Source organism: Vigna umbellata, chromosome 10 (assembly GCF_029865625.1).
Source record: "Vigna umbellata cultivar VRB3 chromosome 10, Vumbellata_1.0, whole genome shotgun sequence".
Classification (NCBI taxonomy): Eukaryota; Viridiplantae; Streptophyta; class Magnoliopsida; order Fabales; family Fabaceae; genus Vigna; species Vigna umbellata.
The window spans coordinates 20,070,150-20,214,328 of NC_142174.1; the positions used below are offsets into that span (position 1 = coordinate 20,070,150).

Consider the following 144,179-nt stretch of genomic DNA (forward strand, 5'->3'; position numbering starts at 1 on the left):
AATAACATAAGCCCCGGTCGGTTGCCCACCGTCGGTAGTAACACAAGCCCCCCAAGCCCTAGCAAAAGCACTTTGCGTAGGGTTTTGAAGTGACCTCCGCTCGGCCTTCTTTTCTGCTTAACTAACTTTTTGACCATGTGTTCTGGTGGGAACTGGAAAGTCTCGACCATAGCATTTAGGCAGGAAATGTAAAAAACGAAACGTCTTTCCCCCTGAACCGTCAGATCTTCCCGTCATCAAAGCGTCATACCCCTCGAACCGTCAGATCTCTCGACTTTTGACGCTTCAGATTTATCCGTTGAGTCGTTTTTAACCTAAGTATAAATATCCCTACTTTCACTCTAATTTTTTACTCTGACTTTAATCTCCTCGCCGTCGCCAGCCTCTTCTCTTCCTCAGAATTTCTTTGCTCCTTCTGTTTTCCTTCTCAGGTAATCATGTCGTCTGACTTCTCCGGCAACGAGGGTAAGGGGTATGCTGATGATGACAATGCCAGTCCGTCGACCTCCTTGGCCGCCGTTACCGGCCCTGGTGCTAGGGCCTCGCCCTCGGGGAATTCCTCTGATCTTCTGGTGGATAGCGATGCCCCTGACGAGGTCGCCATCCACGTGGATTCCACCGGCGCTTGGGATGGGAAACCCCGAGCTTGGCCACCGGTACCTGGTTATGACTGGGTGCCTAATGAAGTTAGGCAAATTCCATCCTCCTTTTATAATCGCGAAGCTTTCCAGGCTCTAATCACCCGTATCTGCCTAGTCAAGAACGCTGCCGACGCCAAGCAGTTCAAGCTTGCTATCTGTCAGAGGACTGAGCGCGTTTACCATGGTCGGGGTGATTATCCCTATGACTTCTTCTATGTTTACGCCACCATGTTTAAAGACTTGAAGGTTCTCCTGCTCTTCACGGACTTCCAGATGGGTGTGTTGAAAACCCTCAACTCGGCCCCCACGCAGCTGCATCCGAACGGGTGGGCCTTTATGCAAGCCTTTTCTGCCATCTGCTCTGGCTTAGCACTTAAGCCGACTCCAGCGGCTTTTCTCTATTTCTTTCACGTGCAACCACACCCGACCAAACCGTGGGGACAGTCGGGAATAAGCACCTGCTGACTCTCTACAACAACTCCTATAAAGACTTTAAGAATCACTTTTTTAAATTCGTGCCGACGGAGTCTGGGTACCAGAGTTTCTGTCACCCTGGCCCCGCCCGGGAGGCCAAGTTTCCTCTTTACTAGACGCAAGATCCCCGAAAGGTCCTCTCATGGCCAAAACCACAAATGAGCACCGAGGACCTGGACTTAATCAATCAGCTTTGTCAGCTACCCCCTAAGTCCTCGTGCCGTGTTCTGATCAATTTTCTTGGCAACAAGAACCTTCCGTCCAATGTGTTCGGTAAGCTATTTTTGATCACCTTTTGTTGAGCAGCCTGTTGGGACTTAACTGAATTTCTTGCCGTTTTACAGATTACCTAACGAAGATGAACCCTTCGAGGAACAGCACCTTCGCCCGCCTGTTTGCCCAAAGAGGGGGTGAGTTCAGGAAACCGAGCGGGGGCGCCTCCCCCGCCCTGTCGGCTATTGTTGAGGCAGCCACATCCCACAAAGTCCAAAAGGCCTCGATCCCTCCTCTCGTGGTCGAGGTCCTTTCTCAACAAACATCGTCAGCCCCTCCACCCGAAGTCGAGCGCAAGAAGAAAGGAAAGCGCAAGGCCGACAAGGAGACCTCTGTTGAATCAAAGAGGTCAAAGAGGCACCTTCCCGACGGGCCTCCCTTAACCGGGCTACTGAGCCCTAATGCATGGGTGGCTAAACGCCTCAAATTTGACCTTTTCGCTGAGGAGAAGGCCCTGGTCAGTGGGATGACCGAGGAGGAAGCTTCCAACATGGCCCTGGAATTAGCTGCCCGGTCGGCCATGTGCTTATCTTATGCTGCCGAGAAGAGGGCATCTGCTTCTGCTGAACTTCAAGCTCTCTAGGAGAAGTTTGAAGCCACCTTCAAGGCCAACCAGGACTTGACCTTGCGCTTGGCCGAGACCGAGCAGATGGCAGAGGAAGATAAGAAGAAGGCCAGCACACTGTTGGCTGAAGCCCGAGCTGCCCAGCGGCGCATGCAACGGTCACTGGACGATATCCAGCTTGACCTTCAGAAGGTCACTGCCTCCAACTCCACTTTGACCGCCGAGCGGGATTCTCTCCGCGCTCGGGTAACCGAGTTGGACACTCGGGTAACAGAGGTGGAGGCAGGAAACAAGTTGTTGGGCGACGAAGTGGTGAACGAGCATCTACTCGGTTTTGACAAAGCTCTTGTCCAGTGCCGTCTTCTCTTCCAAGTGCCTACCGACGATCCTCGCCTGGACGTGAGCATGATGGTGGTGGATAACCAACTGGTGCCCATCAATGATCCCCCACCGTCTACCCCGGCCGTTCAAAATGCTAACGCTGATGCTAAAGCAATCGGGGAGACGGGTGAAGCGCCAGGGCCGTCCTGAACTTAAACTTAGGATTTTACTGCTTTCACTCTTCAGTTGTACTTTTTTCCATTATGAATAAAATTCCAAGTTATTTTTCACATCTTTACTTTGCCTTTGCTCTGCTTGTCTTCTCGCATCTTTACTTTATCTTGTAAGAGTTCCGCTCGGTTTAGGTCTTAGGAGCTCTCTAGAAGCGTGCCCTAAGACTAAGGTGAGAGCTCACGAAGAGACTGCCCCACCCGCTCGGTTTAGGTCTTAGGAGCTTTGTAGAAGCGTGCCCTAAGACCAAGGTGAGAGCTCACGAAGAGACTGCCTCACCCGCTCGGTTTAGGTCTTAGGAGCTCTCTAGAAGCGTGCCCTAAGACCAAGGTGAGAGCTCACGAAGAGACTGCCTCACCCGCTCGGTTTAGGTCTTAGGAGCTCTCTAGAAGCGTGCCCTAAGACCAAGGTGAGAGCTCACGAAGAGACTGCCTCACCCGCTCGGTTTAGGTCTTAGGAGCTCTCTACAAGCGTGCCCTAAGACCAAGGTGAGAGCTCACGAAAAGACTGCCTTACCCGCTCGGTTTAGGTCTTAGGAGCTCTCTAGAAGCGTGCTCTAAGACCAAGGTGAGAGTTCACGAAAGAAGTCTGCCTCACCCGCTCGGCTGTCAACACAACGAAAATTATGTGTACAACACAACAAAATTCTGTGTAATAAGCAATGTATTATTGATAATGAATGGTATATACAAAGCTCTTAGCTGAAATAAAATTTTAAATGAGATGCGTTCCATGTATTGGGTATAGCCTTTCCCGTCGGGTGCTCCAAGCGGTATATGCCCCATTTTGCAAATTTTGAACCACCTTAAAGGGGCCTTCCCAATTAGCAGCTAGCTTTCCTGCCGATCGGTTCCGTCGGGCTTCTGCTGTTTTTCGCCACACAAGGTCTCCTTCCACAAATTGTCGTGGCTTTACCTTGATGTTGTATCGTCTTGCCAACAGTCTCTTAGTAGCCTCCGCTCGGATCATAGCCACTTCTCTCCGTTCCTCTAGAGTATCTAACTCTACTCGCATCTCCTCATTGTTATCCTGCAAGCTTATCCTCCTTCGTAGGGAAGGTTCCCCTACTTCGACCGGCAGCATCGCATCCACTCCATATGTTAGGCTGAAGGAGGTTTCACCAGTTGTGTCGTGCGGCGTGCGACGGTATCCCCATAGGACCTCCTGTAACTCATCTACCCAGAGGCCTTTGGCTTCTCCAAGTCTTTTCTTCAGCTCGCCCACGATGACCTTGTTGGCCGCTTCCACTTGGCCATTTGTTTGAGGGTGTTCTACCGAGCTCGTCACATGTTTAATTCCCAACCGTTTGTAGAACTCTCCCAAACAATTGTCAATGAATTGCCGCCCGTTGTCTGTAACTACCACTTTAGGAATCCCATATCTGCATACGAGCGTCCATACAAACTTTTGTACCCGAGCGGCTTTAATCGTTGCAAGCGTCTCCGCTTCCACCCACTTGGTGAAATAATCAATGGCCACCAACAGGAACTTCTTTTGCGCTCGTCCTACTGGAAAGAGTCCGACAATGTCCATTCCCCACTGCGCGAACGGCCAAGGCGACATCAGGCTGTGCAGCTCTTCGGGTGGCCGATTGAAATTTCGGCCATGTTCTTGACACTTCAAACACTTCTGCACAAACTCTTTGCAATCCTTTTCCACCGTCGGCCAGAAATATCCCGCTCGTATCAACCTGGCACGCAACGCTCGCTGTCCTGTATGCATGTCGCACGCCCCCTCATGCAGCTCCCTCAAAATATATTCGGCTTCCTCCGGAGATAGGCACTTCAACAAGGGGCAAGAGAATCCCCTTTTATAAAGGTCTTCTTCTATCAACATATACCGAGCGACCTTCTTTGCCTCCGGTGTTCGGACATGTAGTCCACTCTCCTGCCTCTGAATAATCTCCCTTATGTCTTTCCTCCAGTCAGGCTGAGCAGATATCTCATGAACGGCCAAGCACTCCACCGATGGGTTCATCATAACTTGCCTTATGACCGAAGACAAGTGATCTTTCCCTTTGCTATTGGCGAGCTTGGACAAGATGTCCGCCCTCGCATTTTGCTCCCTTGGCACATGTTTGAACTCAACTGTTCGGAACTGCTTCACCAACTCCTTTACCTTGTGGAAATAACGAAGCAGTTGATCGTCCTTGGTCTGGAAATTCTCAGTCAACTGTCCTACCACCAATTGGTAATCCGTTCGACATTTGACCGAGGTTGCTCCCAAGTCTTTAGCCAACTCGAGCTCGGCCAGTACTGCTTCGTATTCAGCTTGATTATTGCTTATTTTGAACCGGAAGACGATTGCATGTTCGACAACAAAGCCGTCCGGTCCCTCCAATACAATTCTTGCTCCTCCACCAGATTTTTCCGAAGAGCCGTCCACATACAGGATCCATTCATGGTGTCCTTCCTCCTCTTGTAACTCTACTGCAAAATCAGCTAGATGTTGCCCTCGGATTGACCCCCTCGGCTCAAATTGGAGTCCAAACTCTGACAACTCCACAGACCATCCCACTATTCTACCCGCCAGATCGGGCTTGCGTAAGAGTTTTGCGATCGGGTGGTCCGTTCGCACTATTACTTGATGGCTTTGGAAGTACGGCCTTAAGCGCCTTGCCTCTACCACTAAGGCCAAAGAAATCTTCTCCACTCTTTTGTACCTAGTCTCCGCCGGCTGCAATGTGCAGCTGACAAAGTACACAAGTTTGAATTCAGGTTGCTCTTGCACCAATGCCGAGCTGACCGTGTCCTCCGAAACCGCTAAGAATAGTTGTAAAGGATGTCCTTCATCGGGTCGCCCCATTACCGGTGGGCTGAACAATATGCGTTTCACCTCGTTAAAGGCTTGCTCACACTGGTCGTCCCAATCAGTGCCCGAGCTCTTCTTCATGATTCTTACGATCGGTTTTATCCGCTCGGCTAACTTGGGGATAAATCGGGATAATGAGGTGAGCCTCCCCACCAACCTCTGGACCTCCTTCAACTTGCGTGGACTCCTCATTTCCAATATCGTTCGGCATTTATCGGGGTTCGCCTCAATGCCTCTAGTTGTTAGCAGGAATCCCAAAAATTTTCCCGCCGGTACCCCGAACGTACACTTAGCTGGATTGAGGCGCATGTCGTACTTGCGAACTTGCTGGAAAACTTCTACTAGATCTCTCACATGATCTTCTGCCGAACGACTTCTCACCACCATGTCGTCCACATATACCTCCATGCACCTACCAATCTGGTCAGCAAATACCCTATCCATTAGCCGTTGGTAGGTGGCTCTTGCATTCTTCAACCCGAACGGCATAACATCATAGCAATAGTTTGCCCGCTCGGTGATGAACGCCGTTTTATCGCTGTCCGGTGGGAACATGGGGATCTGATTGTAGCCTGAATAGGCATCCAGGAAACTTAACACCTGAAACCCTGAAGCCCCATCCACTAACGCATCAATACTTGGTAGTGGATACGAATCTTTGGGACAAGCCTTGTTCAGATCGGTGAAGTCGGTACACATTTTCCATTTTCCATTCATCTTCTTCACCATCACAACGTTTGCCAGCCACGTTGTGTATTTGATCTCACGGATGAAATCAGCCTCTAACAGCTTCTTCACCTCAACTGCTACTGCCGACCGCTTCTCTTCCCCCATTCTTCTCTTCTTCTGTGCTACCGGTCGGGCTTCATTGAACAATGCCAACTTGTGTGACATTACCCTTGGATGGATTCCTGGCATATCAGTTGCAGTCTAGGCGAACAAGTCCTGATTGTCTTTCAACAAAGTGCCAATTGAATTGGCTTGGTCCTCCTCCAACTCACTCCCGATGGTTGTAATTTGTTCTTCCTTCGGCCCCAGGCGGAAGGGCTTTGTCTCCCCCATCGGTTCCATACGATCGTCAGTATTCGTCCTTGGATCTAAATCTGCCATAGCTACCTCTGATCGTCTCCTCCTACACCGACTGCGCGAACCCGACGATGATGGTTGAACCTTCTCGCGCAATCCTTTGATCTGACCGAACAGTGGAAACTTCATTGTGAGGTGAGGCGTGGAGACAATCGCCCCAAATGCGTTGAGACATGGTCGTCCCAATAACACATTATAGGAAGTGTTAGCATCCACCAGCAAGAACCTGGTTTTCACTTCCTTACTCCGTTCGGTCCCCAGGCATGTTCTAAGATCCACATATCCCCTGGAGTCTACTCCCTCCCCCGAAAATCCCACTATCTGCTCGTTGTATGGGGCGATCAGGTCCTCGGATATGTCCATTTGCTGGAATGTTTTCCAGTACAAGATGTTGACAGAACTGCCTTGATCCACCAACATCTTTCCCACGTTATACCTGGTATCACCATCGGATCATCTTCATCCGGATCGGGAGCATGGAAATCTTCATTTGTAAACGTGATTGGCGGCATGTGTCGCTTCCTCACATCTACCCTATGGACCCTCTTCAGCTCCCTCAGGTTTCTCTTTCTCGCGGACGCCGACGACCCTCCCGCAAATCCACCCGAAATGGTGTTTATTGTCCCTCCTAGCGATCGGTCATGGTTGCGGCTCCTACTCCTCCTACGGTCGGGACGCCGGTCCTCTCTTCTATCACTTCTTTCCACCCTAGTCCTCCTGGGTGGGCTTCTTGTCTGTCTCTCCTCCTTCACAAACCTCCGTAAATGACCCGCTCAGATCAATTCCTCCACCTTATCCTTCAACACCGTGCAGTCCTCGGTGTTATGCCCTATGTTCAAGTGATAAGTGCAATGTTTAGTTCCATCTGCCTTCGGTGACGACCGGGCAGGTCTCACCTTCAATAGATCCACACTTAGTGCCTCTTCAAGCACCCTCGCTCTTGGTGCATTCAGCGGGGTGTATCGCTCATATCTACCCCCTTCGAGCCATCTCTAAATTTTTGACCTTTTGGCCGTTCGCCTAGGACGAACGATTTCTTGCCTTCTTTCTTCTCCTGCCCCGCGCTCGTTCCTTGCTCTTGTTGCCTTCTCTGGACCGCCCTCATCTCTTCAATTCTAATGAAACGAGCGGCCCTCTCTTGTAACTCATCTAGAGTTAATGGAGGCTCTGCGAACAGGTTGTCAGCAAACGGGGAAGGCCTCAGCGCGGTTGCCAGAGTGCTAATGGTAAACTTCTTGCCTACCCCCCTTACTTGCCGAGCGGTTCTGTTGAACCTGTCCATGAAAGCCCTAAGACTTTCTCCTTTCTCCTGCTTTATATTAGTTAGTTCTAGAAACGTCAGATTTCGCGCTCGTCCCGCCGAAAACTGTCGTTCAAACATGTCCCTCAGAGTGGCAAAACTATTGATGCTTCGAGGTCTCAATGAGTGGAACCAAGCTAAGGCTTCTCCTTTTATTGACAAAGAAAAAACCCTACACCACACATTCTCCCTGGGTGAGTAAATGGTCATCGCGTCTGTAAGACCCAAAAATAAATTAATATTATAAGATAATTTATTTTGCAACTAATATTTAGTTAGTAAGAATTTCTTATTTTGTGATGGTATTTGTGTATTTAAGTGTTTAAGATGTAATTCTATTATATTACTTACCTTGTTAAATTACCATGGTTATTGAATTAAATGGTTTTAAGACTCTGTAAAACTTGATCTTTAGTTATGAATAAATTGTTTATGTGCTTTCTTGAACAAGTGACTTTCAATCACTTTGAATTTTTATCACTTGATATGTGTCACCAAAATGGTATGATAATTTCTTTGTGTATTATTATTTGAGTATTTTTACTTAGGACTCTTACAATTCCATCTTGACTTCTCTGCAAAACCGTTAACATATTTTTTCTTTCCAAAGTTTCATAATTTTCTTTATTTTGTTTATTTGTCTTTTATCATTATAATTAATTCTTCATATATTTTTTAGTTCTAAAAGCTGGAACTATGATGTATATACATTGGCCACATGAAGAATTTATTTTCGTGCATACTAAGGGCCATATTGAGTAGCATGAATCTTTTCTCCTTCAACCATGACCAGTCTTTTCCCCCACTTAATCTGATAATAATTTTGATTTTTGTTGCTTTCTCCACTCTTCACGGTTCTGGTCCATTTTCCTTACCATGGGGTCACTTTTTGTGTAAACAAAACACAATATCTTCTTAAGTGCACACAATAAGACAAACTTTCATCATGAAATGACTCTGTGGGAAACATTGAACGAAATTTTGACATTAAGAACCAATATTATCCTTTTCTAGTGACCAACTTGATTCCTAATCTGGAAATGGAGGGACCGTCTGTTTGCTAATAAATTGTAGGACTTCATTAGGAAAAGGAAAAGAAAATAAAAATAGCAAGAACTGAAAGAGTGAACGAGAGATATCTAAAATTGGAGTGTTGCCGGAGAAGTTGAGAAACTAAGGAAGAAGGAGACTTAGATCAACAAAGTAAGGACTGAAAATCTTAAGAAACCAACCAACCTTTGCTGGAGAAAGAGGTAGGGGAGCTAATTCATTTCTTTACTTATGTTGAAAAGTAGAAGAGTTAATCTTGATATATATATCGTATGATACCTTGCAATATTTAAACTGAAAGATGAGCTATGGTTTCTCTGTTCTGGATCCTTGTAGCTGTATAACCATATAATCCGCAAACTTTATGTCTCTGCACGAAATTTTGTTGAAGTGAAGAAAAAGAAAATTTGGAGCTAGACTGGCTGAATATATATATATATATATATATATATATATATATATATATATATATATATATATATATATATATATATATGTGCGTGCCTTGTATATTTGGTTCAGATTAGATGGTGAACTTGCCAATCTTTCTTTAGGGTAGTAATACGCGTGAGAGTTGAACCTCACTTATCTAGGATATTGGAGTATAGAAAAAAAAAGAAATTTTTTCGTTGTATTGCCCCATAGTTGTACCTATTCTGTCAGATAGACCATACCTCATGCATGGGTCTCATTTATTAAATAAAACTTCTCTCACAAACCATACCTTCTAGTGAATCTTTGTTACTGCCATAAAATAATTTAACCGTGGCATGTTGTCTAAATAAGAAAAGTTGTAGCATGTCATTTCTTTTGCTCTGTCCTAAATCAGAGAGTATGGCTATGATGAAGACACCCGTGGAGTAGATAAACATACTAAGAATCATTGAAAGTCTAAACCAACATGTCAGATTTTATAAATCCTGCTGCTGGATTTTTTTTATTTAAAGTAGATCTTTGCATGAGACCATACCTCATGGTTCTTCTTACTTGAAAGAAAACGTTGTGGCCATTAAAGGTACTAGATTCTGGCCATTTTAGATTAAATATGAATTCTTTAATAAGAACGATGCCATGCCTTATTACTTAAATGCCAAACTGTTATCTATGTGAAAAGGGCCAATCCTACGTATAAGCACCATAGAACAAAGGATTTAAGCCTTATAGAAAACTTGTTTAATAATGTGTTTTAGAATTATATTTAATCACTTCTCTAATTTGGCCTTGGAAATCAGATTTGAAACCATGGCAACTCTCTCATTTGTATTGTCTTAATTGAAGCAAATGTTCAATTTTTTTTTGTCTGTTATAATTAATCTACCGTGAGTCATGTACACCTGTCCAGGAAGCTCAGAAAATGCTGATTTTCATAATTTCACTGCAGTTAGTACAGTGGTCCAAAAATTTTAATTCCAGTGTCTAAAGAAAGCTTATTAAGTCTATTTTTCAACGCAAAAAGAACCATATTATTTGGAATTATGTGGAGAGAGTAATAAACAAAACAATCAAGAAAGGTCATAGCTGAAAATACAGAAAACGAGACAAAAATGTTTACTTTAAACATTTTACTGCAGCTGATCCTTTAATCCAAAAATTACGAGTTAGCATTCATATAAAAGGTTTTTAAGTCTAGAATCCAACAAAATAAAAATCAACTCATTCAGAGTTCTATAGAGAGAGTTACGGGTGAAACATTAAACGAATGCCGGAATTGACAGCAATTTGTCTTGAATGTGATTTCTGTATTTAATGCAAGTTGACATGTACTTTATTTCGTGGGATTTAATTAGATAGCCTTTAAGAATTTTATAGTCTTATCGTGTATAATCAAAAATATTTTTTTATGCTTTATCTCGGTAGTTAAAAGGATAATTTCCTTTTGCCTATATAAGGCGATAGGTGGATACGAGTTCTGTCATTTTACCCTTTTGAGGGAAATACAGATATCTAGCCCGTAAAATTCTAACTCGTGCTGAGTATTGTGCTTGGTGAATGGATGTTACTCACCAATGTTTTTACTCGTAAGTCCTTGAAGAACCGGGAAGATATGTCTAAAGCGGTGTGTGGAGGACGACTCTTATCCGCGGTCCAATAGCTGCATGTGAAGGACCAGTGTCCAATAGCTGCGTGTGAAGGACAAGAACCGAGATAGGTCCAATAGCTGCGTGTGAAGGACCATCGTCCAATAGCTGCGTGTGAAGGACAAGAACCGAGTTAGGTCCAATAGCTGCGTGTGAAGGACAAAATCAATAGGTCTAATAACTTCGGGTCGTGTCCGAAGAAATTTCCTTGTTCTGGTTACCTAGCTTTACATGATATAGTACAAGAGGATAAACAAACTTGAATTCACTTATGAATTAATTTCCTAGTCAATTACAATTATGGTATTAAGTTCTTTCGGTAGAGGTGTTACGATCTTATTAATACGCGATTAATATTATTAGATGTTTATAGTGCGTACGCTTATCTGTAAATTATTATTTTATGGTTATGGTTAGCTCACCCTATTTATGTGACTACGATGATCGTATAACGAGTATCGTTATACGGGAGTAGATGATGTTCCAGGTGAAGCTGAAGAAGTTTAGAACGAGGAGCGTGTTGGGAAATTTACATGGAAATTTTAAAGTGCGAAAATAAATTGTTGTGAAGTATTGTACTTTAAGCAGACTTTTAATTTGTTATGGTTTGTAATTTTAAAACAACTTTTAATATTCGGTTTGTAATCCAATAAATTACTCGCTAATACTTTGATGTATTTTTCAGTAATAATATTAAATGTTGTGCCTTTAAAAGTAAACAATTATTTTGAAAAATTTTCTGTGACATTCCAAGAAGGGGTGTTATAGCGTCCACAAAGGATCTCAAATGCTCCTCCGGATCACCCGAGCCATCATATTTTTCCAAGGCAGGAAACGCTCGGTCGGGAATTTGCTCCTCCATGATTGTATCCGTGAACGGATGCAATGCTTTAACCCGACCAGCTGGAGCCGAACGGTTAGCAGCCCGATGCGAACCGGCCTCACTCTGCTCGTCCCCCTGATCATAACTCTCAGGCATTGGGTCCGTATCATCCTCTGAATCCGGATCCATTTCCGGCATCTCCATTACTGGTGACTGGGCGCGCGTAGAAGATGGACGATTAGCTTGCGCCCCTCCGACCGCGTCACGCTCAGCCCTCAGGGTTTCTATCTCTGCCTGCATGGCCTCCATTCTCCTCCTCATCTCCTTATAAATGCTGATGGGTCTTGATCCATCCTTATGGTCGTAAAGGTTGTCTTCTACTTCCCTCGGCCCCACGGTGGGAGCCAAAATGTTTCTGCTGAATGAGACCGGGGAAACTCCTGCAACGTCCGTCCAGAAACACTCACTCTACTCCTCCGATCGGTCATTCCTCTCTTCACTCCTTACGCTCGGGTTTGATCACAGTGTGTTGACCTGCAGCAAACACTCCGACGCTCAAGTCAGAATGGGCTATCGCAAGTCTATAATTATAAAATTGAACAGAGAGTTTACCTTCCCTTTTGACTTCTATTTATACGATTACAGGGAATATTATTCATTAATTTACCTCTTAATGGCTTTCAATGCTCTCTTTAAATACTCGACAACGACCGTTCCTTTATTAGTTGTATCTTCATGAGCATTCAAGGACTGTCTCCATTCTACTATCTTACGCACTTGCCCGGTCGGCCCTGTTGTGAGTCACCGATCATACCTCCCGATCAGTTACCTACCCTCGATAATAACATAAGCTTCGGTAGGTTGTCCACCGTCGGTAGTAACAGGAGCTATTGATCACAAGCTAGAATAGTCATCACCTGCCATATATCTTTTCTTAACTATTATAATAATAAAAAGGCTTAATTACCTACTTAGTCCCCATGTTAGGAGGTAATTTGCTGTTTAGTACCCGGTTTTAAAAATGTAGGCATTTGGTACCTATGTTTTGAAATTTGTATCAATTCAATCCTATCCAGTTAACGGCGTTATAATTTATGCGAGAAATTAAGGACGTTAATGATAGCCTGGGTGGAATAGCTATCAAATGTTTGAATGCATCTTCATTAACGTCCTTAATTTCTCGCATCAATTATAACGCCGTTAACGGGATAAGATTGAATTGATACAAATTTCAAAACATAGGTATCAAATGCCTACATTTTTAAAACCGGGTACTAAACAGCAAATTACCTCCTAATATGGGGACTAAGTAGGTAATTAAGCCTAATAAAAATTATCTAAAAAAATAAACATTACCTACAATCAAATTGTAAAATTTTTTAGTATTATACCATATATATCTTTGTAATATATTAGAAACAAAGATATAAAATGTTGACATGAAGTTATTTTTTCTCTAAAAATTTCAGAAAAAGTTTTCGTAAGAAATACTTTTAATATTTGCCACATTTTGCGCTTTGTCAGATTTGAAGGACAGAAATAGTTGGAATGTTTTCGTAATATAATACAATTGAATAATAATGTTAAAAAACGAATACGATTTATATTATTTTTAATTTATTTTTTACAGCTGTCAAACAAACAAGTGCCATTTTATTTATTTATTTACTTTTGTTTCGGCACACACCCTCTCTTCTTCTCAATTATTTTGCGTAACACCAGCAGCAGTTAATTAAAGAAAATTAAATCAGTTTCAAATGACTGCAACAAATATTTCTAAACAATTCATTTTGTAATTTTCAGTTTTAACCTTTTACTCATCCATGTTTTCTTAGATTTTAATCTTGATCAAATATAAAATACTTAGAAAAAAATAAAAATATTTTAAATACTTAATAAAAATTTTTTTAATTAAAACTTAATTAAAAACACCTTACAATTTAAGTAATTTAAAATTAAACCATATTATTATTTTATTAACTTAATTTTTCTAATACTTCAATATATTCATAAAATTTGAAATTAATCATTATTCTTTGGCCCTTCAGCCATCTCAATCATTCGTTTAAATCTGTCACCACCTTTCCTCTCTGTTCTCAATTAATTTGCACAAAAGCATCGCTAAATATTGCAAAGAACTTCTTCATCACTCTTATCTACCTCTCTTCTCCAACATTTCCTTCATTCTGGCTATTGATTTTTCCTATGGCCGAGGCTTTAGTGGAAAGCGTAATTAAAAATTTGGGATCTTTAGTTCGAGACCAACTGGCAATCCATGCTGTCCTCAGAGACGCTGAAAGAAAGCAAATTACAAACTATGCAGTGAAGGATTGGCTGCAAAAACTCACAGATGCAGCATATGTGCTTGATGATATCTTGGATGAATGTTCAATTCACTCCACAAAGATGCACTTTGTTGATGGTCATACTTCATGCCTATCCCGTCTCCATCCTAAGGACATTCTCTTTCGCTTTCATATTGGAAAGAGATGAAAGACATCACCCAAAGATTTCACAACATTCATGAAGAAAGGCTCAGATTTGAATTGCGTGTGGGTGTCACGGAGAAGCAAGCAGTGAATGATGAATGGAAATAGTGGATGATGGATGGAATAGTAGGGTAATTAGTTGGGAGAGTGAATTGAGATGATTGAGAAATTGTAGGATCAATGGGAATAGATGATACACGAATATCAGGAGATTTAGGGGTAGCATGCCAAATAGAACAGTGGGCACTAATAGTAGGAAGAAATCCAAGAGGAATGGAGCGAGAATGAGATACCAAAGGTGTGGAGGAAACAGTGTGGGAAAGAAAACGAAAGGTATTTTCATCAAAGAAAACATCTTTTGAGATAAAAAGTTTACCATCGAAATCAAGACATTTTATATCCTTTGTGACGATGAATAGCCTATAAAGGTATGTCGATAACAAACACAACCAAATGTTTTGACAAAAGAGTAATAAAGGGTCTTTATGAAAAAGTTTGTAATAAGGAACCATATATGGGAAGGCCAAAAAAGGAAGTCTATTAATGAGATAAACAATAGTATGAAAGGCATGATCACATAATTCCAGTGGGAGGGAAGCTTGGGAGAGAAGGAAACATAATAATTATAGCCCAAGGAGGTGGAAACGTGAGATGGCACCAAAGATCACAAAATATGAGTTGAAAGAGATGAGTATAAAGAGTAGAAGAATGAGATGATGAGGAAAATTGATGAGACTTTCCCACAGAAAATGCTACACAAAAATCAATTGATGATTTATTTATGGAAGACTATTATATATTTGTTTTTGAACTCCACGTGACCTCTTTATTTAGTTTATCTTTATTGTTTTTGTTGATTGAATAAATTTTTTTGTTCCTAAACTTTAGGAGAAAGCATTTCTATTTTATCTTAATCAGTTTTCTGTCACTGCAAGTATTATAAATGTAGTGCAATTGACAGTTGAATAAATGAATTACCACCCATCTTTCATTCCAATTTATATACTCTTCCTCTTTCAGTATTTTATTCTCTCTATTTTTCCTGTTGCTCTCATTTTTAAACCAAAATTTGGTATTAGAGCTCTTTTCTTCTAGACCTATGAAATGGATGCCGAATCAAATTTCTCACAAGTTGCACCTCCAGTCTTTGATGGAGAAAAACTATGATCTCTGGACTATCAAAATGGAGGCTTACCTAGAGGCTCTAGATCTTTGAAAAGTTGTAGAAGTAGATTATGAAGTTCTTCCGCTGCCGAATAATCCTACCATGGCCCAGATCAAAATTCACAAGGAGAGAAAAACTAGAAAAGCAAAGGCAAAAACATGTCTATTTGCTGGTGTTTCTCAAACCATCTTCACAAGAACTATGACTCTTAAATCGGCTAAAGAAATTTGAGATTATCTAAAGGAGGAATATGTTGGAGATGAAAGAATAAAAAGCATGCATGTGCTTAATTTAATGAGGGAATTTGAGTTGCAAAGGATGAAAGAGTCTGAAAAAAAATCAAAGAATATTCAAACAAATTATTGGATATTGCCAACAAGATAAGGTTGTTGCCAACACTTACCGATAATTCTTCGGTATGATCCAGACAAAACTAAGTCATAATGGTGATCATATCTTAATCAAAGGAAAGGGGGCAATTGCAATCAGAAGGTATACCGGCACAAAGTTCATTCATGATATTTTTTTTATTCATGATCGTTATCTGTTTTTCAATACAGATAATGATACAGTTCTCACCAGTTATCTGTATTGAAAATATAATAGGTTTAGTTTTTTTAAACTTAACTTAAAGGTAAAATAATTAGCTTTTAATAAAAATAGATTATTTTTTTAAGTATGATAAAATTCAGTTAACTATAATTTACTATAGTTAAGTTATTTTTGACAAACCTTACTTAAGAGATTTTAGGTAATCCTGATGATTGTAAAATATTAAATATATCTTCTAACACATTTCTATTTCTTTAGAAAATTTCTTTAAATCTTTTTTATATAATGAAAATCACACATAATAAATCTTACATATTTTTCATTATTTTTTCAAGAAATAACCATCATATATAATTTGTTTATATTTTAATAACTATTTTATATATCATTTAGATAAAATAAATCTCTTAAATAATTAATAAATCTTAAATACCTTTTAAATAAAAGAAATCTCTTAAATAATTAATAAATCTTAAATACCTTGAATATATATTTCTTAATTATTGTAATTTTCTAATATCTTATATAAGTTGTAAGTAGTGTATATATTTTTTAATGAAATATATTTTATATAATTATTTTAAATAATATTTTATAATTGAATTACCTATATAAAGAATCAAAATTTAGATTTAAGTGAAATAATGTTTATCAATTTGACATGTTTTAAGAATAATTAATTAATATTTTATCTGAATGCATAAAAACAAATAAGTTTCATACACTTAAATAAATTTAACAACTTTTATATATGTGTGTGTCTTTGATATATAATTTAGAATCATCTCACTTAAGGATGATTTTAATTTTACTACATCAATTAGAACTCCAATTAAAATAATTTCAAATGGATCAAAAACTTTAAAAGAACAACAAAATGATTTGGATTGCAACCACATAAGAAAAATTATATGTAAAACAAAGTGTGTTCTTTTTTATTTTCAATTTAGAAATAATAAGAACCCATTTGTGTATATTAGATTGGAAGAGAAAGTCCAACTTAAGAAAGTTAAGAAATTTCATCATATGTAAACATATAATTACATAATTAAATTTAAATTTGAAGAATTATAAAATGTAATACTGGTCATATTTAAGTTTTTTAATGGTCCTTATATTTGTATTTGTACGAGAATCTTAGTTAAGTTGTCGTATTTGTAACTATCTTAATTGGATCATAATATTTGTAAAATTTAACCAATTTTACTCTATTTGTTAAGTTGTCTCATACGACGTTAAAATTTATTGACGTGAAATTTTTTTTGTGAACAATTTATGACATGTCACAAAATTTAATTGGAAATAGGATTAAGAGTCTTCGTCATCCTCCAACACATGGTCGAAGTCGGCTTCGGATTCTGCAAGCACCACTAAAATTGTCGGCTTCGGATTTTGCAAGCACCACTGAAATTGCCGGCGAGAGGGAATTTAAATTATCAGGAACTTAAATTTAATCAAACCTATTAAAATTCATAGATTAGGGATTTCTAATTATTTCTCTTCCAAATGCTTATTCTCTCTTCCAAAGGCTGATTCACTCTCAATTAGCCTTCATCAGAAACGTTTCCCCCCTCAGTCTTCTGTTTTGGGTCAGTATAGGATTCTCGTGAGGGTTTCCTTCCTCCTCCTCTTCCTGGTTCGAGCTCGCCACACCTGGACTCATGAAGGGGATGACGGCGTTGCGTTGGGTGTTCGGATGGGCTCTTCGACGCTCAAGGAGATATTCTTCTTCCCCCTCTTCTCTGTTTCTGATTCGACAATGCAAGGAACTCTCCTTCTCTCAGTTCTAGTTCGCGGTGCAAGGAGGGAGGCTCCTTTCTCTTCCTGTTCTCGGTTTTGGTTCGGTTCACGCAGGGAGGGGAGGCATTTTCGGCCCAGGCGTGATTCTATCTCCGTGACGTTAGGGATCTATCCTGTCGGAACAATCGGTACCGTTATAGAGTCGCGCAGCGGAATAAAATATTTGAAAAGCGTGTTACGATCACAAATCAAGTTTTGATGGTCCGTTTTAGAAAAACAATTTTCTTAGAGAAAATTTATCAAACAGTTAATGTGCATAAAACAATAAAGAGAGTAAGAAGTAGAAAAATTGATACACTGGATTTTTATCCTGGTTCGATTCAAAAGAATCTACGTCCAGTTGTTAATCACTATAAAGAGTGATTAACGTTTTCACTAAAATCAGTTTCACAAATTACAATAAGAGTGAACAAAAAAAATCAGAGAGATAAAACCTTCCTTCGACGAACGAACCGGAAGATGACCACCTTGCCAACTTGAAGAGAACCGCTCCGACTATCGACACACGAAACGCGAGCTTCTCCTATTCACGAGACCAGGCAAAGCACTTGAACTAGCTTTTTAGAACTTCCTCAAACACACTGTACTCTCAAAAAGCTCTTAGTTATCTTCTTAGAGTTTTGGAAGAACCTTATATAGCCTACTGGTCTAAGTTCGCAGAGATGAATTATAACTGCCACAGATAATCGATTATTCCAGAGACTTTGGCAGTTCTCATCAGAACTAGTGATAATCAATTATTTGGAGTAATAATCGATTATTCCAGAGCAACGAGGTTTTTCAGAAGGGCTCAGGATAATCGATTGTAGCTTCTAATAATCGATTAAATGCGTAGCAGTTCTAGAAATACGAATTTTTCTAAGTATTACATGTTTAAGGCTTTTCCTAATACATTTATAATCTACAAAGAACCAGATTCTGGGTTCGGGAGTCGGTTGCGTGTAGGGAAGGTATTGGCACCCTACAACGCCTGCCCTAAGGTAGTACCTTTAACTAAATACGCGAATATGATGTGGTTTCCAAAATGTTTAACTATCCCCTAAAATAAAACTCTAAAGAGACAAAATATATTTTTTAGTGTTTTGGGCCCGACAATGATTGACCTTGCTCCTACGTATTCTTATTCAGAATGAGAAATCAGGGTTACGTAGTTCTTTTGAAACTGTTTGAAAAGTTTGTTTGGAAATTGTTTGAAAATTTGTTTTGAAATGATTTTGGATTTTTGGGAAGTGAACCTGACAAGGACTAGCCTTGCTCCTACGTATCTCCACTTTTGATGGAGAATCAAGGATAACGTAGTTCTGGCTAGAAATATTGTTTGTTTGCTTGAAAGTGTTGTTTTTAGTTTTTGAAGATTATATATATATATATATATATTTATATTTTTATGAAAGACAGAGAGAGGTTTTTAGCACAAGGACGATGCGTGCGATCACACATGTGCCTAAACCTTTAAAACATTTTTATTATTTTTTTAGAAGAGAAGGAGAAAAGGTTCTAACACAAGGACGATGCGCACGATCACACATGTGCCTAAACCTTTAAAAACATTTATTATTAAATTTTTTGGAAGAGAAGAAAAAAAAGGTTCTAACACAAGGACGATGCGTACGATCACACATGTGCCTAACCTTTAAAATATTTTTTAGTTTTTATATTTATGTATTTAAAAAGAACATAGATATTTAAAACATAAAAAGAAAAAAAGAAAAAAAGAAATAATAAATAAATAAAATAACAAGATGAATAAATAAGAATAAACATAAAACTAAGATAAAAAGGAAAATAAAAAAAACAAATAAAAAGGTGTAGAGGTGCTTACTAACAAAAGGAGGTGAGACTTAACAGAGATAAGGGTGCCAAGAAAGAAAAAGCTTTTTGGGCAGAATGGGCTTAAGCCCAACGAGAATGGGGTGCGAAACATGAAACCAGGGGTGCAAACAAAAAGTTCTTTTTATCTTATTTTACTTTATTTTTTTATTTATTTATTTTTTTTTAAAAAAAGGAAACGGACCCACTTGGCCAACGTCTCTTCAGCACATTAGGGGTTCTGCTTCCACAACTTCATTTGCTCTTACCCAAAACGGAGAGACACTTCCCCAAAGCATGAAAGAATGACGTCCGTCGCACACCCATGCCACAGCCTTTGCCGAATCAACCACGCCGATCACCGCAAACCGAGAATCAGGGTGACGCCGATCGCCGTCAAGGTCGTCGCCGACGACTGCTCCTATCTCTCTCTTGTTTCCCTTCGAAAACGATAACCCAAGGAGGGGTTCGCCTCCGCCAGCTTACGCACACGGGCCGCCGCCTCCATCAAAACCGCCCACTGCAAGTCGCGGCTGAAACGTCGCAAGCACCCCTGCTCACCATCATTCATCATCGAAGCCACCATCAGCCACGACGCTGGGTTCCCCTTTTCCTCTTCTCCTCGCGCGGGTACAGCTGCTTCCGCCAAACCGGCTACCGCGAAGAGGCCCTCCGCCTGGTCCTCGCTGCCACGACGACCTTCTTGCTCTACCTGCGATGCTGCCGGCGATGCGGGTCGCCACCGCGGTCTTAGCCAGCCGCCGTATGCCATGGTCCAAGGCGTCGCGAGTACACTACTCTCCGCCGAGATCTTCACCGGCCACTTCTGTTAGCAAAAATCAACTATGAAGTTTTGATGATGAACAGAGTTGCACCAGTCAAGACAAATTGAAGATCTATGTATTTTTATAAAGCTTTTATAATAATCAAAGCTGGTGTAACAGTGCTCACAAATGTATTAGGACTGATTCTTGTAATTTATATTTATATGCTGTTGAGAATCGTCCACAATCTGTTTTAATCGATTAAACCCAGTTTTAATCGATTAAAACCGAGGCTGGCTCTGAAAACCCAAGTGCCCCTGTAATAATCGATTAAAGCTGATAATAATCGATTAGTTAATCGATTAGTCCTGAGAATAATCGATTAACACTAGCCGTTGGGGATTTCAGATTTGAAAAACTAGCCGTTGTACTCATTTTAATCGATTAATACTTGTGTTAATCGATTAACTGCGTTAGATGGCCCGTTTTCGAAGAATGGAAGAGTATTTGGCTGAGCCTATAAGATGGCTCTCTCTTGATCTCAAACCACACTCTTCCCTTGTGCTAAAGAACTCTGAACTCTTTGAGAACTCTGTGAGATTGTTGAAGCTAAGGAAACTCTTGTCTGCAAAGTCCTGAAGTGCTACTGCGGTGACAGAGGAATAGCTTGTTCATCCTTGGTGTATCTGAGGAAGTGTCTGGAAGAGAATCATCCTTCGTGAAGCATTCGAAGGAGGTGGTCATCCTTTGTGAAGATTCAAAGGAGGTGTAAGTTCGTCTCTTGTGGTTTCAAGAGAGGTGGTATTTCTAAACTGTTACAAATTGTTTTTCTGTGTGACTAATATTTGTAACTGTTTTGTGTTAGTGAAAAAGGTTTATCTTGTTTGAGATAAGCGACTGGACGTAGGATCCTAGTGATCTGAACCAGGATAAAATCACCTGTGCAATTTTTCTCCTTCCCTTACTCTGTTATTGATATTTAACTATTTGCCTAGTAAGAAAAATTAAGAGAAAAATATCAAAAGGAAAAATAAAAAGTGTTTCAGTAGGGATGTAGGGACCAAGATACGAACCTAACAACCTTACTTCCTTCCTTCTCTGTGTTGCTTTCACTATGTCGTCTTTCTCTCTTCTTCAAAGCTCTGAGTACGGTGGGCTGGGTACCTGCAAAGGCACTCCGACGCTCAAGTCAATAATGGTCTTAGTTAGAGCAACTGAATCTTTCTTAATTTTCTCTTAGGGGAAAAACGTACCTTTTTTCTGGTATGCTGTGTGTATTTAAAGGAGTAAAATAAACCGTTTACCTGAAATCTCGGGTGGTTACTGGAGTTGGCTATCTATAAGTTATAACTGCTAGATATTGAGTCAAGTACTTCCATGATTCACGGCGCTTGTTAGCCAATATGCGTAACTGTTTATTTGTAACCGCTAGATCACGATGCCGCATATTGTATGTCGATCATCATGCGTGTCGATCTGGGCGGACGACGTGTCGATTGTCGAGCCTCAACTGGACGACAACGCCACATGGTCGTATGTTATTATAGTCGGTTGTCTAGTGGTCGACCACACTAAGTGGTCGGATGTCATTACGGGCACGAGAATGTCCTGCATTGGTTTAATTGTCGTCGGGTTATTGGTCGACAGTTGGAGGATTAGGTATCCTATAGTACAAGCCCCCCAAGTCCGAGTAAATGGGTGATGACAGAGTTATGAAGGACTTTTAAGTAATGTGTGAAGTGTATGACAGCTGTACGGGGCGTTACGAATTTTGGGTTTTCCCGCTCCTGTAGGGAAGTGAGGGGACGCGTCGTAATAGCCGTTAGATTAGAAAGGATCGGACGGCGCCTGGCGATTAAACGGTTTGGCTTCTTCAGCACGATTCAGAAGGAGGTTATTCACTTTTGCGGAGGAACAGAGTTTGACAGTGTGCATCCTGAGCGAGATTGTTTCTCTTCTATCCTCACTGCTTACCCTGTTACGAGACGTTACCAGGTAACCCTAAAATCTCCTTCATCTTAGTTTGTTTAGTGTTGACTATGGAAGGAAAGGGGCAGAACATTGGGGGCGAGACGCCGGGGCCGTCATCTACGGCGGAATGTCGTGAAATTACCACATTGCCTTTTGGGGAGGAGGCTTTTACATATGGAAATGTGTGCGGTGAAGGACCGGGGGGGCGTATAATATCTCCGATTAGTGGAGATGAGTACGCCTGGGCGGCGCGTGAGGTGAAAGAACTTAGAAGCCAATTTAGGAGTAGGGTTGTGTTAGCAGACTGGATTGAAAATAGCTGCGTGTTGCGAACCCTAGGGTATCAAACTTGTATAAAATTGATAGCTTGCCGGGATGATGAGAGAGTGTGCCATGGGAGGGAGAATGCTTCTGAGGAATTCTTTTATTTTTATTCTGTGTTATTCTACGATTTGTATGTGAGGCTGCCTTTTACCAGCTTCCAAATGGATGTTCTGCGTACCCTAAACGTTGCACCGAGTCAGTTGCACCCCAATAGTTGGGCGTATGTGCAGGCTTTCGCCATAGTGTGTCGGGCACTAGCTATTAGGCCCACTGTAGGTTTGTTTCTGCATTTCTTTAGATGTCGACCAGTAGCCACAAAGGGATGGGTGTCATTGATTTCGGAGCCGGGTAACGCGCTGTTAGAGCTATATTTGCAATCATATAGGAATTTCAAAGAAAAATTTTTTAAGGTGTCGATTACCGCTGTCGGTCGACAGTATTTTTTCGATGATGAGGGGAACCCTAGATTTCCCCTGTACTGGACGCAGGACCCGCTGAGGTTCACCTCTTGGTCGGAGGATAAGATGACGGTTGAAGAATTAGAGGCGTTGAGTGTGTTGACTGCGTTGCCACGCCCCCTTTCTTCTCGTCAGCTTATTAATTGCCTCGAGTTCGACGACGCAGGGGCGAGGGTGTTTGGTATGTGTCCTTGCTTATCATTTTTGTAACTTGTTATGTTGTTGCTGACCATGCTGGATGGGTTTTGGTGTTTTGCAGAGATAATGGGGAGGAAAGGAAGTGGTCGCAGTTGGTTTCAGACCATCGACGATGAGAGGGATGAAGGTAATCGTCCAGGGTCATCCGCTGGGCAACAATGCCCTCCGGTGCCACCATCTGGTCCACCTCCCGTCGTGGTGGCAGCGGCTGCGGAGACGACATTAGCTGACGTGCCTCTCGTGCGCAAAAGGAAATCCAAGACAGGCGACATCAACCGCGAGGCAGCAAAGAAAAGTAAGGAGGTGGTTGAAGAAAATGAACGCCCCCTGCCGCAGGGTATATGGGATCGTGCCTTCATGCCTGGTCATAGGGTAGACCTCAACTTGGATGTTTCAGAGAAGAAGGTGATCGAAAACATGAGCGAGCAACAGATTGCTGAAGGCTTACTAGAGATGAACACACGAGCACAAGCGTTGGCTTGGCATCTAGCGTATGCCTCGGATAGGGGTCAGATGCGGTCCGAGTTAGAGAAGGTGCGCGCCCAGCTGAAAGAGCTCGCCGAGATCCATGCAGGCTGTGAGGCCAAGCAGAAGCATACTGAACAACTGCTGAAGGAGGGCGAGATATTGTTGAATAAGGCTCGAGAAGCTGGTGTGGCCCTTCAACAAGAACGTGATCAGATGGGCAGGGATTTGGATCAAGCAAAGAACTCAATGTTGTTAGTGGCCCGAGAGAGAAACGCACTAAAGGTAGAGATCTTTGACAAAAATGAGTTGATCGAGGAGTTGAAGGATGCAATCATGGACGAACATAAGAGGTTTCAGGAAGGCCTTGAGGCAAGTCGAGCACTTGCTTCAGGTATCAACCAAAGGAGCTGAATTTGACGTCCGGAAGGATGTGCATGAAGGTCATCTGAAGCCCTTGAAGGAAATTCCGGATGACGCTGTCCTGGAGGGGGAAGAGAATGAAGAGGAGGTCGCCGACAATGAGCCTGAGGGAGCAAGGGAAGCTGACGAGCCTGCCAAAGAGACTGCTGAAGCTGTTGAAGGCGACGCACCCCCAATTGTAATAGAGTAGGAAGTAGCAATGATCTGCGTATACATACTTGAGTATTTGATTTGACGACTATGAATGTTTAAACTTGGATTATTCACGAATGCTTAATCATTGAAATAAAGTGCGCTGTTCGTTTAACTTAGCTGTTTTGGCGATTGATTTGCTGTAGTGATCGCTAAGTGTGAATGTCGAGTGTATTGATAGCGCCTTGTGTGACAGTGGAGAACGATAGTCGAGTGAGGAAAATATTGGGTGTTCAAGGGTGAACATCGGCCAATGGGAGTGTATCCCGAATAGACTGGGTGTTCAAGGGTGAACATCGGCCAGTGAGTGGGAGTGTATCCCGAATAGACTGGGTGTTCAAGGGTGAACATCGGCCAGTGGGAGCGTGTCCCGAACAGACTGGGTGTTCAAGAGTGAACATCGGCCAGTGAGATTGCTTGCATCCCCTTTGTGTATGGAAGTGTCTGGTACGACAACCCTGGGACTCGACACTAGAGTAGTGATAAATGAATCTAAGCAATAATCATGATGAAATATAACCTTTATTTGATAATTGAAGTTGATAGTGTTGTAATAAGCATAAACAAGAAATGGATGTTAACTAAAGTAATATTTAAGGTGAGTGGCGTTCCAAGTGTTGGGAACTGGGTGGCCATCTAGAAGTTGGAGACGATATGCGCCGTTCGACATGTCCTCCACAACCCGAAAGGGCCCCTCCCAGTTAGCTGCGAGTTTGCCATGGGCTCGATTCTTCCGAGCTTCTCCCCGCTTCCGCCACACCAAATCGCCGCTTTTGAAGGTTCTGGGTTTGACCTTGGTATTGTATCGTCGAGATAGCATGCGCTTTTGGGCCTCTGCGTGAATGGTGGCAACCTCACGTCGTTCAGGAAGGACGTCGAGATTTGTCCGTAATTGCTCTTCATTAAGGGACATATCAGTGATTTGGCGCCTCAATGAAGGCTCGCCCACCTCGACTGGAAGCATGGCGTCAGTGCCATAGGTTAAGTTGAATGGCGTGTCCCCCGTAGATCCATGGGGAGTACATCTGTATGCCCACAGGACCTCGGGTAGCTCCTCCACCCATAAACTCTTGGCTTCACCGAGTCGCTTTTTTAACTCTGTCAAAATGGCTTTATTTGCGGCCTCGGCTTGGCCGTTGGTTTGAGGGTGCTCGACAGATGACGTGACATGCTTAATGCCCAAACTGGTGAGGTAATCCTCTAATTTGCGTTCGATGAATTGGCGACCGTTGTCGGTGATGATCTTCTGAGGGAGACCGAACCGACAGATGAGACGCCAAATGAACTTCTGCACTCGCTGGGCGCTGATGACGGACAGTGGCTCCGCTTCTATCCATTTTGTGAAGTAGTCAACTGCCACGAGGAGGAACTTGTTTTGCGCTTTGGCGATCGGCAGTGGTCCAAGTATGTCGAGACCCCACTGGGCGAACGGCCAGGGAGAGACAATATTGTGTAAGTCTTCAGGAGGTGCCCGGAGGTCGTGACCATGTGCTTGGCAGGAAAGGCATTTCTTGACGAATGTCTCGCAGTCGCGGTCGAGAGTAGGCCAGTAATATCCGGCGCGAAGAACACGTCCTCTTAATGTCCGTTTACCAGAGTGAAATCCACACATCCCTGTGTGCAGTTCGCGCAACACATAGTCGGCCTCTTCTTCCGAGAGGCATTTCAGCAGAGGAGTGCTATGGCCGCGACGATATAGGTCGTCGCCTATACACACAAAGCGCGCAATGTGTTTGGAATCAGCCGCGGTAATGCTAACGCCTTTGTCCTGTCGCTCCATGAGGTCTTTCACTTTCTGCCGCCAGTCTGTTATAGGTGTCGACACATTAGTGACAAAAGCTTCCACCACAGGGCGGTCGAGTGTCATTCTAATGATTGAGGATAACTGCGCTCGCTCCTTAGAATGAGTTAATTTGGACAAAAGGTCCGCTCTTACGTTTTGCTCCCTGGGTACATGGATGACATTAACTTCGACAAAATTGCGGAGTAAAGTCTGAACCTTGTGGTAGTAACGCAATAGCTGATTGTCCTTGACTTGATAGATTCCATTGACATGGTTGACGACCAATTTCGAGTCCATCCGACACTCTAAACGCTCGACCGACAACTCTCTAGCCAGGGATAGGCCGGCGATTAAGGCTTCGTACTCGGCTTGGTTGTTGCTAGTTGGAAACTGGAATATGATGGCTTGCTCTAGGACCACATCATCTGGCCCCTCTAAGACGACACCGGCTCCTCCCCCCTTTTTGTCAGAGGAACCATCCACGCTGAGGAGCCATTTTGTCGTGCAGTTCTCTGGTGCAGGTGTTAATTCGGCTGCGAAATCTGCCAAATGTTGACCCTTGACAGATCCGCGGGGCTCGTAGCGAAGGCCGAATTCTGACAGTTCCACTGACCAAGCAACCATGCGTCCTGCTAAGTCTGGCTTGCGGAGGATCTTGGCGATGGGCTGATCTGTGCGGACTATCACTTGATGGCTCTGGAAATATGGTCGAAGCCGGCGGGAAGCTGTGAGCAACGCCAAGGCAAACTTCTCAATGCGGGAATAGCGTTCCTCGGCCCCTTGTAAAGAACGACTGATGAAGTAGATCAATCTAAGGGAGGGTGTCTCTTGTATCAAGGCGGCGCTAACCGCATACGGGGAGGCTGCAAGATACAGCTGTAAGTCGGATCCCTCGTCCGGTCGGGCCATAATTGGAGGACTGGTCAAGATGTGCTTGACAGTGCTGAATGCAGCCTCGCAATCATTGTCCCAGTGTTGGGTGGAGCCCTTTTTCAAATTCTTCAGGATGGGTTTAATGTATTCAGCCAGCCTTGGAATAAATCTGGACAGGGCGGTAAGGCGACCTACAAGACGTTGTACTTCTCGTAGGGTCGTTGGAGCTGGCATGTCGAGCACGGCTTTGCACTTGTCGGGGTTGGCTTCAATACCTCGACGTGTGAGCATGAAACCTAAGAATTTTCCCGCGGGGACGCCGAAGGTACACTTGGTAGGATTGAGGCGCATGCTGTACCGTCGGAGCTGGGCAAAAACCTCCTTCAAATCTTGCAGGTGCTGTTCGACAGAATTGCTGCGGATAACCATGTCATCGACATATACATCCATGCATCGCCCAATCTGGTGATGGAAAACCTTATCCATAAGGCGTTGATAAGTAGCTCCGGCGTTCTTCAACCCGAATGGCATTACTTCATAACAGTAATTAGCGCGTTCGGTAATAAAGGCTGTCTTGCTTTGATCGGGCTCGTACATCGGGATCTGGTTATAGCCTGAGTAAGCGTCGAGGAAGCTTAGTATTACATGACCTGAAGCTCCATCTACCAGACGATCGATGCTGGGTAAGGGGTACGAGTCTTTAGGACATGCCTTGTTAAGATCAGTGAAATCGACACACATTCTCCATTGGCCGTTGGACTTTTTGACCATAACTACGTTTGACAGCCACGTAGTGTACGTCAATTCTCTGATGAATTGGGCATTCAGCAGTTTCCCAACCTCAGCTTGGATGGCCTGGCGTTTCTCTTCCCCGACTCGTCGCTTCTTCTGGGCGACAGGTCGTGCCTCCCGGAAGATGGATAACTTGTGGGCCATGACCCCGGGATGGATGCCTGGCATATCAGCAGCTGTCCATGCGAACAAGTCTGCGTTGTTCCGTAGAATGCGTCCCAAATCGTGCTCTTCGCTGGAGGTGAGGTCTCCGCCAATGCTAGTGGTTTTGGATGTGTCTGTCGTTAAGGACAGGAGTTTGACTTCGCCTTGCGGATGTAGACGCTCGTCTACGTTGGTGCGGGGGTCTAAATCGGCTGCCGCTGCCTCGGGTCCTTTTGTCCTTCTGGTTGGGACGAAGGGAGTGATTTTTAACCCGGCGACGTAGCACTGTCGAGCTGTGCGCTGATCGGCCCTCACAGTACAAATGCCACCATGGTCTGTTGGGAACTTCATGGCGAGGTGAGGAGTAGATACGATTGCCCCAAACGCGTTCAGACAAGGTCGTCCTAGCAGGGCGTTGTACGATGCATTTGCCTCGACCAGCAGGAATCGAACTCGAAGTTCTGGTGCCTCTCGACTCGTTCCGAGCCGAGTCCGCAGGTCAAGGTATCCCCTGGTATCGACCCGTTCTCCTGAGAATCCGACAATCTGCTCATTAAACGGGGCGATGAGGTCCTCAGATAGGTCCATTTTCTGAAAAGTGGACCAATATAAAATGTTGACCGAGCTTCCTTGGTCGACGAGGACCTTGCTGACATCATACCGAGCTATATTAGCTGTGATGACCATAGGATCATCATGATCAGGATCGGGGGCATGGAAGTCAGCGTTAGTGAACGTGATGTCAGGGATCGACCGAGCCTGTCGCTCGACCATATGGACCGACTTCAACTGTCTCAAATGTCGCTTCCTCACCGAAGCCGACACGCCTCCCCCCGCAAAACCACCAGATATGGTGTCGATGCGGCCTCGGACTGAGCGCTCTCTCTCTGTGCGTCGAGGTGGACTGCGCGATCGCCTACGGTGTCGATCATCTTTAGGGGGAGATCGCTGGGGACTGCGCCTAGGAGGATCTCTTCGGCGAGGAGTTGTTGCTCTAGCGGAAACTCTCTCCTTGACGTAAGTCTGGAGATAACCTGCACGAATGAGTCGTTCTAACTCGTCTCTTACTGCGTTACATTCGTCCGTGTCGTGCCCACGGTTCATGTGGAACCGGCAAGTTTTGCTGTTATCCGCGTTCTTTGGGGTGGCACTCCGCCGCACGGTGAGAAGTTCGGCGTGTAAGGCCTCTTCTAGCACTCTCGCCCTTGGTGCGTTGAGAGTCGTGTAGCGATCGTATTTAGACGTCCACCCCGACTCCTTCCTAGGTGGTCGATCTGGTCTGTAGTCATTGGGGGGTCGTTTCGTTGGTTTTCCTGTTTCACGGTTAGGGGCATCTTGCTGGTGTTTCCTCCTGGAGTTACGGTGATCTTCGATGCGGATGAATTTCGCCATCGTGGATTGGAGTTCCTCCATGGATGCTGGAGGGTCAGCATATAATTGTTCTGAGACTTGTCCTGGCCTTAGGCAGGACGACAGGTTGCTGATGATAAAGGTGGGAGTAATATCTGGCACGCGCCGGGCCGTCTCGATGTACCGCTGCATGAAAGCTTTCAGGGTCTCATCTTTCTCTTGCCTGGTATGGACAAGCTCAGTAGCAGTCATCGCTGGTTTTTTATTGGCTGCGTACTGTTTTCGGAATAAAGATTCGACGGTTGCAAAGCAATCTATGGAATTACGGGGGAGTTTATGGAACCATTCTAGAGCTTCCCCTTTAAGGGATAAGGAGAAAGCTCTACATATCACCGGATCGCTGTCAGTATAGAATGCCATGGCATCTATGAAATTACGTAAATGGTCATCTGGATCTTCAGAGCCATTGTAGCGTTCCAGAGTTGGAGGGGGCTTGTCCGGCATGGTTGCTTGCATGATGGCCTCTGTGAATGGAAGCAGGTTAGTGAGGCGCATAGGAGTAGGCCCCCTCCTTCCTCCACCGGCTCGTTCAGAGGCTCTCCCATGATGACTGGCTTCGTTATCCTCCTGTCTGTTGGAGGCAGATAACTCTGTTGCGGGGATCTGTGCTCGCAGCGCGGCTATCTCCTCTGCGTGTTTACGTTGAGTCTCCTGCATGGTTTGTGCTTGTGCCTCAATTTGCGCCTGCAATTGCCTGATCAAATCGTGCGTATTTGAATTTTCCATTGCTCCGGTGGTCGTTGTTGGGATAGTAATCTCGGGCCCCACGGTGGGCGCCAAAATGTTTCAGTAGGGATGTAGGGACCAAGATACGAACCTAACAACCTTACTTCCTTCCTTCTCTGTGTTGCTTTCACTATGTCGTCTTTCTCTCTTCTTCAAAGCTCTGAGTACGGTGGGCTGGGTACCTGCAAAGGCACTCCGACGCTCAAGTCAATAATGGTCTTAGTTAGAGCAACTGAATCTTTCTTAATTTTCTCTTAGGGGAAAAACGTACCTTTTTTCTGGTATGCTGTGTGTATTTAAAGGAGTAAAATAAACCGTTTACCTGAAATCTCGGGTGGTTACTGGAGTTGGCTATCTATAAGTTATAACTGCTAGATATTGAGTCAAGTACTTCCATGATTCACGGCGCTTGTTAGCCAATATGCGTAACTGTTTATTTGTAACCGCTAGATCACGATGCCGCATATTGTATGTCGATCATCATGCGTGTCGATCTGGGCGGACGACGTGTCGATTGTCGAGCCTCAACTGGACGACAACGCCACATGGTCGTATGTTATTATAGTCGGTTGTCTAGTGGTCGACCACACTAAGTGGTCGGATGTCATTACGGGCACGAGAATGTCCTGCATTGGTTTAATTGTCGTCGGGTTATTGGTCGACAGTTGGAGGATTAGGTATCCTATTGATATTTAACTATTTGCCTAGTAAGAAAAATTAAGAGAAAAATATCAAAAGGAAAAATAAAAAGTATACAACCAATTCACCCCCCCTCTTGGTTTGTTCCACGCTAATAATTCCGTTGCAGCGATTCTAACAATTGGTATCAGAGCTTGCTTTGATAGTCATTCAAGTGGCAGGATCACATCAAACCTTTGCAGAGGGTGCATCAATCAATAGACCCCACTATTCACAGGTGAGAACTATGCATTCTGGAAGGTAAGAATGCAAATATTTATTGAATCTATTGATTGTGAAATTTGGGATGTTATTGTATCTGGTTCTTCTGTTCCTACTAACAATATACAGGAACCAAAGCCCCGTGGTCAATGGACCATTGAAGAAAAGAAAAGATTTCAGAATGACGTAAAAGCCCGGAATATAATTGCATCAGCATTAATTGTTGATGAGTTCTACAAAGTTTCTGTCTGTAAAACTGCTCAAGAAATGTGGGACGTACTCAGAGTGACGCATGAAGGAACAGATGATGTAAAGAGGGCAAGGAAGAACTCCCTAATCCAAGAGTATGAAATGTTCCGGATGAAGCAAGGAGAAACAATTTCAGACGTTCAAAAACGCTTCACCAACATTGTCAATTATCTCATTGGACTGGGTAAGTCATTTGATACCGATGAACTTAACATTAAAATCTTGAAGTCTTTAGATAGGTCGTGGCAACCAAAGGTGACTTCAATCTCGGAGTCACAAAACCTCAACACCATGACGATGGCGGCACTCTTTGGAAAGTTGAGGGAACATGAACTAAATCTTGGAAGACTTGATGAAGAAGAAGCAAAAGCCAAAAACAACAAGAAGAGTTTGGCATTAAAGTCAGAGGTTGAAAGAAGTAAAGGTAAAGGAAGATTTAGATACGAAAAGAAAGATAATCAAGCATCTTCCTCAAATTACCGATGCTACGGCTGTGGAGAAAAGGGGCATCTAAAAGTAGACTGCCCAAATCAAAAGAAAGGTGAAGACAAAAAGGAGAAAAGATTCTTCAAGAAAAAGAAGGCATACATTGCATGGGAAGACGACAATGAGTCCATTTCAGATTCAAGCGATTCAGATGAAGAAACAAACATCTGTTTGATGGCAGATGATGATAATGTCAGCCAAGTAAGTAGTTCACATTATTCTGATAATGATAGTCACGTTGATGAAGATGAATTGCATGAAACATATGCTGCATTGTTAATTGAATCTGAAAAATTAAATATTTCTCATAAAAAGATGAAAAAGGATTTTAAAAATTTAAAATCTGAATTTGACAACCTTCTTGAAGAAAATAAAAATTTGAAGTTTACTTCTGAAAATATCACTAAAATAAATGATGCTTTGAAAACTAAATTTACAAATTCATCTGAAGAAAACAGAAGTTTGAAAAATAAATTTTTATATCAAGCAGAAGAAATCAGGAATTTGAAAAGTAAAGTTTTATATTATGAAAAAGAAAAATATATTGCTAATAATGAATGTGAATCTTGCATACAATTCAAATATTGTTCTGAAAATACAACTATTGGAGAATGTAGTAAAATCTCTGAAAATAAAGCTGCTGAGAAATTCGTTCCTAAAAATAAATATAGAATCCGCAAAGCATGGGTAGAAAAAGGAACGATTAACAGAAACACAAATGTTGTATCCTGCTTTTACTGCATGAGAAAAGGCCATACCTCAAACAAATGCAGAATTAAACGCTTTGGTGTTTCTAGTGGAAGATATGTTTAGGTTGTTAAATAATTTGAATCTAACCCAAAAGGACCCATACAAAGAAGTTGGGTACCTAAAATAGCTTGTTTGTTCCTTTCTTTTGCAGGTATTACAGAAATCAAGAAAAGTCATGTGGTGTCTCGATAGCGGTTGCTCAAAACACATGACAGGAGACATGACGAAGTTCACAAACTTTAAAGAAAAGGAACAAGGCTTTGTTACCTATGGTGACAACAACAAAGGAAGAATTCTTGGAAAAGGGGATATAGGAAGCAAAGACACCTTGATGATCAAAGACGTGCTATATGTAGAAGGACTGAGGCATAACTTAATTAACATAAGTCAACTGTGCGACAAAGGATTCAAGGTAACCTTTGAGAAGAATTCTTGCACTATTTTTAAGAATGATTCCTCTGAAATTGCATTAAAAGGAGTTAGACATAATAATATTTATTTAATTGATTTAGAAAATGTATTAAATAAAAATATTTCATGTTTAGTTGTTAAAGAGGAAAACCCATGGTTATGGCACAGGCGTGCTGCTCATATACATATGCAACAACTTAACAAACTTGTATCTAGAGATCTAGTAATTGGTTTACCAAAATTAAAATTTGTAAAAGATAAATTGTGTGATGCATGTCAAAAGGGTAAACAAGTTAAAAATTCCTTTCATTCAAAAAATATTGTTTCTACTTTAAAACCTTTGGAACTTTTACATATGGATTTATTTGGTCCTTCAAGGATAAAAAGTTTTGGTGGAAACTATTATGCGTTAGTTATTGTTGATGATTTTTCAAGATATACTTGGACCCTGTTTCTCACTCTTAAAAGTGAAGCTTTTAAAGAATTTAAAAAGTTTGCTGTTTTAATTCAAAATGAAAAGGATCTAAGAATAAAAGCTATTAGAAGTGACCATGGTGGTGAATTTCAAAATGAATTATTTGAAAATTTTTGTGAAGAACATGGTATTTCTCATAACTTTTCTTCACCTAGAATTCCCCAACAGAATGGAGTCGTAGAAAGAAAGAATAGATCCTTAGAGGAACTTGCTCGTACTATGTTAAATGAAAATAATGTTCCTAAACAATTTTGGGCTGATGCTGTGAGTACTGCTTGCTATGTTTTAAATAGAATGATAATTCGACCTATTTTAAAACGTACTCCTTACGAACTTTTCAAAAATAGAAAACCAAATGTTTCCCATTTAAAAATCTTTGGATGCAAATGCTATGTTTTAAACAATGGAAAACAGAATTTGGGAAAATTTGATTCAAAAGCTGATGAAGGAATTTTTCTTGGATATTCTTTAACAAGCAAAGCATATAGAATTTTTAATAGAAAAATGTTCACAATAGAGGAATCCATACATGTTACTTTTGATGAAATTGTGGACCTTGAGGCAAAACCTCTTGAGTCAGAAGAATCTGATGCAGGAACAAGTGAAGATTCATCAAAGGAGACAAATGAAGAGAAGAATTATGACAATTCTCATGATGAAGATTTAAATAAAATATGGCAACAACCTAGAGGATTATCTTTGGACAACATAATTGGCGATATCACACAAGGGGTAAACACAAGAAGTAATACTGCAAATTATTGTATGAATGTTGCTTTTGTGTCACAGATTGAACCAAAGAATATTAAAGAAGCCCTTCAAGATGAAAAATGGTGTATCGCAATGCAAGAAGAACTCAACCAGTTTGAAAGAAATCAAGTGTGGGAATTAATTCCCAGAAAAGACACTCATCAAGTAATTGGAACTAAGTGGGTGTTCAGAAACAAACTGGATGAAGAAGGAAACATCACCAAGAATAAAGCTAGGCTTGTTGCAAAAGGATATAGTCAAGAAGAAGGTATAGATTATGATGAGACATACGCTCCAGTTGCCAGGTTAGAGGCAATATGCCTACTTCTTGCTTATGCATCTATAATGAAATTTAAATTATTTCAAATGGATGTTAAAAGTGCTTTTCTAAACGGTTATATCAAAGAAGATGTATTTGTTGTACAACCACCTGGTTCTGAAGATTTTAAAAACCCAAATCACATCTACAAATTAAAGAAAGCACTATATGGTTTAAAACAGGCACCTAGATCTTGGTATGAACGTCTGAGCAATTTTCTTGTAGAAAATGATTTCAACAGAGGAAAAATTGCTTCAACATTATTCATTAAAAAGAATGGAAAACATTTTATACTTGTTCAAGTATACGTAGATGATATTATTTTTGGTTCATCTAACGCAACTCTTTGCGAGAATTTTGCTAAGTCCATGCAGGGAGAATTTGAGATGTCAATGATGGGAGAACTTACTTTCTTCCTCAGACTTCAAATCAAACAAATGGAGGAAGGAACCTTTATATCTCAAACCAAGTATTGCAGGGAAATCCTTAAAAAGTTTGAGATGGACAATGCTAAAGAAGCATCAACTCCCATGGGGACATCCTGCTACTTAGACAAAGATGAGACAGGTAAAGAGGTAATCCAGACCAAATACAGAGGTATGATTGGCTCTTTATTATATCTCATTGCTAGTAGACCTGACATCATGCAAAGTGTATGTGTGTGTGCTAGGTTTCAGTCAAGCCCTAGAGAGTCTCATCTCACTACAGTTAAGCGCATTTTTAAATACCTTAAGGGGACAACATCCTTTGGTTTATGGTATCCTTCAGGCGCTGAGCCTAGTCTTGTAGGATTTTCTGATGCTGATTATGGAGGCTGTAAAATAGATAGGAAAAGCACCAGTGGAACCTGTCACCTTTTAGGTAGTTCCTGTCTCTTGGCACTCTAAGAAACAAGCCTGTGTAGCCTTATCAACCACTGAAGCTGAATACATTGCTGCGGGTAGTTGTTGTGCACAGATCTTATGGATGAAACAACAATTAGAAGACTATGATATTCATTTAGATCATATTCCGCTTAAGTGTGATAACACTAGTGCTATAAAACTCACCAAAAATCCTATCATGCATTTTAGAACCAAGCATATAGAAATTAGGAATCACTTTATTAGAGGCCATGTCCAAAAAGGCGACTGTGAAATGGAGTTCATAGATTCTAAGCATCAATTAGCGGACATTTTCACCAAAGCATTGCCCAAGGATAGATTTTTTGAGCTTAGAAGAGATCTTGGAATATTAGAAATAGTAAAATAGGCATTCTTGGAATTAATCTTGCATTTTTCGTTGCTTAACGTATTTAATCTGCTTGTAAATCGATTAAAAGCGCTACCTACACATTTACGACTGGATTAATCGATTAATCCAAGTATTAATCAATTACATAATCGATTAAAACTTCCTTTAATCAATTAAATGCGCTCCAGACAGTTTTTTAAAATGGTTTTCAAATCTAGCCGTTGCCAACGGCTATTAACGGGCAAAATCTCCAAATCTAACCGTTGGGATGCATTTTTAAGCCTATTTATACCCCACTTGGTCCCCATTTTCATTACTTGAACCAATCTTAAGCATATCTCTCTTACTTTCTCCCTTCTTTCACCCAAATCTTTGTCTTTCACTCATCTCAATGGCTGAACCTTCAAGAAGAAGGAGAAGAAGAACAAGTGGTGTTTCGGAAAATACTGTTCAAAGAAGAGATGCTACCATAGAAGGGTGGCTCTCCGATGAAGAAGATCAACAATCTTTCTCACGATTTTGGAAGGAAAGGAAGCTCATCAAACAAAAATTCATTGATCTCTCTTGGTATACATCCTACAACCTCTCCTTTCCCAATCTCATCATTGAACAAGGAGTTCAACACCTAATGGAACTCCGTGGAAGGTATTATCCGGATCTTGTTCGCACTTTCTATTTTAATTTAAAGATCCAGGAGGGGGTTTTTCAAACAAGAGTAAAAGGTGTGGACATTGTCTTGGACAATGACATTTGGACAAATGTAGCAAAAGTCCCTGTCTTAGAACATTCTCAAACTATTCCAGATGACTTTGCTCAATTCAATAAGATAGCGGTGTACCAGTCCTTTCTCCGCAATCCTCGACAGCACAATGCTCGTCTCTTCCTTGCTGGTGGACTCAAGATGGAAGAACGCCTCTTGCACTACCTTATTGTATGGATTTTGTGCCCTAGAGGATCAAATCATGCCCAATGCTCTGAGACTGATCTCATCATTATGTACGGTATACTTCAGAGCATTCCACTGAATTGGCCTCACCTGATTAAGACAATAATGTTCAAGGCCAAAAGGTTAGATGTTGCACCTCTTCCATATCCTCTTCTCGTTTCCCAAATTTGTGTGTTCAAAGGAGTAGATATCACAAATGAACACCATGAGACTGTCCTTCCGGGACATAAGGTTGGAGATAATTCCCTGAGGCAAATGGGTTTTATCAAACAAGGACTCTCCTACATCCACCCTGAGGATGCCATTGATGGCAATGAAGATGAAGTTGCGGATATCCCCATGCCTGATGCCACACATATTGTTGGCCCATCTCAAGTACATGAGGAATACAGTCTAGAAAGTTTCTCAAGACAAATGACTGAGATGACTCGCCTTCAAAATGAGATGATGAACATTCAAAACATCCGCCACGAAAAAATTTGTACTCATCTCAGGAATCTAGACACTAGGGTTTCAGGATTAGAGCAGCACTTTCTTAGTGATGAAAGTGATGAATTCTAGATCCTCCTTGTTTGTTTTGTTTTTATGCTTGTGTGCATCCTTAATAAAAAGTTGTTGTTTATTTCCTTTTTCTCTATGCCTTATCTCTTTTTATTTAGGGGGAGCACGTGTTTTGTTTTTTTTTTCTTCTGATCAAAAAGGGGGAGAAGATAGTTTAAAATCCTTATTTCTTATTAATCTCTCCTTTCATGAGTTGTGATTGTTTCAGATTATTAAAAAGCTTTAAACTCAGGAGAATTTTTGATCATCATCAAAAAGGGGGAGAATGTTAGCAAAAATCAACTATGAAGTTTTGATGATGAACAGAGTTGCACCAGTCAAGACAAATTGAAGATCTATGTATTTTTATAAAGCTTTTATAATAATCAAAGTTGGTGTAACAGTTCTCACAAATGTATTAGGACTGATTCTTGTAATTTATATTTATATGCTGTTGAGAATCGTCCACAATCTCTTTTAATCGATTAAACCCAGTTTTAATCGATTAAAACCAAGGCTGGCTCTGAAAACCCAAGTGCCCCTGTAATAATCGATTAAAGCTGATAATAATCGATTAGTTAATCGATTAGTCCTGAGAATAATCGATTAACACTAGCCGTTGGGGATTTCAAATTTGAAAAACTAGTCGTTGTACTCATTTTAATCGATTAATACTTGTGTTAATCGATTAAATGCGTTAGATGGCCCGTTTTCGAAGAATGGAAGAGTATTTGGCTGAGCCTATAAGATGGCTCTCTCTTGATCTCAAACCACACTCTTCCCTTGTGCTAAAGAACTCTGAACTCTTTGAGAACTCTGTGAGATTGTTAAAGCTAAGGCAACTCTTGTCTGCAAAGTCCTGAATTGCTATTGCGGTGACAGAGGAATAGCTTGTTCATCCTTGGTGTATCTGAGGAAGTGTCTGGAAGAGAATCATCCTTCGTGAAGCATTCGAAGGAGGTGGTCATCCTTTGTGAAGATTCAAAGGAGGTGTAAGTTCGTCTCTTGTGGTTTCAAGATAGGTGGTATTTCTAAACTGTTACAAATTGTTTTTCTGTGTGACTAATATTTGTAACTGTTTTGTGTTAGTGAAAAAGGTTTATCTTGTTTGAGATAAGCGACTGAACGTAGGATCCCAGTGATCTGAACTAGGATAAAATCACCTGTGCAATTTTTCTCCTTCCCTTACTCTGTTATTGATATTTAACTATCTGCTTAGTAAGAAAAATTAAGAGAAAAATATCAAAAGGAAAAATAAAAAGTATACAACCAATTCACCCCCCCCCCTCTTGGTTTGTTCCACGCTAATAATTTCGTTGCAGCGATTCTAACAACTTCTTCTCTTCCTTTCTCTTACCGCGTTAGAGGGAAACCCTCTAGCTCCTCCATTGCAAGTTTTTCCTTGGCATGGAGTTTGATGAGGAGCAGACCCACTCCGATCAACAGTGGCAGCAAACACTACCAGCTGTGATTTGGGCAATAAGATGATACAGGTACGAAGCAGAAAAGCCAAGATACCAAGTCCACTCAGGATCAGAGGAAAGAAGAAACGAAATCTCGAGTGCTCTTGGGAGAGTACTTGGTGTTGAAGTCATGGATCCTGAGAATGTTGAGCTAATGCTAAGGTCCGAAATGGCTAATCTGGCGCCCTTGTTTGAATGCAATGGATATGACAACTTCTCTTTTCCGTTTTCTTATGAGAGCTGATACGAAAACCCCTCTGTTGTTTCCGTTTGCTTCTTATTACATTATTTCTAGGTGCTAAAGGGTATTGAAGCTTTGATGTTGGGGAGTATATGGTTATTTTCTATTGTTAACAAAATAGATGAAGTTTGCAGGCACTGAAACTACATTTTGGGTGCAGTTTGGACTAACAGGGGAAGGTAAACAAACGCAAAACATCGATCATTCGTCTCTCAGCATGCATAGGGAAAGCATATCTACGAGGAGCATGACCAAAGAGTTTAGGTATATGAAGACTTACCTTCCCAGCTTCAAGGTGCCTTTCTTCTTGGGTTCTAATTCCCTTTGCTCTCCTTGACGCCGGAAAGTAAAGTTGACTGGGCAGCTAGGTTCACACAACAGTCGGTTCTCCTCTTTTCTCTCTGGTCTCAGGTCTCGTGCTCTCTTGTGGTGATGGTGGTGTTTTTCTCTAATGTGATTATCCCTTTTTCAAAACCCAAGCCCCCTCCTTTCTGTTGTACACTCGAGGATCTCCTCTGGCGCGAGATTTCCTTTGTCTCTTTTCTTTTTTCTCCTTTCCATGTTTTCATTTTTGCAGTTGGTCGATATCCTTCAAAACTCTTTCCTCTTCCATGTGTGTTTACTGCTGCCGCTTAAGAATTTTTAGCAAGAAAAACAAGTAACTTTTTCATGCTGCACCCTATAAACACATTCTAAGCATTCACTGCAACTAATGGCTTCAGGACGAGGGAACAGAGTTGACCTTGAGATTTTACTTTTCCTTTTCTTTCACTTCCCCTTTTTTTTATATAAAAAAGGTAATCTTTTCTTGAAAATAAAAATAAAACAAATAAAAGGAAGAACGACAAAACGAAAAAAAATAAAAGTAACTTAAAAAGAAAAATAAAATGAAATAAAGCAAAATGGAATAAAATAAAATAAAGGTAAATCAAAGAAATAAGATAAAAATAAACAAAATAAAAATAAAACCAAATAAAATGAAATAAAAAAAATATAAATAGGAGAGGAAATAAATAAAAACGAAACAAAGTAAAAACAAAGGATAAAAATAATAGAAAAAAAAAGAAAATGAAACAAAACCACCATTCTTTTTAGATTTCGTATCAAATTTATCTTTGCCCGTTTATTTTATTGTATTACCTCTTCTTAACTCTAGATATTTTTTTAACTACCCGGACAAAATTGGGTATTAACACAAACTGACAGACAACAATAAGAGTTAGTAGTAACTGCACATATTTCTCCCCCTTTTTTGTCATAACCAAAAAGAGTTATAATGCTCCCCCTTAATATGAGCTCCCCCTCAATTGAACAGTGTATGTACTAAAACAATAGATCATTTTATTCATGAAAACATGAAAGATTACAAGGGCACATAAAGCAAGACATGAACATGATAAAACATCCTAGGAATTCAAAACAAAAATTTCTCCCCCTAAATGTGATATTTCCCTTAAACTTAAAAAAGATTCTGAAAAATATTTTAAGATCTATTCAGTCCAATGCAATGCAGAAATACTTACAAGCTAGTTGAGATTAGTATTTGCAATTCCAAACTAGGTTCAATAATTCTTAATAGATCAAATTCAACTTTTATCAGACTTAATTAATTCATTGAAATTAACAATCAGTTTTCAAACGAATTAGAAATTAATGATTCTACAAACAATTTATAAGCTAGAATGAATGCAATAGTAGCTTAAATGAATGTGATCACAGCTACTCCAAGTTTAACAAGAAAGCATTTCAGCTAGCACAATCAGTTCAAAAACTAATTTTGACAGCACAAATTTCAACTTCCCAAACACCAACTATGATTCATGCACTCTCATATCCCAATTTGTTCAACTTCATAAATTCAGCTATGCATATCAAAACAACATATACAAAAGTTCAACCACAAGAGCTGATTCAGGTTTTATCTTTCAACAGTTTTAAACAAAATAATTTACATCAAAATTATGCAAATTTAATTAGTTCATTTTCTGCATCCAGGCTCTCAATGTATATTATCATAGCTCATTCGTTATGCATTTTAACTTAAAAACAAATCTCCACAGAACCAACTTTGAAATAGAAAGGACAATTTAATTTTCACATGTCTTAATCATCAAAAATTGCTAATGAAAATCTGTGAGCCAACTCATTTAAATGACTTTTTCATAGTTTTTTTATGCTTGACAAAGGTTACACCAAAGGTAACTTCAAAGTATTCATGAAATTGAATACTAAGCCAGTTAAACACAAATTCAATTGATAATTATCAACAAAGCATTGAATTAATAATGCACATGGCTTTACATGAAAACAGTGAAATTCAGCACATGAATGTCTTAAATAGATGAATTTCACTTGATCAAAATGTGTAAACAGACAAGAACACACCATAGGATGAATGAAACAATGATGAACATATCATTTGCCCAACCAGAAATGAATATAACAGTAACTAAATAATGGAAAATCAAGTAAAAACAAGATGCAACATCACAGTTTAAACAACACTTAGCTCAATTACTTGGTTCTAGAACGAAGGCTTTGGGTACCACTTGATGGAGTTACTTCCTAGCTTGGAGCATCAATTCCAAAAGCAGAATATCATAGAGTTCTCTTCTCCTTTTGAAAACTTAACTTACAAAGTAAAACAATATAGTTTTGGTACCCATAATCTCATTTGGGTCCTTTGAGGTTAGAGACATATTACTTTATAACAGGAATCCAAGCATATTTCCCATTTGGAACATCAAAATGTTTAATTCTACATTTGTTTGAAGTTTGTCCCTTTTCATGCAATAAAAACAACAAACATCATGCACCTTATTTTTCACAAAAGTCCCTTTCTCAACCCAAACTCTACGAGTTCTCTTAACTTTAGACTTTTTATGATGATGCATGTTTATATTTCTAACATTGCTCTTTCTAAAAACATTTGAACATGTGAGATAGGCTTGATTCCTTTAGAAAGTAAATTTTCCAGTATGTCAATGTCAAACATGTGACTTTTCCTTGGCCTAAGGTGAATGATAACGGACTAACCTTGTGTGGTAGCTTGGGGTGGGCCAGTTGTTTCATCACAACAAGTGCACGAACTGACATAGCTACATATTCATATTAATTCGGATGGTCAAGTCAAGAGCTGGTTAAATGTAAAGTTAGTTGGGTTTGATATGTTTTTGTTAACTTACTTGAAAGTCTAATTGTATGCATATATCTGTTAGAATCGCTGCAGCGGAATTGTTAGCGTGGAATAACAAACCAAGAGGGTTTTTAATACGAACGTGTTCCTTTTAATTTCTACTCAATTAAACTTACCAAGCAAATAATAAAGACAAATAAAGAGAGTAAGGTTGAGAGAAATTTGCACAGATGATTTTATCCTGGTTCGGATCTTACCAATCCTACGTCCAGTCGCTTATCTCAAACAAGATAAACCTTTTTCACTAACACAAAACAATTACAAATTACAATCACAAAGAAACACAATTTGTAAAAGTTTAGAAACCACCTCTCTTGATACCACAAGAGATGAACCTACACCTCCTTTGAGTCTTCACAAAGGATGAACACCTCCTCCGAATACTTCATGAAGGATGATTCTCTTCCGAACACCTCCTTAGACACACCAAGGATGAACCGGCTATTTCCTTTGTCGCCGTAGCAGCACTTCACCAGCTCCACAGACAAGAGTTTCACAAGCCGAATAAGAGCACACAAGTCTCAATGATTTATGAGTACTAGAGCACAAGGGAAGAGTTTGTTTTTGAGATAAAGAGTGAGCCATTTTATAGACTCAGCCTAATACCCTTCCATTCTTCGAAAACGGGTCATCTAACGCATTTAATCGATTAACATAAATATTAATCGATTAATAATGAGTACAACGACTAGTTTTTCAAATCTGAAACCCCCAACGGCTAGTTTTTCAAATCTGAAACCCCCAACGGCTAGTGGTAATCGATTATTCTCAGGAATAATCGATTAACTAATCGATTATTAATAGCCTTAATCGATTATTACAGGGTAATTGGGTTTTCAGTGCCAGCCTCGTTTTAATCGATTAAAACTGGGTTTAATCGATTAAAACAGCTTGTGGATGATTCTCAACAGTAAATAAATCAAATATAAATTACAAGAATCAACCCTAATACATATTTGAGCACTATTACATCAATTTTGATTATTATAAAAGCTTTATAAAATACAGAGATCTTCAATTTGTCTTTATGGATCTTGACTTATGCAAATCTGTTCATCATCAAAACTTCATCTTTGATTTTTGCTAACAATATCATTATTTGTTTTCTTCTAGCTTACCCTTCTATATGTGTTTGTGTTGTATGTTTTCTTTGTGTTCTATATTTGCTATGATCATCCTGTGTGTGGGAGCAGAGGGAGATGAGGTGACCTTGGAGCAGGCTATTGAAGAAAGTGATGCTAGCACTTGTAAATAGTTTTGGATTATAACTTTTGTATATTAAAGTTTAAAATTTATGTTTATTTTGAAAGACGGTAAAAGTCACTTTATGATCTAGTTTTTTACTGTTCATAGTATCATGTCTGTGATAACTCTTTGATGTAGTAATATGTTATATTTTTGGTATGTTACAATAATAAAACTCAAACTTGTATACATCTCACAAAATTTATAGCCTATATGAAGAATCAGTTTGAAAATTATGTTAAAACTATAAAGTTTGATTTTAAAAGAATTATACATTAAATAAATTGCACCTGATGAAATAGTTGAGAGAAAATATTATATATCACATGGGCTCTAATGTTTACATCTAGTATTTCTGCTCATTTTGTGTTATGCTGTAAAATATGCAGTGCATTTGGTAAGTTGCATTCCTACACCTTTCACATTCTTTAACATCTCAAATGAGCTTTAAAAGATGAATTTACTTCAAATCTACAAGTCTTGGACATTACATTGTTATTCTTAATAGAATCATTGACATTCATAAATGAAAAATTATAGTTCAAAACAATAACCATTTTGAATGTCTTTTGCTATATTATTTCTGTTTTCTAGAATTCTTTCATTACTATTCTCCAAAACGATTACACATCATTATAGGTTTTGGAGGTTTTTTTGGTAACTATGAAACGTGGACACCCTTCAACGGAGAAAAACTAGAGTGTCCAATTTTAAAACCTCGTCATTAACCTCGTCATTCGTCAATGTTTTTGTTATATTGTTTCATACTAAAACTTTTAATTATAAAAACTAAGAGCTGAGATTTCATCCCACTGTCACAAAATTGGGAAAGATCCTATTCCACTCTTTAATTCCTTATTTGAGAGAAAACGGCTATCCCATGAAATTTATTAGTCCTAGAGTTTACGTTTTTAACATAATCATTATTAGTAATTTGTGGTTTTAAATTTTGCTTTTATCCATAATCTAATAATGTGAATGTTGTTTCTAATATTATTATTATATTGCTTTGTCAGATTTATGATAAACCCCTAACTACTTTCTCCAAATCATAAACTATTTGATTCCTTAATAGACACATGTGTTACCAATCAATTTTGTTAGAGACTTATGCTCAATTCCATTGGATATGAACCACAATCCTCAAAGAAAGTTATACAAAGAAAAAATCAGTGATTTAGAAGTTGTGTCAAAAGAAAAATTGGGTCCAATTTGCAAATTATACTCTCATGATAAAATAAGCTGAAACCCGTCGTTGAAATTTCAATATACATAAGAAAACCCAGATCCAATCTGCAGGATTAGTATAGACCATATTGCAAGTGTTGCTTACAAATCAGATCCAATTTCCAAATGTCTTTCTTTTTGTACAAATGCTCACTTTTCATGATCTAGAATAGTTACCAGGTTGCTGGAATCAAGATAGACCTATCTACCCATAAGATGGGAAAATAACATATTAACAAGCACCTTAAATCTTGAAATAAAACATGATGACTCGCCTCACCTCTGATTCAAATGTGAAAACAACTCTTTTGTTCTGTAAACTTCGTTCTACATAGGTTGTCCAGGTAGCCTATAGTTTCCAATACCATGACAATGCGTGACTTGCATTGTTTGAGAGTATCAACAACTTAATTCTTCATAGAACTCCACTTATAAACTGGAGTCAACTACACTACAATCTCTAGGAAACAAAAATGAGGATTCTACCCGCTTGGGACATTCTCTTCAAGGCCACCACACGTCAAAGGTATTGAGCTTGTATTCTTTCTCTGTTGTCTTCCCACCATTTCTTTGCATGCCCCTCTCCAAATCTCTCCCGGCTGCAGATAGAGTTGATAAACTTCAAAATCAAAAACCATATGTGTGTGTGTATGTTTGTGTATTTATGTATATATAAAATTTTGATTTTTTTATGAAATTTGGCAACATGTCAACATGCAGGCTACGGGACCATGTCATCATTTCACTTCACCAACTAAGTACATGTTCCTCGGATTATGTTTTTGGGGAAGAACATGTCATGTTTTATTGAGGAGGAACCACTAGAAACTAGGAAACTGCTGACATGCATGATGATATAATATTACCTGAATCTGACACGACGAAGCTCCTTGGTTCCATCAGCTAGTTGCCTGATCGTGATGTACACTCCAGGTTCATCTTGCTCAATCCATTCTGCCTCCAGGTCACTAGCATTGCTCATTGAAGGCTCGTCTCTAGAAGAAGTGGTTGTCCTAGATGCTTCCACAGATGATCCTGTTGGGAAGTTTGGACCACCACCTTGATCCATAGCTTCAGATTGGTTATTCAATGAGGGTTTATAGTGATTCCTTGGTGTCCATTCCTTCAACGACATCGACCCCGGGCTTTCTTGTCCAGATGTCAGTCTTGAGTAAGAAGAATCTCTTTGCTGTTCAAAGGCAACAATGTATAATCACAAATCTTTAACTCAATATAGGCAAGTGTTGTTGTTGCAGTCTTTTTCATAAAAAATAACAAGGTCGATGAAATGAACTGCTGTAAACAAAACATCATACTGGTGTAGAAGTTGTAGATTACCTCATCCTCAGATCTGGAAGGAGTGTTAAGAGCTTGTCGATTGAATCTCTGGACATTGTAAAGCTCCATGATTCTGTCATAATTCTCACCCCACCATTTTTGAGCTTGCCACTTGTCAAAAATCTCTCGGCTTCAAATTTAAATGGTGAGTGCTTTCAGTCTTCACTCATAGTAGATAATTAACTTTTGCAACAACTAAAAATTTTCATGTACTTTGTATGATATTAACTATTAAGGCCTCGAACATACATTTTCTATCACAAATTAGAACATGCAACTAAATCTATTGGTTCCCATTTTCAATTCAATTCTATCTCTACAAATGGAATCTATGTCAAGGGAAGTGGCAACAGTGCAGAGTTAGTCCAACAATTAATAAACAGTTTAGTTTGAACGGGTTCATTATTTAATGGTCTGAATAAAGAATCAAAGGTCTAACTTTATTAAAACAAGTAATAATATTCTCTGTATAATAATAAGTCCTCATAATAGGTACATATTCTTCACAACTTTCAATTCAAATCTATCTCTACAAAAATGGAATCGTGTCAAGGGCAGTGGCAACAATGCAGGGTTAGGCCAACAATTAATAACTAATTTAGTTTGAGTGGGTTTATTATTTAATGCTCTGAATAAAGAATCATATATCTAAAATTAGTAAAACAATTCAGTATTAAGGCTTGTGATTTCTTAATATACCTGAAGCGAATTCTTTTGAGATCATTTCCACCATTAGGAAGAGACACAAAGGTAATGTGAACACCTGGTTCCACCTGTGCCATCCACTCCTTGGTTTCATCCTCTTCCTCAACAACAACATCACATGCTGGTGCTGACTCAGGGCCTCTAGAGGTCCTATCACCATTCAAGCCACCCATAAATCTTTGGTCTGATCTACCACCAGGGATATAGGAGCTTGTGAAGTCCCAAGCAGGGGTTGAAGTTGAGCTTGCTCCTCCAATATAGGGGTATGGAACCCCTTCTGAAATGGTGTCAAAGTCAGGATATGGCCTCTGTCCTTTCTTGTAGGCACTGGACCCTGTGCAAGGTCTGCACTGCTTGTAAGAACCTGAAAACTTCAGTACCATATCCTTTAACTGCGAATGCAGAAAAGGAAAAAAAGAATCAGATTAACATCAATGCATTAAAAATTACGATTCAATTACGTACCAAAGATATCTATTTTCTGAGAAACATACAAAATTGATGACAAGTGACATTTGATAAACAGATAAGTACTTCTTGGACGAAAAACTAAGAAAGATAATCACATGCCTATCTAGCTGCAGATGAGCACTCCCAAATGGCGAGAGAAGTTACTTTCAATTGAGCAATTATTTTAAGATTGATTATAAAATGTTTTACCATAACACGCTACCAAAAGATAAATTTAGACGTGAAACGTGCCATCAGAATACTGTTACATAAAAGCGCATTAAAATTATTTCAAGACGAATATAACTGTATCGTATATTTTTCAAAAGTTGCATTATACATACATGTACTTGGTCAACACTACACCTTCATGTAAACCTACTTTTACAGATCATGCCACTTTATCAGAATATCTCAAACTTTTAGAAAAATTGAGATTCTTGAATAGTGACACATTCTGCATCTATGGATTTGACCAATGACACTTAAATTGGGAAGCATCTGATGAGGATGCGTTTAAAAAATATTTTTAGTGCTTAAGAATGTGTTAATGCTTTCAAAACACCTGAGTGCTGTACTTTCCCCTACAGCTAACAATGTAGATCCCTCCTTTACGTATTCCCTTTTAAAAATCCAATATAATTGTATCATCCGGTGATACAGTTGATGAATAAATAATTATATACAGAAAAACATTTCTCAACTTGCCAGAAGAAGAAAATACAATTCAAGTTTCCCACTCTCAAAACCCTTTTAGTTTAGTGATATTGGACCACCCCTTCCCCACATCCACCGAGATTTCAACAGAGCATGGCAGCAGAAGTGTTTGTCAAAGGGCTTACAGGGGAAGAGTAGGGAAACTTAGTTGGGATGTTCAGAAACAAGAACTAAAAAATATGTTTGGATGAAACTAGATGAAGTCTAAGGTTTCAGATTTGTGTCATTTTCGAAGCATCGTGCAATAGCTTTACAGCTGGTATGGTGGAGAATGTACTTGGGTATAGGATACAAGTGGATGACAACAACAGCAGTGAACATGAAAGTCCATTATAGGAACCTTATTTATATCCTACTATCACCTATGTACCCCCAATGGAAAGCATTTCCTGTTTGCACAAATCTCCAACAATATCTATCCAAATATTACTTGTCAACATTTTCACACAAATCAGAAACATATGGTTCAAAATGGGCTTCAGAACATGCCTCAAATACAAGTCTCTAATAAGATATTTCAACCAAAGTTCCCCATCTTTTTAAAAAAGGTTAGTGTGATATTAAGCATGAAGATGAGGGTAACTAGTATGCAAATATACAGGAGAAAAAGAATTGATATGTGCACTCATAGCAAATAGTAACAGTAACCTACTTTCACTCACATGTAACCGTTCTCTTCCTAGTGAGTGTTCATTAACCAATAATTGCCATTACAACACCTTAACAACATCATAATGACTCATCAATCCACAATGACCGTTATACGGCTACTAAGCCTAACTATTGAATAGACTTGAAGGAGGAAATGAAAAACCACTGACCCAAAGACATTGGTTTTCTACTTCTGGAGGACCTACTACCAATATTCTATTGAGAACCTTAAGAAATGCAAACATATTTTTCTGACAAAAACACTCCGAAAATGATATATTTTCTCCCATAATAAGTATCTATACATGCTGCATATGGACATAATAGAAAACTTTTGGGACGACAAGAATTCAAGGATGGGCCACATTCCAAGATACGAATATAGCATTCCCTTCTGTGCTAGGCATCTTTTGTGAACATTATTACCTAAACCGCGGAATGTGGAACATGTTGCCACATTGCCACTGCTGCTCTTCACGTCCCAAATCAAAGAAGATTTTTATTTTCACAGCACATTAGCTTTTACTTGTTTAAAAAATGCAACTTAAGGTAGTTGTAAGTCAATGATAAGTGAATAATAACAAAGTACTAACTCTAGGCTATACCAGCACCAGTCAAAATGATAATTAAAACCCGGCACGTTATATGGTAAAATTCTACTGCGCGCTCTAGCTATACATTGGAAACATAATGCTGTCACTATTATAAAGTCTGATTGAAACAAACCAACTTGCTCCTCTAATGTGGTATTATAAGTAGCCAAAAAGGGTACTGGTAACCTACTTGGCAAGTTGGTTCCGTAATTTCTAACTCTAGAGAGAATAATAAGCACTGGAACCGACTTGACTGGTTGAAAATGCTATATATGGTCACGTCACGGCACCACCACATGCATGAAAATAAAACCAATTAATGGAGCAAACCGTGGAAGGAAGTGGACCATCCGTCAACAGCAAAAGTGCCCAAAACGCACCACACTTGCGTCATCCTAAACCAAAACAATCCTCACCTATGATGCATATATAATATAAATATCTCAAGAATGTGTGAATGTGTATGTAGGCCGTATAGAGGTATACGTGGAGGTAAAAGATTCAAAAGGGGTGGTCCCCACCGTAGTATGAGGACCCCAATATTGGTTTGATTTTGTTGGTTTTCACTAAGATGGGAAAAGAAGCTAAGCTGCAAAAGAAAAGTTTGTAGGTGTGAAGAGTGAGATGGGACTAAGAACCTGCGCACTCAGACTTTTGACAACTTCTTTTGTACTCGACGTGCCACTCTCACAACCTTCTTCCCCTTCCTCCGCCGTTTGCTTCGTACACGCTATGCATGTAAACATTTCCACCACTTCTCACTGATCCTCACTTTTTTTTGTGTTTCTCCTGCACACCAACAGCAAAGAAACAAAGCATTTATGAGCAAAAAGTGCCGAAAGTTTAAAACCATATCAGTTAATACGCACGCCGTTGGTTTTGAACGGAGAAAGAAACACATAAAAGAGCAATGAATAAAAAATGAAAAACGAAAACGGTTCGGGATAAAGTCGAGAGATGAGAATATATAGGTGGAGGGAATCACTTTCATTGAATAAAACAGTGACAGGGAATGACCATTTTTGGTAAGTAAAAGCAATGGTTAGAGATAAAGAAGGCACCGAAATAAAGAAGAACCAGAAGAAGCAACCGAGTTAGAATGCAACTAATGAAATAATAAGAATAACAATAAAAGAATTGAAAAGAAAACTGGTCAAGTAACAATATATCCTTCACGAGGAACAAAATGGTCCTTAGCTAAAAATACAAAAGGGTAAAGCAAAGCAATCTTGAGAGCACAAGGCTCGGGATCAGAGCAAGAGCAAAAGCTATAGGCACCCCAAAACCGAAAAGAAGGAATAATTGAAAGCAGAAAGAAACAAAACGGAGGCAACTGCGAATAAATGCAAAGAAAGACTGAAGGGTCATTGATCATCCTCGTTAGAAGAATGATCAAGAATAATTCCACAATGCCACATACTTACTTACTGCTGCAAGCAGCGATAGAAGGTAATAAGTAATAATAATGTGGGTTGGTGCTTTATCGTACAGAAATCGAAAATAAAAGAAGCAAAGCGTGTCGAAGCCGAAGTTTTCTGACACGTCCCTCACGCACCCGTCTACTCTTGTGATTCTCTTCCTCTTCTCTCTTTATCTTTTGTGTAAATCGCAATCAATCCCCGTTCTCCGAGATAACACTCCAAAACCAAAAAGCTAAGCACCACCGAGTCCGAGACCGAGTCCGAGTCCGACTCACTCACCAGCTTCTAGAGAGAGAAACAACTACCCTTCAGAGGTACTGCAATTATTATTACTCGTTACAAAGAAAACAATAATACAAACAAAAAAAAAAGGTTATTGTCACACACTAAACAAGAAACAACATGGGTTGAACGTGAAAAATTGTTTGTCGGAGGATGAAAGGTGTGTGTGATGCAGGCAAAGAGACATGAGAAGAAGATGAATAAGCAGAAGAAGAGAATTGTTGTATTGTAAAAGTGATGTCATTGGTATAAATAGCTATTCGAAAACGACTTACCAAGGGAACCTCAACTGCTTCTTCTTGTGCTTTGTCTCTCTGTACACACTCTCTCACACACACTAAGGAATCTTCTATGATCTTGTTCTAAGCTTCAGGTTTCGGTCCTCTTTATACTCGCTCCTTCTCTTCCCTCGGCCTCATCGATGGACAGTTCGTCTGCACCACAAGCACACGCTTTTGTTTCGCTTTCGGAGGCGCACCCCACCCCCACCACCACGAAAACCGTGCTTGCTACGTTGTCGTTTTCCGCATGGCCATGAAAATGATGAAATCGGTCCACATGCCAAATTGCTTGGGATCCCAAACCTAATTGTCGAGTTCCATGTCAATGCAACAAAACAACAAAGATTGCGCTACGCACAGCTCACACATGCTCTGTCAGTTACAATGAAGCACTACAATGTCATACAAAAACACTGACACACGATAATTTGGAGATAAGAACGAGAACTCCACGGAGAGAAATTGCAATGCCGAGCTGGGAAGTTCAACAGAGGAACAGAGGGTGTGGGTGTGAAGGAGTTACGGGGCCAACTGAGACGAGAATTTCGGGGGTGGCGATATTTTGAAGAGAGGAAGACAGTGTTTGAGGTTGTCGTATTTATATTTGAGGCTGTGGAGGTGACGGCATCAGGTTTGGGCGTTAAGTTTTTTGAAGCAAAATGTTTTGAAAGAGAGAATGAACACTGGGACCTACATGTCTGGTCCAGGTTGATCCAATGGTCGAACGTGTAACCTTTTTTGTTAGATGACGCTACGTGGCGTCTTGTAGTTGGCTTTGATCATTTGATGTGTTTTTTATAGGTATGGATGGCTGGGATTCGCTCAGGAGATTGGGGTTTGACAGGTTTCAAAATTTTGGAACTTTCCCATCCAGCTTGTACGTTTAAATGTAGATTTTATTATCATTTATTTTTCATATCTAAATTAGCTTTTTTAAATTATTTGTTTTTTTACTAACGTCTAATTTATGATTTTTTTAAATTGAAATGAGAACATTTTTGTTCGTCATGCTACTCCATTAAATATTTTCATATAAAAAAAAAACAGAAATGGGAAATTTAAGTTAATAATTAAAAGTTATAGAGGTTAAATAAAATCATATACTATTAAAAAGGTAAAATTCGTCACGTATGTAGAATTGAATATTCGTATCAGTCTTATTTTGAAGTGGTGGAAACATTCTAAAACTAACTTAATTAAACATATACCTACAATAATTATTAATGTGAGAGTTCAATAAATGAAAACTTAACCAATATAGGTTGTTAATTTTCTGATAAAGTAAAGAATAACTTGCATTTTTCGAAAAGAGAATGAAGAGAGAAAGAATAACGTTTCCTTCAATGTCAAGTGTACGTTTGAGCTTTATAAGGGTTGCATGTGCAACAATTTTTTGCCATGATAAACAAACTAGTGGTGTACTTCAAACCCTAGCTACATCACTAGAGATTATTCTAAACTTGATTATTTTTTGTGATCATCGATCCTTTTCATGAAAAGTTCATCATTGTCTTCATCAATGCCTCAAGTTTCTTTCACAAAATACCACATGCATGAACTCTATTCGATATATGAATAGATAATCTATTATTCTAGATTTTCAGGTTCTATCGTAACAACATATTAATTTATCCATGGATCATATCTTTTAATAAGTTTGATAGGACAAATTAAATCAAAACTAATCATAATAGATTCTTATGCAAATCATCACTTTACAAGCAAGGTTACATATATAACACTAGGCAAATGTTATTTTTAAGTCATTTAATAATAAAGAATATGTTAAAAAATTATTTTAATTTTTCATTTTATGTCATGCAAATAATTAAAAATGAAATTTGTGAATTCGGAAAGTATTTCTTTTTATCGATAAAATAATTAAAAACATTTTTTCTTTTGTGTCTGAATACAAATAAGATCTTAATGAAACTATTTCCAATGAAGTTATGGCAACTAGCTAAACTTAGTTAATAATGTTAGAATCTATCCACGTAAGTTTTGACTAATGTTTACTTCCCACATTTATAATATTTACAAACAAGACTACTATTTTTGAAAGTAAATTAAAACCATCAACATCAAAAACACACACATGATTTTGAAACAGTAGTAAACAATTATTGTGAACTTATACATCCGTTAATGGTGAAAATTTTACAATAATCATACATAGAAATCAAATTACTAATTTTTTTTTCTTAAAACGGTTATCATCAAGCAATAACTAATATATAATAATTTTCTTAACTATGCATTTTTTAATTATTTTTTTTCTTGGAACCTAAAAAAGTGAGGGCTTTTACCATTAGAGTTAAACCCTTATTTGTTTTAGTATTAAAATAACTATTGTGCTTTAATAAGCATACATATTTAACATAAATCTAATTACATACACATAGGGACTAAAATTACTCAATAAATAAAAAATATGATGAATAAAATTGCACATAAAACTTGAAAAAGAGAGAAATAGAAAGAAAAGAAAACAGAAGGCATCTTAAAAGGGACAAAAGTTGAAGCACTGTTGGAAAATACCCTCTGCTCCAAACACGACATTTCCCTATTCTGTCTGCTCATTTACTGAACTAGAATCGTACCTAACACTGCTTTTTTTTTTCCACTGAATGTTTCTTCTCATTCTACAACTAAACTAATGGAGATGAACATGGCTAAAACTCAACTTAACTTGAATTAAGTATAAATTAATTTCTAAAGATTATATGATGCATATTATAAATATTAAAAGGGTTATTTGACATGTTATGATCACAGTAAACTGAAAAGTGTGTGTAGGATATACTCTTATATTAACAGAGATAATGATATTAACAGAGATAATGATTATATTAACAGAGATAATGATAAAGGTAATTCTCACTTTATAAAATAAAATAAAAAAGAAGGTTAAGATGAGATTGATGATGCAAGGAAGGGTAGGTTACAAAGTCGTTTGGTCCAATCAGTTTGCAAGAGTTTAAGGGCCACTGCAACAATTGCTTTCTCAACATATCTGTGTGAGAGAATCAAAATCAAAATTGGAATTGCAATAGAAGCAGGATTTTCAATAATGCTTCCACAACACACGAATAAAAAAACTGAAACAGAAGTTCTTCAATTGCTTGTGAAATGTTTGGTTAGAAAACAAAAATGATTTTTTTTTTCTTCTGTTATTTGATTGCTTATATATAAAAAATATGAATATGAAACTGCATAAATACTGAAGATAATAATAATATAAACAAAAGTATTTGTCTCTTCCATATTTTTAAAGGCTTTATTCTTCACTTTTCTTTTCAGTTCAGAAAGAAGCACTTTTAACGTGGGATTCATATAATTTTTTTACTTTTGTGTTCTTCCAAATTTTGTTCTTTTTATTTTCAACTAAACCGACAGATGGTTAGTCTCTTTGGTATGTCTATCTTACAGTCATATCAGGATCAGCCTTAGAGGAAGTTGGAGGGAATAATGACTGTCCTAGACTTATGATTAAAAAGGGTTCTAGTTTTCTTTTACACCATTTTAATATCATAAAAAAACTAATTTTTTAATGATATTTCACTGATCACACAAACCCCTTTTCAAAGATGATATTTTATGTTTATGTGTATCTAAAGGTAAAAAAAAATATATATTTTACACTATTTACACATTAAGAATCTTTATTTTACTTGGTCCATCATCATAATATATGAACTGTGCTGTTTTGCTTTTGCTATTTTGCCTCCTTTCCATGACTAATTTACCAAGGCATAGTCAGAGAGTGTGTAACCCAAACCACTTCTCCCCAGAAGAGTATAGAGTAATTTGTACGGCAACCAGAAGCACTTGGCACCGGCTATACCGGTGACCAGTGTCACTTTTTGGCCTTGTCCAGGAGAGTGTGCAACTGGTCATCATAGGTTGTGAGCATGGCTGCAAAGTTTGCACTATATGCAAGTGATAATGTGCTTTACCCTTAACTTAACCCATCACTTATTGTCTTTGTCCTTTGCTTTATTCCTAGGGCTAACTCTCTCTTTAAGCAAAGAATGGTTGGAATTGATGGACAACCAAACTACACCATAATATAAAACTACTACAAATTCTCTTTTTGTATTTCTCTGCATGTGTCAGCATGCCACAATATTTCTTTTGTTGCTTAGTGTCTTCTCTTTCTGAGCCTGAGAGAGGTTATTCCATGTGTCACCATCTGCGGGGCCATGCTTTTGCTAAAGAAGTTTTTACCGGATCTTGTTAGAGAAGAAAGCATAGCAAGCTTCAATTCAAATATATATGTATATATATACATTGCTCTGATTTTCAACAGAATTCAATTCAAATATATCCGACACTTTAATTACTCTCTTTGTTATTTTGTTAATCTCTCTTTATCTTGTATGTTTAAAGACAAAACACAATTCTTAACTTACAAAATACAATTGTTTTCTGTTACTTATTTGCAGGCAGCACAGATCAAATCTTGGTTTTATCTTTCTTTTGTTTTCTGTCACTTTGAGGAGGGTCTTTGTTTTTAATATGATATACCCTTTTGTAAAGTCAAGGACTAAATAACTCTCTAGTCGTTTAAGGAACTTAAATCTCTTCATTCATATATTGTATATATGTATAAAAAAAATATTGAGGATCAAATTCATGATAAACTAGCTGTATATATATATCAAAACTGTCACATCGTGCACTTGGCCTTACAAACTCCATGTGTGTGCATTGGACAAATACAAGTCTTGTGTGTGGATCCAAATATTGTAATGCTGAAAGCCTTAGAATCTATACGTTTCATCAAGCTTGTCAAAAGTCATGTTCAAAAATCCCATGAAAGGTTGAGAGGACATGAAAACATGGTGTAGATTATGCCACTTTTTAACGTTAGGAATGTTCTGTTTTTTTCTAGTGAGCAATAACAGGTAGTGGTAGATATATATTATTGTACTATAAAAAGTGATCATAAAGCTCTTCATTCGGCAGTCCCTCCCTCAAAGCAAAATCCACACATAATCTCAATCCCCAAGTGTTTCTTTCCCTATTTCCAATGTTTGGTTCTGATTACTTTGGTTTTTATATGATTCTTTTGATTTCTTGCTTCAGATTAAAAACATTGCTTACCATGTGTTAAAAGAAGAGACACGAGTGCGCTGTCTCGTGCAAATATACTGTATATTGAAGCTTTAAACCTATCCGTACGTCAATCTCATACATGTATATGCTCAAGTAGCTTGAGTATGCAACTTGTTTCTAACTCAATTTCATGCATGATGCAGATTCAAACCAAGGAATCTTGGGTTTTGCCAAAATGTGGATTCCTAGGTCTTATGTGTAGTCTTATCTATATGGCTTCTTACAAAGTACATCGAAAGCATGCAAGGGCCAAATTGTAAGGATTTGCTTATTCTTAAAGGAACCTTGTAATGATTAAGGAATAAAGAGTCTAATTAAGATGTGATAGGTTTAATATCATTGGAAGTATGTAGATTGATTTATAAAAGGAGAAGAATATATTAGCCTATTGCATGATTCGATTTTTGATGATTTGAGAGGGAAAGAAAGGAAAAAAGGTTTGATTAGATGGAGAGGACAACTACATTTGTTGATTTGTTTTGTGGGGGAGGGAAGGAAATTAAATTGAATAAGAGTAACCTGAATATTCAGCTTGTTTTTGATTCTGCATAATGAGGATAAGATTATCTGTAAAGGCTGAAAAAATAGAAAAGAAAAAAACAGGATCACAGGAAAAGATAAAAATATGAGCCTGAACTATTCTCTTCTGAACAAAGAGGAAAACATTCAATAAACCACTTTCTTTTTCATGTTGGTCCTCTTTACAGAGACAAGATTTAAAACTGTCCATGTACCCCCAAACCCTTTAAAGAAAAGAAACGGAGTTGCAGCAAATTCTTATGTTACAGCATTTTGATTGATTTACCAAAGGGAAGTGCTGAGTTATGCATATTTATTCTGCATTTGCACTGCCTTGCATCTTGTGTGGCCTACTTTACTGTGGAGGAAAAGGACACATTACTTCACCTGCCTGTGCAACATAAAGACATGATGAGTCAATGTAAGTTCAGGTGTAGAATTGCACGTGTTTTCCACTACACCATGCACTGATTGGTCATCAATCACTTGAATAAGTTCCAACTGATGATACAGTAAAGCAAACTTTTATTTTCCATTTCTTTGATTAAAATACTGAACATGCTTCACTACAGATACCCCAAAGTTTTCAGAAGCAATTGACTACAAGATATGGCTTTGACTATGCCCAAGTAATAGCTCAACTGATCAACTCAGTTATGCTTGTTGATGTATAAATCTCATATATAAATTGCGCATCATATCTTGTAACTGATAGAATAAGGCACGACTTTAGTTGTGGCAATGTAGACTGACAGATCTTGCAAGGAGTGATAGAACTTAGATTCTCCACTGGTTTTTTGTATTGTTTTTCTGCTGTGTCTTCAGATACATTGATGGACATTGATTTTGATATTTTAAAATATAATAAAAGAATTTTTATACACTAATATCAGTATATTTTTAATACTCAACAGAGAACAATACTAAAAAGACTCAGACAATCTTCAGTTGGAGTGACACTATGGAGCCCCTCTTGAAATTTGGACCCTTTGGGGGGAATTTTACCTGCATGGTCAAGATTGATTTACAATATCACTTTTACGTGTTTGAGACAGAGAAAAGAGAATGATTACTGTTATTGTTCTGTTCTAAGTCATTCAATTATCGTTAATAATTTGCAAGCACATTGTTAGGCTATGATCACCCCTGTATTCCATATCAGTTAAGGTTGGATCAATGCTTGATCCAACAATCAAAACTAGACTTAATATGATTGGTTTGAACTTTCTTTTTTTCCTCGGATTACATGTATCTTTCTATGTTTAAGCTGCATAGCATAAATTTAAGATGATAAAAAAAAATTATTTAAGATATTTAAAATATTTGTATATTCAAAATTCAAACTCAAATCATTGATTATGCAGAATCAATGCCAAGCCAACCAATCAGTGTATGTGCTTGGTCGTGATAGGCTTGAACTTTAATGTTTGTCTTTTGACCTTCAATTAATGTATGTGCATTGATCCCTTTAGATTTTTGCTTGTGCAGATTCAATTCGATCGCCTTAAAATTATATCTAATAATTAACAGAAACTTAACAAAAGTATGCATACCATTTTGCTTGAAGAAAACAATAGAATATTGAAGTTAACAATACATTTCTGTGAAGTGTTATGTAGAATTTTAAAGTAATAGTCATAATTTGAATCTTGGAGAAACTACCAACCAGTACTAACAGGGAATCAAATACACATGTACTAAAATTCAGAGATTAAAAATGCATTTAATTCAATATGGTAATACTCCAACTCTTACGAGGTGGAGACTTGCACGGTATGAAGATCAACTAACATGTTTCTCAAGAAATTATGAACAATAAAATTTATAAACTCAACTTAAGAGGAAAAAAACTACACTTTATATCAAGCCAATTCAATAAAAATTTTATAGGGACTGAAAATAAACTCAAAATTTCCGCATATGGATGACATTGAGTTTGAATTAGTTGTGAAAAAAATAACATTTCGAATAATTAATTATATAAAATAAATTTTATGTTTAATTAGATGTTTTAAGTTGATATTGTTATTTAAAATAATTAACTTCTTTTTAGATTTCCCAAAACACATTTTTCTCTACAATTACTTGCATATAAAGGGAGATTAATATTTGGTTTTATGTTGGTAAAAAGAAAAAGAAATACTCACAATCTAATAGCTTGTAATCATAACCTCCAAAATTTTGTTAATATAAAATACTTTTCCTTATTATATAAACCTGAGATTATATTATATAATTTTCACTACTATTACCAAGCAAGAGAGAAGAGGATTATAGAGATTTGTTATAATCTACACCAAACTACATTGAAGCACCAAACAAATAATAAAACATTCGATGGCAAAAGAATAGACTAATTCTTTCTAGATCCACCTCTAAGGGACTGCCAAAAAACAGGCCAATTCTTTTGAGCCTCATTCCAGCCCCAAAAGGAACCTTCCCTTAATGGGTCCCAACTGGAGGACACAATCCCGTAACTCACTCCTAACAAAGCAGACCCAAAGAAAAAGAAGGATACAATGAAGGGCACCCAAGTGGGCACATCAATCTTCAACCCAACCTTAAGATAGTAGAAAAATGGGAAAAACAAAAGCCCAATACCTAGTGGAATCCCAACTGAGACTGCCATCCTGTTCATCATCCTGTTGGTCACTATCTCAGGAATAACTCCCCTGTCTGGTTCTTCCTCTTCATCATCATCATCATCTTCATCTTCATCTTCTACATACTCCCTTTTTATCTTCTTGCTCTTCTTCTTTTTCTTTTGGGAAGAGGGTCCAAACCCCTTGGGCCCCTTAAAAGTTGCACATATAGGTGCAAGGTGTGGCAAATGAACCTGATGATGAAATTCTGATCTGTGAATAGGGAACTCAAACTTCACATTTTCACTGAAATAGCTATTCCTGTTGAGTCTCCATATATTAATCCTACCATGCTGCAGTACACAATTCAGCAATCAGAATCACAGAAACAGACTACACAACATTATACTTAATTCCAATGTCATGAACAGACAATTTGAACACTGCACAATGTTAATTAATTATTAAGTAATCAGAATCACATGAAGCAGAATTCCAATCCTAATGTCTTATCCAGTAGTATTCTAAGTCAGGATAAATATTTTGTTTCTCCCGTATTATAGTGAGGCAGAAAGGAAACCCAATTGCCAAAAACTAGGTTAAATTGGCAAAAAAACAAAAACAGGAAGCAATTTTTTTTTTTTCAAATAGACGAATGTTTTGTAGAGTTTATCAGATCATAATTGTCTTATAAAATAAATAAATAAAAGTGGAGAAGGGTTAAGAGAAAGAGAGAGAACCGTGTGAAGAAACTGTGAATTGAAGAATGTGGCAGCAGTTGCAACCATTATGCTGTGCCTGAGGGAAAAATGGCTCAAGATTGTAAGTAGTAGGGTGGGGAGTGAAACATGTTTTGAGTAGGAAAATAGGAACACGGAATAAAGAGTAAATTAGGATTTTATTTTAAGGGTGAAGACATCATGGGAGTGATAATTGAGGAGAGATTTTAAGGATAAGGTTTTGTTATGAATGAAATCTCACAATTCCAACATTTGCTTTCTTTGGGTTTTGGATATGCAGCAATCTGCATACTTTTGTCTTCAGACGTCGACGTATGGAACTGGGCCTTAATACATCTGGGCCAGTTCCAAAGTGCGGCCATATCTTCCTGCATCCTCAATTTTTTTATGCACCCCATGAAATTTAAAATTCCCTTTTTACCTTTATGAAATGATATTGAAACAGTAAAAAAAGAAAAAAATTTATTTAATTTCTGAATTTGGTAATTTGAAATGTATTACCACGAAATTGCATTCTAGAATGATAATTTTGAAATATATAGATTAGAAACTATTTTATAATCGACAATTCAAAATTTATAATTGGATTTAAAATTTCAGTCCTTGTTCTTATTCTCCAAACATAGGGGTTCTTCTCCACTCCATCAAACAGAAACCCACAGACCATTTTGAAACATTGCATTATAAGACGTTCGGATTGTACATTCTGAAACTCAAAATGAAAAAAAAAATGAAAATTTTAAATGAATGAAGGTGAAAAAAGAAATTATGGAAGTGCAAGAAGAAGAAGCTGCCCAATTGTTGTTCAATTATATGAAACAGAAAAAAGAAATATCTTAACAGATTAAAATCATCTAAAAATATCTTCAAGCATTTCAACTTATCTAAAAATATGAATTATCTCATTAAAATTTCTTATACATACAACTGATTAATATTAACAGATTAAACTACCATGGAATTACACAAAATTCAAAACGAAATGTCTTATAATCTTGCCAAGAATACCTCGAATTGTGGGATTCAGCATGTGAAATGTGTCATCGTGTATGCATGACTGCACAGGTTCACCAACATGCAATCATTGTACCTTGGCGTTTTCTACACCAAAATATTGAAAATAAAAAAAAAACTCGTGAAAAATGAGAGAATATAATATGCTTGCAAAGAATAAAAACAATTCGGGAAAATGTAATACAGTACATCTTATATGATAAATTAAATATTTTTTAATAACTAATATTCATTTATTTTTTTAAAGAACCTCCTACCATTTTCCATATTTTAAAAGATTGGTTTAATACGTATTTTGGTCTCTCTTTTCGTAGGGTCTGTTCAAATTGGTCCTACTTTTTTTTAAAAGTTCACTAAGATCCCACTTTTCGCAAAAACGGTGCACGTTAGTCCTTTTTGGTTACGGCGTTAAAAAGATTAACGGCACAGCTGCCCAGCTGGCACAAAACTGATGAGCTGTACATTTTTTTATTGAGGTGGCACTGTGATATGTGTTAAAATTAATTAATTTAAATTAATTTAATTTAAAAGATAGGGTTAAAAAAATTTGACAATTACATTTGGGGTAAAATCTGCATGCAATTTAGGGGCGATTTAGGGTTCAACAATCTCCTTTCCAAGAGTGCAGATTCTGATTTTTGGTGAAATCAACTTCGAGGTTAGTGATCGCATTACTGTTCTTATGTTGTTGTTATAGTAATTGATGGCATTACTGTTGTTACTATGTTGTTGTCTTGAATGGGTGGATTCTGTTTTTGCTTTTTCTTTAATGGGTGGATTCTGTTTTTGCTTTTTGTTTAATGGGTGGATTCTATATTTGTTGTGTTTAAAATATGATTATATTTGTGGCATAGTGGGGGGTTTATGGAAAAAGTACTGTCATTGGGTGTTGGAATTGGTCCCATGGTCTGTTAAATTAAGTTAATGAGTGGTCCCCCTTTTCCATTTGCAGTGTAGGGATGTCTAACGATAGTTTTGAGGTAGTGGTCCACCACGGTGGGACCTTGATACAGGAAGTGCCCTTTAAATATATAGGTGGGGAAAAATGTTATTGGGACATTGACCCCGATACATGGAGCTATTTTGGAGTAGTAGGTTCACTTAAGGATTTGGGTTATATTGAAGTACATGAGTTATATTACGATATTGACCATGTTTTATATAAGCTATATGACGATAAAGGTGCTTTGAACATGATGAATGTGGGAAAATTGTTGGGGAAAGTCAACTTGTATGTTGTACATAAAGTGAGCGAAGCAGTGGTTGTAGAAAATGAGGATGAAATTCTTTACCTTTGCCAAGGACAGTGGTGAGGGTAGTGGTGTTGAGGTTGGTGTACAAGGTGTTGTTGAAGTGCAACAGGAGGTTGAGGAAGGTCCTCTTAACTGTGGTGGTGACTTGGAGAGAGATGATGGAGTGCAGGTTGACACAGAGGAAGTAGGTAGAGTGAAGGAAGAAGTAGAAATGCATAGCGAGGAAGAAGTGGAAGTGCAGAGTGAGGAAGAAGTGGAAGTGCACAGTGAGGAAGAAGTAGAATTGCACAGGGAGGAGGAAGTGGAAATGCACAGTGAGGAAGAAGTGGAAGTGGACAATGAGGAAGAAGTGGAAGTGGATACTGAGAAGGATGAAGCACATGTTTCTGTTGAAGAGAACTTGGAGGAGGTAGGTAATTTGGATAATAGTGATTCAGAATACAGGATGGAAGACAGTGATAACGAAGCAGAAGGACATGGTAGGGGGTTGTCAGATGATGAATGGGAGTCAGATGTGATGTTAACTCCAGATAATAGTGCAAGTGAGGAGGATGAAACTGAGGACAGACCAAGTAGAGGTCCCTTTCCTACATTTGGTAAAAAGAAGTCAATGTCAGATTACAAATGGGAACTTGGTACTATATTTACCGATAAGGATGAGTTTAAGGAAGCCATTAGAAGTTATGCTATTCATGCTGGGAGGGCTCTTAAGTTTGTAAAAAATGATAACCGTAGGGTAAGGGTCAGATGCATGGGTGGGCAAAAAAAGTGTCCATGGGTAGCTTACTGTGGGTATTTGCCATCACGCAAGATTTGGCAGTTAAGGAAGATTGTGGATGTTCATTCTTGCAGCAGGCAACTGAACATAAAATTGATGAATAGTAAGTGGTTGAGTCATGAAATAGATAAGTCTATGCATGACAATCCTAGTATAAAGGTCCAAGACATACGTACCAAAGCATTAAGGAAATGGAACACCAATGTATCAATTTCTAAAGCAAGAAGGGCGAAGTTAATGGCATCAAGTCAACGTGAAGGGGATTTTAAAGAACAATTTCGAAGGATTTATGACTATGCACATGAGGTATTGAGAAGTAACCCTGGGTCAAGGGTTAAGGTTAAAGTCAACAGTGATAATGGTCAGTCCATATTCCAGAGATGTTATGTTTGTCTTAAAGCATGTAAGGATAGTTTTATTAGTTGTAGACCCATCATCTGTTTAGATGGGTGTTTTTTGAAAGGTCTTTATAAGGGAGAGTTGCTTACTGCTGTTGGGAGGGATCCAAATGAGCAAATGCTACCCCTTGCATATGCAGTAGTTGAAGTCGAAAATAAAGATAGTTGGTCCTGGTTTTTGCAATTATTGGTTGAAGACCTTGGGGGCAATGAAGTTTGTCAGGCATATACGTGGATGTCTGACCAGCAAAAGGTACATGCAGTACTTTAATTATTTTATTTTGCAAACTTTATTAATCATGTGTGTTTGATTAAATAATTGATGTTGGCAGGGGTTGGTGCCAGCTATCCAAGAGCTTTTGCCTAGGGCAGAACAAAGATTCTGCATCAGGCACCTTTATGCTAACTTTAGGAAAAGATTTTCTGGTCAGATATTGAAGAATTTGATGTGGAGGGCTGCCACACGCACATACCCCCAAGCTTGGGAGAGAGAGATGTTGAATATCAGAGCAGTGAATGAAGAAGCATATAAATACCTCATAGCCATTCCCCCAAGGTACATTCTTTCCATTACATGCACAAAGATTCTGCATTACTCATGTTTGGTAACTCATTTTCTTCATTCTCGTGCAATAGGTATTGGTCAAGAAGTAGGTTCAGAACTCAAGCAATGTGTGATACTCTGGATAACAACATCAGTGAAGGATTCAACAGTGTTCTTGTGCAGTCCAGGGGAAAACCCATAATAACCATGTTGGAGGATATTAGACTGTATTTGATGAAAAGATGGGCCACGAACAGAACGAAGGTGGCAGGTATGGATTTCAATGTCTGTCCAAAGATCAAAAAGAGACTTATGAAGGAATGTAACTTGTCAAGATATTGGATCCCAAGGTAATATTGTTCTTATGCCTTATTTATGTTCATATCCAGTTGTTCTTATGGCTTATTTATGTTCATATCCAACTGTTGATGTGCCTTATTTATGTTCATTTATTCAGCTGGTCTGCAAGAAGGATTTTTGAGGTTAGGCATGTTTCAATCATTGGGAACAAGTTCACAGTGAACCTGGACAATGAAGAATAATGCAGCTGCAGGAAGTGGATGATCAGTGGCATCCCATGTTATCATGCAGTTGCATCAATGAACTATTCAAATGTAGATCCAGAAAGTTTTATACCAATTTGTTTCAGGAAATCCACATATGAAGAAGCATATGCGTCCATCATCTATCCTGTGAATGGCCACCTCTTATGGGAAAAAACTAGTTCTCCTGATGTACTGCCACCACCTAAGAGGAACATGCCTGGGAGACCCAAGAAAAAAAGAAGAATGGAGCCATGGGAGCTAACGAAAGATGGGACCCAGATGAGTGTTGGTGGGCAGCGAAAGAGATGTAGTATCTGCCGTGAACTGGGGCACAACAAAAAAATGTGCCCTTTACGTCCAGCCATCATCGAACCAACAGAACCAACACAGGCACAAAGTTCACAATCCATTGCACCTTCACAGTCATCAAGTCCCCAATCTCCTCAACCACCACAACCAAGTCAAGATTCTATCCGAGATTTAAGTGAGCCAATACAAAGGCAAAAGTTAAACATTAGAAGAAAAGATCCATAGATTTAGATGAAAATTTGGATGTATTAATATGTATGACGTACTCTTCTTAACTACTTTAATTGTGTATGTTGAATTCTTATTAAGCACTTTCATTGTCTGTGTTCAATTCTTATCAAACACTTTCATTGTGTATGTTCAATTCTTATTAAGCACTTTAATTAAATATCTTATTATAGTTGTACTGATATTATGTTGTGATATTTGGAAGTAGTGATATTATGTAATTATATATGTTTTTTGCCAGGTATCCTTAATATGTATTATAGTAATATAGTAAGGGACCACTTTCAACAATTTTTAAAGGAAAAAAGGGACCATCGTGAACAATTTTAAAAGCAAAGGGGGACCACAATTAACATTTTTAAATCAAAGGGGGGACTAAAACGAACTTTATTACACGAACTCAGATTGTTCACTCATATTACAACAACTGATATTCCATGATGCTAAACACCTGAGCCATTACATGAACAAAACATAAATTGCACATTGCACACCTAAGATCAAGCTAAACACAACCACAATGTCATAATGTTCAACACAATAACAGCAAACACAACTCCAAGTAAGAACTTTATCCTTCTCTGCAACTCTTTGACATTATTTTCCAGATCAAATATCTTGTTGCTTTGTCTCACAATTGTACCATCTCTATCATCAGCATTGTCCTCAGAACACCACTTGAAAAAATTACATGACATCCCACTTGAAATTCCACCCTATTATTCACCAAGAACACAAAAATGTTAAAACAAATAAATCCAAAACACATAAAAGTCACTACGGTATTCAAAACACCTTGTAATGGCGACATCCCCAAAATTTCCTCCCAGCATTCCTTGAAGTTCTAGCAACTTTCATTACAGCAATATCACCACAGTGACAAATAGGGGTTATCCCAACAACACCGTGTGAGGATTGCGAAAATCCTTTGGATGTTACCTTCGAACAGGAAGAACAACTTTGTGATGAAGTCATCCCTAACCCTAAACCTCTGCTTTTAAATTTCAGAACAACAGTACCACGAATGTCCAACAACCCTAACCTTTGCTTTTAGATTTCAGAACAAATGTAGCACGAATCACCAACAACCCTAACTTTGCTTTTTAATTTGGGAAAAATAACCATGAATCCTCTGCTTTCAGGATGAATCACCAATTCACAGTGCCACCTCAACGAAAAATGTACAGCTCATCAGTTTTGTGCCAGCTGGGCAGCTGTGCCGTTAGTCTTTTTAACGCCGTAACCAAAAAGGACTAACGTGCATCGTTTTTGCGAAAAGTGGGATCTTAGTGAACTTTTGAAAAAACGTAGGACCAATTTGAACAGACCCTACGAGAAGAGGGACCAAAATACGTATTAAACCTAAAAGATTAAATCCAATTCATCCCAAATTCAACCAACACGTATTAATATATTCTAATTTAATTCCACTATTTTTATATTTTTTTTCCTAATTCAAGACATTCTGTCTGCTGGTTGGTCAGATGTAGTTTTTTTTAACATCGGAGGTAAATTTATCTAAATATTATAAAAATGAATAAATAAAAAAATATTACTACTAATAAATAAAAAAATTATTAGTAATGAATAAGTTGTATATGTATTCATGAAAACTTGTATATAAATGTATAAAATTTGAAATTAACTTAAATACAATACATTGTCATTGAAATGAATCTCAACGACTTAATTTTTTTTTCATAAATTAAATTAAGGGTTAAATATGTTTTTAGTCCCTAAACTACTGACCGTTTTTTATTTTCGTCCCTCTTCCAAAGTAAGGTACAATTTAGTCCTCAATCTTTAAAAAACTTTCGTTTTAGTCGAAAAAACGAACGTTTTGAAGACTAAAACGAGGACTAAAAACAAAATTTTGAGGACTAAAACGAACGTTTTTCTAGAGAATGAGGACCAAATTGTACCTTACTTTGGAAGAGGGACGAAAACCAGAAACGGCCAATAGTTTAGGGACTAAAAACATATTTAACCCTTACATCAATGCTGTAATTATATTGATTCCAAACGACTTTATTTTTTTCACAAATTATACAGAGGTTTCACTGACTTTACTTTTTGAAGTCGTTAGCCCACTATCAATAATGTCTTGTCTATGTTGGCAACATCTATGAAATTTGTTCCAAATATGTAAAAGAACGGTTTCCTTCAGATTAGGTTAAGTTTGGTGATCACTGCTACTTGATTCTTTGAATGATTGGCATGGCTTCTTCAAGCTCTCTCTTGAGGATGGAAGAAATAGCAGGGAAAGGAAGAGGTCTCGTTGCAGCAAAATCCCTGAAAGCAGGTCAAATAATTCTCACTGAATCCCCTCTCATTCTCTACTCAGCTTCTCCTCTCTATGCACCATCTTCTTCACCTTTCACCAACTGTGATCACTGCTTCAGAATCTTATCCTCTCACACAACCATTTTCCGATGCCCCTCTTGCTCCCACCACACTTTCTGCTCCCAAAGCTGTCTCTCACTTGCACAAAACTCCTCACACTCCAATTGGGTATGCAAAGCTCTCACCTTTCTTCTTCAACACCCCAACTCAACACTCTTTCAACAACACCCTCCAGAACGCCAAGTTCAAGCTCGTTTCGTTGTAGCTTCTCACAACCTCTTCCTCCACTCCCCTTCTCAACTTCACACTTTCCTCTCTCTTCATGGCACTCCAGATACTGCCATTTATGATGTTGCCAAGTTTCTCCATTCTCTAATCTCACCTCTTTTCCCACCCGAGGGTCAACTTTCTGTAGATCTCACTGCACAACTTCTTGCAAAGGACAGACTCAACTCCTTCTGCTTAATGGACCCCTATTCCCCTGATGGACCTCAGAGATCCATCAAAGCTTATGCTATTTACCCCAAAGCCACGTTCTTCAACCATGACTGTGTTCCCAATGCCTGCAGGTTCGATTATGTGGACACTGGTGATGAACACAACACTGACATAGTTTTTAGGTTGATCGAGGATGTTCCTGCTGGGAAAGAGATCTGCATCAGCTATTTCAGGATTGGAAGGGATTATTGCACCAGAAAAAGGATCTTGATGGAGGATTATGGCTTCACTTGTGGATGTGATAGGTGCAGGATCGAAGCAAATTGGGGAGAAAACCAGGTGGAGATGAACAGTGACCTGCCACACGTGCGGTTCCTTCGCAAGCATATTTGTGAGAGGAAGAATTGTGCTGGCACAATGGCTCCTCTGCCTCCAAAAGATGATGTGCCTTCTAATATTCTGGAGTGTAACTTCTGTGGCAATTTGAAAGAAATATGATTGTGATGTTGCTTAGTTTTGATGTCAATGAAATTGTCATATCAGTTGTATTTTCTGGTATCTTTTTGGAAGACTCAGATTATGCAATGTGGTTACTCTTGTCCTTTAGTTTTGCTTGAAGATAGTGACATTGCATTCTGTATAGTCCTTTGATTCTGAGAATTCTTTTCCTTGGGAGAAAAACCTTTTTCTCAAAACAAAAACCGTTGAAATGTGAAAATTTCATTTGTTGCAAACACACTTAAGAGAAATAGTTTAGTCTGTCAGTGTATCTTTGACAAAAACTATAACGACACATGATTTAGATCAATTTTCAAAGACTAGTTAAATAAAATTAAAACAAAAAATGTCCACACGAAATTTTATAGACGAATGCAAACTTTATTTTACAAAAGGATTTTGTAGAATTAAAAATCTTAAATTAACTTAAAATAAAGTTAATTTAAAATATATAAATAGATGTGAAATTAAGTTAGATTTAAAATTCTTTTTAACATCAACTTTTTCAAAATTAAAACCATACCCAAAAGTCAATCACGTTTTATGATATAAATTTAAATCTTCATTGTTTAAAGAAAACATATTAAGAAATTATATCTGCATTTCCAACCTATTTCGTTCAGTATTTTTCCTCCAAAACTGCTTTTTGTTTTGAAACAAGCCACTTTCAAAAAATGTATTACTTTTATTTGAGACCAATTATCCTGGTTTGGACCTCATATCTTGTTAGGCTAAAGAGAATTAGTTTACGAATTTTCTTCCTACACGCATAATTTTCTTCCTACACCCCATCATTTTGAAAAAAAAAGATTGAAACATAATAAATAATTCCGAGTTTATTTTTCAGAAGTCAAACATTTAAAAGCATTTTCCGGAAAGTTTAAATTTGATGAGGGGAGGAAACAATTGCCATTATAGTTTATTATTTAGAATAAATTAGCCCTTATTTAGAATAATTAACAGTTTAAAGTTGGAAAGTTTCAAAACAATAAAACCAATTTTTAGTTTCATAATTTTAATTTTAAATTGACTATTTTATTTTTTTTAAGTTAATTCTTAGATTCAAACCAGTAAGTTACAAAATCATTTGGGAGTGAGACAGCAATAGAAAGAAAAGCTTATTGAAGAATTTCATCTAGGGTCAATTAATTCTAAAGTTTATAAATTTAAGTACTTTTAATTGAACTATTGATTGAGTATTAATTCTTTTTACGGAGTCATTAATTACCCTTTTATTGTTCTGTTTAAATAGTGACAGCTTTTATATTGTTTCATTGCTCTAAAATGGAGCTGTATACTTAAAAAAAAGGCTAATTTATCTTTGATATACTTAGTTTTTATCAGAAATATTTATATAGAAATGCATTCTCTATTGGTGTTTCCTATAATAATTTAAGAATGCTTAAAAATCAATTTCTCACTCAATTAGTTTGCATAATAATTGTTTAAAATTGAAAGAGCAAAAAATAAATAAAAGAATATTTTACTTTTGGAGTGATACAAGTGGAATAATGAAGTGGTTGGACATTCAGGACGTCATACGCTCAAATTTGGTTGACATTCTTTTTCGCATATCGGGGTTTCTTTTATATTCCTCTTCCTATTTCTATTTTAAAATATTTATGAAACAATTTCACACTGCTCAACAATCAATTTCATCCAATATGGTGCTCTGCATGAAAGGAATAATAATATTTTATTATTTTTATTGGAAAAAGTTATCTAAATTATTTATGTAATTTTTTAATAAAATATATTATCATATAATTGTTTCAAATAACATAAAATAAATGAACTGCTTAAAATAAATAATATAAATCCAAATGAAACAATAAGTTATAATAAATTCTACAAACTTAAAGTATAAATTTAGTATAACACACACACACACAACAAAGAGTTGTATTCTACAAACTTAAAATATAATAAATTTAAAATAAATTCTCCAAATTAAAAGCATAATTTAAAATAAAAAATAATTATTCATTCAAACAACAAAAATAATAATAATAATGATGATGATGATGATAGTAATTACAATAGTATTACTCATTAATAATTAAAGAAAGGGTTAAATACATTTTTAGTCCCTAAACTATTGGCCGTTTCTGGTTTTCGTCCCTCTTTCAAAATAAGGTACAATTTGATCCTCATTCTTTTCGAAAACGTTCGTTTTAGTCCTCAAAAACTAATACCGTTTAAAAATTTGGTCCTCATTTAGCAACAAAATGAGGACCAAAACCAAAATTCCGAGGACTAAAACGAACGTTTCGAAAAGAATGAGGACCAAATTGTACCTTACTTTGAAAGAGGGACGAAAACCAGAAACGACCAATAGTTTAGGGACTAAAAACATATTTAACCCTTAAAGAAAATGTATGAATACAATATAAGTATTTATTAAATTAATAAAAATAATAATATTAAAATTATTATTAGAATTAAAAATAAAGTAACTAAGTTAAAATAAAATATAATAGGTAATTAACAATAGTAATTATTATTATTATTATTATAGTAATAATAGCATAAATAATTTAATAAGTAAAAAATTTTAAAAAATGAAATTTAATTATTGAAGAAAATTATAATAATAATAATAGTAAATAGAATTGTATTAATAATTAAGAAATATTTAATGTTGCTGAAAATTATTTTGTAAAATAAAGTTTTGAGTAATTTAGAGTAAATAGTAAAAAATATATAATTATTTTATTTGAAATTATATTTAGACATTTATCATTATTAAATTAAGGCTTAATACCTCTTTTGGTCCCTTTTTTGGGGGTCAATGTTCAAGTTCGTTCTACCTTTTTTAAAAAGTTCAATGTGGTCTCAAGTTGTGAAAAAGGTGTACAATTAAATCCTTTTTAGTCACGGCGTTAAATATTTGACGACCCAGCTGACAACGTGGAATGATGTGTGCAACGTGGTTGTTAAGGTTCATTTCAGTCTGACAGACCCAGTACCCTTTTCCAAACAAAGTTATTAGCACAAAAATTAACAGAATAGATTTTTCAGTTTTTGATTTCAGAAATTGGTTCCTTAGAAAACAACTTTTATTCTTCACTTTGGTGAAATGGAAAATAGGCTGAAATTTCTTTTATAATAACTTCAACTCTTTTTCAGAATAAAGTATTCATATAAATTACTAAACTGAACTAATTACATTATTTCAATAATTATTAGACATTTTTATTTTTAATAAATTTAATAAAGTTAATCATTATTGATATTAGTGATTAAATTTTATTTGAATATAAACTAATAATTTAATATTTTAATAAAAAATTAATATTAATTACTGAAAAGTTATTTAAATAAAAAATTTTATTTAATATTTTAATAAAAATTTAACATTATTATTTAAATTTTATTCAAATTGAAAATGTTAATTTAATTATTTTTCAAATTAAAAAGTAACTTTTTAAATAATATAAGTGATTTTACTATTAAATTTTATATATAAATAGGTTCTGTAATTCTTTATTTGGATCCACAAATATATTGTGAATAAAGAAAATAAACTAATAAAAGTAAGAATATTAAATTTGGATTGAAATATTTAAACAAGAATGATGAGATGGAAAAGGAAAAAGAAGGGAAAAATATAAGTGAAAAAAAGACAATTTGATATTTTCTATGATATGGATATTTAATAATCCTTTTCATAGTTGTACAATAAGGTAAAAGTTAAAATTAAAGTTTGTAAAAAATAATTAAATTAAGTTAATTGAAGAACTCCTATGTATGTTAGAAGAAACAGGTGCTTTCCTTGAGTCTCAACACCAAAACGACGGTTTTGCATTGCGTTTTGAGAAATCCACGGCACTGCGGCCATTGAAGAAGAGGAAGGAAAGGAACAATGTATTTGCGAAAGAGAAGGAGAATGATGATGGGTTAAGGTGGAGTATGGTCGTAACGGTGACGTTCACTATTTTTGTGTTGTGGTTTGGAACACTACACGTCCAAGCCTCTAATTCTGTTTCCGCCTTCGTTCAAAACGCCCTCTACTCCAACAGAATCACCGTTTTCAGCTTCAAGATCACCCAATTTGGAAGGCAGCTCCTCCAAAATGCTTAACCCCAAATCGCGATTTCTGCAATCCAAACCCTAACTCACAATTTTTTTGCCACTGCCACGTCAACTTTAATGAAAATTACATGTTTACCCCTTATGCAACCACATTATGAACCTAAACAGCCACGTTGCATACATCACTCCACGCTGTAACCTAGGTCGTTAAATATTTAACGCCGTGACCAAAAAGGATTTAATTGTACACTTTTTTCACAACTTGAGACCACATTGAACTTTTTAAAAAAGGTAGGACGAACTTGAACATTGCCCCCCTAAAGAGGGACAAAAAGAGGTAGTAAGCCTTAAATTAAATTTGATTTGAATAATTTTTTTAACTAATTAAAATATATTAATTACATTAAAAAATTATTTTAAAATTTTCACAGAAAACTATGTAAAACCCCATAAAATAGCATTTTTAGAAGTGGTGGTAGTCTAAAAATAGTGAGACTCGATTATTTTAATATTAAACGATTTTATTATAAATAGTTTGTTATAAATGAGTTTCATTATTTTAAAACGTATTATCTTTCTATAAATCACTATTCTAGAGTTCTTTACCTTCTCTCTAAGAGTTCTAAGTCCTGAGTCATCTATTTGACGATCAGAAGGTACCTAATCGACCACGGCAATGAGGTCTACGTTTCTACCCGATCAGTTTCTTCAATAGAGCAAGTAAGTTTCAACTCTTTTTTTCCCTTTTGTTCTTAAATTTGTCTTAGAGGAATATTGTAATGTTGCATGTGTAATCATGCATCCTACATGTTCTTGATTTATCTAGAGTTCTAAGAACTTTGTCAGTTTCCAATTTGGTGTTTCGTAGGTCGTCTAGCTTCTCCTTGCGGTTCAAGTAAACGGCGAAGCGTTTGAGAAGTTTGACAATTGGTTTAGAGGTAAGGAAAGCTAAACAATTGCTTTTAATTGAAGTGTGTGGTACAAGTTTAATGGTATGTGACTACTAAATTGTTTGGATGAAAAATGTTATTATGGGTTAGTGATAATTGAACTAATTGGATGATATTGATGATTTCCGTGATAATGAATGTTGTATAACATGTTGATCTGTTCTATGTATGTTTGTGAGGTTGGATTTGATGTTGATGAAGTGAATTGTGTTGATTGAACTGTTAGAGGAAAAAAAGTTAGTCTTGGTTGTAATTTTGTTGGGTTTAAGTGGAGGTTTAAGGTAGTGAAATGATGAGAAATGGGTGATGAACTGGTTTGATGCAGTTGAGAGTGTTTAGGAGTTGTTTTGTGACTTGATCAAACATTTAAAATGGAAAGAATCTGAGTTATGAGTATGTGGTGGTAATTAGGTAGAGTAGATGTTGGTTTAGAACTAAATTCTTGGGGTTGGACTAGTGAAAACCTAAATTGGAGGTTAGTTGAGTAATTGGTCATTTTGGGTGATGTTATTGAGTCTTTTGGAACTTGTTAGAGTCCCTAAGTTGCTTGAAATTGTGCCACAAGTGGTATAATTCAAGTTGAGTCTCTAAGTTGAGTTTTTGTGAGTTTTTGGTTGAGATCTTATAGCCATTTGTTAAAAATGAGTTTAGAAAGGTTTAGACACACTTGGTTGAGTATAATTGATGGTATAATACAATTTAGGAGTGTTAGAAATTGGGTAAGGTGCGTAAAATTGGTCAGGAGTGGTTGAGATGCGCAAATTTTGTAGTTTTGGTGTTGTAGAATTATGTAGTCTCGCTGAGCGAACAGACTTGGTACGGTGAGCAAATGAGCTTTAGCTGAGCGAACAAATTTAGTGCGCTGAGCGAGAGGTGAGTGAGCAGAACCCACTGCTTTTGTTTTTGCACAGCGAGTTGGGTCGTTGAGCGAGAGGTTGAGGTCTAGAACTACAGTGAGTTTTATTCGCACAGCGAACTAGGTCACTGAGTGGGTGGTTTGGGGTCTGGTGGTACTATTTGTGTATTCGCACAACGAGTTGGGTCACTGTGCGAGGGAACTCTGTGGTCGCTTAGCAAATGTATGTGCTAAGCGACTGGTCCAAGTTGTTGGTATGCCCTTTCTTTCATTGTTTATAAATTATTTGAGTTATATATTGATTCAATTGGATATGATGTATGATGGTGTATGAGTTGTATGAACATCAAAGGCATGAGTTGAGAATCACAGTGAAAGTATGTGGTTTCAAAGCAGGGTTTCAAAGTGGTGAAAATAAGTTCCAAAGTGAACCATCTTGGTGAGGTTCAAGTATGTTTAGAATGAATGCAGGAGCTCAGTCTTGGGGGTTATCCTGAAACTCTAATGGTCTTTCATTCTCAAGTAGAGATGATTGATCCATGTTGTGAGGAGTAGCAAGAGGTCTTAGTCTTGGGGGCTTCCAGTATGCTCCAAGGCCCGGAACAGACTAACCTTGTGAGTGTGGTAGGGTGAAACTCATTGGCAATGGCTTTGCAAAGCAGTAGAAGCCACCACAAGTGCACAACCCGTCATAGCTCGGCAATCATTCTAAGTCCGGACAGTCCATTCATAATAAGTGTCTTGCATAAAGTGTTTTATGATTGTGTATTGATATGTTTGTGGTATGTAACATGTTTTAAATGAGTTTATATATATATATATATATATATATATATATATATATATATATATATATATATATATATCGTTCCTAAATTATAAACTAGCTTACCCTTGCTTTTCTGTTACTTGTCTTTGTATGTTGTTTTTCTTTTGCGATGATCACCTAATGGTGTGAGCTTAGGGATTCACCTTTTCAGTTGTTTAAGCTAGAGATGAGGAAGAAACAGATGAGTTGTTAGATAGATCTACAGAAGTAGATCTCTTCTTTGAAGGAGGTTTGTTTTACCTAATTGTTCTTATAGCATCTATGTAACGTTTCATTTTGGTAGTTTTATAATGTTAAAATGGGATGTTACAAAATATTTGATAAAATATCTATGAAAAAGTGAATTTAAATGTTTTCATTTTGTAATAAGAAACTAAATTTAAATTTTCTAAGTCGTGTATATTATTTAATAAATTAAATTTAAATTTTATTTTCTAATTCAGTATAACATTGAAAAAGTTATATAAGTTAATTAATCTGTAGAAATTAAAAATACCACAATAAAAATATAAAATAGATATCAATTTCGCTTAAAATTAATTGTTCATTTTATTAATTAAATATAAATTTTATAAATATTATTTATTTATATTTTTATTCATATATAATTTTACTAAAAGCTAATAATTTTAATTATATAATAAATTACTATAAAAAAATCATCTATAAATTATATTAGATCCATTTAAAAGATATATATATATATATATATATATATATATATATATATAATATTAAAATTATTGAAACATAATAAATTTTATATATTATGTTTTATATGAAAATAAAATAAAATATGTAAGAACTATAACATTAAAATAATTAAAAAAATGAAGTACAATAAATAAATAAAAATTAAATAATATATAATAATGATTACTAAAATTTGATACAAAATCTAAAGGTATAAAAAATGTTATTTTAGATGTTCGAATTGATATTCGATTATTTTAATATTAAAATGTTAAATATAAGTATTGTAAACTAATTTTATTTCTTAAAAGTACATCATTTTTATATAAATACTTGTCTATAGTTTTCTCATTTCTTTCTAGATTTTCTCACTCCTTATTTTTCTATTTGAATAACAGAGGCCGTTAGAATGATCCTCATGGCAAGTTCTACAATTTTGTATGATCAATTTATTATTTAGAGTAAGTTGGTTGTTTGTCTTTTTTATTGGTATGTTTGTTCTTCCTTTACATGTGCATTATTTTGGCTCACATGTGATGTTTAAGTTTTCCATAAGATTCTATGATGATTAGTCCTGATCATGTTTTTGTTATTCTTAGGTATAGATATAACATCTTGTGAGTTTGAAGGAGATTGGTGTTCTTTGAGATGTTTAAATTGTCTTATGTAAGGGAAGCTAATTACACTATTTATAAGTTCTAAATATGTTCAATTTACTGATTAAGTAATTGTACTATGATTGGATTATTTATTGAGACGTGTGATGAACGTCATTTGTTGAATTGGAGATTAGGTTCTTAAATTGCATGATTAGGTTGTATGATGAATTTTTAAGTAAATTAAGGAATAATATTGCAATTGTGGTTATTTGGACTGAGCTGGATTGTTGTTAACCCGAAATGTTTATGTTGGTGGTGTGTATGAAGCTTTTGATTTGAGTTTCATATGGTTGGATTTGCATATTCGTAGAATTTCGTTTTCTGCAATTATGCAAACTCGTTGAGTAAAGGGTTGCGTTGTTGGGTGACGCTAAAGTCAGAGAGTTCACTAATTTGTTGTCGTTGTGTGTGACTAGACTTTGTTGGGCGAATTTTGGTAATTAAATTTGTGTGGTCTCTGGTGATATTTTTGTTGGGCGATGACTGAGCTCACTGTGCGATTTATTATATGTATGTGACTTCTATGAGAATGGTTGGCACTGATCCAAGGAATATTAGAATTGAGTTTTCTTAGTGTATGCATTGATATAAAGATTCAATATTCAAAGTTATCCTGACGCTCTAATAACCATCTAAACTCAGGTAGAGAAGAATAAGGTATATGGTGAGAGGAGTGAGAGGTCCTAGTATAGGGGTTTTACCTTGGCTTAAGATGATAATTGACTAACCTTGTGTATGGTAGGATGAAACTCATTAATAATGGTTCTACAGAGCAGTAAAAGTCACTACAAGTACAAAACTTAACTTGTGAGAGACTGGTATCAATGCATGTATCTGGATAATTGAATCTTATTTAGTCTTTGTTTTGATGTGGTGGTTCTTATGAATGATTAGTATATGATATTAACTTCATTTATATTATATGAAAACTCTTTTATGCATTAGCTTTTTTATTTTATTGTTGTTTTGTTTTGTGTTTATTTTTTTTTTCTGCAATTTTCATCTTAATTGATGTGAGTAGATGAAGAAACGGGAGTCGATGCAACATAAGAAGAGAAAAATGCATATGTTTAGCTCTTAGGCTTGGCATATGTTATATAGAATATTTTTGAAAAATTTTATGTTCTTTTTTAAATTCATTTTTGTTTCTTTGAGTTGTTAATACCTTATGTGTATGTTTTGTTATTATGATTATACTACGAAAAACTATAAATGATGGATTATTTGTTTATTTTATTGATCATTTATTTTAGTAAACTTATACTATTAAAATAGAAAGTTGTAGAAATACTAAATAAAAAAATTATTAAAATAAATTATTATACATAATTATTAAAAAGGAAACTAATAAAATAATAAAAAATCTATATTTAAATATTTAAGTCAATAAATATAATATAAAACATAATGAATAAAATATTAATGATGATAGACGTTTATAAAACTTTTAATATAATACAAATTAAAATTTTCAAAACGAAAATTCATATTGAAATTGAATAATTTAAACATTGGAATGTATGTGTAGATACAATTAAAGATAATTTATTATTAATTTATGGTAATTTTGAAATTTTAAAAATAATAAAAAATTTAAAACTCAAAATAGAATTTCATATTATTATGTGTATAGAAAATTGGATGCAAGTATAATTAAAATAAATTTTAAGTAAATAAAAAAATTTATTAATTTAACTTAATAAAAATCTTTTTATTTGAAATATAGATATTATTTCTAAAAAAGTTATCAATGTTTCAAAAAATAGTAACCTAATTGTATTATTAAATAGTGTAAACCTTTAAAAATAATTAATGATTTCTTTATTATAATTGATTAATGATTTTTATTTAATAATATTAGAAACTAAAAATTGAGAAATTCATTAATATATATTTTATTTAATTTATAAATTAAAAATATTAATTAAGTAAAAACCATCGAATAAAAATTTGCTATCTCTTTATTATCCATAATATTAAAATCACCTGAATAAAAAAATGAAAAAATTAAACTGTTACAATTATTATAACAAATTGCAACCTCACTCCTTACCCATATCCTTATTACAACAATTATTAAACTATTACAATTATTATAATAATTTACAATTGTTGAAAATAATCCTTGAAACATATGTTCAAAAATAAATTGAAAATTGAAAGACACGGACTAAAAAATTCAATTCATAATTAAAGACATTCAAAATAATTAATAAAATATCTTCACTTATCCCTCTACTTATTTTCTCAAATTCTATCTTATGTGTATAATGTTTCAATCCTCATCTATAACTAAGGTGAAACCTAAATTTCTTACACCGATAAACTTGATTTCAAAAACTGTTAGTGGACTTGATCCAAAGGTGACTTGAGCTGGATTTGCAGAATCTATTAATGATTTCAAAAGCTAAAAGTTTTTTTTAAATGAGAATCTATTGCACCTAAAAGTTAAAAAAAAGAAAAAAAGTTAAACGTGTAGAAGAACTCTACACTTAATGTGGATTTTCCTTTTGAACTAAAAAGGGATATTTTATTGTTCTGGCTGACAATGAAATGGAATTAAAAAAGTAGAAAAAAAAGATTTTGAAGGGAGAATGGGTTAAAAACCATTATGAAACGCCAACAGCAAATCCAACAGCGCCTCTCTACCTCGAATTGCTAATCGAAAATGAAACATTAATATGCCAACAACCACTGCAGAGGTCATTTATAACCCCTGTTGGCTGTAGCTATGATAGCACCACTTCACTGCTATTTTAGCATCTAAATTCCGATGCAAACCACTATTTGCCCCTCTCTTCTCCACTATTGCTCATCACTTCCAATGCTCTACACTCATTCCAACGTCCCCATTTATGCTACCACCTTGCCTTTAAATCACACCGCCCAATTCTCATGCTCAAGAATGTTGGTCATTATAAATCATTCATTCAATTCTAATTAAAACTTCCTTCTTGCCTTAAAATACCATAACCCCCCTCTAACAATCAATCATTAGGAACACACCACTCAAACTAAACACAAATATTACAAGTTTACAAGTAAAGAACGCATAACTCCTTCAAGTATTTAAGTATTTAAGATATATAAGAGAACAACACGAAATTAAAACATCATTCCTCGGGTGTCTGAATGCTATGAATGAAAATTTATCACTTCCTGAGGACCTGTATTTTCCATGGATTCGGGGGAAAAAACAAAGGGTGGTGGGGGACCAGTTCCTGATTCAAATGTTTCCTTCGGTGGATGCTGCACACATCAAGACACAAAACACTCCTTCCAAGCCTTGTAAAGAACCATTTTAATCAACATTGGCATCTGGATTGCAGTTAAAATCCTTGTTGGGTCTATACTCGATGGCAGAGGAAGTTAAATCCTTCTTCCAGTCCCAGTCACTGAAGAGAGACTGAGGAGACTGATATTCCTGTTTCAAACTACCTGCTGAACTTAACTGGCTACTAAATATAAGGTCTTTGGTCCTTGCAGTTTCAAGGTTCAACAGCTCGGCATCTCGCATTGTTTGCTGTTGGAAGCAGTTGCCCAGCATGGTAGAACCACTTCTCGATTCCGAAACAGTACTTGATGGAATTGGAGACATATGAGACCACATGCTGTCTGAGGTGAAGTCATAACCTTGATATCTCACACTTCCCAGATCTTTCTGTAAGACGTGTTCATCTGCTTCTGAGTTCAGTCCAAACCTGTGGAGTGTTTATTTTTAACATCATGATGTTTCATTTATTTCAAGTACGCATAACAGGAAATTACCAAAAGATTTTAGAAATTTTGAAGAAAAAATTATCAAAATTTATACACATGGATCTTAAACTTAGAGGCTGGGTCACTGAAGCCATGAAATGAAAAAGCAACCGGCTGCACATGGATCTATTGAGATGAATGATTTAGACACTACTGACAAGAAGAAAACTGTTCTTACATACTCTGCACAGGGCAGTTTAGATGCTCCCTGATTCTATCTTCACAAAAATAAGTCAATATCCAAATGACCTCAAATTACACCAGTTCCTTATGATGAATAAGAAACACGTACTTTAATGAGATTGATCGTTATCTTCCCTCTGATTTTCATAACACCTTTTTTCTTTTTACTTTACAAATAAAAAAAGTCACCTTCAAAGCATGCATGTCTTAGTCATTAACAGTATCAAATATCAATTAGTTTCTATTCACACACACAAAATAGTAAACTATCACAAAGCTTTATTAGAATTGTATCTCAAAGTAGTAGGGAAGGAAAACAATAATGCATGAAGCACAAGATGGAGGACATTGAAGGAAATGGAAGATTCGAGTAGCGCTCACCAACGTTGAAAAATAACTTCACCAAACAATTAGAGAAAATAGAAAATTTCAATATTCCCTTAGAAAACCTATCCCAAGTCACCAGACAACTATCTATCACTATTTGGATGCATGGTCCACCAAAACAAAGCTACCTTTTACCATTGCATTAACTGCATCAAACATAAACATCAATGCACCGCTATAATTTCAGTTTGCTACCATGCAATCATTGGTAAATCCTTGATTTCCAATTTTATCAAATTACACCATGATACTACATCATTCACTGTGACAAGGCAAGGTGAAAAATGGCCTACATTTCTTACAATATGTTTCAAGCATGAAAAACATTTCAACAAAATACTTGAATATCTAAACCTGAAACCCCACCTCATGATCTCAGAGAACATCCAGAACATGGTCACAAGAAAATCAAGAACTTCACAAATGTTCAACAATAAACTACAACATCTGATTAAATGCAAACCCAAAAAAAATGGAAAACTTATATGCTGTTTCTGAGGGGTAAAGTGGTTCATTGAACACGCAAAAAAGTTTTGGGAGAAAAAACACAGTTGAATTAATGAAGATAGCTCATCAGAACTTGCATGCGGTCTCAAAGGGTCAATATTGAAAATTGCTTCAAAGCATTCATTGAACACGACGGAAACTATAGGAAAAAACTCACAGTTGAATCTAAGAAGATAGCTTATCAGAACTCGGATGCCGTTTCTAAGGGGCAAAGTTGAAATTTGCTTCAAAATGTATGCAAAAAGATTTGGGAAAAAAAACGCCAAAATGAATTTATGAAGATAGCTCATCGGCACTGCATCTTATCAAAATAGAGACAAATCAAGTTGAATAGAATACAAATCTAACCCAAACTCTAGGCAGATAACTTACACCTCACTCCCAGAATCTCACCCCACACATCATAATGGTCCACATGTTAGGTAACTTAACATCACCGCTACCATGTTTGCTGTACAGAACTATAACATAATAATACACTACCTGTTACCGTGAAGTAAAACACCCACACACTCCACTAGAAAATCACAGCAATCATTACCACAACCCCAAAAGTCAAACGCCCTTAAAGACAAATGTACATACACACAATACCCTACCCTATTCACACTACAACATCAGCAACAGTCTTGTTTCTCCTGATGAGGTCGAGTACATGGATTACACGGCGGCTCGCCTTCAGATGCCATTCACACATAATTAAATACGGTAAAGTAAAAAAAAAGGTAATCAATTCAAAAACTCTCACAAAGGGCTCAATCTGAAAGAGGCGAATGGGCATACATACCGGTAAGTTTTCTTGGTGTTGTCACCTGAAAGAGTGAGGGGGTCCATGTGAAGGTGGGGGAGTGTGGGTGTGGCAGTGGTGGCGCTGTTCCCAAGGGTGAAAGTGAAACCCTCCCGAGCACCATTGGTATGCAAAGGAAGGGTGTTGAGGGTTGTCGCAGATGCAGCAGCAGAACCAGTTGCAGAAGATGTAGCAGAACCCGTTGCAGAGGAAGCAGCAGAAGCAGAAGCAGCAACAGGGTTTGAAGAAGCAGAAGAAGAGTGAGGTTGAGATTCCACAGGCTTTCTTGAACGGTAACGACGTCGTATCATATGGCGGTCGCAGTACTTGGAGTCAGGGTGAGCATCCCTCGAACACCTCCACTTCTTCCCATCGGTTCTCCTGCACCGACCCGGTTCAGGGTCTATCTTCTTCCCATAGTACCCCCCAACTGCAGAAAAACCATAAAGACTCAAACTTCACATAAATAAGAGGCACAAAACGCAAAATAGGTCATTGTTTGCGATTACTCACGAGATGGGTGTGCCATGAATTGGAGGCTCTTGCGAATGGGGAGAAGGAGGTCGGGCGGAACGGAGAGCCCCGCCTTGAGGTACTTGAAGATGAGAGCCTGGTGCTCCAGCTCGTGCCACTGGGCCGCCGTGAACGGCGTCCACATCGCCGCCGTGGACGGCGGAGGAACGCTCATGGTTGCGATAAAAAAGAGGGGAAAAGGGCGAATCTGGGTGGGGAGAAGAGCATTAGAGAAGGGGATGGGCGGTTACCTGTGAGAGTTGAGACATGATTTGGTTTGGATAGGTAAAAATGAAATGGTAGGGATTCAAGAATGCTATTGCTGCATATTAACTACTACTTCTACTACTCAACAAGGGAACCTTCCACCTTTATTTATTGTTTTCTTTTAAATCTTTATTTCTTTTTTATTTTATTTTTTGTTCTTATCTCCTCCTTCTCTTTTATTTTCTTTTAAGACAATTTAATCCATTTCATTTTAGCGTCTTTTTTCCTCACCAATTAAATTTCTTTCGTTTTTTTAATCAAAATAATCATTCATTAGGAGGACTTGTTGGCGTTTCAAAATTATAAGTTTTGGAACAAAAATCATTTTTGTTTGAGAATAGCTAAAACTACTTCAAAAATAACAACTTTTGAAATTTTTACACAAATAAATATTGTACATAAAATGAAGGTTACTCTAACATAAAGAAATTCTCTCCATTTCTTTTTTATTTTGTCATATAAAAAATTTATTGATCTTTATTTTTAAAAATATATTTAAATGTAACATTGAACCTTTTACATACGTTTTGTATTACTTGAATAAAATTACAATCACTAGAGTTTGTTTCTCATAAATGTCAAGAGATTCTTTTATCATGTACTTCCAATCATTTCACCTACACTTTTGAATATTTTTTTTTTAATTTTAAAACTGTTTTCACAATTCGAAAATACTTACAGTTCAATTTTTTTACTTTACAAATATTGATGAAAATTTTGTTCTTTATAGATTTCGAAATATGATGAAAGATTTTTTAATTTTTTTATCAAATTTTGAAATTCGATCAACAATTTTTATATTTCTTATCAAATTTCAAATGGAAAGTAGAGAATAAAATTATTGGAAGCATAAGGTAAAACAACAAATATTAAGACGATAATCACGACGTGAAAATTAACTTACAATTATATAACTTTAATTATTTTTTCTTTAGTTAAATATAAGCTCTCCATAGTTATGCTACAACTTAAATTTTTTTCATAAATTACTACATATTTTTCCATTATAATTTAAATGCATATTGTCAGGTCATTTAATACTTTTACAAGCCCAATTGTATTGAAATAGTATCCAGTGGTAGGAGTTTTTCATTTTCCTAAAACTAAGATGTGTTGCTTATTCTACGAAGGTAAATTTTATCATGTTGTATTTGTACATTCATATTGTATATTATCTCCCATGGTTTAAAGTGTCTCACAAAACGAGTATCATTTAATTGTTAATTTTTTCATTCCTAAATATAGTAACATTTATGTTTCTACGTATTTTTCTAATCATTCAATCAGCTATTACTCACAAAATGAGTGAAATTTAATTTTATCAAAATATGTAACTTTGTAGTAAAAAATTGTTTCTTTAAAGACAGAAAAAATTGTAAAAATTAATAAAAATAATAAAAAGTAATAGTAATTTAAAAAACACTTAATTATTTTATTATTTAAAATAATAAGCTATAAATACAATTTGACTTAATTAATTATTTGATTTCAATTTTGATTAAAAAATTCAAGTAAGTCATTATTTTCGTTTTTATTTTAATTAAATTAAATTTTTAAAAAATAATTCAATTATGTTATTATCGTTAAAATTATATCGATAGTATTTAAATTTTTTTAACATGTTTGTAGTGTTTTCTTTTATTATTTTTTGTAACTATTTTTTTTGTTTAAGTGTCAAATCCGTGTCATAACACATGTGAGTATCATATAAGATAAATCAATGTTACGTGTCAATATGAATGTCACATGTTACTCTGAGTGTCAAGTGTCATTATTTTGTATTCAATTTAATTTCAATAAGTTTTTTTTATTTAATTTCGTCACAAATTTTTCTAAAATAAAGTAATGTTGTTTTTTCAAATTATGATCAAAATTATTATTTATACAAACATTATAGTTGAAATCATCATCTTTCTAATTTATTTTATTTTTTTCTAAAATCTCTATTTTTTATATCTTTGATCCTATCTTTTGTCTAAGAACAAAGACAATAAAAATGATCCTTGCATGAAGTTGTATGTACAAATCCAACGGATCAAAGTTCAAAATAAAATAAGTTTACATTTTGTTCATTTTTGAGTCACTATAATGTTTTGTGTTATGTGTGATTCTTTGGTCCATGCATGTGATTCAAAATAGATCAAGATGAATCTATATTTTGCTTATAATAATGAGGATGCATTATGATCTTTGATAAATATTTTTATGTGTAACGAAAACATCTTGTGAGAACTAAAGTTGTATTCGATTTAGAGATTTTTCCTCTAAGTGAAGAAAACTGATAAATTTTCTATGCATGATTGTGATTTGAATATTATGAACTAATGTGTGTGCAATTGAGGAATCAATGTGATAAATTGACTGTGATATTGGTTGAATTGGTTTAAAATTGTGTTGGTTAGTTTGTAAATGACTTTAGTGATGTATGAATGCATGAATCTATTTTCAATATATCAAATGGTATTTAAAACTTTCTAAGCCTAATTATTAATATACCCATTTGATGTAAGAAAAAAAAAGTTAATTAACTCAAAAGGGTTCAATTAGTCAATTTAATTCACATGGGCAATTCTTTTAATTTTATTTTATGATGGCATTGACTTGTGTCTCAAATCTGCTGGTTCTCACTTAAAAAAATTTATTCTAGTAAACTCCAAAAGTCTTTACCATTGAAAGGCATCCTAGAATCATTGGGTACTACTTAAAAAACTTATTCAGTGAATATTAGTAGCTAGGGTATTACTATATTTATAATTAATAATTAGAATATAACTTTTTTTAACAAAAAGAAAATGAACCAACATGTTATAGTTCAATTATATTTTTAACTCATTTATATTGCATGACAATGATGCATCAACAAATTCAAGATATTTTTTAATTGATTATTTTATCATAATAAACTTTCATTTAATCCGTTAGTTTTCCATCCTTAAACCATACAACCAAAACTAGAAAAAAAAATCAGAAATACATATCAAATCTTAAAAGTTAAATAAAACAAATAAGGTTTAATAGCCAATTTAGTCCTCACTTTGGTTGAAAAATCTCAATTTAGTCCCTCGTTATAAAAGTGTTTTGAATTAGTCCTAACTTTTAAAATAGTGGGTCAGATTGGTCCTTTCTGTTAAATATAAGTTAACGAAATTAATGGATGATGATGTGACACAACTTAAAGCTAACGAGGGACCAATCTAACACATCAGCTTTAAGCTGTGTCACATCATCATCCATTAATTTCGTTAACTTATATTTAACGAAAGGGACCAATCTGACCCACTATTTTAAAAGTTAGGACTAATTTAAAACACTTTTATAACGAGGGACTAAATTGAGATTTTTCAACCAAAGTGGGAACAAAATTGGCTATTAAACCAACAAATAATTATTTCTAACAATAAAATTCAATATTTTCCCTGTAATGCAACCCAATCCAATAACGACCATGTCAATATTAATTTATGTAATCATGATACTCACATATCAAACACTCAATTTTATCAACTAAACTTAATCATATATTCAAATTATATAATATTTCATTTTATTTTTGCTTACATTAATTATATCTTACCTGGGTTTAAGATAACTTTTCCTACTTTTAAATATTATGTTTCTTATTATATTTTATTATATTTGTTAAAAATAGGGATCATTGTAACACGGGTCATATAAATTGGTTTGTTAATCCATTAGAAGAAACACAAGACAAATTAAGTATGAGGGTTTCTCCCTCCACCACCACACACTTCTACCTTCACTTCCTCATTCCCTTTTTGTTCCTATAAAAAATTTAAATGGTTATAGTTAAAAAATATTTACTTTTCACCAACATCTACCCACTTCATTAGTGGTTACCACTATATGTATGCACTCCCGACCCCATTACTCCCACCATGGAAATCACATTTCCTCTTCTTTCTTCTCCCTTCTAAGAATGGTGGTGTGCTTGTTTTTCCCTTTGAGTGTGGTGGTGTGCTTGTGAGTGGTGGTGTGCCTCTTGGTTGTGCTTCTTGCGGTGTGCTTGTTTGGAGGTGGCAGAGCTTGGTGGTGGTGCAACAAGGTGGTCCGGTGGTGGTGGCTAGCAAGAGATCGTCCCAGGTGTGAACAAATAATTGAATATCCTGAAAACGAATATCAATATCCATTGAACTCTTAAACAAATATCGAAACCCTTCCACGGATATCGTAATTAATCCGTTAAAGGGTAAACAAATATCGACATTCGTTGAAGGCCCAACGGATCTCTCATATCCATTGATGGCTTCAACAATTTCTTTTAAATTTTTTTAACCGTTTACCAATTTTTATTAATTATAAATAAATTTATAAAAATTATTAAATAAGCTATACATAAAAATATTTTAAAGTCTAAATAAATAAATCTAAAAAAATTAATTAATAAGATAAAAAAGAAGAGAATGTTGAAGGCCAACGCATTTTCCATATATGTTCACGACCTTTAACACTCTCTTCTTTTATTTTCTTCACAAACCATGTCAAGATACAACAAACCAAAAACATAAACAAATTTAACATGTTCACAACACCTAAATAACAACGAAATACATGTAAAGTATTAAAGGAGAAAGAGAAACCAACCTGATCTTCAGCCACGAAAAAGAGCACGAGAGCTTCAAACCACCACACCCCTCCGCAAACGAACCAGGCACACCCTCAACAAATGAACACGAGTCTCACCTCTCAATGACTGGATAGAAGCACTGAAAATGGAAAATAAATTCAAAGAGAAGAGAAAAGGAACAAGAAGACAACACAAGGAAAGGGAAAGAGAAAATGTTGATATGTGGTGTGGGGGTGGAGGAGTGGGGCACGACTGAAGGAAGAGTAAAAGGGGAAAATTAAAATGGAATTAGGGTTTAAAAAGAAATTAAATGGTAAAAGTAAAATATATTTACCTAAGGATATTTTTGAAAAATAAAAAAAATTTGGGGAGGTGCGGATAGAAGTGTGTGATGGTATAGGGAGAAACCCTCATTAAGTATTTATAAATCATTTGATTTATTTGGACATGCTCCACGTAACATTGTGGATGGGTGAAAGGATGAGTCAGAATGACATATATAACACGTAATAAAGTTTTATTATATTTTAATATGTAAGTTAGATATAATTTTTTAATTTATTTTATTATTCCTTTAGTTATGGTATATTTAGGTCAATTGATTTCTTTTTCACGGACGAAGAAGAGCGAGTGGGAATTGTGTTTACTTTGACCAATCTGAAGATAAATAAGATCGGTAATTTGTGAGTAACCCTTGCCAAAACTTTTGCAGAAATGAAAAGACGTGAAATTAAATACATATGTCACTAGGGATCACAAAATAATTTGTACTCGTGGGTATACTGGGTATTTATTATTTGAGATTTGGGGCTGTGGATATTTTAATACTGATTTATAAATAGGTTGGGTGTAAGTATACTATTCAATTTCCTTACTCACAAAATAAAAATAATAATTTGATTTAATTAAATTAATTTTAAAATAAAATTAATTTATATTTTATTAGATTAAATTTAATTAAAAATAAATTTTAATTTATATTTAATTTAATTCATATTATATTTTATATTGTATTTTTAAAATGTATAAAAATATATTTTTTAACATTTGCGAGTACACGCAGATTTTAAAGTACTCACGAATTTTTTTGAAACTGATACCCACATAGGTAGCGGGAAAGTTACAAATGAAGTTTTTACTTTGCAGGGTTGCGAATATACATTATTTGTATCCGACCCAACTCGTTGTCATCCTCATACGTGATCTATTAAAATCATTCAAAAAATAAAATAAAAAGATGAATATTCATTCATAAATATATATGCATTTATCAGTCCTCTTTTAAGAGACCACAAATTCAAAAAATACAATAAGAAAATGAATTTTCATTCATAAATATATATGCATATATCAATTCTCTTTTAAGAGACCCCTTTATTGGGGTAGAAGAAAAATCTTAACTCTCAAAGTTTTCTCTTAAGTGGACTAAATTTAAAGTTAACGTAAGTTTGATTTTATTACAAGATTTTAATTAAGTTTTAGAGAAAAAAAATTATGTACACATAAAATTATATATTTCATTATATAATCTAATATATTATAGTTTTTAATCTTTTTATATCATTTTATTATGTTGTTATTAAATAAAATATATAATATATAATTTAATATTAATTATAATTTATTTATTAATTCGCAACGACGTAGACATAAACTATATATAAAGTTCAAAAATTATTAAGCACTTGTATTTTTTTTATTTTTTTCAATTTTTAAGATAAAGATGTTAAAAAGGAAAAACATTAATTTGATATTATTATAAATAGATGAAAAGAAAAGAGAAACAAACCAACATTATCTTTTGGTTGAATATATGTTTTTATTAATATGTGTTAAGAATAATTGTCTTATTTTAATAAATGTTGTTAAAAGATATAAATTTTTTATCTTATATTATGATCACACTTATTTAATGAACAATTAATTACAAAATAGTCATTTCATCCGATATTTTTGTGAGAGAATAAAAACGGTAGAAACAGTAACCGTCTTTATATTTAGAATTTATCATCTTATTTTAATATAGACTTTGTAATCATTACACGCCAGTTGTATTTAGGTTTAATCATTCACTAAGTCCCTATTTTCGCATGAAATCTCAATTTCGTCCCTTTCTTTCTGAAAATATCAATTGGGTCCCAATTTTATGAAAATTGCAACAAATCGATCCTTTCCGTTAAATTGGCTGGACGGCGTTAAAAAAATTGATGAGTGAATGCTATGATGACGAACGAACGCTCGTCCACCAGCGAACGAACGCTCGTTCAGCAGCGAACGAACGCTCGTCCACCAACGAACGTTCCACACTGGACGACCGTTCGTTCCACACTGGACGACCGTTCGTTCGGTGGTCGACGAGCGTTCGTTCGCTGGTGGACGAGCGTTCGTTCGTCATCTCAGCATCCACTCAAATTTTTTTAACGCCATTTGACACTATTTAACGGAAAGGATCGATTTGTTGCAATTTTCATAAAATTGGGACCCAATTGATATTTTCAGAAAGAAAGGGACGAAATTGAGATTCCATGCGAAAATAGGGACTTAGTGAATGATTAAACCATATTTATTTTCAATATTTATTTTAATTAATGTTTAAACTAACCCTAACTATTTATTTTTAGTATTTATTAAAGTTAATTAAATTATTTATTTTTAATATTTTTATTAATGTTTTATATTGATAAATATTTATTTTAATTACCTTTTTATGTTGATGTTAATATTTTTTTTAATTTTTATTTTAGTTAATTAAATTTACACAAACTCAAAATTAATTTTATATATTATAATTATCGTCAATGTATAAAATGCATTTCTTACATTAGATGTAATATAAACTTACTTAAAAAGATTTTACTATGAAAAAATGTGTGAATTTGTGTTCTAGATTTTTTAGTTAATATTTTTGTTTTCTTACATTGGCCGAAACAGAGTGATATGTATTTATATTTATTTGATATACATTATACAGGTAAAATAATCCTAAAAGATAAAAATTGTATATTTTTAGAAAGAAAGAAAAAAGAATGATAATATTAAATAAATATAAAAATATTATTTGTGTCAAAATATCATTTTTAGATTTGGAGTTGTATGAAGTGATTGTTTGTGTATAATTTTTTCGACAAATTAAAAGTAATTAGAATTGTAACAAGCAATTTTATTGTATGCAAAATAAATATTCTTCTAAAAAAGAGGATCCATGACCTGACCTGACCTGACCCGTAGGATGTTTGGAGATATTTTGGGGTGTTTCATCTTATAAGCATCTCATCCTACATATCTAATTTTCTAAAATATCCCTAATTAATTAGTTGGTTATTTATTAATTATATCTTTATTGAATATTTCTCTCTCGAGCATTGAATACACCTCCATTTTCCCCTATCACCAAACATGCACCCTTACACCCTTTTTCGTTTGTATTAAGAAATCTTACACTCCAGCACCCCATTTAAATTGCACCTCTGGTAATATTTAATTTTAATGTATGTTTAAATTATATTCGTTATATGTTTAATTATTGTTGTATTAGTTTATAATTATTTTTAAATTTATGTATGAGTTTATAATATAATTATATAATTTTTAATTGATATAAATTTAATTGTATGAATTTATTAAAATTAATAAAATTAATTTAGAAAACAAAACTGAAGATGTGCCTGTCAGATATGAGAATCCGATTATACGTGTATCGGCTGTGGAAATCTGATGCTTTGATTATCACATGTCCATATCCAATTTAGGTTAAATATTTAACATAAAAGTTTTATATATTACTTATATAATTATTTTATTAGTTTATAATTATATTTAAAATTATAAATCAATTTTTATGAATTTATAATTTAAGATAATATATAATTGTTAAAAAATACTTTTTATGAATTTTTTATATTTAATATAAATATTTTAGAAAAATTAAAGTTGTGAAGATTTGTATCGGATATGAAAATCCGAGAAAGGTGTGGTCGGATGTCAATATTCGATGGAAGAGTGATCAGATATGGAGATTCGATTTATGTTTTACGTTTGTGTTTTTCTTTTTTTTTTTCATTTATAAAATGGATTACAATAAATATGGAAAACTCTGGAAAGGAACACAATCACATATAAAACTAATATATTTACACTTACACTAAGGCTCAATAATGCAACTTTAAATAATGAGTTTGTACACATAATATCGGGACATAAGCAACAACCATGAAAAAGTAGACAAAAGCAAGTGACACTAGAGAAAGAAGGAAAGTTATACACATTAGATTCTGAAAATGAGCAACACAAGTGCCACTTGCTCGAAAGGTCAATGAATCTCAAAATGTCAAAAGGTCAATGAATCTCAATGAACGCACCACCTTTGCGAAGTTGTGGCTGCAGTACGACGAAGGTTCGCTCTGTCTGCAAGAATGGAGAGACGAAGACGAAAGCAAAGGGAGAGAGATGCGCGCGACTGTGTGCCTGTGTGTGCTACTTGTGTGTGTTGTTGGACAAAGGAAGAGGAAAGGTAGAGGAAGATGGAACTGCGAGTGGGATGGTCTGTGTGTGAAAGAATGGAGAGACGAAGAAAGCTAAGGAAAAATGAGATGTGATGCATATTTGAAATGCGAAAGACAGAAGTATAAGAGAAAATATATTTGTGCATACTAACAACCATTAAGAAATTTTTACCACTTCTATTTTTTTGAAAAAAAATATTAAAACATTCTTAATTACGGGGTAATGTAGACATTTTATAAAACTTTGGAGTTGTAGGATGAATGACTTGGAAGTGTAGGGTGAAACATCCATATTTTGGTCCTATATGAGCTATTCTAATGGGATTTTTTGGCTTTGTGAATTTTTTTTTGTCCCAACTCGTATGAATAAGAACCAAACCATGTAATTGGACTAAATTAACAATTATACTATATTTCTCTTAAATATACTATAATTCACTCTTTTAAATACATCTTCAAATCCAAACACAATTGAAAGTGTAAAATATTAACAAAAGTTATTGTAAAAACATTTGTATGTAATTTATTCTAAAAAATTAATATAGGACAGACTAACAAAATTAATCTACATTTCTTATATGAGACAGGATAGCTTAACTCACTGAATGAAAATAATCAAAACAAGATGAACTAGTTCACATTGCGATAATTAATTTGAAAAAAAATTATACCATATGGACCGGGCGGTCCGAAAGCAGCGCCGAGACTTAGGTGACCACCGACGTTTCTTCTATCTTTTTACTCCTCTGACAGCATTGTCGGGCGGCTTGCGTAAATATTCACCTCTCGTCCTTCCGCTTGGGTGAGTACTGATGGTTCACCGTACAAACGGCGGAGCAAGACCGACCGATCGCTAAACCGGGTTGTTAAGACGGAGATTAAGGTAAATAATGATTAGAGCTATTGGGCTGGAATTGAGCTGTGATTAACTTTTCACTAATCCCAAGCCCATAGCAAAAACTATAAATACAGGTCAGAGGTAAGTGGTAGATAGGTTGCATTTACTGCACATTCATTACTATTTCATCGAATCGCCAACAGTTTCCGTACTGACTTTGGCATCGAAGAATCTTTGACAGGTTCCCCCCGGACAGTAGGAGCGGACAACAGAGCTTAGAGCGGGACCGGACGATAAGAAGACAAATTGTGGAAACGTTTGGTGACTTAGCCCCAAATAACCGAAACAAAAATAAAATAAAAATAACAACTTATTTTTAAGACATTAAATAAAAAGTAAAATATATAATTATAATTTATTGCCAATTGAAAATATATTTAAGTTATATTTCACAAAAATAGAGATTTCATATACAAGAAAAGAAAAGAAAAATAGAAAACTAAAATTTTGAAAGCGATGAAAGTGTTTTTAGAAATATTTATTATCATTTGTTGTCTTCTAAAGGGTTGTTTAAAAAAATAAAATTGTTTCGGGTATGAGGTTGAGTTACTTCAAACACTTTCACAATTTCTCCTGTGATGTCGTCCGGTAACGGATCGTCCAACCTTCGTCTTCACTTCATTGTCCGAAGGGATACCTGCCAAAGGTTTCTGATGCTTAAATCAGCAAATTGTCGATACAAAAGTTCAAAGCAATGGTATTAAATACACAGTAAATGCGATTACCTACCTTTTATCTTTGACTTATATTTATAGTTTTTGGCATGTGCTTGAGACTAGTGAAACCTTAATCTTGGCCCAATCTCAGCCCAATACCCCTAATTACCATTTACCTTAATCCTTATAAAGAAAACTTGTTTGTCGAACTATGTCGTCCAGCGTCAAAGGGTTCGTTCGGCTTTATTTGTCAATTTGGGTAATGTGCTGTTATCCTTGTTGTTTCAAGGTCGTCCGCCTCGAGTGGTATGCCTCACTTTTCTTAGGCCATTCGGCCCCCTATGGTACACAGGCCCCCAATCCCTAAATGACGAAGTTGGCATTAGGGTTTGTTATGGGCGATGTTACTGTCGCTCTAGTGTGGTTTGGGATTAGGCCGTTCGACGGTCTTTTGAATTCGATTTTGGCGGGAAAACACGTGACGTGCACGCGTGCCATCCTTGTCTTGGGTAGTGGGAAGGTCTTTTAATCAAGGTTGTTCATCGTGGCATATTTCAACGGTTTTGATGAGTTGAGCTTTTTCCAAAATTTTTCTATAAATAGGGGGTTAGTGCCTCGTCATTTTCACTATTTTCCTTTCTTCTGCTTTGCACACCTTCTGACTTGCTTTACGCGTTCTTTCTTCTTAAGGTAATAATAATTTCGTCTAAAGAGTTATCGGGAAAAGGTCGCAGGGGTGCAGCGGGTAGAGATGATCGATCTTTTTACCCGAGCTCAAAGCCTCAGTTCCCTATCTATGGTTGGGAGAGGGTTATTAATGGGGTGGCTTTCGACCTTCTTCTGGGTAGGGTCGACATTGACGATGATGATGAGGTATCTGTGGGTAGTTGGCCGACCGTTCGAGGATACGGGTATGCATCACATGACGTTGGGCTTTACGTATTCGACTATGGTGTTCTAAAGAACTTGCAATGGTGGGTTCGCTGTTCGAGATGAAGAGGATGCCTGCTTAATACGATTGGGTATTAGCCAAAAGAACAAACAGGTTTTCCATGGGAAATGGTCCAATGCAGAGGATTTCTTCTTCGTGTATACCTATCTATTTAACCAAATGTTCGTTCGGGTGCTTTAGCAACCTTTCAAGCGGTCGTCCTCTGTGAGCTCAATGTCGCCCCTTCTCAACTATACCCGAACGACTGGGTTTTCATGCAGGCGTTTGTAGTGGTTTGCTCTGCATTGTGGATTACTCCTACAATTCCCATTTTTCTCCAGTACTTCAATGTCCGCCCACTTGCTAAGCGAGGATGGGTATCTCTAACATCTGTCAAAGACAATTGTTTATTCAAATCGTTTTAAGAGTCCTTGAGAGGGTTCAAAAAGAGATATTTTAAGGTTATAATGAAAGAATCTAGCTAGCTGGAAATCCGTGATGAGGTTGACCTTCCTTTATATCCCTTTTATTGGACAAGGGATCCTCGAAAAATAAACGCTCGACCAGTCGGCCTTATAAGCCCCACCGAGTTGGAGGTCGTTAAGGATCGCCCGTGAAGAGTGCGAGAAAAAGCACATTGATCTTCAACTAGAGCTGGATGAGGCCAAGCGTGAGCTGAAGGAAGCCGACGAGAGGGTCTGAATCGCTTAAGTAAGGGACGACCGGGCGGTTGAAGAGTGTGGCAAGCTGAAGGTGATGGCGACCAAGCACGCGGAGAGGGAGCAAGAGCTGGTTGCCGAGAACAAAGCTCTAACTGCTAAGTTGTCACATGCAGATGAGAGGATCACTGTTTTAAATGCGTCTGTCGTGACCGAGCACGAGGAGGGTTTCAATAAGGCCCTCCGCGAAGCATCCTTCTTGCTGGGGGTCGACCCGTATGCCGAGGGCTTTGATGTGATGAAGGAAGTTTATGAAGGGAATTTAACCCCCCTTAATGAAATGCTTGACAATGATGTTAGCGCTGATGAAGAAGCTGGTGAGGAAGAACCGTCGGCTGTTGATGGCAATGATGGCACCAATGATAAGTAAATGGGTTTGACTAGCACTAGGGAGGGGACTTTTTGTGATTTTTTGTTGATTGATATTTTTTGGAATGTGGTCGGGCGACAAACACTTAGATTTTGTTAAAGTGTTTGCTCCATCGACCCATTGATACAATTGGTGTATAACCCGAGATTTCATTTAATACAATAGTTTCCTTTTTTTCTTTATCGTTTTGTTATTTTCTACTTAAGTTATGGACGTTCGACTAACGTATTATTTAATGCTTGTCTGAGTTTACAATAATTATGTTCTTTACTCATTCATCGTTCATCATCGGCTAAGTTGACAGTGGTTCCTTTTGGAACTCTTCGTTCATCAACATAGGTTAGTATTGTTTATACCGAGCGAAAATGGTTCATTGGTGAACTCGTAGTTCACCGCCCAACAAAGTTGACAATGGTTCCATTTGGAATGCTCCGTTCATCAACTTAGGTTAGTATCATTTGTATTGAGCGACAGTGGTTCATTGGTGAACTCATCGTTCACCGCTCGATCAAGTTGACAGTGGTTCCTTTTGGAACGCTTCGTTCATTAACTTAGGTTAGTATTATTTGTACCGGGTGGCAGTGGTGAACTCGTCGTTCACCGCCCGACCAAGTTCACAATGGGTCCTTTTGGAACACTGTATTCATCAACTTGGTTTTCCTTCAATGAATTCAGTTGTCTGTTCGGTGTCAGTAGTCTTCGTGCATAATATTGCTCGGGTGAAATACTATGAATATTGTATTAACTTTGATGAAACAAGGAATTACAATGAGCGGTTATTTAACTGAAATAAAACTTCAAGTGGGAAGCATTCCAAGTGTTAGGGATATGCCGACCGTCTTGCTTCACTGGTCTTTCTCATACTAAGTCTCCTTCTTGAAAGCTCCTAGGTCGCACCTTGGTGTTATATCTTTTTTCAACTAATCGTTTGCAGGCCTCTGATTGTACAATTGCCGACTCTCGTCGCTCATCCAAAGTGTCCAACTTCGCCCTTAGCTCCCCTTTGTTTAGCCGGACATCCTCCAATTGCCTTCATAGGGACGACTCCCCTATCTAGACGGGGAGCATGACATCAGTGCCATATGTGAGGTTAAAAGACGTCTCTTCAATAGTCCTGTGCGGGTGCATCAGTATGCCCACAAGACTTTGGGCAGTTCGTCTACCTAAGCTCCTTTCTCTTCTCCCAACCTCATTTTTCAGCTCTGCGATAATTGTTTTGTTAACTGCTTTTACTTGACTGTTCGTCTATGGATGCTCTAGAGAATTGATGTCATGTTTAATCCCCAAATTCTTGTAGAATTCGGCCAATTTTTTGTCGATGAATTGACTACCATTGTTGGTGACTACCATTCGGGGAAGACCAAACCGACAAATCAACTTTCACACAAACCGAAAATTTACATATAAATGTTTAAATTTGTTGATGTAATATATGAATTGTCTTGTATGTCTAGCTTACCATTTTGTTTGTATTTGTGTTTGTATGTTCCCTTTGCTTTCTTTCCTTGCTATAATCATCCGGTGGGTATAAGCAGAGGGAGATGATTTTTCTTTGGAGCTAAGCGTTGGACGGAGGACTACAAATATTTAGTATTTTTTAGACTAGCTCTCATAGATAGTTTTGGTTTAACTACTTTGTATAAAGTTCATTTTATAGTTATTTTGATATTAGGTTAATGACTTTATACTTTTTTTTATACTTTTTTTATTGACTATATTTTTAAATATTAAAATATAATGAGTTTTTTATATAGTTAAATATTATATATTTAGGATGTTATAAATTACAAGGATAAACGACTTTTTTTTTGTTTTTATTGTGTTAAAATGTGGCTTATAAAATTATTGAACTTTTTTCTAAGTTTGTTTTCATAGGATAAACAAGTGATATATATAACATAAATTCTGATTTTATATTTGAATGAATGTAAAATATGCGATGATTTTGTAATCGTTGATATTTGTAGAGTTATTTTTAGGAAGTAATATTTATTAATTTGATATTAAATGTACTTTTTCAGAGCTTTTCCAATATTAAATTGTGAAATTTATGGAGAATGTTATTTGTATAATATACAACGAATCACAATTTTCAAATTTTCAGTCCAAAATTATAATTGACGTACGTACATTAATTATTAAGTTATCAATAAAATATTTTTTATTTTTCATTGGAGTAAATTCATTATCATTAACTAATATTGCTATATTTTATTAAGATTTAATTATTATATGTTTAATTGTAGCTTTTATGTCGATATTTTTTATATAGCTTTTATAAATTAAAATATTAGTTGTTTGATCATTGTTTTTAGGTTTAAACCCTTTAGTTGTCCCTATTTATGTATGGTTTTTCCATTTTGATCCTCTTCTTTTTATAATCCCCAATTGAGTCCTTATACGTGGTAATTTGAATCAATTGAGCCTCTCCCGTTAAATTTAGTTAACGGGGTTAAGTTTTTGCACAGATTGGAGGATTACGTGTGATTTTCTTTAAACGTGGCATGTTTAGACTTTAAACCTGGCATGGATTAGGCTTTATGCGTGGAATTATGTAAAACGTAATAATATAAAATTAGAGAAATCTGAAATGGGATTTAGGGTTTAATCAAATTCAATTTGGGATTAGAAATCTGAGAGGAGAGTGCATTAGAAGCTTGCGCGAAGTCTTTAGTGGAGAGCATACAAACTTGATTAGAGCTTTCAAGGTTTGTTATTAGAGTTTGGACGTCAATTGCGAAATCGTTGTAGGTGTGCGTGAACTAGTTGGAGTGGAATTTGTTGGAAGGTTAGTATGTCTACTTTACATAGATATGAATTTAATATTCGGTTGTTTCTGTTGTTATCTGGGGATGCTTTTTTGAATGTGCGGTTGGGGTTGTCTGAAAATGTGGTGTTTGTATATTGCGGTTGTGGTTCCCCATAGTTAGAGTTCGTTTGTTCTGTCATTATCACTTTAATAAGCGGTGTTTTTTGTCGTTTTAGGCTTATTTGTAGGTGTAGAATAGTCTTCATTGTGTTGTGTGTGATGGACGATATAGAGGTTGTTATTCACCATGGGGGGAAGTTCGTGAATGACGGGTGCCTGAAGTATGAAGGGGAAAGTGAGACAATGTATTTTGATCCTGACTTATGGAGTTATTTTGTTGTAGTGAGTGTAGTGAAAAGTCTTGGGTACAATGATTTTAAGGAATTGTGGTTTTCTGTTGGATGTGGTCCTGTATTAGATGATAGGCTAGAAGCATTGTGTGATGACGTAGGTGTCATGCATATGGTTACTTTAGCTCACTTAAATGGACAAGTTCATTTATATGTTGTGCACATTATCTCTCAACCTGATGTCATTCACATGATTGAATACAACATTGATGAAGGAGGTGACGAAGTTACACCTCAGGTGAATGAGGGTGGTGAGGGTGCACAATTTGCTAAGGGTATAGATAATGGTTTGAGGCAACAATTGGATGAGGGGGTAGGTGCTGATGGTGAGAGGATAGAAGTTTTTATTGGTCAGGCTGAGATGACAGAAGCAGCTGAAGATGACGATGAGAGGATAGAGGTTGATGAAGGAGATGTTGAGAGGACATAAGCAGATGTAGTGCAGGAAGAGAGATAAAGGTTGAGGAAGCTGATGTTGTGGCTGAGAGGACAGAACCAGATGAAGTTGAAGTTGAGGGTGAGAGGACAAAGGTTGAGGAAGCCGATGTTGAGGTTGAGAGGACAAAACCAGATGAAGTTCAAGTTGAGGGTGAGAGGACAGAGGTTGAGGAAGCTGATGTTAAGGATGAGAGGACAGAAGCAGATGAAGTTGAAGTTGAGGGTGAGAGGATAGAGGTTGAGGAAGGTGATGGTGAGAGGACAACAATAGATGAAGTGCATGAAGAGAGGATAGAGGTTGAGGAAGTTGAGGCTGAGAGGATAGAAGCACAAGATGGTGATGGTGATAGGTTAGATGGTGAGGCTTACAGAATAGAAGTGCATCACTTGGAGGATATAGAAGTAGAAGTCTATGATTGGAGTACATTACGTGATGATGATGATGGTGAGATGAATAGTGAGGATGGGTTAGTAGACATAAATGTGCAGTGTGATGTAAGTCAAAGTTCTGCTAATTTGGAGGTTCAGTTTGAACCTGTTTTACTTGGGTCTGAGTAAGATATGGAAGAAGATGACATTAATGATTCCAGTTGGTTCAATGACGAACGACAATCTGAGGACTTAACTTCTCCTGATATAAGTGATGAAGAAAGTGAGGATGAAGAAGGGTATGGACAATTTTCTACGTTTACTATACCAAAACAAATGGTTGATTTCAACTGGGAAGTGGGAACATATTTTGTGGATAAACAAGACATCCTTGATGCCATCAAAAGTTATGCAGTAGAAAATGAGAAAATTTTGAAACTTGTTAAAAATGATAAAAAAAGAATTAGGGTTAAATGTTTGGGATCAAAAGGAGAATGTCCGTGGAGGGTGTATTTTGGTTTCATGGATGCAGCAAAGTCATGACAACTGGGCACTGTGGTTGACAGGCATACATGCAGTAGGGAACACAAGTTTCGACTATTCAATGCAAAATGGCTTAGTAGAAAATTGGAAAAAACACTGAGAGAGAATCGTAATGTAAAGGGAGTTGATATTAGAGATAAAATTACTAGGAAATGGAACATAGCAATATCTAAGAACATGGCTTACAGGGCCAAAGTCTATGCATCAGACGAAGTGGCAGGGTCCTTCAGTAAGCAATGTAGTAGAATTTATGATTATGCTCATGAGTTATTAGCAAGAAACCCTGGGTCCACAATCAAGTTGAAAGTTGAGTCATATGATGGGAAATCAATATTCAAGAGGTTTTACACATGCCTAAAGGCATGCAAAGATAGCTTTGTCTCATGTAGGCCAATCATTGGCCTTAATGGAGCCTTTTTGAAAGGCAGACATCGTGGTGAGCTATTAACTGTTGTGGCTCGTGATGCAAACGACCAAATGTTGCCACTGGCGTATGCAATCATAAAAGTTGAGAACAAGGAGACTTGGACTTGGTTTATGGAGTTACTGATTGAAGACCTGGGTGAACCTGAGGTGTGTTCTTCACTTACAATCATATCAGATCAACAAAAGTAACTTCCATTATTATTATTGACTTTTATCTTATAGAAATGAATTGAAATCAATACCATCTAACCATTTTTATGACTCATTCACAGGGTTTGTTACAAGCTGTACAAGATGTTGTTCCTGGAGTTGCACAAAAAATTTTGTGTAAGGCATTTATATGTCAACTTCAGGAAGAAATTCCCTGAAAAGAATATGAAAAGGCTTATGTGGAGGGCAGCTATAGCAACCCACCCACAAAAATGGGAGAACGAGATGAGATGTATCAAAGAGGTCAACGAAGTCAACCTATGAAGAAATTTATTCCTCCATTATATATCCCATTAATGGAAACAACCTCTAGGAGGTAAGATGTCATGCCTCCATCAACAAGACATATGTCTGGTCGTCCTAAGAAGAAAAGGAGGTTAGAGCAATGGGAGTTGAAGAAAAGTAGCACCATAATGTCAAAAGGGGGATTATTGAAGAGAGGTCGCATCTATAGGGAAGTGGGTCACAACAGGAAAAACTGCCCCAAGAGAAACCAGGTGCAGGAAGAGGGACAACAACCCAGTTCATTGCCTGAGGGTGAACTAGATGGAGAAGAACCACTTCAGAGTTGAAGAATGTTATATGTTTTAGTAGTAGCAAATGTAATAGGGCAAAATTTGATGTTTATCATCTTATAGACATGTCTTATAAGTAATGATTTAATGTTTCAGTATGTAATAGCCTAAAGTATCCTACATATTGGTACTTGTATGAACAATGGATGACTACTTTTTCGTATTAATATACAAATGTTGAGTTCTAACATTGACAGTTTCTTTATTGCAAGTAAATTAAAAATTTATTATTTATCATCATAGTATCTTTTCTGTAATACACTTGTTAAGCTGAAGTTTCCATGTGTGTCTTGGACTTGTGCTTCTTTTGAACCATTAAGCAGGACATGTGTTTTTCTTTCTTGAAATGTTGTACATACAAAATTTACAATGAAATTGTTAATAGCACAAAAACTGTTTTGTGCAATGTACTTCAGTATCATCAAATATACTATAAAGGAATCTAACTTGGAAACATTCTTTGAACTTTATATGGTCAGTTAAAGTCATGGAGGCTGTATAGATTGGTATGGAAACCATCCTATATGTTATTGACAACAAAATGAAACCAAAACAAAGACAACAATTGAACTGATTTTTTCCAAATTATCATTTCATTAAAGATATGAAACTGATACATCTTCATAGCAGAAAACATAAATACATTGCAACCTCTACATTAAATAGAACTACATTAACATTATCAAGCCTACAACTAATATCAAAACAGACCTAAATTATCAAGCTCTTCCCATCAACATTGCAATTATAATGATGTTCATCACACATAGAACGCTAACAACCCCAACCAAAAATTTCATCCAGCTTTGAAGTCCCATCACAGCTTTCTGCACACCAACTATCTTCTTATCACTTTCATTTTCAAAACTCTTCACCAACCTCTCATCATTTGCTTCCAGCACCTCACAGCTAAGACTTTCTTCATTTCCCCAATCAGTGAACCACCTGAAGTAGTTGCATCCACCATTTTCACTTCCAACCTTATACCTAGGGCAACTTCAAAATTTTTTGCCGCGATTCTTACTGGTTTTCACAGTCCTCAACACAGACTTCTCTCCAAAATGACAGATCAGCGAAGCATCACAGACCGCAAATGCTTTCTACAACACTTATTGCAAGTGGAAGAGGAACACGAATGACCCATCGACATTGTTGCGACTTCTACTTTCGCACTTCACTGTTTCGAAACTTCACGGGCTTTCCAATCTTCAAAAACAAAGAACCCAAATTGACTTCGCGCAAGCTTCACCCTAAAGAACCCTAAATCCTATATTTCAGAAATCATATTATTTCAATTTAAGAACTTCCCAAATGTCACATTTAAAGTCTAAACATGCCACGTTTAAATAAAATCACACGTAATCCTCCAACTTGTGCAAAAACTTAACTCCGTTAACTAAATTTAACGGGAGGGGCTCAATTGATTCAAATTACCACTTATAAGAACTCAATTCGGGATTCTAAAAAGAAGGGGATCAAAATGGGAAAACCTCACATAAATAGAGACAACTAAAAGTTTAAACCTTGTTTTTACTTTAGTAATACAAGTAGTTCGATTGTGATTCAAATATGATTCAATTATTAAACTTTAAATCATACCTTAATTTGCTTAATCATCAATTAAATTTTAAAAATATTAAGTGTTAAAGTAGTTTCAATTTTTAATAAAAATATATTTTGATTCCTCAGATACTAATTAGCAATTTACATCATAAGAAACATTTAAATAATAAATAAAGGTAATCTTATTTTAAATACGAAATATATCATTACTAATTATTACACCACGCACACGTCAAGCCGAAGGGACCAAGGAGTGAATAAAAATAGAAAAAAGGGTGATTCGGTAATTGGCACAAAAATTAAAAATAAAATATTCGAATTCTAAAGTCGAAATCTTGTGAGTGGAAAAGACGCCATAGACGAAAAGTTTTCCTCTCTCTCTCTCCCTCTCTCCCTCTCTCAACCCAGCGATGAGCCTCTTCGGTATAGGCAGGTAAGTGCGAAAGTTTTAATTTTTACTACGATTCTCACTTCTCAACTTTTAATTTCCGAGTTTTACTTTCTTTGATTTTTGTTTGCAATTAATGGATTCTTCTTCTCACAGTTTGTTATGTTCTGTGATCCGATCACTGATCTTTGTTCAATATTTAAATGGGTAGTTTATTTTCAATTAAACAACTTAATCTGGATCACGTTTTTTACATTCAAGTATATGTATTTGGGGAAATTTAGTGCGCACTGCTACTATGTTTATCAGTGATCTATTGTTAATTCATCGTACTATCTAATTACCCTTAGTAATTTTGTTGAGCAGGTAGAATTGAAGTGGATTTTGTGTATTCTATGTTTGGGGAATAGGATATTTCGGGGAGCTTTTTTTTTTTCTTTAAAGGGAGTAGGTTGTTAGGCTTCTTTTGCATGCTCATAGTAAACTTAATAGAGCTTAGATGATGATGAATTGATTGATAAGTAGAGTAAAGTTGTTTTAGAAAACAGTTATTAAGCAAACAAGATAATGAAAAGGAAATCAAACAAACCCTTGTTCTTTTCAACTTCAATAATTATATTAGAGAGAAAGTTCACCATGCACCGTCCAAGCAAATCCAGAATTATTTCAGTGGATAAAATAACTAATGGCGAATCTCCCTTTTTATTCCATAGGATTTTCCTCGCAGTTTATTTAAGATTGATATTTCTTAACATAACTCACTACACTTCTCTTAATTTCACATTTGAGCAAGTGTATGAGATTTGGTGAAAGAGCCTTATTTTCCTGGTTTAATTTTTTTAATTGGCCCGCTAAACATGATTTCTAATTAATCTATCTGAGATTCTGAGTGTAAGGAGCTTAGATGTCGATTTTCTGCTATTGTTTTCAATGGTGAGTGGTAGAAGGACAAAATTCTGCCATATAAATGCGCCATTGTGGTGTGTGGCTCCACCATAACGGGCCTCCCTTCAAAAATTGCCTGGGCAGTAGGCAAAAAAATTGCAGCGCCATTCCACAACTAAAGAACAGTCATTTAACAACAACGTTATTCCCTCCCTATTCATTTGCTTCTTTTTCCGTTATTGATGTGCCACTGTTTTCTGTTCTCCTAGTTAATGTTAAACAAATTTAATTTCTGAAGTGTTAAAATATTAGTAGATACTAGTAGATTATAATAGTGTTGACTTTTCATTATTTCTTCACTGTCATAACTATTGGTACAATGGTTACTTCTATGAAAACAAATACTTGAACCTTTAAATTCATTGGTAGTTTAATATGAAGACAAAAATGTTTCAGTTGTCACTTCAATTGATTGTCTATAGAATTCCTTCATTACCTCTATGTCCTATCATGTGATCAGTAATCCATACTTCTTTAGCATTTCAAAAGTATTTAGACCCTTTCATGTCAGTCTTACCTTTCGATGTTTTCTTTCTTTATACCAAACTAAACTGCTTTATTATGGTGACACAGATGATCACTACTCATATTTGGCCTGCAATTTTTTTAATGTAAAGACTTGCTGATTAATGGACAACTAGTTGACACAGATATTTATATAATCTGGACGTTCAAGTTTAATAGACTCCCCCCTCTCACTAAACAGTTACAAATATGTGAAATGATCACTGTTAAAAAAAAGAATATTCAGCAGTAGAGAAATAAAATAATTATTATGCTATTAGTGCAACTTTGGGTGATACTATTATGCATTTCACAAATGCAAACAATGTTGATGAAATATTTTTAGTAATTTAGTTTAATTTGATTCTCTTCCTTCTTTCGTTAGTATCTTACCTGATATTGTTCTGCAACAGAAACCAGAGAACATTCCGTCCAAAAAAAAGTACTCCATCTGGAAGTAAGGTGGGTTTCTATTATTTTTCTGGGATCTTTTTTTAGATATTATTTGTTCTTGATGATTTAAGTTTTTTTTTTCTCATTTAAAGCTGAGAGCCTTGCTGTTATGACCATTTCAGTTTTTATTTCATTCATTATATCACACGTGCATGGATGGGAAGGAATTGCTTTAACCTTACACAGAGCTCACGAAAGGCATCCTAATGATTAATCAACAAAATTAGATTGCTTGAAGCACTAAAGTCCTTTTGTTAAAAGACCCTGTTCAAAATCAACTGAGAGAATCTCTGCAATATAATAGTATTTTATTTTTCTTAGAATTTAGAAATATGATGTTAAAAGGATAAGAATTTAAGAAAAAGGAACACGTTTAGAAGTAAATAGTTTGATCCTCCCAAATGAGACTATTTTTTGCCAGTGAAAAGATGATGTAGGTGTTAGAATATTTTACCTATTTATCATCATTATATTGTGTGTAGGGTTACCCTATTTATCATGATTATATTGTGTCTAGAATTTCTCTATTTATCATGTACTCTTGTATCAGTTTATTCTTATAAATAGAAGATTATGAGAGGGAACAATCAAGCTCTCTACAATTATTTTACAGTTTCAATCTCAAGTTGGTATCAGAGTAGGTTATCTGAGTCTCTTTGTACTCTATCTTTGTTGCTGCCGGTGGCAGCAGCCACCGGCGGCCTTATAAAAAAATTGTCTTTTTTGCAATTAGCAATCCTGTTCTTTTAGCTCATCGTCTGCAATGACCCTTTTATGCTATTTTCAACTATTCGCCGCCTCTCTCCACCATCGCCGGCCGCCGCTGCCGTCCGCCGTTCACCATCACAGTTTTGTCCGGCGACCAGTGGATTTGGATCATCTCCTCAAGCGATGGCCAACCCCGCCGGTGTTGAGGGATAGTTCTCCTCCAGGCAACGCCATGCGCACCACATCTGTTTGACATTCGTCGCCGTCGTGGTCATGTTTTCTTCGACGCCATGGGATGAGAGAAGTCTTCCAAAGGAAGAAATAAAAAAAAAAACTCTCTATTTCAGCATTGTACCTCTGTTTCAACATTGTTCCTTAGCCTCCTTTCATAATGTGTGTTTAGCTTTGTATATTCTAGCAGCTGTGATGTTCTTGATAGCTCGTGTCATTTATTTACAAGTGTTCAAGGAGAGTCGGTGCTATCAGTTGGTTAACACCAAGGAATGTCAACACCAAAGTCATGGGTTGAAGGTTGTTCATAGCATGAGGGGGAGTCTATTTCTGGCAAGATTCAAAATCTTAGTCAAACAATTTCACCAGCCCCTTGTCATGTTTTTGAATGCTTTGATGAATAAAGGAGACCATTATGACCTTTCACCTTCACAATTTGTCATCGGCGCATTGTCATTTTGTCGTTCGTCGTGAGGCCCCATCCTTACTGGATGGCAGTTTAGTCCCTACAGTTTGGTCGCTTTTAGTCAATACAGGCGCCATTAGTTAGTGATGACAATTTAGTCCCTGTAATTTGTCGCTTTTAGGCACTGCATACCCCATCCTTACTTGATTGCAATCCAGTCTCTGTAGTTTCTCCTTGTCTACCACTGTTGGTCGTCATCCACTTTTGATGGAAATCTTCTTTATCAAAGTCATCCTAGTTGAAGGTTCATGGTGCTAGTTGAAGTTTTGTGATTGTTCATTGCTGTCCAATATTATTCAACATAAGCTGATGTGAGTTGTTCGTCAATCTGTGTTTTGCACTTTTGCTATCCGCTAAGCACTATTTGTTGCACACTCTTGAAGACGAGTCCTATATTTCAAAAGGAGTCTCTTTGGCTATGCTGGATTGTGAGTCCAATTTGGTTTATAGACATTCTCTCTCGATGGTCTAAAGCATCCGTGCATCTTGTTCTAAGTCGAAGTTTCTAAGTTCCTAAAGAGATTTCAAATTGAGTTTATCTATCCAAGCTTGGTACATACAATTTGTATCCTCTAGCTTGAGGAGAAGTGTTAGAATATTTACCCTATTTATCATAATTATATTGTGTCTAGGGTTACCTTATTTATCATAATTATATTGTGTTTAGGGTTACTCTATTTATCATGTATTCTTGTATCAGTTTATTCTTATAAATATAAGATTATGAGAGGGATCAATCAAGCCTCCTAGAATTATTTTACAGTTTCAATCTCAAGTATAGGAAATGGACTTACATGGGATACTCAATAAATGTAATATTTAATTTTGTTATCGTCAAAGCAAAGTTACATTTAATGGAGTCATTTTATAAAATCATATTTTACAATATTACTTTGTATTGCACACACTCCAAAATTGGTGACGAATATCTAACGGTCATGCATTTAATATAATTTACGCATTTTCGGCATGTTCGCGTTTTGTTTTTGCCAGCTGGTCAAAATTGTCTGGACATGTCAATTTGTCATATTTGTTTCTTTTTTAATCTTTGGCTGAGGAGGGGAAGGAAGGAGTAATGGCGAAATTCGGTTAATTTTGCGTCGTGAGTGGTTGAGTTTATACATTGTCCTTACATATATAGATATAATTTGGGTTTTTTAGTTTTCAACTGGTTTTTTGAGACAAACGTGAGGCAGTGAGACAGAGAAGAGAGTAATCGGATGGTCTGTCTTGGATTTTTTTAGTTCACCCAGATCCAGTGGGAGATGAATGGAACTCTGCTGCTAATTATTATTATTCTTATTATTGCAGGGAGCTCAACTCAGAAAACATATTGATGCCACATTGGGTAGTGGAAATCTGAGGGAAGCAGTAAAGCTACCTCCTGGGGAGGATTTAAATGAGTGGCTAGCTGTCAACAGTAACTATTTCTCTCTCTCTCTAATTCCCTGTTAAGAGCAGTTCTACATGAAGTTTTCTTATGCCTTTTATTCTTGATTTCCTCCTGTATGTATTCATAGAATTCTGAGATGCAGTAATCTGACCCTTTTTTTCTGTCTACACTACAGCTGTTGATTTCTTCAACCAGGTGAATCTGCTTTATGGTACCCTTACAGAGTTCTGTACTCCCGAGAATTGTCGGACAATGTCTGCAGGACCCAAGTATGGCATATTTAACTGATTGATTTATTTGTTTACCTTTTCTTTTGAGGGGGAAAAGCATTTGTATGCTTTCTTCAATTATCTTTGCTGTTGGATGAAAAAAATCTGAGTTCCTTGAAACAATGTCGGTTGTGTATCTAGTATCTTGAGTTGAATGGTAACTAAATAACTATGAAGCTTGAAACAATGCTTTGTGTTCTGAAAGCTTATTACACTTTGGCATAAATTGTTTATTCCTTGTGAGTATCCCCTTCTATAAGAATTTGAATGTAGTTTTGTACAAAATAGTGCCATCACACTATTTTTGTAAAGAAAAAGGTTGCTTTTGCATAGTGCTGTTAAAGTTGCCATTTCTTCAGTTATTTGTGTTAATTTCTTTTTTGGTTCTCTGTATCTGCAAAATCATTAGCTATTCTTGCCAATTGTTCATATTTTATAGAATCTAGACTATATTTTGTTACTTGGCAGTGAGTAAGTTCTGCTCTTCCTTTCTGAAAGTACCTAAAAAATACTCCAGTTGAAGGTGTGTTAACCTTCCTTTAATATTTATAACAACTCTAGATCCATCTGCGCTATATATTTATACATTCTTGGCTCTTATGTTGTCTTTCCTTTCAGTTTTATGTTTCTGCAAAGTCATTGTAATTTGGATGCTCGAGTCAGTTCATTTTCTTGATGCTAGACAATATTTAGCAATGTTTGATTTTTGTGCTCTGCCCTTTTGATGGGAACTCTTGTGTTGTATGTAAACATACCTATAATGATAGTGAGAAGTCTAGATCCATTTGTATTAGATATTTATGCATCCGTAGTTCTAATGTTGTACTCTGTTCGGAATACTGTAGGTATGAATATAGATGGGCAGATGGTGTACAAATTAAAAAACCTATTGAGGTTTCTGCACCAAAATATGTAGAATATCTGATGGACTGGATTGAAGCACAGCTTGATGATGAATCCATATTCCCTCAGAAGCTTGGTGAAGATTTTAATATTTTTTTTCATTAATATTCTTAGATTATATGATTATCTTTTTCACTTTGTGATAGGAATAAGAAAAGGTGGTTAGTGTATGAGAGAAGGAATAAGTGCAACTGACTATAACAAACTAACTGTCTAGGACAGTTAAGGGGGGGAGCGTGTAAGATTGTATAAATACTGGCTGGTTAGAAGAGTTATGGGTTGTTGATTGTTTAGATTGTTAACGGGTACTTACCTGTTGAAGAGGGTTATGCCTCTGGGTGCTGTTTGTACAAACCTTTTACTGTGAATACAATTGATTTCTTCCAATCTTTCTGTGTTTCTTGGAGTGAAAGTGAGAATTGATATTAGGTTCCCAAGTCTGGAACCTAACATTTGGTCCGACCTGCCGGATACCCAATCGGAGTGTTATCGCACGTAGAGATGGAGGGAAGAATGGTGGTAGTCGAAGGGCACTTAGAGGCGGTCGAAGTGGCAATAGCAGAGACGAAAGCTGATACGGGGGCGTTGCGACAAGAGACGGCGGCGATACGCCAGGATGTCCAGGCAATCTTGAAGGCGCTTGGAGAACGTCACCGCAATAACCACGGGAGGCAACAGGGGGAGAGTGAGTCGTCGGTGAACGATAATGGTGGTGGTCCAAGCGGCGGAGGGGGAAGAAATGGAGACGGTAACCAAGGAGGTATGAGCCAATGGAGGAAACGAGTCGAATTACCAGCCTTTGAGGGGGGCGAACCTTGGGTATGGATTGGCAGAGCAGAGAAGTTTTTCGAAGTACAGAAGGTGGCGGAGGAGGAGAAACTGGAACTGGCCTTTATCAGTATGGATGGCTACGCCGGAAGCTGGTTCCGATTCTGGCGAGAGAAAACCAAGAACCTTTCTTGGGATGGGTTGAAGAGAGCTCTTGGTATCCGTTTTGGAGGAGGAACACGAGGAACGGTGTATGAAAGGCTGTCAACCATACGACAGTCGGGACCGGTGGAGGAGTACATACGCGATTTTGAAGTTCTGGTGGGGCAGACGACCCAGATACCCGAGGAGCAGATCATGGGGTATTTCCTGTCCGGTCTGAGGGAAGAGGTGGGCGATCATGTCCGGCCACATGATCCACCGGATTTGATGACCGCCATGCGAGTGGCGAGGGATGTGGAGAAATTATGCACGAAGACCGGAGGAGGGTGGTTATCCAAGAATCAGAATTCTTGGGGGAAGGCGTCGGGTTCGGTGACGGTGCGAGGAGGAACGGCGGAAAGTGTGGGGTCTGTTAATAAAGACGCGACACAGGGACGGAATAAGGGGCTGGCTACTAGCGGCGGAGGTGATCGGACTGTTCGCAATCTACCTTACCCGGAGTATCTTAAACGAAGGGAAGAGGGTCGTTGTTTCAGATGCGGCGGACCCTTCAGTCCCGGCCATCGCTGCCCAGAGAGGGGCCTCAAAATGCTAATTGTGGTTGAGGAAGAGGAGGAGGTAGAAGGCGAAGAAGTGTCGGAGACGAGCCTTGCGACAATGGAGTTGTCGGCACTGTCCGCCGGAGGACTGACGACACCCAAGACAATGAAGTTACGAGGACACATCGGACAAAGAGAGGTATTAATTCTAATTGATAGTGGCGCGAGCCACAATTTCATTGATCGACGGTTGGTGGAGGAACTGCGGATGACGGTGACAAAAACACAGCCGTATTTGGTGAGTCTGGGGGACGGGCAGAGGAAGAGAATCAGTGGCTGTTGCGAAAAGGTAGCGTTGGAGATAGGAGAGGCTCAAGTTGTGGAACGTTTTTACATCTTCGAGCTCGGAGGGGTGGAGGTCATCTTAGGGGTAGAGTGGCTAGCAAAGCTTGGGGAGGTGACGGTGGACTGGAGAGTTTTAACGATGAAGTACAGACAAGGAGATAAGAGGATAATTGTACAAGGGGATCCCACGTTAGAGAGGAGGGTGGTGGGCCCCGAAGCTTTAAAAAAAATAGATGAGGTGGCAACATGTTTTTTGGTCTGGGAGTTGGGCCTGTGCGAGACCCATACAGGCAGCCCAAAGTGTTCAGGCCTTACGGAAAAACAGAAGCAGCAGATGGGGGATTTACTAGAACAACATGACGTGGTGTTCACGGAGCTTGAGGGGTTGCCACCTAGCAGGGAGACGGTGCATCAGATACACCTTAAAGAGGGAATTGGTCCGATCAATGTCAGGCCGTACCGATACCCACATGTAATGAAAGATGAGATCGAGCAGCAAGTTTCGGAGATGCTCCGATCGGGGGTGATCCGTCCGAGCCATAGCCCGTACTCCAGCCCAGTAATTTTAGTCAAGAAAAAAGATGGCAGTTGGCGTTTCTGCATAGACTACAGAGCCCTGAATAGAGCGACGGTGCCAGATAAGTTTCCCATACCGGTGATAGAAGAGCTGTTGGACGAGTTAGGGGGGGCTTCCTATTTTTCTAAGGTGGACTTGAAGGCCGGGTACCACCAAATCCGCATGGCCGAGAAGGATATCGAGAAGACGGCGTTCCGCACGCACCAGGGACATTACGAGTTTGTCGTGATGCCTTTCGGGCTCACCAACGCGCCGGCAACATTCCAGAGCACTATGAACCATCTCTTCAGGCCCTATTTGCGGAAGTTTGTGCTCGTATTCTTCGACGATATACTGGTCTACAGTCGAACTTGGGAGGAGCACTTGGAGCACGTTGGGAAAGTCCTGTCAACACTGAGACGGGATCAGTGGGTGGCCAATCGGAGGAAGTGTGAGTTCGGGCAAACCCAAGTCAAATACTTGGGACACATTATCTCTCACAAAGGCGTGGAGATGGACGATGAAAAGATAAAGGCGGTGGTGGATTGGGAACGGCCAAAATCAGTGAAGAGTGTGAGGGGATTTTTGGGTTTGTCGGGGTATTATCGAAGGTTCATCAGGGACTACGGCAAAATTGCCAGGCCTCTAACGGATCTATTGAAAAAAGGAGGATTCACCTGGAATGAGAAAGCAGAGGAGGCATGGCAAGCGTTGAAGACAGCCGTCACGACAGCCCCGGTATTGTCCCTCCCAAATTTTCAGCAACCCTTTCACATTGAGTGTGATGCGTCGGGCAAAGGGGTTGGCGCTGTATTGATGCAGGGGAAGAAGCCGATAGCCTTTTTCAGCAAGGCCTTATCTGAAGGAGCTCTCAGCAAGTCCATTTATGAAAAAGAACTGATGGCTCTGGTATTAGCGATCCAGCATTGGCGTCCTTATCTTTTGGGACAGAGATTCATAGTCCACACTGACCAGAGGAGCCTCCGGTATCTCTTGGAGCAGCGCATCACGACACAGAATCAACAAAACTGGATAGCTAAATTGCTGGGATACGATTTTGAAATCATATATAAGGTGGGGACTACCAACCGAGTGGCAGATGCGTTGTCCCGAAGAGATGAGGGGGTGAACGACGAAGATAAGGAGTTGTCGGTGATAGCCAGGCCCTATTGGCAAGATTTCGAAGAAGTAATGAAGGAGGTAGCCGAGGACGAGAAACTACGTAAGGTGATAGAAGAGATAGAGGTGGACCCAAATTCTCACCCAGCATACACGATAGAACATGGAAGACTGCACTACAAGGGGAGGTTGGTGTTGTCGGCGCAGTCTTCGTGGCTACCAAGATTGATGGCAGAGTTTCACCTAACACAGATGGGGGGTCATTCAGGAGTTTACCGGACGTATAGGAGGATAGCTCAGTCCTTATTTTGGGTGGGGATGAAAAAGGACATTACAGAGTTCGTGGCTAAATGTCTTGTGTGCCAACAACACAAGTATTTAGCGTCATCACCGCAAGGATTACTACAACCCTTGCCCATTCCGAATGCAATATGGGAAGAGCTTAGCATGGATTTCGTGGTGCGGCTACCTAAGTCTCAGGGGTACGACGCTATTTTAGTGGTGGTGGACCGACTGAGCAAGTATGCCCATTTCATACCACTCAAGCATCCTTATTCGGCAAGGACGGTGGCTGAGATTTTTCTAAGAGAAGTAGTACGGTTGCATGGGATTCCAAAATCCATCGTGACCGACAGAGACCCCTTGTTCTTAAGCATGTTCTGGAATGAATTGTTCAAAGGCCAAGGGACGCAGTTAAAAATGAGCACCGCGTATCACCCGGAGACGGACGGGCAGACAGAGGTGGTGAACCGGGTGTTAGAAGGATATCTCAGGTGTTTCTGTTCAGAGCAGCCAAAAGGGTGGATGACTGTGTTATCGTGGGCGGAGTTTTGGTATAACACGTGCTATCAAGGGGCAATCCGATGCACCCCTTTTGAGGCTGTCTACGGGCGAGCACCTCCCTCCTTGCACAGATTCATTCCTGGTGAATCTCTAGTGGAGGCTGTGAATCAAGAGCTTCAAACAAGGGACGAAGCTTTGAAACAATTGAAGTTTCATCTTGAGCGCGCGCAAGATCTTATGGTGCGACAAGCTAATAAAAAGAGGAGGGTTGCGAACGTGGCAGTAGGGGACTGGGTGTATTTGAAGATACGACCCCATAGGCAATCCTCGATGCCTACCAGACTCCACCCAAAGCTATCAGCCAGATACTTTGGGCCGTTCCGGATAATTCAGATGGTAGGGGAGGCAGCCTGTAAGCTGCAGCTGCCAGAGACAGCTCGAATACATCCTGTGTTCCATGTTTCACAGGTGAAAAAGGCATTAGGAGAACATCCGGCGGAGAGGGAGTTACCACCGGACCTGCAGGCAGAGGGGCCTTCGTTTTGGCCCATGAAAATTTTGGGAAGGAGGCAGAGGACCGAAGAAGGCAGAAGTGTGCAGCAGGTGCTGGTCGAATGGCAACAAGGAGGGCCAGAAGGGGCCACTTGGGAAGATGAAATAACAATCAAGGAGCAGTACCCTGATTTCAACCTTGGGGACAAGGTTGATGATGAAGGGGGGGGTATTGATAGGAATAAGAAAAGGTGGTTAGTGTATGAGAGAAGGAATAAGTGCAACTGACTATAACAAACTAACTGTCTAGGACAGTTAAGGGGGGGAGCGTGTAAGATTGTATAAATACTGGCTGGTTAGAAGAGTTATGGGTTGTTGATTGTTTAGATTGTTAACGGGTACTTACCTGTTGAAGAGGGTTATGCCTCTGGGTGCTGTTTGTACAAACCTTTTACTGTGAATACAATTGATTTCTTCCAATCTTTCTGTGTTTCTTGGAGTGAAAGTGAGAATTGATATTAGGTTCCCAAGTCTGGAACCTAACACTTTGGTTCCTTAAACTATAAAATCTTTCAGGTTCACCATTTCCTGCCAACTTCAAGGAAGTTGTGAAGACGATATTCAAGCGTTTGTTCCGTGTATATGCTCACATATATCATTCTCACTTTCAGAAAATTGTGAGCCTCAAAGAAGAGGCCCACTTAAACACTTGCTTCAAGCATTTTATACTCTTCACCTGTGTAAGCCTCATCTTTTCCTTTTACTTGTTTATTTTGCTGAAGTAACTTATCTGGCTTTTTGTCTATCAATCTATTTTTAAAAAAATAATATTATTAATAATATAAATAAACTATTTGTCTATCAGTATAGATTTTGTTTGAAATTAACTAGTTTTTGTTATGCAGGAGTTTGGGCTGATTGACAAAAAGGAGCTGGCACCCCTTCAAGAGCTTATAGAGACCATTATCGTCCCATACTAGAGAAGTGAATCGGGTCCTACCTTCTGTGAAAAATCTTATCCTAGAAAGCACAACTAATGTATTACTCTAAATAGAAACTGCATTTTAGTATTTGACTTCACAAAGCCTCCTTGCATTTGTCGTGTTATATGTGCTTGGGAACAGGATCTAAGTTATCCTTCTTCAAAGCTTACCAGAGCATCTTTTATATGCAGTGGGGCATCATAGATTTAAAAAAGAAGTTAATTGCAATGGTTCATATATGCTAAATGTGAAGTTTGAAGTTGGAAGGTTGTTTGCCAAAACAATGTTCACTAATAATTTAGTAACACATGAACTATGCATATTTCTATGGGATTGCTCCTACACTTTTATTGGATAAAGTGCTCTGTAGTTTGATTTTTATATATATATATATATATATATATATATATATATATATATATAACGTGGTGGAAATTGAAAAGGAAGAGACCACTGCACTTTTTTTTAATTTGATTAGATTGCAACTGAATATAATTTGTTTAAATATTAAAGATGAAATTTTCAGTCTCTGAAATTGTAGCTCATTTTCTGAAACTAAGAAAATTTTGAACAAATTCTTATATTTTTTTAGCTTTTAAAATCAATCTTCATTTTGTGGTCTCTTGTACATGGATTTAAGTGATGATATTATGAATATATTTAGGGATTAAAAAGGAGAAAAATGACTTTCAGACATAGTTTTTTATATATTTTAGTTCTAAAGATTTATATTGGTGAGATAAATTTAGATTAAATTGATGAGATTCTTCATAGAAAGCAAAGTATAAATTGCAAATATAAAGTAGGCGCAAGCGTCCTAAAAGCTGGTTTGATAAACTTTACTGTTGTGGCGCTCTCATGATATTTTTAGCCAATATGAAATTATCTTTTCTCTTTAATCAGCTGTTAGTTTATTTTTGTCTGAAAAAAATGATCCCTTTAAGGTCCAATGCATCATCATTATCATCAAGAATGAATGATGACCAATAACATATGATGTAAGTGGAATCCACATTTTGTAATCAGCAAAAATCATTTTGTAATCATATACCTCAAAAACAATCCAAAGTTACTTTAACATCAGATTCCTAAAATTATTGTCACCACAAAAATCTATCTATTTTTTTTTCTCTCTTGGGGTACTTTTCATTTTTTCTGTGATCATATATGCATGAACCTTTTCACTTCATCGTTATACAGCCGTGTCAATAAGAAACTACTCTCCAAATACATCACCACTATCTCTAGAAAAAAACTAGCAACACTGCTTCAATCCTCATCAAATCCAACCTGAAATTCATGCAAACTCTTAACTTCATACTTCCCATATCTTGATGCAGCAAAGCCATATGATACCACAGTTCCCACAAGGACCACAAGAACAGCAACAAAGAGCTGAAAGTTAGCAAGCAATTCACCCCGAACCTCACTATCAGCAGAATGACATGTGACACTCATCTCCCCAAGCTTACAGCCACTTGGCATCATAGGGCCATACAGAACAAATGCAGTCTGATAGAACCAAAAACCTTGAAGTGCTATAGCAATGCCATTGCATAAATCCACTGGAAAGCTTGTTGGCAAAAGGGCTCCAGCAATTGAAGATAAAATGCAGAGTCCCACCAGGAAGACAAGGAGGGTGTGATAATAGCCCTCCAGACCCTTGTGTGTTGTTGAGTGGAAGTAGAATAGAAGGTACTCTGCACAGAATGCTGAGGCTGCAATCAAACAAAGAGCACCTTCTGGCAATGGAAGAAATCTGTTAAGAAAAAGTCACAAGGAAAGATGATTAAAAAGGTATAAAATAAGATGCTTGAAAGGAAATTGGTAACTGTTCCAATTTAGGTTGCATGTCTAGTAAACTAGAGATCATGATATAAAACTATAATCAATGACAGACTGAAGAAATGATAGGAAAACAAGAATATGCAGTTAAAGATAGAGTCTATGAATGAATCATTATGATTGGGAAAAGAAAAGATCATTGGCAGTTGAACTAATTGAAAACCTCCTGAGAAAAAGCTTTACTTCTTGTTCACCAAATTCCTCGAGGTAATTAAATTGGTTGTTAGTTTCTTCACATCTTATCTAAATGTTCCTTAGCCAAACTAAACACAGTAGGTTAAAATCAACTTTTGTTAAAGTCCCCACATGATAAACTTTACACTCTGGTTTTTATAAAACAAACGTTATGAAATTATTCTTGTTATTTGCTGATTTTTAGAAATTTGTTCAGGTTTAAAACCAAAATGTAGAAGTTTGTTATGTAAGATTAAACTGAAGAATAATGTGAAATGTAGAGACCAAATATTTAATTTCACCAAAAATAAATTAAGGTGAACGGCATAACCATTTCCCTGCACAGCAAATATTATTTTGAATTTTCATTTCATATCCCCACAGCTTCCAACAGAAAACCAAACCAAACGCAACTAGTGCTGTCTATGAATGCAATGTGGCACAAGGAGCAAAGAATGCATTATGTACACATGTACACAAAAAGTACCAAATGAAATTTGTCTATGCTGCTTAAGGACTAATATATCTTGTAAGAAACTTTGTTAATTCTTGAAAACGCCAATTAAAAATAAAGGGAAACTCTAGAAGTAGAAAGTGAATAATGGGAAAGCGTATATGGCGTGGAGTTATCTATCTCACAAATTATCTTAACTGTTTGAATCAGCATCCCATTACTCATCATACAGCAGTAGCACTGAAAACCTACTTTCACTTAAAAAGCAGGTTAGCAGAACGTGATTTCAAGATCTTTAGTTTAACTTCAAGAACCAGACACAATGAATGAAAAGCAAAGTTTCAACTGTTGGAAAAAAACTGGTAGAATCGAGCATTATACCCTTTTAGACATTAGAGAAATGTTAAATCAAGATTTGGATTGTCTAAACTATGAGTAATCAAGATTTAGACAGAGAAAACTGAGTTAAACAGTATTAGTTCTTCAAGAAAAAGAACATTCAAATTATAAAGCAAAATTTATCCTATTGGAGAGAGAGGGAGAGAGGAACTAACCTGGTCTCTTGGGAAAGTAAGGCAACGACACCGAAGATGAAAAACATGAGAAGCATTCCTGAGTGCTCAAAGTCATTCATATGAGAAGGATTAAGGACCCCATTAACAAAAAACTTGAGGTGAGTTGAATACAAGAGCTCGATGCACATGTCAATGAAAGCACCGATTGTAATAACATACAGCTCCAGGTGCTTGAGCCTCCCGTCAAACCCTGGCACGGGATTCCAAACCCTCACTTCAAATTTCTTAGGATTACGAACATATCTCACCACAGAGCCCCATATGTGCCACAACCCAATTACAAGAAACAGTGTCCCTGGCAAAGCATGACCCTTGAAAGATCCCATGCTGCTGATCAAATTTTACCTCTCCAAATTACAATCTCCTCAGTATTTAACCAACTTGGCCTTCAATGATCCCTTAGCTGGACCAGATTAAATAGATGATCACCGAAGAATTCCCCCTTTATGAGCTAACTAACTATTCCTGTTAACAATAATGGCACCATCAGTTTTCAAACAATAAATAGCAGCCTTTTTGGACAGAATCTTCTTAAATTATATATATATATATATATACACACACTTTTCAGTTTCCTTGTCTGCTATATCTGATGTGCTTCAAAATTTAAATTGTTTATTATTTTTACTGCAACTTTAACAGTTTAAAATCTTTTCTTTTACAACAGGATCCAGCAAAGCCACCTTCTACCAAGAATCAAAGATGGATCCTACCCGGCCCTTGAATTTACAAGAGAAACTAGCAAAGCCAAGAGGTGTTGACTATGCAATTCTAGTGCAGTTCTGATTCAGTGATTTTTTGTGAAATAAGATAGAAGCGACCCCGGTTCAGTGCTTCTATTGATTCACTCGAAAAGTCTGGTTTTCAGAGTCAATCTTAAGTTTCCATTTTGACAGAGATAAAGAAAAACTCTTCACACAAGTCCACATCTCAAAGGGCGAGGAATCATATTCAGTCAATCAAAATAAATCAAAGAAAAAAAATCCTCCAAACAAGTCAAAATCTAGAAACTCGGGCTCAAAACAAAAAACTCAGCCAGGACAAAGAAATTAGAGAAGGAAACGGGAAAACAAAAACAAGGGATGAATCGATAACTGAAACAATATCTCAACCTACGTAGAAAGAAAAAAAAACAACAATAAAGTATAACCCATCTTATACTCATGATTAAATCAGAAAACACAATTTCCTCTCCCCTCCTATACATATCTATCTGGGTCAGATTGTGTGTGTGGGCATGAAAGTTTAGATTTTTATAATCTACATCAGATGCATAGTTGGGCACTTTACACTGTGGATAATGGGGTTCTGAAAAAAATAAGCATAATCATGAAGTAAGAAAATAACAATGATGAAAATCGAAAAAGAAAAAGAAAGAGAGAGATAGAAAGAAGGTGTATTACTTACCGAAGGAGTGATTGGTTTAAATTCATAAACTACTGTCTCTCTCTCCGATTCAAAAAGCTACGTTCTTCTTGACCACGACAACTTCGTTGAACTCATCAAGCAGAGACAGAAAAAAAAAGAAAAAAAAACTTTGGTGGCACAAACTGCAAAGAGTGGTATGATGATGGGTTCGTGGGATCTGAGACCAATGATGTTTGGTTTTGTGGGGTTAAAAGGGTGAATCAAAGAAGCATCCTTGAGATTCACCAAAAAAGAAAACCAACGTAGTTTAATTGGAAACTGCGGTCTCTTTCCGCATCTGTTTTCTTCCATACACAAGTGGGCACGATAACATTTTACAATCTCAATCGATGTAACAATATTATTATTTTTTACTTAAATAAACTATATAACAATAAGATGAAACAAATATAATATATAGTTTACACGGGCTTCAAAAGATAACAGCTTGTCAGAACATAAATCACATCATTATTACATGGTCTGTGCTATTATTTTTTTTAGAGATAATAATGGCATTTCGCCGCCGGCCTGTTCACCTTATTCCTTTTTGAAAAAAACAAGATATATATATATATATATATATATATATATATATATATATATATATATATATATTGATTTTTAATATTATTATTATTTAAGAAATATTGTTCAGAAATTTAGTAAAATGTGAGTAGAGGACATCACACATTTGATCAGGGGAAATGAAAATAAAAAGGGTCCCTTCAACATAAACAAAGGTTGTCTCTTGAGTTGAAGAATATGTTATAGGTTTTCAACTTTCAAATATTCTAGAAATGTCAACCACATCTATCTAACTCCTCCAATCATATGTATCAATTCGATTCATAAAAGTTAATCGTAATTTTGATAAGAAGTAAGCCACACTTGTTGAAAATAATTAAATATATTATTTTATCCTCTCAAGATAAATATTTGACATTAGTTGAGCACAAACAACCCTACACATATTAGTAACTTAAATAAATAACAAATAGGATAAAGTATACACATATTAATAACTTAAATAAATAACAAATAGGAGTAAGTAAAATAAAATTATGTTCCTAAACCAATAGATATGTGTTAATTAATTAGGAATTTGTATGAACTAATTATATATCTTTTAAGGAAGAGGGATCACATGAGATATATAATTTTAATAGCCAACTCACACTCACACATAATATAATGAATTCATGAATTTTTTTTACATGATGTTTATTTTTTTATTAAATGTGAAATTTAAAAGGACACTTTAATTTCTGACCTCTTATTAAAATTTATCTTTATATTAGAAAATGAAAAAGAAAACTTTTGGACAAAACATACAACATCTCAGCTCTCATAAGATATGCTACCATTTGGACTTAGACTTTTGCTTCCTGCACCCTTTTAATTACTAATTGGATATTCATTATAATAAGAAAATACGTATATACTTTCTATCACTCCACGGTACAGTGAAAAAAGAAGGTTAAAACAAATTATTTTCCAAACATATTTTATGTGTTCTGAAAACTGAAAATATTTTTTTTAAACACATTTCATTTAAGATTTTTTGGGAAACTTATTCTAAAAAACATTATATGCATTTCAGAAAATTTATTTTAAAAATCTTATTCTGATAAACATTTTTTAAAATGTATTCCAGTCATTCTGCAAAACTAATTCTAGATTTCTTGTTCCAAACATCTCATTCCGTTCCAAAAATTTCATTTCAAAATTATGAAAAAGTTATTCTAGAATATATATATATATATATATATATATATATATATATATTTATTTTCATAAGTTAATTTTTCAGAAGATAAAATTATCATTTTGAAAATTTGTGGAATTCGCTAAGAAATTGTGGGCACCCAGGGATTCGCTATCAACTTGGAGAAGTTCTTATTGAAACCATTTTTTTTTTCTCTTCACCCTTTCACTTTTCTTTAATAAGGTCAATTTAACTTTAATAACAAATCTTTATAAAGCTAACACGTTTATATTTTTTCTAAAAATTTAATTTTTTACAACAAAAGAATTAATTAGTAATTATTAAACTACTATCTTTTTAATATGCAAGTTGTTATCTAAAAACTTAATTATTAATTTTAAAATTAATGACTTGTGGGATAATTTTTTTTCCAATATAATGATGTTATATAGTCAAAGATGCAATGTGAAAGTGATGAAATCTCTATCTATTATTGACCAAAAGTATAAAAGAAGAAAAACAAAGCTAAGTTCCATGTTCAAAGATCCGATGGAAAATGGGTTTGGGTTTGGGACCATATTTTCATTTGTTTCTTTTTAGTTCACAACTTCTTTGGTAGGAGCCAAAATTTAATGAACCTTTTGGTCACTTTTGTCAGCTGGAAGGTTCAAATATGGTTCCTGACTTATTTTTTCAGAATGTATTATAAATCAATTTAAATAGTAATAATAAAATGTAAAGTGATATAAATTAATGTAATGTAATTTACTATCAATGTTATAAAATTTGGTAACAAGAATTTTAATGTTTTATAGATAATTTAACAAACAGTACATTTATGATAATTAATATTGTATTATAGGATTATATAGTTATATCTATATGATGGACTGTGTAGTTATTACTTGACTGGCCTAACAATCAAATTATCACAAGATTTACACTAACATTAATTAGATTAAAGCAAATTAAAATTACTAGTAATTGAGTTGTGATTAGATAATTGATAAACTAAAATCTATTTAAAAAATTATAAATATATACTTAAAATAAAAAATTAATAATTATATTTATTATAAATTAATTAGATTAATTAAAAAACTACTTTGACATCAAAATATCTAACTTAAGTGAACATTCAAAGCAAACAATGATAAAAACTGAAATTTATATATAAAAATATATAATATAATAAAGGCTTAATACCTCCTTTTGTCCCTTTTTATAAGGAAAATGTTCAATTTCGTCCTACCTTTTTTAAAAAATTCAATGTGGTCCCAAGTTGTGAAAAAAGTGTCCAATTAAATCCTTTTTTGTCACAGCGTTAAATATTTAACGATCTAGCTGACAACGTGGACTGATGTGTGCAACGTGGCTGTTTACCTTCGTAACATGACAGTGACAGTGTTTTTCATTAACTGAGAACGTGGCAGTGGGTAGTGTGTGCCACGTTCTCAGTTAATGAAAAACACTGTCACTGCCACGTTACGAAGGTAAACAGCCACGTTGCACACATCAGTCAACGCTGTCAGCTGGATCGTTAAATATTTAATGCCGTGACCAAAAAGGATTTAATTGGACACTTTTTTCACAACTTGGGACCACATTGAACTTTTTAAAAAAGGTAGGACGAAATTGAACATTTCCCTTATAAAGAGGGACAAAAAGAGGTATTAAGCCTATAATAAAACAGACAACTTCAACCTCAAACCTCGTAACCGAATCAAATATTAAAATACAAATAATCTTTCTCACATCCACACCTTCCTATAGCTTACGAGAATATCACTAGTTCGTCAATAATAAATATATTGAAACAAACACAACGTATGTGACAACTGAAATTAAGATTTTCTCAAAATGGTGCTTATTATAAGCTTGCACATGCTATTGTCATCTTCTGAAAAATGAAAAATTGAATAATTAAAAAAATAATGATACTTTAATAATATATATTTTTGACAACATTTTAACATCATGTGATTGGTCTAAAATTACTCCACAATTAATAATAATAATAATTATAAACATCAACATAAATCCATCACAGAATTACACGTAAATAATGTTAAAATGTTGTTAAAAAAATATTGTGAAAATATTATTGTGTAATTAAAAATGGTTTTTCGGTGTTTGAAATAAATTGATACCGGTGGTGATGGTTGATGATAGAAGGATAGAAGGGAGTGTGTCATCATCACATCATCCACAACACTCCTTCATACCCCAAAACAACTTACAGAAAAAAAGCACCTAACAGTTGCAATTATGATTTTTGGTAACTGTTGTCATTGAAATATTGCCATTGCTTTCTTCTTTAAACTCTCTCCATTTTTTTGCACATGTTCACATGTTTGTCAAATTAGTAAAAACAAAACTCTTTTTGCTGTTTCTACATCTTTAACATTTCCTTTTAGGTTAATTTTAAATTTTAAATTTCAAGAGCTTTAAAACCTACCAAGCCCAATTTAGAATCTTCATAAATGAAACATCATTAGTCACATCAATGTTGTTTTAAACTGCATCAATTTTGTGGTAGAGAAAAAATATTTTCAAGATAAGGAAAAATAGACTGTTTTGTGGAAAAAAAACAAAAAAAAGGTTTTATTTATTATTAATAATTTTTTTATCGTTTTTAATTATTCATTATTAAAATAAGAAATAGTTACATGATCAATTATGCAACCCCTGATAAATTATGAGAATATTCAGTTGTGAAAACAATAAAATTATAATTTATGAACCAAAAATTTTAAGGGACAAAATCTATTTATTCTTATCACTCGTATAGTTATTATATAAAGTGAATATCATTTTTTAAAACACATAAAAAAAGACATTTTTGGCATTATTTATTTCCCAATCACAAAAATTCTTGTTAAGAATATAAAGTAAGATGATTTTTTTCATAATTACAATTCTTTTTTATAAATAACGGATATCAGTAAACCATGTTATTAGAAAAACACAGTGACTACGACTTTCAAATTTATTATACGAACTTTTAACTATTATTATAAGTTACTTTTTCTCTCTTATACTCTTTATTTAAACTTTAATACATACATTACAACATATAATAAAAATATTTCTTGAAAGTATACCAAGTTTAATGAGTTACACAACTAAAATTTAATACAAAACAGTCACCTGAGTAAAATTTTTGCTACTTACAATAAAACCAATTTTACTAAAATACTAATCCAGTAAATATACTACAATCACGTGAGTAAATACAGGATTTAAAAAAGTAATTAGATTTTACATTTTAGTTTTTCTGGACAAACCAGATCATATTATATATATATATATATATATATATATATATATATATATATATATATATTCTTGAACACTAAGAAAATAAATCATAATAAAGATATATATATTCCTGTAATGCACAATAGATAATTAATAATTAATTACAACTAATTTTCTTGGTTTTAGATTTCAATAATGTCTCGCTTAGCTGTCGACACTCACACAGTGAGACGCACAAATTAATTCCAATTCCTAATCCCACTACACTGTATCCCATCACTGTACCTGCGTAAATTAGTGTCCAACCTCACTAGCAAAATGACCATAACCCCCAATACAAACAAAATTACAACCGTATTTCATCTGGGATAAATATGTAATCTCCCTTGTGAGAAAAATCACATGGGACCCACTTCCCTTTTCATCATGTCCTCTTCAAACAGTAATACTAATTAACTCTCTAATTAACATTAAACTGGTCTGGTGGAGACTATTAGAAGGAAAGAACGAGAAGAGGACGCCACCTTCGTTCAAAAATGGAGAAAGTGTCACGGCGCCATCTCGCATTTAACCCACACGGCCCAATTCAAACACGCCACGTGGCAAGTGCTGCTCGCGGTCACAGCCTTTTCTTTTCTTACGTGGGATCTCACACTTGCGCTAATTAGAATACAACAGAATCTCTTCTTCAAATTCTCTCTCTTTCTTCTCTCTCGACACAGTTCCCCTGTACGTCGTCGTTTCACCGATCTCATCCACGCCGATCGCGGTCCAACCAAGTTCAAGAAGGAGGTGGAAGGTTCTGGCAATCGGTGGAGAGTAAACTCCACTAGTGCCAATGCGGAATTCGAGTACCAAATCATAAGTTCTTCCCTGTTCTGCGAAAGTTGAGTGAAGTAGTCGGTTCCACGATCCTCTGTCTCCGGTCGCCAGTGATGGGTCGTCGGACTGCGTAGGAGCTCGCAATTGATCTTGCCGAAGCAGAGATTCTCAGTCTCCTGCTTCCGGCTGGAACCGCGTCAGTTTTTTTGTTCTCCGAATTTGGAATTTGAAATTCTCTTTGGACGAAAGGATGTCGTCTAAGGTTGTGTACGAAGGGTGGATGGTGCGGTACGGCCGGCGGAAGATCGGGAGATCGTTCATTCACATGAGGTACTTCGTGTTGGAGTCGCGGCTTCTCGCCTATTACAAGAGGAAACCGCAGGATAATCAGGTGGTTCTATTGCTTTTCTTTTTTTGTCTGTGTGGAATTTCCCTTCTTTGGTTTCCTTTGCGTTTCGGAGAATTAAACCGATTGTTATTTTTTTTTTGCTTGAATTTGTTTTGCTTGTTGAAGTTTCCACTCTCCGAGAATTACCTTTTGGGGTATTCTATGGGAAAGGATAGGGAATTTGCGAGATTGCTTTTTTACTTTTAAAATTTTTTTATGCTTCCTAAACTTTTTTTTGTTTTTTGGTTTTGGTTCTTTATCTTTTACTTTGTGGGAGTAGGGCAGTGTGTTGGATAGTGGATGCTGCTGAAAATCTTGACGAGATGAACTTGTTTTTATGCTTTTGGTAGGTCCCAATTAAAACACTGCTAATTGACGGCAACTGCAGAGTGGAGGATAGAGGCTTGAAGACTCATCATGGACATGTGAGTTCTCCAATCAAACATGGACACTGGCACATACACAATTATTTATTTGTTGGTTCCTTTGCTTGCTGCGTGAGCCTAGTGGTCTTGAAATTATCCTTGACACGATCTATACTATGCTTGGTTTGCATGTGTCAATTTTTTAATCCGGATTATTGGAATTGAATATGGGAATGGAGGGCAACTAAACAGGTGAAACGAGGAGCTGTTCTGGAATGATTTATGGTGTGTGATGTAAGGAAGGATCTTTCAACTATACCAATGGTTTTTAATGAAACAAAGGAAAAACAAACGGGCCTCAGAGTCTTTTGACAAGTAATGCTAGTACTTCACACTTTTATGCACATAAAAATTAACACCCCTTTATGTAAAATATACTCATGGAGCCTGGGTTGGGTCCTGTATTGTCCAAGATAGATTAGTATTTTTATTTTCTTTTTAGTTTAAGGAAGAAATTTGTTACAAGAAAATAACTCTAAAGTAAGAGGATAGGGTATCATTCTTCAACGTGTTCACAAAAGAAGAAAGAATTCTAAAGTTGGGAGGAAAACATGCAAAAACTTTGCAATCTCTCTCCTTGTCTAAAAGAGAAATCCCTGATCAGATGTATATTCTGATCATCAAGTAAGAGCTGTGATATAATCCTCTCCATTGTTGTCAATCTTGTAAGTTAACTCATGGATTTGCCTGAGTTTACATTTAAACCCATTTTTTTTATTAATCCTGTCCATAAGTTAGCACAATCGTTCAGATTCAAATCAAACCTTTCAAGCGGAGTTATGCACTAGAATGAGAGGTATGTGTGTTCACCTGGTGCACGGACCAGTAACCAATAACCAGGTTATTTTTAGCCATAGTGTAAAGTAGTCAGAAATTCCTCTTTTAATGAATAATTTCTGAAGAGGTAAGGACAAGTCAAGAATTTTGATAGCATGTTTTTTCTCCTTTTTAATGAAAAGTTCAATAAAACAAATTGACCATTGATATTATTTTGAAAGTAGCATATACTGACTTTTGGTAGTTGTATTTGTAGTTAGAATATTGACAATGATTTTGTTCTCTCTATTTGTCCTCAACCATTTACTTCTTTTTGTTCAGATGGTTTATGTTTTGTCGGTTTACAACAAGAAAGAAAAGAACCATCGAATTATGGTTAGTGGATTTTCCTCATTCATAGATCCAGCATATATTTGTTCCCTTTTATCCATAATTGCCAATTTGCCTTTTCGTACTAATATTATTATTATTATTATTATTATAATTTTGCTTTTGCTAAGTCTCGTGTGTACTGCAGATGGCAGCATTTAACATCCAAGAGGCCCTAATTTGGAAGGAAAAAATAGAGTATGTTATTGATCAGGTCTGTTTCAAGAAGTTGCACAACGTTCATTAATTGTGGATTGATATCCATGTTCGTAAATTTTTTGTTAAAGTTTATCTCTCCCTGATGTACATTGACTTGAAATATGAAAAACACTTGTACAAAGATAAAATGATGCATTGCAATTTAACTTGGTGAGTCCATCCTAGAAGGACATGCTTTCTGGTTGTGTAAGTTGATGCTATTGAACTTTGGTACATGCAGCACCAGGGAGCTCAACCATCAAATGGCAACAAATATATTTCTTTTGAGTACAAATCTGGGATGGACAATGGAAAGACAGCTTCTTCCTCAGATCGTGAAAGCCAGTAAGTAGTTTTGTGCTTTGCTTTTTTTCCTCATACTGTTTCATATGTTGTTAAATTATGGCTGTCTTCCTTCAAATTGTGTCCAATGCAATTTTTCTGGATTGTCTACTGAAATAATCTATTGAAACATACTGGAATACGATTTAGTATTTTCAGCCACTTTTGTTTCACTGCTTAGCAAATAGCACCAGTGTAGATAATTGCCTGGTACCAATGTTTTTGTGCATATCTTCCTATACATTCATAACATCCAATATATTTTTTGGATCACCAGGTTCAGTGCTCAGGAGGATGAAGATGATACTCATCCTAATTTGTTAAGAAGAACAACAATTGGAAATGGTCTACTTTCTATCCTTACAGCTTTGTGGGTTTGTAATTAGTCTGCCCCAGTCTATATTTAAACTTTTCCTTTCTTGAGATGCAGGCCCTCCTGAATCAGTTTTTGACTGGACACGGGAAATAGACTCGGATTTGTCAAATCAGAATATCAACAACCAAGCATTCTCAAGAAAACATTGGCGTCTTTTACAATGTCAAGATGGTTTGCTACATATAATTACATGAGAGCAATTTTCTATCTTGTTTACATAAAAGATTAAATATTCTAGTGTTAAATTATTGGATAAGTAGTAGTTGCATGAACTGACACTATTTTCTTTCTGAAATTCGCAGGACTTCGTATTTTTGAAGAACTCGTTGAAGTTGATTACCTTGTATGTTATTTCCTGTCTTTCTTTAATTTAATGGTATACTACATTCATGGAATTGTTTGGGAAACAATTATTTTCATTTGCTTCATGTAGCCAAGGAGCTGCAGTAGAGCTATGAAGGCAGTAGGTGTTGTGGAGGCGACTTGTGAAGAAATTTTTGAACTTGTGATGAGCATGGATGGGACACGGTTTGAGTAGGTTTTCTGTAGAATTACCACCATTTTTTGTGTTTCTGTGTAATAGTTGCTGTCATGCATGATGGCAGATTGTTATTCATTGTTGTTCTGGAGAAATATTATCGTGATGTATGAGAGAGCAATTAGGTTTGACAAGAAGTTGTGATGTCATCTAATACTACTTTAGATGGATTCAGTTTGGATAAACATATCAAAACCCATATATGATATGTATATGTATATGGGAAGAAAATAAAATGAATCAAGGAGTAAATAAATCAAAATTTTCTTTAATTTTAAATTAACTTAAGCAGCTAAAATTTTCGGAGGCTTTCTCATTTAATCTGCCCCTATAAACTTAACAATGTTTGAAATTCTTGTCTTAGAAAAGTCTTTATAGTAGGTTCTGCAATGAAAAAATTCCCATAAGCTAGAAATTAATCCCAACTGGGCCTTACTGTACCATGTCCTGGACATTGTAGTTAAAAGAACCAGAACTTGTGCCCAAGGTTCTAAGGCAAGACTACAGCAGGGGTGAGCTATTCTTGGCACCTTAGGAGTGTCTTTCCTGTTAAGGATAGTTATTCCTCTAGACCTTATTTTCCTATAAAAAATAGTAAAGAAATCTGAAAGCAAAATTATCTAATTTAGTAACTTAGATGCTAAATGGGTTAAAGTTGTCAGTGTTAAGAAAAATACTAGGGTAAACTGGTCAAGGAGGTGAATGAGGCATTGCTATGTTATAATGTGGCACTATTGGAGTTGAAAACTATTTACATTTTTTTGTGCTCTTCCTATGACGTGATTTTTTTCAGTTCAATTTTTGAGTGGTGGGAATTTAGAATGTTGAACTGAATAAGTTTAATGGACTAACAAATATATTATGAGTGGAAGTTTTTGGGAATATATTGGAGTAACACCTATATAGAAGATTATAGAAAATTGCCTAAGATGGCTTTTGGTTGTGAGGGAAAGAGCTGAGGACCAACAAAGGCCATGGTGCAAAAGGTGGACCAAATGGTTGAGCATTACATTAAAATGGTAGAGGAAACCAATGAAAAGAATAGACAAAAAAATCATTGAAAATTTTAAATGAATTAATTGGGAGTTTGGTTTCCTTAGAGGTCAATATATGGCATATGATCCATATGGCTGACCCAACAAAGTGGTTTAACACTTGGTTATTAACTTGTTATTATAGATGATGAACTGATAGTTTTATTAAAAAAAAAATTATTTGATGAAAATTGTGAACTGCAGTGCAAATTTGTTTAGTTTTGGTTGCAAGGTAAGACAGGTAGTTAGTTTGGAACTTCTAATATATTTTTCGTAGTTGATAACCATTGATGCTTTAAGATGTTTGACATCTTTGAGTCTTGAGTATGATAACATAAACTGGGTTATAAAATCATTTGGAAACCTGACACGGTTCTGGACATCATCTTGTTGATTTCAGATGATGTTATAGTTATCACTTGAATGAAATTAAAATATTCACTATAAACACAATTTTTTTTAGATATTCGATATTTTCCACAATTCTGCAGATAAATTTTGTTTGCTTCTTATTATTTGCATGTCTGCAGATGGGATTGCAGTTTCCTACATGGTAGTTTAGTTGAGGAGGTGGATGGGCATACAGCAGTTCTTTATCATCGACTTCAGCTAGATTGGTTTCCAATGTATAGATAATCTATCTTTTGTGTCATTTATAATTGTTTGTGGTTTATATTTGTTAAACTTGATCAAATAATTTCACATAAATCACTGATGAATGAAAATTTCTTGTTTTGAATAACCGATTTTTCTTGTATTGTGTTGTAAGTTTTCTGAATAAATTTTTTTATTTCTTGAACATGAAAGCGAATATTTAGGGCTCTCACTGCTTAAATTTGATTTTTTTTTTTGTACATATGAAAGCATGATTTGAGACTCGATAAATAGTTAAAAAAGGGTTATTCATCTACCAAGTGAGTTGGCTAACTGTATTGACTGTCAATGCGTATTTATCATTGCAGGTTTGTGTGGCCCCGTGATCTTTGTTATGTACGATATTGGCGCCGAAATGATGATGGAAGTTATGGTAGGAATCTACTTCTTTTGTTCTAAGTTTTTGGTACTGTTTATATCTCAAAGGATTTGCTAATGATGACACTTATTAAGGAAACAAAAGAGAGTTTGAAATAAAAATAATACTTAGTTAAATTGGGAACTCAAACATGTAATACTTCTCTTTAAGTTATCAAACACATTTGACGACCACTATTGACTATTTCTCAATTAATGCTCCTAAAGAACTCTTTACAGAACTTTGTGTTTATTACTTTTGGAAGTTTGCGTTGATGTTTCTACTTCTTGCAGTTGTTTTATTTCGTTCTAGGGAGCATGAAAACTGCAGTCCACAGCCAGGGTGTGTTCGAGCACATATTGAGAGTAAGATTCAATTGCTTATAAACCTGACTCTGTCCTTCAAAGTTCAAAAGACTTGGATTCATCTATATTTCAAAGGGTCTTGATGTCCTCAATTTTTTATGGATTAGTTTATTCATATTATCTCTCTGGTGTTTTGCTAATAGTTTATTTTAAGGTCCTTGCCTCTTCTGATTTGTGAAAATCTGGATTTTTGTTAAAATCAGGAAGCTTTGATGCCTTTTTTTTTTCTTTCTTTCTATTGGACCTGTATTATTTACGATTTTCTGCTAAGGAGGATCGTTGTTTTAGCTCTTTTCCTTAGTAATAATACTTATTTTTTTTATGAAAAGAAGTAGGATCTTGCATGCATGCGAACACTCCCAATTTTAAATCCTAAAAGACAGCTGAACTGTGTTTGAAAATTTATTAATTTCAATAGAATATATTGTTCTTGTAAGCTGTTACGGTACCTTCAACAGAATGGATAGAATCATAATATTTGATAAGGTAGCATTAACAAGTTGGAGAATATCATGGAAATTCTAGAACTTTTAGCATATTGAGGTTTCCCTCTTTTAATCAGTTGAGGTTTTCTGCCAGCTTAAAGTGATGATTGATCTTTATAAAAAAATTAATTTTATGTCATTTATCTATCATTATCATTATTATTCACTAGTTATCATTAAAGAATTTTTTTTTTGTTTGTCATTGATGCGTCTCATGTAAGTTTTCTCTATATTTCTGTTATTTCCATTGGAATTTCTTAGGTCTAAAATCTGCTTTCTTCAGGTGGAGGATTTAATATTTCCCCCTTAAAACCTCGAAATGGAAGGCCAAGGACACAAGTCCAGCATCTTATGCAGATTGATCTGAAGGGATGGGGTGTGGGTTACCTGTCATCTTTTCAGCAGTATTGTGTCCGTCAAATGTTAAATAGTGTAGCTGGTGAGTCGATTTCCATTTATGCGGTTTACATATTTAGTACTGAATGATAATGCTCTCCCTTCTATCATCATGGTTTCTTTTATTTACCCTTCTCTCTATCGATTTAATAATTGAAAGTTTAGAGTGGAGATTGCCCCATTTTGAATCTCTTTTTCATGGGATAACCTGTTGTACAATTAGTGTCAACATTCTTGTATTTTTTCTCTTTCTGCAGGTTTACGTGAATGGTTTGCCCAATCAGATGAAAGAAACGCTCATCCAAGAATTCCTGTCATGGTTAACATGTCCTCAACATCTGTTTCTTCAAAGAAGAATCAGAAGCCAAATGATTTTTCTGTCAATCCTTCTTCTCTTGATCAAATGAATTCTGCAAGCAGAAACTCTGCCTTGATAGATGAATATTCTGATGATGAAGAAGATTTTCAAATAGCAGAATCTGAACAAGAGGTTGTATCTACTTTTTGCCTTATCTGTATACTTTGGAGGTTTGCTTCATAAATTTTAGCATTAATATTACTATTAAACTTTTCAGGCGTACCAAATTGGTCTTGAGAATGATGTGAAAAGAACAGGTAATTGCTTGCAATACCCTATTCAATTTAACGGTATTACAATTACAAACTTGTGCATGAAGCAATTCACCATGATGATGCATGTTTGTCAGAAGCTCAATTAAATCTTTTCATGATGTTTTCCTAAACTGAAGCTTTGGAAGAAGAACCTGCAAATGAAATCGACTTATCTTCCTTTTCGGGAAATTTGCGCCGGGATGACCGAGATAATGCTAGGGACTGCTGGAAAATTTCTGATGGAAATAACTTTAGAGTCAGAAGCAAGCATTTTTGTTATGACAAGTCGAAGGTATTCATTCTCCTTTTTCTTTTACACTTTCTGAACAAAGTTTATCATTGTCTGTGTGTTCATATTCCCTTGTGGTGAACTTTGAAGGTTCCTGCTGGCAAGCATATGCTGGATCTTGTTGCTGTAGATTGGTTTAAGGACTCAAAAAGGATGGACCATGTGGCTAGGCGTCATGGTTGTGCAGCCCAAGTGAGTAATTTAACTTTTTGTTTCTTGATGAAGATTAATGGTAGGTGGTTGAAGCTGGGAATTTTATTACAGAAAACAGGGCTAAACTCTATTACACAGATGATAGGTCTATCACAAGATAGACTCAACTAACGAGGAAACAAAAATAAGCCACTGTGATGGTTGTAGAACTTTTAGGATCTTCAAGCCTTCCTGTCCGAAAGGTCCAGAAGTCATTTAGTTACTGAATCCCCTATCTTATGTTTGCTTCGCATAGGATGAGAAACTAACAATACCGTCTCCCAAAAGATCCATTTTATCTTCTAGGTGGAGGTCATTATAAGTATCGTGTATCAACTGAAAGCTATACCAGGTTCCCTTTGTTTGAAGCACAATAGCCAAGTTATAATTGAAGCATAATAATTTGATTATTTTCCATCATATATGTCTCCTACCAAATCAGCTGTGAGTAGGTTTGTTAAACATGTGACATGATTTTGATTTTTCTTACTTAGATATTTGATGGAGTTTATAGTTATGGGAAAATTAAGTTACGCTTTCTCAAGGTTTGTGCTTATTATACCACATATCCATCTTATTTGGGACAAAATACCAACCCCTGTTAATTGAAACGGGTCATGATGATGTTTGAAAATAATAAAATTTCATGTAAACTTAGGTATGTAATGTTAAATGAAGACGGAGCAGGGCCCTCCCTCCCTCCCTCCCCCATCTTTTAAATTATTGAGTAAACACCTTACTGAAGAAGAAGACAGGCCCAAAACCAACCCACGCACTTGTAACTGAACCACAAACTGAGGAGGATAATATCTTTACTTAAATGGGAGTGTTATCAAGAGAATATCTTTACTGAATTTGATTTTCCTTTTTACTATTTATTTACGATGTTGGGAGGTTGTTGCATGCCTTTTTTAGGGTTTTGCTGATTATGGTCGTAATCTTTTTGTTTCTGTGTAGGTAGCTTCAGAAAAAGGATTTTTCTCCATTGTCATTAATCTTCAAGTGAGTTCTTCTGTTCATATGACTGGGTCAACTTTAAACTTCAAAAGTTTAGAGTCAGAAGAAAATGAATGCTTGCTGTTTGGTTGTAGGTGCCTGCATCAACACACTATAGTATGGTTTTTTATTTTGTGACAAAGGAGTTAGTTTCTGGATCCCTGTTGCATCGCTTTGTTGATGGTGATGATGAGTTTCGAAACAGCAGGTTTAAGCTTATACCATCAGTCCCTAAGGTATTTACTGAAAATTTTCGTCATTATAATTTAGGAAACTATCACTGCCTTTATATGATGTATAGATACTATACAAATATCGACATGTATCTTATTCATTTTATATTGAAAAATTTAGGATACGACATGTATATGATGCAACAATTCATTTTATATTGAAAAATATATAAAATGAAAAATATATGATGCTATTGTAATTTGTTTTAAATCATACCACAATTAAAAAATCATTACTGAATATTATCCAAATTAAATATGCTAAATATATTAAACTCAATTGTATATATAAACTAGAAATGACAAATTATAGTTTTAAACATGGTTAAAGGTTTACTTTTATAGTTTTTAAGTTTTTTAAACTGTTAAAGGTACTTAATTTTCTGTTATTGATATTTTAGAATTCAGTTTATACCTTATTTAAAACTATTTTTATTTACTGATATTATTATTTGAAAATTTGGTTTAGAAACCATTTACTTGTTATCGGTGCATCAGAGCTGCCTTTACTTGTTAATTTTATAATTTGTAGCTGTATCATTCTTTTGTAGTTATGTCTTAATATGGGTATGGTCATCTTTTGTTTTTTGTGAATGTGGTGGCTGCAAGAGACACCTTAAACTATGTACCATATGTAATTTGTTCTAAACAATGTATGCAATAACGAAAGCCTAATCCCACTAGGCGAGGCTGGATACATAGATTACATGATGCTATTTGGATTGGTTGTAGATTAAAGCTTTTAGAGATACCATTTACTATAAGAATCTTGTTAATGACTTAGAATGCATCTCACAACAACCAATCCTTTTTCCATCTAGATTGGGTTTAGCTACATAAATTAAGTGATTTGATACTGTTGTTTGTTACTTGTGTATAGATAAATCATCATCCAATATATCCTTTTAAATTGTTTGGCTTATAGTTTTTCATGGTCTTCCTTTGCCTATAGTATTGTGTTACCCTTCATTTCGTTAATAAAATGGAAAAATAAGAGTAACAGAACTGATGTCGTAGTGACATACTGGAACAAGATTCACGAATTTCGTGGCTGCTTATTCACAATGCGTTACATAAGTAAGCAATAGTCTATAATTTTATTTTTAAATGTTCTTTTTCCTTCATATTTTACCAACTTCTTCAATGGGGGATTCAGCCTGCACATAGCATAAATGTAAAAAAAATTGGCTCAAATAGGTAGACTGACTGAATTAATCAAATTTCGCCAACTTTTATCAGATGCGTCTTCTTGTACCTGGACATGAGTTAAACTGTGGGTTTAAAACTAAGGTTGCAAGCACTGTCGTGCAAGTAGAGTTTCCTGATTATGCTTATTAACTCTATTCCTTTTTTAGGACCGGATTGTAGAGCAATTTGGACTGGTTTATATATACATATTTTAGGATTGCATTGGATCTTATCATGAACACAATTCTCAGATATGATCGTATGACAAGATTTAAATTTTTAGTTCCCTTTGTTTTGTTGCTTCGTGCAATGGCTGATATGCTTAGCTAGTCATCACTTAATTCTAAGGTTTTGTTTGTTATATATATATATATTCCTAGGAGGCCAGGCTTGGAAATTCTGTGGTTGGGAGTGCTAATTGTGGGTAAAACAAAAAACATGTTTGCTAGCATTTAATATTTTTGTTAGGCTTTTCAAAATTCAAATGGATGGACAGCAGTGGGGTTCGAAGTAAATAGTTGGTTATAAGATAACTTCTTTTCAGATGCCACAAGAAAGAACATACTCGCCTCTCCTTGTGTGGGTCAAAGTTCAAACAGAACAAAATCAATGATAGCCAAAAATAATTGTTTAAACTTGTACCAATATGGGAATATCATATTGCCAAGTTCACTTTTCCCAAGAATAATTGTACAGTCCTTAAAAAAATGTGCGTTAGGTGGATGTATGCAGCTTTGTTGCTGACTGTTACCAAGTTGATGTATATACATTTTTGGCCTAGCTTAATCCACAGGATCAAATCTCTTATTGTTGGCTTTATGGCTTTCTTTGATTTTTTCTATTTACATTTTTACATTTCTTTTTATTTCTTTGCCACTTTTGTTTGTAATTTATAACTACCATATTTCCATAAAGGCTGCAGAGGAGAAACAGGCATACTTTCTTCTTATTGATATTCTATCTTAAAAATGCAGGGTTCATGGATTGTACGCCAGAGTGTTGGGAGTACTCCTTGTTTGCTGGGAAAGGCAGTTGATTGCAACTACATTCGTGGTGCCAAGTATTTAGAAGTAAAATTTGATTCAAGCTCTATAAATTTTTTGTTTGTCTTGTGTTAAAATTTCCCACTGATGAATGATGTTTGAATCTTAATTGTCTGCTATGATTTTTTAACCAATCACTCTTTAATTGTAGATTGATGTTGATATTGGTTCCTCTACTGTTGCCAATGGAGTTTTGGGGCTGGTTATTGGTGTGATTACAACATTGGTTGTAGATATGGCTTTTCTTGTACAGGTGCGTTAGATATTACTAGAAATTAACATCTAAACAAGTCATGAGATTTAAGTTGCAGCAATTGGGCTAGACTAATTTTCTTGTTGCATCTAGTATGGAACATTTAACATTTATTAATAATACTTGATTTTAGTTGATTTCACCTAGGTAGGTTTTGGGTATTTAATTTTCAGATTGGAGCTTGATAGGTTTCTGATAAAGAAACCTTATCTCTCACCCAACTACACACGCAGCAGATCACAAGTTCTGTATAACCTCTGACTTTATTGATCTCCAAGAAAGAATACAAGAATCAAGTAATCTGAGAGCCTAATCTCCCCCAACAAGACTAACAGTCTGTTTATACACTTCAATTGCCCAAAAGTCCCTCTCCTCTCCCCATCTCAACAATTTATACAAAAGTATATTCCCGCTCTTCCTAACTGTTAACACAGTTAGGCAACTAACTCCCTCTAACTGTTAACTAACAGTTAACTAACCTCTCCTCCTCCTTACATACACTCTTAACTTCCTATCATTACCCTCCCCTCCATTTTCAACCTTGTCCTCAAGGTTGAACTCTGGAAATTGGTCCTTTATTGTTGCTAAATCTTCCCATGTCGCCCCTTCTACACCCCCGGTCTGCCACTCTACTAGCACCTGTTGACACACCTCATCTCCCTGCTGTATTTGTCTGCGCTCCAGGACCTTTGTTGGCCAAAAAGCAGGTCCTGCTGCCTGCAACTCCTCGGGTAAACCTTTTTCCACTATTTGATCTCCCACCGTTTTTTTTAATTGAGAAGCATGGAACACCGAGTGAATTCGCGCTGCCTCGGGAAGCTCCAGCCTGAAAGCCACATTGCCAACCTGTTCTAATACTTTGAATGGCCCAAAATATCTAGCTGACAACTTTGGATGTAGTCGCACCGGCATGGAAGACTGTCTATGGGGCCTTATTTTCAGATATACCCAATCCCCCACCTTTATATCCACTTCTCTTCTCTTTTTATTAGCTTGGTGTGTCATCAAATCCTGGGCACGGCTTAAATGATATTTCAACTGCTTCAGGGCCTCATCTCGCGTCATGAGATCTTGTGCTACAGCTTCAACCTGTGTTTCTCCTGGGATAAACCGACTGAAAGAGGGAGGGGGTCTTCCATATACGGTCTCAAATGGCGTGCATCTTGTTGCCCCTTGGTAGCTTGTGTTGTACCAAAATTCTGCCCAGGGTAACATTGGATACCAACTCTTGGGCTGTTCAGAACAAAAACACCGCAGGTACCCTTCAACTATGCGGTTCACCACCTCCGTTTGCCCATCCGTTTCCGGATGGTAAGATGTGCTCATTTTGAGCTTAGTCCCTTGCATTTTAAACAGCTCCTTCCAAAAAATGCTCAAGAATAAGGGATCTCTGTCACTCACCACCGACACTGGGATCCCATGCAACCTTATTACCTCCTTAGCAAATACATCAGCTACTGTCTTTGCAGAATACGGATGCTTTAATGCCAAAAAATGAGCATATTTACTCAGCCGGTCAACCACCACCATAATAGCATCATATCCTTGTGACTTAGATAGTCTCACGATGAAGTCTAAGCTAATTTCCTCCCACACTGCCTGAGGAATTGGTAAAGGCTGTAACAAGCCTTGGGGTGATGCTGTTACGTATTTGTGCTGCTGGCACACTGCACAACTCGCCACAAATTCCGTAATCTCCTTCTTCATACCCACCCAGTACAAGGATTGGGCTATCCTTCTATAAGTTCTGTAGACTCCCGAATGCCCCCCAATCTTTGTCACATGAAATTCCTCAAGTAACTTAGGGATCCAAGTTGAGTTTGCAGATATTACCAGTCGGCCTTTATAATGCAATCTTCCGTTCTCTAAAGTGTACGCCCCATGCGAGTTGGGATCACGTGTCAGACCAACAATCACCTTCTGTAGCTCAGAATCCTCCTCTACCTCCTTCAAGACCTCTTGGAAGTCTGGCCAAAATGGCTTAGAGATAGCTTGCAATTCCCTTTCTTCCCGTTCTCCTTCATACTTCCTCGAAAGAGCGTCGGCAGCCTGGTTCATACTACCCTTCTTATACAGAATCTCAAATTCATAACCCATCAACTTCGCTAACCAGTTTTGTTGATTCTGGGTAGTTATTCTCTGCTCCAACAAATATTTCAAGCTACGCTGGTCGGTGTGCACCGTGAATTTTCTTCCCACCAAGTACGGTCTCCAGTGTTGGATGGCTAACACCAAAGCCATTAACTCCTTCTCGTAGATCGATTTACTTAAGGTGTTCTCCGACAAGGCCTTACTGTAGAAGGCGATGGGCCTCTGGTTTTGGGTCAGCACTGCTCCTATTCCTCCTCCTGAGGCATCACATTCAATATGGAACTCCTGGTTGAAATCAGGTAACCCCAAAACGGGCCCCGACGTGATAGCTGCCTTTAAAGCATCCATAGCTTGCTTCGCTTGCTCATTCCACGTGAATCTTCCTTTTTTGAGTAACTCTGTCAATGGTTTTGCTATTTTACCATAGCCCTGTACGAACCTCCGATAGTAACCGGTGAGCCCCAGGAACCCTCTTAACGCTTTTAAGTTTCTGGGTTCTTCCCATTCAACCACCGCTCTAATTTTATCACCGTCCATTTCCACCCCTTGTTCGGAAATTTGATGGCCCAAGTAACATATCTTCCTTCTTCCAAAATCACACTTTTTCCGGTTGGCCACCCACCCATTTCGTTCCAGCAGCTGCATCACCATACCCAGCTGCTTTAAATGATCCATCCAGTTTGGACTATAGACGAGAATATCGTCGAAAAACACCAGCACCCATTTCCTAAGATACGGTTGTAATAGCTGGTTCATTGTACTCTGAAAAGTGGCCGGCGCATTCGTAAGTCCGAACGGCATCACGAGAAACTCGAAATGTCCCAGGTGGGTGCGGAAAGCGGTCTTGGCTACATCCTCTTCCTCCATCCTGATCTGGTGGTACCCAGATTTCAAATCGATCTTTGAGAAGTACTTGGCCCCTCTTAATTCGTCCAGCAGTTCCTCTATCACCGGAATAGGAAATCTGTCCGATACAGTGGCCTTGTTCAGAGCTCTGTAATCCACACAAAAGCGCCAACTCCCATCCTTCTTCTTCACGAGGATGACCGGGCTGGAAAACGGACTCGTACTGTGGCGTATGATCCCGGCCTTCAACATATCATCCACCTGTTTTTCGATCTCCCCTTTCAGAATGTGAGGATAGCGGTATGGCCTCACATTTATAGGGTCTACACCCATTTTCAATTTGATTCGGTGCTGTATGTGACGTGTTGGAGGCAGCCCATGCATATCTTGGAATAAGCGATAGTGGGTTTGCAGCAGCTTTTCCAGTTCAGCCTGCTGCTGGCCTGTCACATCTGTTCCCCACTCACAGCTTTCAGCTGTCTCTATTGCACTTAGACCCCACACCAATGCTCCTGACTCAGCGTTATCTCCCAGCTTCCACAAAGATCTGGCTTTCACCAGCTGGCGCGATAGGGCTGGATCACCCTTGATCGTGATCGGTTTATTCCCCACCATATATTCCATTGTCATGCTACCCCAATTCGTCCGAACTTCTCCCAATTTAGCCAACCATGCAACCCCCAGAATAACGTCAACACCCCCCAACTCAAAAACATGGAACTCTTCCTCCACATCCACCCCCTCTAGTCGGATAATCACCCCTTCACATCGTCCTTGGGTGATCCGTCGACATCCGTCACCCAAACTCACTGGATATGGTACCGTATCAATCACCGGCAAGCCCAGATCCTCCGTGGTTCTCTTACTGATATAATTGTGGCTCGCTCCGCTGTCTATGAGCACCACCACCCTCCGTTCACCAATTTTCCCCGTCAACTTCAAGGTTCCCGGGTTGGTCCACCCCTCTGCCGAGCACGCGGACAACTCCATCACTTTTTCCTCCTGGTCGCCGTTTACCTCTTCCTCTTCCCCTTCGTCTTCGTCCTCTGCCAGCAATAACACCCGTAGGCTCCTTTCGGCGCATCGATGGCCTGGTGCAAACGGACCGCCACATCGGAAGCAACGCCCCTCCTCCTTTCTCTTAAGAAACTCGGGGTAGGGTAAGTTTCGAACCATTCGGCCTCGACCTTCGCCCCCAATCGTCGAGCTTCCCCTCGCTGCGGTGTTAACTGCCGCTCCCTCTCTCCTCGCCGGTCCTCCACCCTCGGTTCTTCCAAACGGGTTCGTCACTGTTTTCGCCGATTCCGATCGCGTCACTATACCCATTGATCGCGCACCTAATGGGTTCATCTTGGATCCACTAGCTTGGCTTCCCTGCGCTTTCATCATCGCATCCTCTACGTCGCGCGCAATCCTCATCGCCTCCATCAACGCCGATGGGTTCTGGATCCGCACCTGACCCTTCACGTCCTCCCGTAACCCGGCTAAGAAGTAACCCATCACCTATTCCTCTGGAATCCCCGTTGTCTGCCCTATCAAGACTTCAAACTGACGCACGAATTCCTCGACTGTTCCTTCCTGACGCAGAGTAGCCAGTCGCTCGAATACGGTCCCCCTGAATCCACCACCGAAGCGATTAATCATGGCTTCTTTCAACCCATTCCACGTTCGGTTACTCGCCTTCGCTTTCCAGAAAGTGAACCAGTACGCCGCGCTGCCCTCCATGCTTACGTAGGCGACCTCCACCTTTTCTTCATCGTCCGTCACTCTTTGTATATCGAAAAACCTTTCTGCCCGATTGAGCCAACTGAGTGGCTCGTCCCCGTCAAAGGTAGGTAACTTCACCCTTTTCCTCCAAGGCTTTTGCGTTCCACTTCTTTCGCCGCTTCCACCGCCTCGGGCCTCCTCATTCCCTCTGTGTCGGTTATCATTCACGGAGCTATCCTCCGAATTACTCTCCCCGTGATTTCCCTGTCTTTCCAGCATTTTCATAATTTGTTGTAAATCGCGACGTACCGCCGTCGACTCCGCCTTCATTCCCTCCACCGTTATCTCAATCGCTTCTAATCTTGCCCCCGTCGTCGTCTCCATCACTTCACCTCAGCGTCCACAAAATTTGTATCCGGCAGGTCGGACCAAATTGATAGGTTTCTGATAAAGAAACCTTATCTCTCACCCAACTACACACGCACTCTGACTTTATTGATCTCCAAGAAAGAATACAAGAATCAAGTAATCTGAGAGCCTAATCTCCCCCAACAAGACTAACAGTCTGTTTATACACTTCAATTGCCCAAAAGTCCCTCTCCTCTCCCCATCTCAACAATTTATACAAAAGTATATTCCCGCTCTTCCTAACTGTTAACACAGTTAGGCAACTAACTCCCTCTAACTGTTAACTAACAGTTAACTAACCTCTCCTCCTCCTTACATACACTCTCAACTTCCTATCAAGCTTGCTATCACAAAAAATGTGTTACTGATTTAACGAGTTGTTTTAAATTCCATTCCATGTCCCTATAACCCTCAACTGCAAGGAATTATAAATAATCTATTAAGCTGAGCTAGTTCTGAACCAAACCTTTTGTTTGGGTTAAGTTATATCTGTATTTTCCTTCAAGTTTACATTATCGTTAGATATTTATATATAATGGGAAAAGAATGTCTGCACCTTGTAACAGTATGTTATCACCAAACCTCCTGTGGAGGCAGAGCTATGCAGCAAAATATTTTCTCTTGTGGGGGGCCAAAATATTTTTTTTATGACTTGAATTTAGGGATGGAGCAAAACCAGGGTATCATCTCAGTTTATTTATATGTATATATAAAGATGAATACAAGTATATCTCAAAGAGGAAGGCTACAACCTATGTTATTTATCTTAAAATTATGTACACAAAAAAAAAAAAGAAAAAAATTTCTGTGTGAGAGCATATCTTGGTTGGTCTATTTGAGGGAGGCTACTTTTTGGGTTGCGTCAAAGATATCTTGGCCTTCTTCCAAAAATAAGAGTGCATGTCTTGAAGGATTTGAGTATCTCTTAGACATTGGGTTCAGCTAATTTGCCATAAAACAACAGTTGGTAGTCGAGAGTTATTTTTCCAGTTGAGTTTTGTAGTTGCAATAATAGGAGTACCAGAAAATGATAACAAAATCAACAGAGACCATCTCAAAGATATGTACACTGTAATGGCGTCAAAACGAACATCCATATTAAAAAAACGTGTGATCAAACGTATTTAATTCCAAGTAAGTTGGAACAGAGAACCAAGGTTGGGGGAACGGGTTCAAAGAACGTCGGTGATTTGGCCCCTCACACACTAGGTTGGAGCACCCAAAGATTCTTTGTCAAGACCAAATCTAGTGCTTGTTTGGGAGGGTTTGCAGTCGCTTGTCAAGACCGAATCTTGTGTTGTATGTTGCTTGGTAGACAGCTGCCAGACGGTTGAGTGACTGTATTTCACTAGAAAATTATCAAAAGAGTAGGATAGACCTATCACCTTGAATTTAGAGATGGCCAAAAGTACCGCCTCAGCTGATGTATATGTGTATATAAAGATGAGTACAAGTATATCTCGGAGAAAGGCTACAACCTATGTTCCTTAACTTAAAGCTAGGTACATCCAAAATCAGCTTTTATAAAATCTGTACAACAAAATAATATCACCTATTTCAACATTTAAGTATAAAATTAAAACAAGTTAAAAAAAAATTGAGGGTGACCATGATAACTCATGGTCAACCCCGGATCTGCCCCTAACCAACCAGGTGCTGGTTTTATGCTTCCACTATTGTGTTTAATATGGTATGTATATTCTGAAATTGAGTGCATTTGATTTTCGGTTAAAAGAAAGTTTCACACAAGTAATAATGTTATGCAGACCAAGTAATTTAGGTCTAAATTTGTAAATCTTTAACCACAGATGGCAAGATGGATAGCAAACATAGTAGTAAAAGTGTGAATGTGGGAGAGGCCGGTGTTGTATTGTGCCAATTGTCCATCACTCCACCAATTTACATATATTGATGCTACGGAGCAGAGTTATGATAAAGATATAATAGTTTTGTTTGTTCATTATTATTAATTTTAACTGCTTAAGTTTAGGTTTGAATTTGCTACTCTAAGTATCTGTACCGAAACAAGCAATGTTTTTATATTTTACTTGAATTCCAGCTTGGTATGATAATGTTAGGATCTAGGATGTTAGGATAGATTGGGTTGAGGACTGAGCGGTTAAGGGTGTGAGGGTGTCGGTTGTAAAGGGGGAGCGGGTCAGAGTTGCTATAAATAGAGCTCTTGTAACTCTGTAGAGGGCATTGAGTATTCTTTTGTAAAGTCTAGACTTTTACCAGAAGAGGGAGGTTATGCTCCCAATCAGGGAGGTTATGCTCCCAACCATTCTTTGTAAAGAGATTTCTATCGTTGTCAATAATAGAACCCATTCTTTCTTTACTGTTTCTACCTACTGTTAGTGTTCATAGTTAGGTTTCCAATCCAGGTACCTAACAATTGGTCTAACCTGCCATTTCGAGAAGTGGCCGGATCATCGAGAGCGCTGCCACATCAACAGGAGAACTTGCGGTTATCCTTAGGAGAAGGGTGCCGAATCAAGAAGGGATCAAGACGTTATCAAGAAACTGTCGGATCCAATTAAAGGTGAAGCAAGACGGTGGGCAAGCTACCGCTTTGGAGAATAGAATCGAAGGGAGGATAAGCGTGATGAAAGGAAGAGACAATACCTTGGAGAGGAGGACCAGCAAAAGGAGCATGGTAGAATGGAAAAGAAATATGCAAGAAAGGAAGAGACAATACCTTGGAGAGGAGGACCAGCGAAAGGAGCATGGTAGAACGGAAAAGAAATATGCAAGAAATACGGCAAGAAACGGCCGCGATGTGTTAAGACTTACAAAAAATCATGCAAATACTAGGTGGACGAAACAA

At 36.6% G+C, this 144,179-nt stretch overlaps 8 protein-coding genes and 1 pseudogene across 14 annotated transcripts in view; 5 read left to right on the forward strand and 4 right to left on the reverse strand.

Annotated features, from left to right (window-relative positions):
• Positions 1-44,428: 44,428 nt before the first annotated feature.
• On the reverse strand, positions 44,429-51,435 carry LOC124826201 (protein BREVIS RADIX-like). 4 transcript variants are annotated; one of them, XM_047298971.2, is made up of 7 exons: positions 50,855-51,435; positions 50,432-50,614; positions 49,515-49,665; positions 46,460-46,857; positions 45,761-45,890; positions 45,289-45,611; positions 44,429-45,021 (listed from the first exon to the last, which is right to left on the reverse strand). In XM_047298971.2, exons 3-7 carry the CDS (start codon positions 49,620-49,622, stop codon positions 44,943-44,945), a joined length of 1,038 nt encoding a protein of 345 aa, XP_047154927.1. In that variant the 5' UTR covers positions 49,623-49,665; positions 50,432-50,614; positions 50,855-51,435; the 3' UTR covers positions 44,429-44,942. The 4 variants fall into 4 exon arrangements, with proteins under 4 accessions (XP_047154927.1, XP_047154926.1, XP_047154930.1 ...); XM_047298970.2 differs by having other exon boundaries at positions 50,366-50,614; XM_047298974.2 differs by lacking the exon at positions 50,432-50,614.
• A 7,325-nt stretch (positions 51,436-58,760) lies between these two features.
• PAM68 (PAM68-like protein (DUF3464)) lies at positions 58,761-60,059 on the reverse strand. The gene is made up of 2 exons (XM_047298964.2): positions 59,820-60,059; positions 58,761-59,432 (listed from the first exon to the last, which is right to left on the reverse strand). Exons 1-2 carry the CDS (start codon positions 59,865-59,867, stop codon positions 58,851-58,853), a joined length of 630 nt encoding a protein of 209 aa, XP_047154920.2. The 5' UTR covers positions 59,868-60,059; the 3' UTR covers positions 58,761-58,850.
• Positions 60,060-62,696: 2,637 nt separating this feature from the next.
• LOC148192132 (uncharacterized) lies at positions 62,697-64,348 on the forward strand. Its single transcript, XM_088100014.1, has 4 exons — positions 62,697-63,515; positions 63,595-63,818; positions 63,899-64,156; positions 64,264-64,348. The coding sequence occupies exons 1-4, from the start codon at positions 62,697-62,699 to the stop codon at positions 64,346-64,348; spliced, it is 1,386 nt and encodes a 461-aa protein (XP_087956140.1).
• Positions 64,349-66,940: 2,592 nt separating this feature from the next.
• Positions 66,941-68,311, forward strand: LOC124826199 (histone-lysine N-methyltransferase ASHR2 pseudogene; annotated as a pseudogene).
• Positions 68,312-79,204: 10,893 nt separating this feature from the next.
• LOC124823411 (growth-regulating factor 3-like) lies at positions 79,205-82,672 on the reverse strand. The gene is made up of 3 exons (XM_047295602.2): positions 82,326-82,672; positions 81,813-82,242; positions 79,205-79,890 (listed from the first exon to the last, which is right to left on the reverse strand). Exons 1-3 carry the CDS (start codon positions 82,498-82,500, stop codon positions 79,491-79,493), a joined length of 1,005 nt encoding a protein of 334 aa, XP_047151558.1. The 5' UTR covers positions 82,501-82,672; the 3' UTR covers positions 79,205-79,490.
• A 17,267-nt stretch (positions 82,673-99,939) lies between these two features.
• LOC148192133 (uncharacterized) lies at positions 99,940-100,662 on the forward strand. Its single transcript, XM_088100015.1, has 2 exons — positions 99,940-100,373; positions 100,461-100,662. The coding sequence occupies exons 1-2, from the start codon at positions 99,940-99,942 to the stop codon at positions 100,660-100,662; spliced, it is 636 nt and encodes a 211-aa protein (XP_087956141.1).
• Positions 100,663-102,821: 2,159 nt separating this feature from the next.
• Positions 102,822-114,902, forward strand: LOC124823410 (MOB kinase activator-like 1A). The gene is made up of 7 exons (XM_047295601.2): positions 102,822-102,969; positions 104,787-104,835; positions 107,543-107,651; positions 107,800-107,893; positions 108,739-108,872; positions 114,137-114,300; positions 114,466-114,902. The coding sequence occupies exons 1-7, from the start codon at positions 102,947-102,949 to the stop codon at positions 114,538-114,540; spliced, it is 648 nt and encodes a 215-aa protein (XP_047151557.1). The 5' UTR covers positions 102,822-102,946; the 3' UTR covers positions 114,541-114,902.
• A 655-nt stretch (positions 114,903-115,557) lies between these two features.
• On the reverse strand, positions 115,558-119,322 carry LOC124823408 (plant viral-response family protein). 3 transcript variants are annotated; one of them, XM_047295600.2, is made up of 4 exons: positions 118,999-119,322; positions 118,882-118,899; positions 117,571-118,056; positions 115,558-116,302 (listed from the first exon to the last, which is right to left on the reverse strand). In XM_047295600.2, exons 3-4 carry the CDS (start codon positions 117,915-117,917, stop codon positions 115,813-115,815), a joined length of 837 nt encoding a protein of 278 aa, XP_047151556.1. In that variant the 5' UTR covers positions 117,918-118,056; positions 118,882-118,899; positions 118,999-119,322; the 3' UTR covers positions 115,558-115,812. The 3 variants fall into 3 exon arrangements, with proteins under 3 accessions (XP_047151556.1, XP_047151554.1, XP_087957141.1); XM_047295598.2 differs by lacking the exon at positions 118,882-118,899; XM_088101015.1 differs by lacking the exons at positions 118,882-118,899; positions 118,999-119,322 and having other exon boundaries at positions 117,571-118,869.
• A 5,277-nt stretch (positions 119,323-124,599) lies between these two features.
• Positions 124,600-144,179, forward strand: part of LOC124823407 (protein ENHANCED DISEASE RESISTANCE 2-like) — a 22,124-nt gene continuing 2,544 nt past the window's right edge. The window contains exons 1-21 of one of the 2 annotated variants that reach the window (XM_047295596.2): positions 124,600-125,183; positions 125,528-125,602; positions 126,701-126,754; positions 126,897-126,962; positions 127,188-127,291; positions 127,566-127,633; positions 127,719-127,835; positions 127,967-128,007; positions 128,098-128,198; positions 129,767-129,862; positions 130,199-130,263; positions 130,542-130,613; positions 131,382-131,537; positions 131,752-131,984; positions 132,070-132,109; positions 132,244-132,398; positions 132,486-132,587; positions 133,545-133,589; positions 133,679-133,819; positions 135,979-136,074; positions 136,199-136,300. In XM_047295596.2, the coding sequence (XP_047151552.1) occupies positions 125,040-125,183; positions 125,528-125,602; positions 126,701-126,754; positions 126,897-126,962; positions 127,188-127,291; positions 127,566-127,633; positions 127,719-127,835; positions 127,967-128,007; positions 128,098-128,198; positions 129,767-129,862; positions 130,199-130,263; positions 130,542-130,613; positions 131,382-131,537; positions 131,752-131,984; positions 132,070-132,109; positions 132,244-132,398; positions 132,486-132,587; positions 133,545-133,589; positions 133,679-133,819; positions 135,979-136,074; positions 136,199-136,300 (2,073 nt within the window). In that variant the 5' untranslated portion in view covers positions 124,600-125,039. The remainder of the gene's footprint in view (positions 125,184-125,527; positions 125,603-126,700; positions 126,755-126,896; positions 126,963-127,187; positions 127,292-127,565; positions 127,634-127,718; positions 127,836-127,966; positions 128,008-128,097; positions 128,199-129,766; positions 129,863-130,198; positions 130,264-130,541; positions 130,614-131,381; positions 131,538-131,751; positions 131,985-132,069; positions 132,110-132,243; positions 132,399-132,485; positions 132,588-133,544; positions 133,590-133,678; positions 133,820-135,978; positions 136,075-136,198; positions 136,301-144,179) is intronic. The other variant, XM_047295597.2, reaches the window with a different exon arrangement.

Excerpts from the sequence above, each read along its gene's own strand:
- LOC124823410 (XM_047295601.2), top strand. The coding sequence starts at position 102,947 with ATGAGCCTCTTCGGTATAGGCAG. Across the intron at positions 102,970-104,786 it reads AGCCTCTTCGGTATAGGCAG|AAACCAGAGAACATTCCGTC; the intron begins GTAAGTGCGAAA and ends GTTCTGCAACAG. Across the intron at positions 107,894-108,738 it reads ACAATGTCTGCAGGACCCAA|GTATGAATATAGATGGGCAG; the intron begins GTATGGCATATT and ends GGAATACTGTAG.
- LOC124823408 (XM_047295598.2), bottom strand. The coding sequence starts at position 117,917 with ATGGGATCTTTCAAGGGTCATGCTTTGCCAGGGACACTGTTTCTTGTA. Across the intron at positions 116,303-117,570 it reads TTACTTTCCCAAGAGACCAG|ATTTCTTCCATTGCCAGAAG; the intron begins GTTAGTTCCTCT and ends TTTTCTTAACAG.
- LOC124823411 (XM_047295602.2), bottom strand. The coding sequence starts at position 82,500 with ATGAGCGTTCCTCCGCCGTCCACGGCGGCGATGTGGACGCCGTTCACG. Across the intron at positions 82,243-82,325 it reads ATTCATGGCACACCCATCTC|TTGGGGGGTACTATGGGAAG; the intron begins GTGAGTAATCGC and ends GTTTTTCTGCAG. Across the intron at positions 79,891-81,812 it reads AACACCAAGAAAACTTACCG|GTTTGGACTGAACTCAGAAG; the intron begins GTATGTATGCCC and ends AACACTCCACAG.
- PAM68 (XM_047298964.2), bottom strand. The coding sequence starts at position 59,867 with ATGGTTGCAACTGCTGCCACATTCTTCAATTCACAGTTTCTTCACACG. Across the intron at positions 59,433-59,819 it reads ATTCACAGTTTCTTCACACG|CATGGTAGGATTAATATATG; the intron begins GTTCTCTCTCTT and ends TGTGTACTGCAG.
- LOC148192132 (XM_088100014.1), top strand. The coding sequence starts at position 62,697 with ATGTCAGATTACAAATGGGAACTTGGTACTATATTTACCGATAAGGAT. Across the intron at positions 63,819-63,898 it reads CTCATAGCCATTCCCCCAAG|GTATTGGTCAAGAAGTAGGT; the intron begins GTACATTCTTTC and ends CTCGTGCAATAG. Across the intron at positions 64,157-64,263 it reads TCAAGATATTGGATCCCAAG|CTGGTCTGCAAGAAGGATTT; the intron begins GTAATATTGTTC and ends TCATTTATTCAG.
- LOC148192133 (XM_088100015.1), top strand. The coding sequence starts at position 99,940 with ATGGCTTACAGGGCCAAAGTCTATGCATCAGACGAAGTGGCAGGGTCC. Across the intron at positions 100,374-100,460 it reads ATCATATCAGATCAACAAAA|GGTTTGTTACAAGCTGTACA; the intron begins GTAACTTCCATT and ends ACTCATTCACAG.
- LOC124826201 (XM_047298974.2), bottom strand. The coding sequence starts at position 49,622 with ATGTTTACATGCATAGCGTGTACGAAGCAAACGGCGGAGGAAGGGGAA. Across the intron at positions 46,858-49,514 it reads TCAAAAGTCTGAGTGCGCAG|TTAAAGGATATGGTACTGAA; the intron begins GTTCTTAGTCCC and ends CTGCATTCGCAG. Across the intron at positions 45,022-45,288 it reads CTTCGTCGTGTCAGATTCAG|CCGGGAGAGATTTGGAGAGG; the intron begins GTAATATTATAT and ends CTCTATCTGCAG.